At 43.8% G+C, this 123,632-nt stretch overlaps 3 protein-coding genes across 4 annotated transcripts; 2 read left to right on the forward strand and 1 right to left on the reverse strand.

Moving 5' to 3' along the window:
- Positions 1-7,887: 7,887 nt before the first annotated feature.
- Positions 7,888-9,293, forward strand: rrs1 (ribosome biogenesis regulator 1 homolog). The gene has a single exon (XM_078216274.1). The coding sequence runs from the start codon at positions 7,916-7,918 to the stop codon at positions 8,915-8,917; it is 1,002 nt and encodes a 333-aa protein (XP_078072400.1). The 5' UTR covers positions 7,888-7,915; the 3' UTR covers positions 8,918-9,293.
- Positions 9,294-22,736: 13,443 nt separating this feature from the next.
- Positions 22,737-85,591, forward strand: adhfe1 (alcohol dehydrogenase iron containing 1). Of its 2 annotated transcripts, XR_013498327.1 has the most exons (15): positions 22,737-22,805; positions 27,581-27,618; positions 32,207-32,250; positions 33,259-33,312; positions 43,734-43,888; positions 50,160-50,356; positions 53,036-53,113; positions 54,963-55,068; positions 60,512-60,664; positions 67,718-67,816; positions 70,220-70,298; positions 71,192-71,288; positions 72,381-72,538; positions 79,067-79,231; positions 85,523-85,591. XR_013498327.1 is itself a non-coding variant. In XM_078216275.1 (14 exons), exons 1-14 carry the CDS (start codon positions 22,753-22,755, stop codon positions 79,148-79,150), a joined length of 1,395 nt encoding a protein of 464 aa, XP_078072401.1. In that variant the 5' UTR covers positions 22,737-22,752; the 3' UTR covers positions 79,151-79,334. The 2 variants fall into 2 exon arrangements, 1 of the variants encoding a protein (XP_078072401.1); XM_078216275.1 differs by lacking the exon at positions 85,523-85,591 and having other exon boundaries at positions 79,067-79,334.
- Positions 85,592-101,179: 15,588 nt separating this feature from the next.
- On the reverse strand, positions 101,180-111,970 carry dad1 (defender against cell death 1). Its single transcript, XM_078216276.1, has 3 exons — positions 111,716-111,970; positions 109,591-109,733; positions 101,180-101,296 (listed from the first exon to the last, which is right to left on the reverse strand). Exons 1-2 carry the CDS (start codon positions 111,927-111,929, stop codon positions 109,603-109,605), a joined length of 345 nt encoding a protein of 114 aa, XP_078072402.1. The 5' UTR covers positions 111,930-111,970; the 3' UTR covers positions 101,180-101,296; positions 109,591-109,602.
- Between the last annotated feature and the right edge of the window lie 11,662 nt (positions 111,971-123,632).

The raw sequence follows: 123,632 nt of genomic DNA on the forward strand, positions 1-123,632 counted from the left end.
GACCAGGTGACAATTCTTAACTCTCTGAAAGCATAAAGCCATAAAGGGTGAAGGAGGGAGGGAAGGAGGGAGGAGGGAGGGGGTGATGGAGGGAAGGGTGATGGGTGGGGAGGGAAGGGGGGTGGTGGAAAGCAGGAGACCCACAGTCAATCCAGCTGCAGCTTCTATTTCATGATGAGAGTGAGGATTGAGTGGAGAAGGTTCAAAAGGCATCAATCTGCAATCATACTCAATGGTTTTGCCAGCACCGGGTGCCACTAACTCTGTGGTATTGGTGCCGATAAACCTAAGCACCATCTCCTCCAGGGCACTGAGGGAGTACGTGCACGTTGGTGATCTGCTGGTCCTGTGGATCTCTCTCTCATTGAGGGCTGCCTTCTGCAAGAGAGAGGGTATAAAGTGAATGATTTGCATGTCAGTGTATTGGTTGATGTGCTTGGTAGTGAATAGCTGCAGGTTTGTGAAGGTATGTAGAGGTTTCTATGGACTGACATGATTGGAAGTGTGTGTGGGTGAGGTATAGTTTAATGACGATTGGGGTGAATCCTGAGTGTCAGAGAATACTGCTGGGGGAGTGATGGGAGTGGGCCACATTGAGCAGCAAGAAAGGTGGGCGGTGTGCTGGATGTGAGATGTGATTTGAAGATCCATCCACTCACTTCGATCATCTGAGTGAGGTCATTAAACCTTTTCCTGTGTTGCTACCATGCCCTGGGAGCTACACTCTGAGCATTGTTAACCCTTACCATTCCCTGTGGAGGCTCAGTCTTGACAGCATCCTGCCTCCCCCTGCCAACCTCCCCCCACCCCAATCCTCCCCCAACCCCCACAGGTCTCTTTGCTGCCTCCCACATCTTTAATCAGTGTATCCAGGTTGGCGTCGCTAAAATGGGAAGCTTAAAATGGGAAGCTCTTTCCTTCATTTGGTGCACCATCCTCGTTCTCCCTCCGTGTAAGAATCTGGCAGCCTATGGTGCATTGCTACAACTTCCCTTTTAGAGGGACTGGGCATTTGAATGCTGAAGGCTGCCTAGAGTACAATTTCCTCATAATGTTATTCAGCCACCTCTGGTGCACTGAGGACAATGACAGCACAGAGTCCAGGGTAAACAGTAGAAACATCTTTAACATCATCAAGGCATTTCTGCTCCATTTTAGATGTTATTTACTCTTCAAGCAGTGCAGCACTACTGTATTGCCCTCTTGCACAGCACTGAGGTTCCTCTTGTTGGTAGGTATCAGGCTGGGAGCATGTCATACATCCTTAAAGTATCCTTAGGAGAATACATAAGAATCATGATAGCGTCAGGCAGGAGGTGGGAATTCTCCCAATTGCAGCACTACCAAGGAGAAGGAAATCTAGCCCTATACGTTTCTAATTCCAAAACATTTCCCTATTTTTAACATGTTCTCAGTATTCAGTTTAAAATATGATCCAGCATATTTCATGGTTCAAACAGTTTTATATGTGCACTTTGAAAGTCTTTAAACACGGTAGGGAGAATTTAACCCCCACACCCCATGTCAGGTAAGACAGTATCAAGTGTCAAATCAGAAAATTTGGGAAATCTAGCCCGATGTCGAACATGCCTGCTTCTGATATGGCAGCGGCAGGTTAGAGGACATCCAAGGATTCTTGAGATTGGTTACTGGGTAGAAAGCAGAGGGTGGGCATAAGCAGAGCTTTTAAAGTTGGCAGACAGTGAATAGTGAATGCTGCAAGAATCAGTGCTGGGGCCTCAGCTATTTACAATCTATATTAATGACTTAGATAGAGAGATAGAGATTAATGTGTCTAAGTTCACTGATGATACCAAGCTAGGTGAAAAGATAAGTTGTGGGGAGGAGACACAAAGTGGCTAAAAAGAGATATTCACAGCTCAAGTGATTGGGGGGCAAGATGGCAGGTGGAGTATAATGTAGGAAAGTGTAAAGTTATTCAGATTGGTCACAAGAATAGAAAGTTAGATTTTATTTTTAAAATGTTTGAAAGTTGTAAGTTTTGATGTTCAAAGAGATTTGGTTGTGCTTGTACAAGGAACGCAGAAAGTTACCATGTAGGTGCAGCAAGTAATTAGGAAGACAAATGGAATGTTGCCCTTTATCGCAATGGAATTGTAGTGTGCAAGAATAAAGAGGCCTCGTTACAGTTGTACAGGGTTTTGGTCAGACCACAGCTGGAATACTGATCTCCACATTTAACAAAGGATATACTTGCATTGGAGGCAGTACAGCGAATGTGCACTCGTTTGGTCCCTGGGATGAGGAGTTGGTCCTCTGATGAGATATCTGGAGTTTAGAAGAATAAGAGTTGATCTTATTTTAAAATTCTGAGGGGGCTTGATAGGGCAGGTTGTGTCCTTCAGTTGAGGAGTCTAAAACACAGGGGCACAGTCTCAGGATAAGAGGCCAATCATTTAGGACTGAAATTAGGAGAAATTATTTCACTCAAAGGGTTGTGAATCTTTCAAATTCTCTACCCCGGAGGGTTGTGGATGCTGCATCACTGAATATGCTTAAGGCTGGGAAAGACAGATATTTGGTCTCTTTGGGAATTAAGTGATATGGGAGCAGGCGGGAAAATGGAGTTGAAGCCCGATATCAGCCATGATCGTATTGAAGTAGACTCGATGAACCAATGGTCTACTCCTGCTCCTATTTCCTGTGTTCTTGAGGGGCAGTTCTGCAATCTTAATATGGAACCGAGGCTCCATTCTGAATATTTTGGCAGCCATTTGAATTTAACACTGGCTGACCCAATTTCCCAAGGCTCAGGAACCCGTCAGCTAAAGGGAGCTGGGAGCAGCCAGATCCAACAGCGAATGGTTTTGATTGCACTGCAGGCCTGCTTTTCCCACCTCCAGCCCATCAAGCAATTCTGCCACGGTGAATCAACCACCAACACCCCTAAAGCCAAAATGTCTCCCAGTCATCCCTCTTTCCTGATTACAGCACCAACATCCCACCCCACCAACCAATGAAGCTTCCCAGATTCCAAGGACCGTTCCCCAAAGGTTCCCAACTACAGCTGTCTACTTCTGTTTTACTGCCCAGCTTGCGCCCAGCCTGTTAATCTGGCCTTGCAAGGCAGGAAACGGAGTACAAAAATCATAATGTACTGATGCTATGAAATGATAGGACTTCCATATTTGCAATATTTCCGGCCTCCCCCATGCACTTCCCACATCAGCCACAAGCTGGTGCCCATGTTCCCTCCTTGTAGCTGATCCTGAATGCTTCCTTATTGCCACCAATTGTTGGCAATGTGCAACTGCATCATAGACATTGCTCACCATTTATGATAAATGTTGGCTGGAACACAGGAATCAATCCCCTTGTTGCTTTGTGGTAATGGGATTTGTTGACTCTCCTTCCTGTCCATCAATCGGGGGTGACGACAGGACTGTGCCTCCAGATAGAAAGGTGGTGACAAGCCTTTAATCATCGCAATGTGTGTTCCCAACACAGGTAAAGTTTACTTGCCCCAAACCTGCTCCTGCTTCAAGTCATCACATGTTTCAAAGCTGGAATATTGTTTTAAAACTGACTTTGCTTAATTACTGTTTATCAATGTTTCTGATTCAATTCCTGCTGCTACTTTATAGATTTTAAAAACATTCTCATCAGATACAACCTTGAAACAAATACTTTGTGCAGGCAATCTCCAGCTTGTTTCTTACGCCAATAACATAACCAATGGGGATTATTGCCTGGAATGCACTGATCATGTTGGTGATGGTGCAACTCCAAGGAAAAAGAAGTCCCTCATCTTAATAGTGGTGTTGATTTGATAAGTTTCTCAGAGAAACCAACATTGAAAATATCAAAATACTGATATTCTTATCGTTCCAAAAATGAGAGGACTTGGCAACAGCCCATTAATGGAAGGGGAGGGCTCCTTTTTTTATATCCCATTCATTTTCTCATACCTTATTACTTTCTTCAAAAGTTTTCATAATCCTTGCATATTTCCAGGTGCTTGATAGTACAGAAGCTGAGTGTTGCTGAAAAGAGGGGCATATTGCTGAAGCTATCCGTCAGGACAAACACAAGAATGCCAAACTTCCAATGATCAGAACAATTTATACTACAGGATAAAAGGACGCTGGTTAATTGCCAAGTCAACTCTGATTGGATAAGGTATTACCATGGAGAAAGCAAATGGGGAACTGTAGACTCCACTGATCCTGGATTTTTTTTTTAAATGTGCCAAGCTTGAACATATTCCTTTAGTCTGCAGAGTATGGGTCCCTGTGTACGATTGTATGTCGCTTCTAATAAATGTAAATTAGCCACATTGCAAGTTTAACTGATTATCTTAAATTGGTTGTCAGTGTAATTTTAATGCACTCAGGGTTGTTCAGTAAGTGCTGCCCAATTGTGGACTTTGGTTTTGCAAGCACGGGCTGGTTGAGTGCGGTTTGTATTCTGCTTATTATAAACAACAAAACGCACTGTTTGATTTGATCAACCAATCGGAACATACGGCTTGCGTTCCTGGCACCGCACCAGCACCGAAATTCATACCGAAATTCATCCCTCAGTCCAAAAAGACGTTCTGCACACCACCTGTATGCCCCCCTCCAAAGTATGCATAATTCTGACTTGAAACTATATGCTCATTTACTGTCGCTGGATCAAACATCCTTCCAAACAGCACTGCGGGTGTACCTACAACAGCTTTTTAAGAAGGCAGTTCACCATCACCTTTTCAAGGGCAATTAGAATTAGACAACAAATTCTGCCTTTCACAGCAATGTTCACACCCCATGAAAGGCCAAAAGTACTATATTCCCCTTACCAAAGTAAAATATATATGAAACTGAGCAAAACAATATATTATTTTTTAACAACAATCTGATTTTATTGTTGAAAGAAACCCTGGATGTAGACTTAGTTCTTCTTCTTAATCAGTACCTTTATCTCCTAACTTATGCATAAGAGGGTGGCATGGTGGTACAGTGGTTTGCACTGCTGCCTCACAGTGCCAGGGACCCTTGCATTCAATTCTGGCCTTGGGTGACTGTCTGCATGGGTTTCCTCCGGGTGCTCTGGTTTCCTCCCACAGTCCAAATGCAGGTTAGGTGGATTGTCCATGCTAAGTTGCACCTTAGCATCTCAGGATGTGTAGGTTCGAGGGATTAGTGGGGTAAATATGTGTGGTTTCAGGGATAGGGCCTGGATGGGATGCTCTGTTGGAGAATCGGTGCAGACTGAATGGCCTCCTTCTGCACTGTAGGGATTCTATGATTCTATAAAACTATTAAATATATTCCTGGAAAAGAATGGAGCTGTCTGATTTTAATATTGGTGCGTGAGTAAGCTATGCTATTTCCTATTTGTCTGCAATGTATGATTAAATGTACAGAAAGTACTAAAACCATTCTATCCTCAAGATGCCACAGATGGAGGTGATCAGTGCATGTTTCTCAATCACATCCTAGTGCTACAGTTTGGGCTTTAAAAACATTCTAATTAGGCACAATCTTAGAAAGAACATTTTGTGTGAACAATCTCCATGTGACATCTTACGCCAACAACATTCATGCTTACAAAGAAATACTTATTAAACTATATTATAAATGGAAAATAATTCACATTTATATGTTGCCTTATTATATTTTAAGGATGTCCAAAAGGGGTTTTCCAGCAATTACCTAGTTTTGAACTGCAGTCTCTGTTAATCAGGAAAATGTCACTGCCAATATATACATGGTGAAGTTCCACAAATATTAATGAGGTGATCTGTTTCTGGTGGTGTTGGTAGAGAGATGCATTAGCCAGGGCACTGGAAGAACTCATTGGGTGGAATCATCTGCTCTTAGGCAATGACCGTGAGTCGGAACCATTTCTGGGTCCCAACCCCATTCCGCCTGTCAGGAAGCCCATCTGGGAGATCTTCCCAGAGATGGCCAATTAAGAGGTTTCCTCCAGTTCCACTGTCCAATTAGGGTGTTGGCATTGTTGGAGGGGGCAATGCACCCAATCAGCCCATATATGAGCATTTAATTGTTCAGATTAGTTACGTGCCACTACTAGGTCATTAATTCTGCCAATAATGACCAATCTCCAGGAAGATTGCCCAGTGGTGGGAATGCATTGTGCCATTGACTTAAAGGTTTAAAGTTTATTTATTAGTGTCACAAGTAGACTTGCATTAACACTGCAATGAGGTTACTGTGAAAATCCCCTAGTCACCACACTCCGGCGCCAGTCCGGGTACACTGAGGGAGAATTTAGCAAGGCCAATGCATCTAATCAGCATGTCTTTTGGACTATGGGAGGAAACAGGAGCACCCGGAAGAAACCCACACAGATACGTGAGAACGTGTATACTCCGCACAGAGTGACCCAAGCTGGGAATTGAACTCAGGTCCCTGGCGCTGAGATAGTGGTGCTAACCACTGTGCCGCTAAATTCTATTTGACCCATATTTTCAGAAATTTCTCCCACTCCTGCCACAAATTCCCACATGAACGGGAAAATTTCACCCTTTACGTTTTTTCAAATAGTACCATGGAACAACTTAACCATGCTCAGACCAATATTATAATAATCAAAAGGACTTCATAATCCCCATCCAAAACACTTATTTCTGTACAAAGTCTGGTAACACTATTTTAAAATCTAGCAAAGGATGTTTCCTTTCAGTGCAGTCTGGCTAGCTATTTGTGAGCATGTCTCAGCATTTGTGTATCTGGCTAATGCAAGGACAGATAATTTATAAGAAGGGCACATTCAAGAAAAATCAGTGTCTATGCTCGTTACTGTGGTGAGTCAGACTAACTGGGTCCAGGATTTCAGGGAAACCTTTTTAAATTCTTTTCTGGAAAATGAGTGTCGCTGGCAAAGCCAGCATTTGTTGCTCACCCTAATTACCCTTGAGCAGGTGGTGCCTTCTTGAACATCTGCAGTCTATGTGGTGTAGGTACACCCAATGTGCTATTAGGAAGGGAGCTCCAGATGTTTGACCCAGTGACAGTGGAGGAACAGTGATATAGTTCCAAGTCAGGATTATGTGTGATTTGGAGGGGAACTTACAGATGGTGGTGTTGCTTTCCTGCTGCCCTCGCCCTTCAAGGTGGCAGAGGTTGGAAGGTACTGTGGAAGGAGGCTTGAAGTGTTGCTTGTTGTTGGTACAGATTGCTGTCACTGTGTTGGTGGTGGATGGAGAGTGAATATTTTAAGCGGTGGATGGGGTGCAAAACTGTCAGCTGCACACTGCAATCTCTTTCTCCTCTAGAGTTGCCAACACCATCTTCTTCCATTGGGAGAAAGATACAAAAGTCTGAGAACATGTACCAACCGACTCAAGAACCACTTTTTCCCTGCTACCATCGGACCTTTGAATGGATCTACCATATACCTTTCGCTACACTCTATCTGAAACTGCAACACTATATTCTGCACCCTCTCCTTTCCTTCTCCTCTATGTACTCTATGAACGATATGCTTTGTCTGTACAGTGTGCAAGAAACAATCATTTTCAGTGTATCCCAATACATGACATTAATAAATCAGATCAAATCACTCCAGCATTGACTCCAATCTCCGATAATTGAAAATCAATCTCCAGGAGAAATATCATTAAAAATTGATTTTATTTGAATGTGTCTCTTTATCTGATAAATAGAATATTGAAAATAGGGGGAAAGGCTATTTGGCTGACAGTCAAACATCTTCCAAGTGGGTAATGGGCTCTTTTTGCTGTCCAGTTGGCAGAGGAAAGATGTTTTGAGCTATTAATGGCGGGAGAATGGGGACAGATCACGTGATGATCCTGCGGGGATTTATTGAATGAGGTTTGGTCACCCTCTGCTAGCCATTTAACCCCTGACCTGAAGGTGTCTCTGATTGGTCAATGGGGAGGGGAAATGATGCAGTCGGAAGCGATTCTTTGACCTTTGCTGTGAAGATGGCGGCTCTGATTGAGGATGTTCTGGCTGAAGCTGAGCGCTCCGGGCCCGGGGCCCCGCGCTCCATCCACGTGGAGAAGCCGCTGGAGCTGCAGCTGGACCTGGGCAACCTGACGGCGCTGGACACCAACCCGCTGAAGGCCGCCTCTTTCCGGCAGGATCCCGAGCAGTTCCTGCGCTCCCTGGCCCGGGACAACACGCAGCTGCTGCTGAACGCCGTGTGGCAGCTGCCGAGTGAGCGGCTGGAGCAGACCATCGTGGCCAAGCTGCCCCAGCCCAGCACACGCATCCCCCGGGAGAAAGCGCTGCCCAAACCCCGGCCGCCCACCCGCTGGGAGGAGTTCGCCAAACTCAAGGGCATCCAGAAGAGAAAGAAGAGCAACTTGGTCTGGGACAAGGAGAAGAAAGAATGGCGGCGCCGCTGGGGCTACAAGAGAGCCAACGACCAGACCAAGGAGTGGGTGATTGAAGTGCCCGAGTCGGCAGATCCCAACGAGGATCAGTTCACCAAGCGGCGAACCGACAAGAAAGAGAGGGTGGCGAAGAACGAGCTGAACAGGCTCCGCAATATCGCCAGAGCTCAGAAGAATAAAGTGCCAGGCGTGGGGCTCGCCCCCACCGAACAACCCAGCAAAGCCGAGCTAAGCAAAGCCATCCGTGTGGCCAAGACCTCCACAGCTTCCGTTGGCAAATTTCAGGATAAGTTGCCCAAAGAAAAGGAGCAGAGGAATACTGGCAAGAAAAGGCAGTTCCAGCCCCTGGTTGGAGATTTTTCAGCAGAAAGGCAGAAACAGCTGGAACTCTTAAATATCATGTACAGCAAGAAGCCAAAGCTGGACCTCACCCGAGCTGTAAATAGACAACTTCGTGAAGATGAACAGGAGCAGGCGGCGAAGCGAAGGAAAATGCAGCCAAGGGGCAGGAAAGGAGGAAAAGGTCATAATCGAGGGAGAGGCCAGGATCGGAAATCGGCCATGAAGCAACGAGGAAACAGAAAATGAGCTATATAGAACTGCTATTTAAATATTGTACTCTTGACTTCAAATAATGTTTTAATTTTGAGAGGAAAGTATCTCGTCTTTTGAAATATGGCCTTTTCATGAACTTAAGCTATTTTGTATTTCCTGTGGTATGTTTCTGTGTAATTATGTAAGTGGAGGATTATACTTATGCAAAAGACTGAATTTGTCAATCTTTTGTATGGCTCAAGACTTGTTACTGTTAATCCTACTTGGTTGCTATCAAAAGAGCTGCATTGAAATTATTTACCTTGTGGGTAACAAATAACTCCACTAAAGGTTGTAAAGCAAGATCACTTTCCATGTGAGCTAGCTAGTGGGGAGGGGTGTTTATCCTCTGGATATTTGCATATATGTTTTTTTTTAAATGTTGGTCATTTTAAATACTTGCAGCTCTGAAGATGAAAGGACTGAATGTCCCAGCAGTGGAGCTTGAGCCCACAACCAGAGTACGGTTAGAATGCTCCCCACTGAGCCACAGCTGACAACTTAGCCCAACTATTTTGAGTTTGCTTCCCTGGAAATTCTGATACTGATCAGGATTGCTATTTTGGACAAGTCGAAAGGATGAACTTGATTTCTATATCTCACTGTATCTTCAGAACATCGCAACCAATTTATTATTTAATTGAAACTGCCTTCATCACCAACAATGCCTGTAATCAGATGGCTGCGAAATGCCTCAAGTTACTAAACTGACCATCATTCAACTCATCTCCCATTTTTTTACATCTTGTACTGTTGGATTTTCACCCATATTTCTCAGTTTATTTACCAATCCACAACCATACCTAATTTGGAGTTTGTGAGGATTTGTTTTACGTAAATTGTCTGAGTAGCCAACTGTTTAAATAAAAAAGCTGAGGTCCTAAAAATGTCATTTTTCAAGAGAAGTGAAAAAATGTTTAAAAATTGCTTCAGTTCAGTTTTCAATTCAATTACTCATGAATTCTGTGCCTTTGCAAGTCACCAAAGGATACTTAAAGTACAGAGTAAAATATTTTAACTTGAAGCATTAAAAGTTTTGATTTTATTTTGTTCATACGTTGCACTATATGGAAAATTAGAAGGCATGTTTGGATCAAAGAACAAAGAACAATACAGCACAGGAACAGGCCCTTCGGCCCTCCAAGCCCGCGCCGCTCCCTGGTCCAAACTAGACCATTCTTTTGTATCCCTCCATTCCCACTCCGTCCATATGGCTATCTAGATAAGTCTTAAACGTTCCCAGTGTCCCCGCCTCCACCACCTTGCCTGGCAGCGCATTCCAGGCCCCCACCACCCTCTGTGTAAAATATGTCCTTCTGATATCTGTTAAACCTCCCTCCCTTCACCTTGAACCTATGACCCCTCGTGAACGTCACCACCGACCTGGGGAAAAGCTTCCCACTGTTCACCCTATCTATGCCTTTCATAATTTTATACACCTCTATTAAGTCTCCCCTCATCCTCCGTCTTTCCAGGGAGAACAACCCCAGTTTACCCAATCTCTCCTCATAACTAAGCCCCTCCATACCACGCAACATCCTGGTAAACCTCCTCTGTACTCTCTCCAAAGCTTCCACGTCCTTCTGGCAGTGTGGCGACCAGAACTGGACGCCGTATTCCAAATGTGGCCGAACCAACATTCTATACATCTGCAACATCAGACCCCAACTTTTATACTCTATGCCCCATCCTATAAAGGCAAGCATGCCATATGCTGCCTTCTCCACCTGTGACGTCACCTTCAAGGATCTGTGGACTTGCACACCCAGGTCCCTCTGCGTAACTACACCCTTTATGGTTCTGCCATTTATCATATAGCTCCTCCCTACATTATTTCTACCAAAATGCATCACTTCGCATTTATCAGGATTGAACTCCATCTGCCATTTCTTTGCCCAAATTTCCAGCCTATCTATACCCTTCTGTAGCTTCTGACAATGCTCCTCACTATCTGCAAGTCCTGCCAATTTTGTGTCGTCCGCAAACTTACTGATCACCCCAGTTACACCTTCTTCCAGATCGTTTATATAAATCACAAACAGCAGAGGTCCCAATACAGAGCCCTGCGGAACACCACTAGTCACAGGCCTCCAGCTGGAAAAAGACCCTTCCACTACCACCTTCTGTCTTCTGTGACCAAGCCAGTTCTCCACCCATCTAGCCACCTCCCCCTTTATCCCATGAGATCCAACCTTTTTCACCAGCCTACCATGAGGGACTTTGTCAAACGCTTTACTAAAGTCCATATAGATGACATCACGGCCCTTCCCTCGTCAACCATTCTGGTCACTTCTTCAAAAAACTCCACCAGGTTAGTGAGGCATGACCTCCCTCTCACAAAACCATGCTGACTATCGTTAATGAGTTTATTCCTTTCTAAATGCGCACACATCCTATCTCTAAGAATCTTCTCCAAAAACTTCTCCACCACGGACGTCAAGCTCACCGGCCTATAATTTCCCGGGTTATCCTTCCTACCCTTCTTAAATAACGGGACCACATTAGCTATCCTCCAATCCTCTGGGACCTCACCTGTGTTCAGTGACGAGACAAAGATTTGCGTCAGAGGCCCAGTGATTTCATCTCTCGTCTCCCTGAGCAGCCTTGGATAGATTCCATCAGGCCCTGGGGATTTGTCAGTCTTTATATTCTCTAACAAACCTAACACTTCCTCCCTTGTAAAGGAGATTTTCTCCAATGGTTCAACACTCCCCTCCGAGACACTCCCAGTCAACACATCCCTCTCCTTTGTGATTACCGACGCAAAGTATTCATTTAGGATCTCCCCTACTTCTTTGGGCTCCAAGCATAATTCCCCACTTTTTTCCCTGACAACCCTTTTGTTCCTAACGTATGAATAAAATGCCTTGGGATTCTCCTTAATATGCCTTGGGATTCTCCTTAATCATTTGGGATCATTTGAAGTGAAGTACCAGCATGCTGTTTCAAAAGTAACAAGATGTCAGGAGGGAGGTAGAGTTGTCTACCTAAGAGAAATTAATTTTTTTCCGAGATGCTTTGCAAAGAAAATATAGAGCTTTGCAGTAGGGGCTGGAGGAGGTGGCTGAAGGCTAGGTTGAAAAGTTGGGTTGGAGACGTTAAAGGCAATGAAATAGACAGGAGATAAGGGTCATGTTCATTAAGACACAGGAGGAGGCCATTTGGTCCATCAAGTCCTCTGTGGAGCAATTCCATCCCCCTCTCTATTTCCAGTGGCATCAGTGAATAAAAATGAATTCCATAGTGGGACTGAGGCAACTGAAAACAATGCCCTTACGGTGTAGCAGATTGGGAGAAAGCCCAGAAGACAACTGAATGAAATGGCAATGGAGGGAATGTAAGGTTTTTGGAGGTTGCAAAGCTAAGGAGGGCTGAGTCGTGGATAATTTGAAGCTTGGGTGATGGTCCAGATTTTGGTGTTACTTGTTGACTTCAAAGAAAGCTACCGACAAAGCTCTGGTGAACTCTGTGGCATGGATTTTCCCTTTCCCGACCTTAATTTGAATCTGACGCCAGGTCAAAGGGACTGTGAGGTATCCAGCAACAGTGAAGTCATTGAGCAAGGCAAAGTAGCCACTCGGATTGAAGAATTCTCACAAAGTGTCAAACCAAGAAGTTAAAGGCAGTGATTATCCCTCGAGTTGTAATATTTTGCAGAGAGCAAAATGAAATTTGGATCATATGTACGAGATTTAGGAAGATAAGCAACTTTTTTTTAGAATTTAAAAAACTGAATGTTTTATTTCATAATGGAGAAATTAGACGTTCCACAAATATAAAGTTAGTTTTTCAGGGTTACAAAGGTTATTCAGCAATAATTTATAAATTTGATGCACAATTAAAAATGCAGCTACCCTCATTCCACAAGATGTAACTATTTCAAGGGTTTTTACAGTGAGAATAGCAGTGTAGAAGTAGAATTTTAGTTGAATGATTTTGAATTGATTGCAGTCTATGGGGACTTCTACAGCCCACCTAGTGGAGAAGCATAGCATTGCTGACGACAACTTTTGGATTGTTGCTTTTTAACTGCACACTACAGAAGTTTTCTGTTTCAAAGGAGTAGACAGTGACAGTTTTGCTGCCGTTACTATTTTGAATCACTTTGACCGGATGCATTTGAGCATAGGGAGTTAATATGGGGCAACAAGGATGAGGATAAAGGACAAGTGTGAATTAGTGCAAGACAGAGTACAGACGGCTGCACGAGATAAATAATAGTTTTTTCCAAGGTAGATATGGAAGAACAGTAAAGACAGCATTAGCATCTAGATAGAAAAATATGGTTAGGGGTTTCGGTGGTAGGGAGGCCTAGAGGGATGGGCAATGCTGCAAAGGTGGAAGTATGTGGTCTTAGTCACATAACATGAGATACAAAGCACGTTTGCTATCAATTCCCAACTGCTATAGGTGGTACATGGCTTGGGAAGAGTACACTTTTCCTGTGTTGTAATTCTTATTACAGAGAACATTCAATGTTTCTTTTGCATCAGATGCTAGAAGCTAACTGAGAGAAAGAGGAATCACCCTGTGCTCTCCTTGTGCTCTGTCTAATAGTAGCATTGTCATTATTATTTCCCTCATTTCGGTTTTTAATTTTGTGATCTAATATGTTTTACACCCCATTTCTACCTGTAATTAATTTTATAATTCATTGATATCCAACCTATAACTGTAATCAGATTCGTACTGGACCAGGTGAATTTAGGCAGCAGTTGATGTCACTTTTAACAGACCATGATTGTCTCCTTATCTTTTGCATTCGGGTTCTTCATGACATTGAAAACCCTGACTGGGAATCCCAATCAGAGCAGATGCATATTTGGATTTCAGGCCAAAACTGGCTGGCACAGACTGACCTGAACCAAATCAAGAGATCATACAAGGGTAGCAAGGTTCTTTTGGAGCACAACTCGCAAGACAGGTCCTGAACTCGGCTTAGCACCAATGTTTCTAACAATTCCCTGTGCACATGCTCAATAAAGGAGTGCTTTTGTGGAATGATAGAAAATACAGCATCGGAGGAGGCTATTCATCCCTGGTACTTGTACCAGCACTGGGGCTCTTTCCTGGATCCCCATTCCATCCAACTCATTTTATATTCTTTCCCTATTCAAAAACCTGCTTTTCTCACAGTCCCCTTGATGATTTTTTCCAGTGAACATCCTTGGCCTCAGTCCTTTTGTTCCTCGTTCATCCACCAGATGTCAGCTGTGGTTCAATTGGTAGCACTCTCGCCTCTGAAGCAGTTACTTGCAAACTCAAGTGCCACTTCAGGACTTGAGCGTAACAATCTAGTCTGACACTGCAGTCTAATGCTGAAGGACTGCTGCACTGTCAGATCTCACCTTTCAAATGAGCCGTTATGTCCAGTTTACATACAGGTAGACATAAAAGCTCCCAAGACACTATTTTGAACAATAGCAGCGGAGTTATCCTGGCCAACATTTAATCCACAACATCACAAAAATAGACTATTTGGTCGTTACCACATTGCTGCTTGTGGGAATTTGCTGTGCTTCTGACTTTCCAACAGTAGCTATGCTTGGAGAAAGTACTTGGTGCCTATGAAGCATTTTGGGATGTTTAGTGGTTATAAAAGGCACCCCATAATGCAAGTCTTTTTTTCAGAGGTAACAATCTCTCAGTATTTAATATTTTGCCTTCAGTTGCCTAAACTCTACATTTTGTAATTCCACCCCGAAACTATACTGCCTCCCTCTCTTCCTTTAAATCCTCCTGAAAGCCCACATGTGACCAAGCTTCTGGTCACCCTGCCCAATATCTGCTACTTTGACTTGCCATCTATTTGTTCTTGCACCTCAGCAAGAGGCCTTTTTATGTTCTTTTAATGTTAATGGTACTGCATTAATGCCTGTCGTTGCCTGTCCAACTAGGAGCAGTCTACCTGTTGAGGCATCATGCAGAGCCGAGAGAGAGCAATCTTTTATCATGTAGCCTTTCAGTGACTCAACACAACCTGGCTGGATGGTGGATCGGAACTGTGTCCTGGAATACTGTATTTGTGCCAGGATCAAATATCACATTACTGAGTCTGCCTCAGAGTGTTCCTTGGATCCAGCCACCCAATACCTGAGGTGTCATTTGGGAGCTAATTTAACCCAAGGAATCCCACTCCAAAGAAGTGAATCAATATAAAAACAAAAATGCTAAAAACACTCAGCAGGTCAGCAGCAACTGTGAATACAGAAACGTTATTTCAGGGAAATGATCTTTCATCAGAACTGGAAAAATAGATCAAGCAGGTTTTAAGCAACTATAGAAGGCAAGGAAGTGACCAGGAGGCGGGTGGTGGAAAGAGAGAATAAGAAAGAAGGACTTGCATTTATATAGTGCTTTTCATAAACTCAAGTCTCAAAACAAGGTTCTCAACCTGCAATGTTAACTTGGTTTCTCTCTTCACAGATTCTGCATGAAGGATAAGTCAATTGCTGTTTCCTCTGAAAGTAGTGCTTGGGCCCTGGATAAATGGGCATGAAGGATTTAAAAGGACAGGTGTTGCATCTCCTACATGGACAGAGGATAGGGGAGGGGATGTTGGGGGTGATTAAGGAGTGGGTCAGGCTTTCACAGAGGGAACGGCTCTTTCGAGTGCTGAAAGAGAAGGCGACAACTTTGGTAGTACCATCACACAGGAGGTTACAGGAACCGAGGAGGATGATCAACTGAATTTGGAAGGTGGGGACAAAGGGAATCCAACCATTCTGAGTAGAAGGGGCAGGATTGACAGCAGAACTGCAGAAAACAACAGAACGGGCTGGCACAGTGGTTAGCACTACTGTCTCACAGCGCCAGGGGCCTGGGTTCGATTCCCGGCTTGGGTCACTGTGTGGAGTTTGCACATTCTCCCCGTGTCTGCGTAAGTTTCTTCGGGGTGCTCCAGTTTCCTCCCACGGTCCAAAGATGTGCGGGCTAGGTGGATTGGCCATGCAAAATTACCCTTTAGTGTCAGGGGAACTAGCTAGGGTAAATGCATGGGGTTATGGGATAGGGTTTGGGTGGGATTGTGGTCGGTGCAGACTTGATGGGCCGAATGGCCTCCTAACTGTAGGATTCTATGATTCCAGCAACCATGGTAGAGAGGAATCCTTGGTTGAGGAAACAGGAAGATATGGGAATCACTGGTATGGCAGATAGGTAGTATTCAATTAGAACAGATACCGAGAAATTGAGGAAATGGAGTAGAGTCTGTACAGGGATAGAGGTGAAGTCAAGGTAGTTGTAACAGTGAGCTCACAGTGGATATTAATCAATAGCCTATTTCAAGAAATGCAGATAGAAAAGTAGGAGGAAGGGAGGTGAGGGATCCGAAATGGGCCATGTTAGACGAGTGAAAGGCAAAATTTGGAAGTAAATATGTTGAAATGTTTCAGTTCAGGGCATGAGCAGGAAACAATACCAAGATAGTCATCAATATACCAGAAAAAGAGGTAAGGAAAGGGATCTACGTAGCACTAGAACAAAAAAATGTTCCACACATCTGATGGAAAAGGCAGACATAGTTAAAACCCATATGGAAAGACATTTGTCAGTCACCAGCCAAATAAAAGCAAACATATCTTGCGACAACACAGTGGAGGCGACAAGGAACAATGCTAACTTGGGAATTAGGTGGAGAGGAGTCGGAGGTGCCGCATTTTATATATCTATTCAGCCTCCAGTAGTTAGTGAGTGTTCACAGGCATTCATTAGGTGAGCAGGTTGGTGATTGATTGGTGAGTTTTAAGATTTTATCCCTCTAAACAGTTTAAGCCAGTACTCGGAACATATAAATATTGCATTAAATTTATAGTTTAACTAGTTAAACAACTTAATACAACCACAGGTAACAGTTGAGTGATTTTTAAACATGAAAGTTAATTAGTTAAATAAACATAATGAAGATGGTAGGGTAGGTGATGTGTTGCAGCTGTAGTGAGGCTGGTGGACATTAATGTAATCCATGGCAGCCACATCTCCAGTGTCTGCAACTTGAGGAAATTCAACTCAGAGTTGATGAGCTGGAATCCAAGCATCAGATCAATGCATCAGGATGGAGGAGGGGGAAGTAACCTGGACACTTTGTTCACTTTGTGAGGAAATGGCAAATATGTTGCATCTGCCTTCACAGTAGGGAATGCACGTTACATACCAGAAATAAAGGGCAACCTAAGGGCTAATAAGAGCAAGGAAATTAATGTCATGAATATCGGCAAAGAAAAAGTATAAAAGAAACTCAAGGGACTAAAACTTGACAAAGCCCCAGGACCTGAGTTGCTATATTCTAGAGCTCTAAAAGACATAGCTGTAGAGATGTTGGATGCACAGACTACAATTTTTCAAAATTCCTTAGATTCTAGAACCCTCCCGGCAGATTGGAAGTTAGCAAATGTAACATTGCTGTACAAGAAAGGAGAAAAAGACAGGAAACAGCAGGAAACTGCAGGCCAGTTAGTCTAACATCAGTCATAGAAACTTAGAAACTACAAGCAGGAGGAGGCCATTCAGCCCTTCGAGCCTGCTCCACCATTCATTTTGATCATGGCTGATCATCAAATTCAATATCCTGATCCCCTCTTCCCCCATATCCCTTGATCACTTTAGCCCCAAGAGCTATATCTAATTTCTACTTGAAATCAGACAACATTTTGACCTCAACTACATTCTGTGGTCGTGAATTCCACACATTCATCACCCTCTGGGTGAAGAAATTTCTCCTCACCTCAGTTCTAAAAGGTTTACCCCTTATCCTCAAACTATGATCCTAGTTTTGGACTCCCCCACCACATTCTTTCTGAATCTACCTTGTCTAACCCTGTTAGAATTTTGTAAGTTTCTATGAGACTCTTCCAAACTCCAGTAACTATAATCCTAACTGACTTAGTCTCTCCTCATATGACATACCTGCCATCCCAGGAATCAGCCTGGTAAAACCTTTGCTGTACTCCCTCTATCGCAAGGACATCCTTCCTCAGATAAGGACACCAAAACTGCACACAATACTCCAGGTGTGGCCTCATCAACTCCCTGTACAATTGCAGCAAAACATTCCTATCCCTATACTCAAATCCTCTTGCTATGAAGGCCAACATACCATTTGCCTTCTTTACTGCCTGCTGTATCTGCGCACTTACTTTTAGCGACTGATGCACGAGGACTCCAAGGCCTCGTTGAGTATCCACCTCTCTTAACTTACACCCATTCAAATAATAATCTGTCTTCCTACTATTGCTACGAAAGTGGACATCCACACTATACTGCATCTGCCATACACATGCCCACACACTCAGCCTGTCCAAACCATGCTGAAACATCTCTGCATCCTCCTCACTGCTCACCCTCCCACCCAACTTTGTATCATCTGAAAATTTGGAGATAATACTTTCAGTTCCCTCTTCCAAATCATTAATATATAATGTGAACAGTTGGGGCCCTAGCACAGATCCCTGTGGAACCCTACTAGTTACTGACTGCCAATCTGAAAAAGACCCATTTATGCCAACTCTTTGCTTCCTATCGTGCATCAGTCGCTAAAAGTAAGTGCGCAGATACAGCAGGCAGTAAAGAAGGCAAATGGTATGTTGGCCTTCATAGCAAGAGGATTTGAGTATAGGGATAGGAATGTTTTGCTGCAGTTGTACAGGGAGTTGATGAGGCCACACCTGGAGTATTGTGTGCAGTTTTGGTGTCCTTATCTGAGGAAGGATGTCCTTGCGATAGAGGGAGTACAGCAAAGGTTTTACCAGGCTGATTTCTATCCATTTCAAGACATTACCTGCAATCCCATTGCTTTAACTTTACATGGTAGTCTGTTCTGTGAGACCTTGTCGAAAGCCTTCTAAAAGTCATAATAAACCAAATCCAGTGGTTCTCCTCAGTCAACTCTACTAGTTACATCCTCAAAGAATTCCAATAGATTTGTCAAGCATGATTTTCCTTTTTGTAAATCCATGCTGACTTTGTCTGATTTTACCACTGCCCTCCAAATGCCGAGTTATGAAATACTTGATAATGGACTCCAGCAACTTCCCTTGTACCAACGTTAGGCTCACTGGTCTATTGTTCCCTATTTTCTCTCTACCTCGTTTTTTGAATAGCGGGTTTACATTAGCTACCCTCCAATCTGTAGGAATGATTCCAGAGTCCAAATAATTTTGGAAAATAACCACCAATGGATCTAGTACTTCCAGGGCCACTTCGTTAAGTACTCTGGGATGAAGATTATCAGGACCTGGAGATTTATTCACCTTCAATCCCAACAATTTCCCCAAAACCATTTCTCTGCTAATGCTGATTTTCTTCAGCTCCTCACTAAAACATATTTCTCTCAGCACTTCTGGTACATTATTCATGTTTTCCTTTGCGAAGACTGAAGCAAAGTATGAATTTATTCCCCGTTATGTATCCTCCCGTTTCTGACTGTAAGGGGCCTACATTCATTTTTGTCAATCTTTTTCTCTTTACAGACCTATAGAAACTTTTACAGTCAGTTTTTATGTTCCCTTCTAGCTTACTTTCATGTTCTATTTTCCCCTTCTTAATCGATATCTTGGTCCTTCTTTGCCGAATTTTAAACAGCTCCTAATCCTCAGGCCTATTGCTTTTTCTTGCCAATTTATATGCTTCTTCCTTGAATCTGATACTATCTCTAATTTCTCTTCTAAGCCATGATTTGGCCACAGTTCCCTTACCACTCTTGTGCCAAACAGGAATAAACAACTTCTGGAGTTCACCCATTCGTTCTTTAAATGCCTGCCATTGCCCGTCCACTGTCTTTCCTTTCAGTAATGTTTCCCAGTCCATCATGGCCAATTCATGCCTCATATCATCATAGTTACCTTTATTGAGATTCAGGACCCTGATCTCAGAATCAACTACATCACTTTCCACCTTGACTCAGAATTCTACCATACTATGGTCACTCGTCCCCAAGGGTTCTCTCTCACTAGGTTGTCAACTAATCCTTTCCCATTGCACAGCACCCAGTCCAAGATGGCCTGCTCCCTTGTTGGTTATTTAGTGTATTGCTCCAGAAAACCATCCTTATGCACTCCAAAAATTCCTCCTCTATTGTACTGTGACTAATTTAACTCTCCCAATTTATATACAGATTAAAGTTGTCCATAATCACAGGTGTTTCTTTAACACATGCATCTCTGATTTCCTGTCTAATGCTTTTCCCAACATTACCACTACAGTTTGGTGGTCTGTATACCAGCCCCACCAATGTTTTTTGCCCCTTGTTGTTTCTTAACTCGACCCATACAGATTCAACATCATCTATGCTAATATCTTTCGTCAATATCGTATCAATATCATCTTTAATCAACAATGCAATTCCACCACCTTTTCCTTTCTGTCTGTCCTTCCTAAACACTGAATAGCCCTCAATGTTTAGTTCCCATCCTTGCTCACCTTGGAGCCACGCCTCCGTAACGCCAGCTATATCATGCCCCTTGGCATCTATGTGTGCAACTAATTCATCCATTTTGTTTCGAATGCTCCAAGCATTCAGGTACAAAACCTTAAGGTGGGCATTTTTAACACTTCTTTTCCCTTTCCTATTATTTTTAGTCTGTCCTTATCTGACTCTGGCCCTTGATTTCTCTGCCTATCACTTTTCTTATTCTCCTGACTGTCTTTTCCTCTTATTATTACTTCCCCCTGCTTTGAATCCCATCCCCCTGCCATATTAGTTTAAACCCTCTCCAACTGTTCCTGCAAGTCCACCACCCCCCCCAAACAAGGACATCAGTCCCGATCCTGCCCAGGTGTAACCCATCCAGTTTGTACAGGTCCCACCTTCCCCAGAACTGGTCCCAATGCCCTAGGAATCTGAAACCCTCCCCTTCACACCATCTTTTCAGTCACGTATTCATCCTATGTATCCTGCTGTTTCTACTCTGACTAACACATGGCACAGGTAGTAATCCTGAGATCACTACCTTTGAGGTTCTACTTTTCAGCTTGCTTCCTAAATCCCTATATTCTGCTTTTAGGACCTCGTCTTTTTTTTATCAGTCATCAGGAAAGTTCTGGAATCTATGAAGGAAATCTTAACAATGCACTTAGAAAAGTATAGTATTCTTAGAACAATTCAGCATGGTTTTGTTGTGGGAAATGTACCACTGAGTCAGGCTTGAAGGTTTCAAGAATACAGTTTTATTTTAACAAAGCTTCGTGGAGAAAAGGCACTAACAAGCAGCAAACCTTCTCTCAATGAGACAATAGGAGCGGTCCATCTTTATACCCTTTACACAATAGATGGACCGGACATCTAGCCATTATCACATCATTGTAATCAAGTAGGTGATCGATCGTTAACACATCATTATAGACAAATACAGACAGATACAGACATGAACATGTTAACATCGCACTGTCTTATGAATGGATACATTTCCTACGTCAGTGGTTATCAATGGTTTTAGTTTCGGCCTATTCATATAGTAATTTACAGTAATTGGTTTTCCTGCAGTTATGTATTCCCGATCCCACCTGTGACTAATCTCATTATCTACCCCTATTGTCCTTATCCTTTCAGCCCTGGCTGGCTTCCTGTAGGATTTGATTCCTGCATGTTTAACTTTGAATAGCTGTCTGTCTTTTATGTCTCTTTCCCAGGTGACTGTTTGTGTGCCAGGCAACCATCTTATGTGTACCCATCTGTATATTTTTCCCCCTTCAGTTTTATGAAAAGGAAATCATGTTTCACCAATTTGTTTGTCTTTTTGAGGATGTAACTAATAGGATAGATAAAAGGGAACCACTAGAAGTAGTATACCTGGATTTCCAAAACAAAGTGCCACACAAAAGATTGATACACAGGATAAGGGCTCATGGATGGAGTGATATATTCAATAAGACTGAAATCAAAAACCAAAACTTCTGCAGAGACTGAAACAGTTTGAAACAATACAAAAAGGACACAGAATTCAGATGAAGACAGATGAAGATAATTATCCCAGTGGTGCAGTACAGGCAGGCTGAAGAAACTAGATCAAGAAGCTATGGCTGATTTTCTATTTGAAGATAACATTGATGGATCTGTGCATTCCAGACTGTCCTGAGCAGAGTTGATGAGGTTCTGCAGACATGTACCAATTCTGGTGAAGTTGTGCCCGTGGAGCTCAGGTTGGTTGTGCCCTGCTGTCTGCTGAAGATCAGGATAAATCTTAGAAAAAGAGGACTGAAATTATTTGTGAGGAAGACAGTTTTGATGGATTTTGTGTCTGAGATTGATCTGTATGCTGAGTGGACTGCCCAGCCAATTTGTAAAATCTGTCTTAGTTGTATCTCGGTAAGAGTTTTAACAACACCAGGTTAAAGTCCAACAGGTTTATTTGGTAGCAAATACCATTAGCTTTCGTTAAAGTTGTATCTGCCATGTGTACTTATGGTTTACAAATGACTGCAATTTGACTGCCGGTTCATGCTTACTTTATGTTGATTCTAGGTTTTAGAGTATTAGTGATTACCCAAGATAGTATTTAGTATTTGTTTTATTTGATTCTTGTTCAGTAGAAGTTTTCAGCCTTTTGGGTTTATTTCGTTTTACAGATTTCAGCTGAGGTCATAATATATAGTTAAAAGGAAATTTGTGATAGGGTACAGGGAAAGAGAAGATAATTCTTTAGGAGAAAGAAAACTCCTAAGAGCTGGTACAGATGGGCTGAATGGCCTTCTTCTGTGCTGTCAGATTCTATGTTTTTGTTTGGTATTAATGACTGGATATCAATAAATGCTGATGAAATTTTGGAAATACTAGAGTAAGGTTGAACATATGTTCAGTTATTCCATATCCCATAGTTCTTCACTGTGTAAAAGTCATGGCCGGTCGGGAAAGGATTGTGCACTTGTTGAAGCAGCTGCGACAGGCGTCGTAAGTGACCGAGACCAAACCAATGACTGAATGGAAGGGATCGATCTTTCCGGCTGACTTATGGGCAGTTGTTGGCCGATCAGTGTGGCCGGGATCAGGGTGGTCAATGTCAGTGTGCTCTGGGTGTTGGTTGACAGCCAGCGGTCCAGCCCCGTTCCAAGCAGGGACAGCCAGACCTTGAGCCGCTGCTGTGGGCACTAGAGGACATTGCAGCCACTGTGGATAGATGTCAGTCCCCGAATCTTATTGTGTAATTTCGCTCCGATTGTTGGTGCCGCCCCCGCCCGCCGCACCTGCAGTGTCAATGCAGCAACCTCTAATGTAGAAGGAAACGACTGGCTCCACATTTAATTCGGGCCTTATGTGCAAGAAACTAGCCAATGCCGATGAACCCACAGCATGTGTACTGTATATGTGTATATTAAAATCCACAGTAGATTATTTTACCAGAAGGTCAAGCAACCATTTTAAATCTTTAATTGATCGATTTTCTTTCATTCAAATACCATTGGTGAAAAGTCATGACCAGCTCTTTGGAGGGATTTTTAAAAATTTGTTCAAGGGCTGTGGGCATCATTGACTAGGCTGACATTTCTTGCCCATCCCTAATTGGTGGTGAGCCACCTTCTTGAACTGCTGCAGTCCCTGAGGTGTAGGTACACCCACAGTGCTGTTAGGGAGGGAGTTCCAGGATTTTGACCCAGCGCCAACAAAGAGACGGCGATATATTTCCAAGTCAGGATGGTGACTCTTGGTAACTCTTTTTCGGTTAGCGCAATCTTGATGGGCTAAATGGCCTCCTTCAATGCTGAAATTTTCCATGTTTTGATGTGTTTGCTTTGTAAATAATGAAAAGTCACTCACAGCTTTGCAGTGTCGTGCAAAGCAATTTCAGTTAACAATGACCCTGAAGCTATAATGTGAAAATGGACGGTGGGGGGCGGGGGGGAGGGGGGGGGGAGTGAGGGGAAGAGAGAGCATTGGTGCTCAGGGTGTATCAGCCTCCTTTCACCTCCCACCACTTCTGAAATTTCTGCAATTTCTATTAGACCACTTCTTTTGAGATGAGGTGCATTTACATAGACTAGAGTGTAAAACATGGAAACAAATAATTTAACCCAATCAGATCATGCAAGAGGTTTTGTGGGACAATGTGTAGCATCCCTGCCTCTGAACCAAAAGCCTAGGTTTCAAGTCATACTCCAGGACTTGACGGCCACATCAGAAGCATTCATAACGTGGCCAAACAGGTTAATTATCAACTCGTAAATCCTTCCAATCACCTGTGGCAGGCAGTAAGAGCAGGAAAGTCTCCTGGTCAGCCATGCTTGATGTGTAGTGGCACCCCTCAAGCTATAGCCTCTAACGACATGTTCCTGCAAAACTATCTTTAGAAACAGATGTAAGCATGTGTTTTGTTTGCCTCAAGCACATCTAGGCCTGGGGAGAGAATCAAGAAGATTATTGTTGATCTTCCACACCAGCCTTTCCTAACCCTTTTTTGCTAATTCCATCTGCATAACCATCTATTCCTTGTTCTTTTATATGGTTATCTAGCTTTCCCCTTAAATGCATCTATAATATTCATCTCATCTACTTTCTTTAGGCGTGAGTTCCACATTATAACCACTCTTTAGATAACGACGTTTCACCTGAATTTCCCATTGAATATTTCAGTGACTCTGATTTTGGAGCCCCACTCCCAGGTTTGAGCATATTCTCTACATATACCCTATCAATCCCTTTCATAGACCCTCTATCAGGTCGCCATTCAACCTTGTCTTTTCCAGAGAAAAGATCTCCAGCCTGTTCAGTCTTTCCTGCAGATATAATCACTGATTTATAGTATTGTCCTTGTAAATCCATGTGCAGCTCCCTCAGTGCATCCGTATCCCTTTAGTAATACGGTGACTGGAATACTTTAAACATGATCCAACCAGCTTTGTATACAAGCTTAATGTAACTTTTCTGCTTTTCAGTTCTGTCCCTGTGGAAATGAGCCCCAGTATTTGGGTTGTTTTTTAATAGCCTCATTGGCTTGTGTTGTTATTTTTAGCTGTTGTGTATCTGTGTTCCTAGATCACTTTATTCTGCTAGCTCATTTAGATTCAAATTTTCCATTTGTGGCCTTCTTACCAAAATGCACCATGTCACATGTATCTGTATCAAACTTAATTTGCCCCATTCTGCAAGATTAATAATGTCTTTTATTTTGTCTTAGTCTTTCTGAGTTTTAACCATATCTCCCAATTTAGGTTTGGATTTTATTCGGGGGCCATATTATTTGCTCACCGCACTGGAAGCAAATTCAGTCAGAAAAGGGACGACTTTAAATAAGATAAAGGCAAATTACTGCAGATGCTGGAATCTGAAACAAAAACAGAAAATGCTGGAAAATCTCAGTATGTCTGACAGCATCTGTGGAGAGAGAATAGAGCCAACGTTTCAAGTCAGAATGACCCTTCGTCAGAGCTCTGCAGTGACACCGTGCTTAGGTAGACTTAACAAGCTACGGGTGGGACTTCTGCCCTTTGATCATATATTTTTTTTTGCGGTTAGATGGAAGGACACAAACAACAATTCTGATAGACTGGGTAACATTAGACTGCAGTGCCTTTAAAAATGCCTCACTTCGATCTTCCACCTCAATCATTTAATGCTTCTCCATCCTAATGCCAATTGCATTTACCACTTTGCCTAGAGTTTGGAGAAGTCCTCTAGCCCCATCCGCATTCCTTCAGGTAAAAACCAGCACTCAATTATCCAGTGGAATAGGATTAATTAAGAGCTGTCAGACAATCTGATTGGGAAGCAACTCTTGCAGGTCCAGAAGAGAGCAATGGGTGCTGCTGGGTGTGGAAGGAGGCCCACAAAAAGTGGAATGCAGTCTGGTTCTGACTGGAAACTGGAATCAAATGCGACTTCTTGGAAGAAAATGTCTAGCCGTGCTTCACCTCGGAGTTGTGTGGACGTTTACACCTGATTTACATGGTTGAGTGTTGATGCAATTGGAAAGTGTGGTGCACTAGTACTGAACTTGTCGTGTAAATGCACCCTAAGGGTCAGATTTCCATCTTCAGACGGACGCAGGAATGGCTTAGGGAAAGTAAAACTAGGTTTTTTGGCAGCGAATTTCAATTTGCAGTGCCTATTTCTGTGCGGTCTTTTTGCAGGTTGGGAAGGCCTTGAGTGTGAATCCCACACGCACACACCTCCTGAGGTTGAGGTTGCCATTGTGAGGACTATGAGAAATCTGAATTTCCTTCCCAACGTTATCTTCATGTCCTGGTGCAGGTTTTGGAAGCCCTAAAAACCCTACAAAGTTTGAGAATTCATGACCACTAAGGGAAGCTTTTAGAGGCGTCAGGAACATTTTAACAACTAAGGGTTGAATGTTTAACACTTTCAAACATCACTATTACATACTGTATTGTAATATGGAAGTATTTTTAATGCAGTGGTTGATCATGGGGCTCTGTCCTGCAGAGTCAAGTTGACCATTACATTGGCCACTATTGTGTAAACGTTGACATGCATTACAGTACTTTTTTCCAATGAAGAATGTGCCGTAATTAATTCAAAACTGCAGAAAGATATGCTGGGAAACTTTGTATTATGTTTTGAGGTGTGGTTTAAATGTCCAGAGAGTTCCAGCTTTGGAAAAATGACACTGGTGCTGAGTTTAAAAAAACTAAGCACCTGTTCCACTCCATTGACTACCAGCATTCTGCCTTGAAGTGAAATATCAACTGCAGCTTAAAAAAGCTGATCTGATTTTTCCGTTTCAATGGACATTTCCCAGGGTTTGTTATTGCAGCTGAGCCCATTATGAACATTTGGTTGGATTTCAAACGGTCCAGAATCACTTATTGTGGTTCATATTTTAATCAACAGTTTTAGAGGTTATTAAAGGATGATATTTCTTTAATGTGGTAAGTAGATGAGTGTTTGTTTCTACAATAGATTAACCACTTGTGGGGATTTTCATTTTTGAATGGCTTTTATGAATGAGAGTTTTTACAGCGTGAAGTGTATATTACAGCTCTATGAGATTGTTAGAAGTTTAATTTTTTAATGTCCATTTCAAAGATATCCTGAGGTCTGCCCTTCGTGGCTACTGAGTGAACGGCTATGGAGAATACATGGGAAGCATTGAAGGGGGCTTTGGGGGATATGAAGGGGCATAAATGTGAAGGGACATAGACTGGGTGTGGAGGCATGGAAGGGGCATTGGCATATGGGATACATGGAAGGGACATGAAGAGTGTGAGGGAGAATGGGCTGGCATGAAGGCATGGTAAGTATGAAGTGACATGGGGATTTGAGGTGGAGTGTGGATGGGTAGAGGGGAGAGGTGGGCTGGTGAGAGTGTGAGGGGTGAGTGTTAGCGGGCATAAAAACTATGTCCCCGTGAAATGAGGCAAGCTTCTAACCAGTCCACCTAGGCACCTGCATTCTTCCAATCTTGAATCGGGACTCAGAAAAGCTATTCTCTGCCTGTCATGTCTCCAGAAGGTGAAAATATGAGGGGTACGGGCAGAGATGATGGGCTTGGGTTTCCAAAGTCAGATAATGGGACAACTTGCATTTCTCAAGCCCCACATGAAAATCCAGCCCAAACACAGCAACTCAAATGTTGAAAAGTATTTGACACATTTTAAATGCCGTACGATGATTTAAGAATGATTATTAACTGCAGCAGTTTTTTGTAAATGGTTTTTTATGTCAGGTAGAAAAAAGTAGTATGATTTAAATATCTTTTGTTTTGTGTCTAGATGTCGGTGTCCTGCTCATTCTCACACTTACTCACAAGGTAATACTCTTATTATGAGAATGTTGTTAATTGTTGACCAAAGAATACAACCTGATAGTAAATAATCCTTTCTCAGATTAAATAATCCTAGTTAAAATGTACTTCAGCAATCAACTAGAAAACTATAGCATGGTTAAAACACAGGCAGATGCCTAAGGATCCACTGATGAGTACAAAAGCATAACATTGTACAAGTGACTGTGCACAGTGAATGACTGAATCCATATTAAGTGAAGTATACAGTTCTAAGAATTTTTGTGTATCTGATTAAACTGCAAGTGGAGTTTGATGTTTTAACTGCTGCAAAGTTTGGTAAAAGTCATTTGCAATTTTCTGTGGTGGTAGAAAGTGAAACTGACAGCCCATTATAATGCAAATATCATAACCTCCAAATATAAAATTGGATTTAGACATAAATTTTGCAACTTTGAAGAAAATAGAGTACCAACAATTTTTGTGCACTATAGTCTGCTTCCTGCTGTTGAAATTTTGGAGTGTAATTTTTTAGGTGAAAACTCCAATTATTGTTACTCACCTGCACCTATTTTTGTGAGTCAGATTCAAGTGCAGATCTATATTGTAATTTAAAATGTCCCCATGTATTTAGCAGGCATCTGATATCACAGGGATTTAAAATTGGTTAATCTCTCCAAAACTGTAAGAAACCTCACAACACCAGGTTAAAGTCCAACAGGTTTATTTGGAATCACAAGCTTTCGGAGCACTGCTCCTTCATCAGGTGAGTGGAGGTAGGTTCACAAGCACGGCATGTGCGTGTTTGTGAACTCTCCAAAACTGTTGATTGTTAGTGAATATAAGTGGCAAACATCAAATTTCTTACACCTTTATCTGCACATCTGACCTTCTTCCGCTGGGAAAAAGATACAGAAATCTGAGGTCATGTACCAACCGACTCAAGAACAGCTTCTCCCCTGCTGCCATCAGACCTTTGAATAGACCTACCTCGCATTAAATTGATCTTTCTCGACACCCTAGCTATGGCTGTAACGCTACATTCTGCACTCTCTCCTTTCCTTCTCTATAAATGGTATGCTTTGTCTGTATAGTGCAAGAAACAATACTTTTCACTGTATATGAGTACATGTGATAATAATAAATCAAATCAAATCAAAATCTGTTAGAGTTAGTTACTGTACTGTAGGAACATTCTATACAGTCTGACCAGTTAATGTAAGTTATTGTGCAATAGAAACATTCTATACAATCTGGCCAGTTAGTGTGAGTTACTGTAATGTAGGAACATTCTATACAGTCTGGCGAGTTAGTGTGAGTTACTGTAATGTAGGAACATTCTATACAGTCTGGCCAGTTAGTGTGAGCTACTTACTGTAGGAACGTTCTATACAGTCTGGAGAGTTAGTGTGAGTTACTGTACTGTAGGAACATTCTATACAATCTGGCGAGTTAGTGTGAGTTACTGTACTGTAGGAACATTCTATATAGTCTGGCCAGTTAGTGTGAGTTACTGTACTGTAGGAACATTCTATACAGTCTGGCCAGTTAGTGTGAGTTACTGTACTGTAGGAACATTCTATACAGTCTGGCCAGTTAGTGTGAGTTACTGTACTGTAGGAACATTCTATATAGTCTGGTCAGTTAGTGTGAGTTACTGTACTGCAGGAACATTCTATATAGTCTGGCCAGTTAGTGTGAGTTACTGTACTGTAGGAACATTCTATACAGTCTGGCCAGTTAGTGTGAGTTACTGTACTGTAGGAACATTCTATATAGTCTGGTCAGTTAGTGTGAGTTACAGTACTGCAGGAACATTCTATACAGTCTGGTCAGTTAGTGTGAGTTACTGTACTGTAGGAACATTCTATACAATCTGGTCAGTTAGTGTGAGTTACTGTACTGTAGGAACATTCTATACAATCTGGTCAGTTAGTGTGAGTTACTGTACTGCAGGAACATTCTATACAATCTGGCGAGTTAGTGTGAGTTACTGTACTGTAGGAACATTCTATACAATCTGGCGAGTTAGTGTGAGTTACTGTACTGTAGGAACATTCTATACAATCTGGCGAGTTAGTGTGAGTTACTGTACTGTAGGAACATTCTATACAATCTGGTCAGTTAGTGTGAGTTACTGTACTGTAGGAACATTCTATACAATCTGGTCAGTTAGTGTGAGTTACTGTACTGTAGGAACATTCTATACAATCTGGCCAGTTAGTGTGAGTTACTGTACTGCAGGAACATTCTATACAGTCTGGCCAGTTAGTGTGAGTTACTGTACTGTAGGAACATTCTATACAGTCTGGCCAGTTAGTGTGAGTTACTGTACTGTAGGAACATTCTATACAGTCTGGCCAGTTAGTGTGAGTTACTGTACTGTAGGAACATTCTATACAATCTGGCGAGTTAGTGTGAGTTACTGTACTGTAGGAACATTCTATACAGTCTGGCCAGTTAGTGTGAGTTACTGTACTGTAGGAACATTCTATACAGTCTGGCCAGTTAGTGTGAGTTACTGTACTGCAGGAACATTCTATACAGTCTGGCCAGTTAGTGTGAGTTACTGTACTGTAGGAACATTCTATACAATCTGGCGAGTTAGTGTGAGTTACTGTACTGTAGGAACATTCTATACAATCTGGTCAGTTAGTGTGAGTTACTGTACTGTAGGAACATTCTATACAATCTGGCGAGTTAGTGTGAGTTACTGTACTGTAGGAACATTCTATACAATCTGGTCAGTTAGTGTGAGTTACTGTACTGTAGGAACATTCTATACAATCTGGCCAGTTAGTGTGAGTTACTGTACTGTAGGAACATTCTATACAATCTGGCGAGTTAGTGTGAGTTACTGTACTGTAGGAACATTCTATACAGTCTGGTCAGTTAGTGTGAGTTACTGTACTGTAGGAACATTCTATACAATCTGGTCAGTTAGTATGAGTTACTGTACTGTAGGAACATTCTATACAATCTGGTCAGTTAGTGTGCGTTACTGTACTGTAGGAACGTTCTATACAATCTGGCGAGTTAGTGTGAGTTACTGTACTGTAGGAACATTCTATACAATCTGGCGAGTTAGTGTGAGTTACTGTACTGCAGGAACATTCTATATAGTCTGGTCAGTTAGTGTGAGTTACTGTACTGTAGGAACATTCTATACAGTCTGGTCAGTTAGTGTGAGTTACTGTACTGCAGGAATATTCTATACAGTCTGGCGAGTTAGTGTGAGTTACTGTAATGTAGGAACATTCTATACAGTCTGGTCAGTTAGTGTGAGTTACTGTACTGTAGGAACATTCTATACAATCTGGTCAGTTAGTGTGAGTTACTGTACTGTAGGAACATTCTATATAGTCTGGTCAGTTAGTGTGAGTTACTGTACTGTAGGAACATTCTATACAATCTGGCGAGTTAGTGTGAGTTACTGTACTGTAGGAACATTCTATACAATCTGGCGAGTTAGTGTGAGTTACTGTACTGCAGAAACATTCTATATAGTCTGGTCAGTTAGTGTGAGTTACTGTACTGTAGGAACATTCTATACAATCTGGCCAGTTAGTGTGAGTTACTGTACTGTAGGAACATTCTATACAATCTGGCGAGTTAGTGTGAGTTACTGTACTGTAGGAACATTCTATACAATCTGGTCAGTTAGTGTGAGTTACTGTACTGTAGGAACATTCTATACAATCTGGCCAGTTAGTGTGAGTTACTGTACTGTAGGAACATTCTATACAATCTGGCGAGTTAGTGTGAGTTACTGTACTGTAGGAACATTCTATACAGTCTGGTCAGTTAGTGTGAGTTACTGTACTGTAGGAACATTCTATACAATCTGGTCAGTTAGTGTGAGTTACTGTACTGTAGGAACATTCTATACAATCTGGTCAGTTAGTGTGAGTTACTGTACTGTAGGAACGTTCTATACAATCTGGCGAGTTAGTGTGAGTTACTGTACTGTAGGAACATTCTATACAATCTGGCGAGTTAGTGTGAGTTACTGTACTGCAGGAACATTCTATATAGTCTGGTCAGTTAGTGTGAGTTACTGTACTGTAGGAACATTCTATACAGTCTGGTCAGTTAGTGTGAGTTACTGTACTGCAGGAATATTCTATACAGTCTGGCGAGTTAGTGTGAGTTACTGTAATGTAGGAACATTCTATACAGTCTGGTCAGTTAGTGTGAGTTACTGTACTGTAGGAACATTCTATACAATCTGGTCAGTTAGTGTGAGTTACTGTACTGCAGGAACATTCTATATAGTCTGGTCAGTTAGTGTGAGTTACTGTACTGTAGGAACATTCTATACAATCTGGCGAGTTAGTGTGAGTTACTGTACTGTAGGAACATTCTATACAATCTGGCGAGTTAGTGTGAGTTACTGTACTGCAGAAACATTCTATATAGTCTGGTCAGTTAGTGTGGGTTACTGTACTGCAGGAACATTCTATATAGTCTGGTCAGTTAGTGTGAGCTACTGTACTGCAGGAATATTAAATTGACCAGTCAACTTAAATGGGTTGAAACCTAGAGGTTCTCATTTTTCTGCAGTAGTTATTGGAAGCTGTGAATGCATTTCAATATTGGTGTTTTTATATTCCAGCTCCAGGACATGTTACAACCAGAAAAACAGATTATGCTTTTGAGGTACAAATATTTCATTTAATGAGTTAATGGGGGAGTTTCTCTGACCTCGCTGCACCATTAGTAGATTGCGCAGCTCCTGGAGAATAGTCTGTGAGCAAAACAGTTTGCGAGTCTCCTGGCCCCTTCCTGATGGTGCGAACAGTTAGCATAAATAAAGTAATATTTAAATACGCATCGCCTGCTCAACTCCCAGCGCATGGAATTCATCAGCCTTCAGGCGCAGCGCGGGAATGGCAAGAACCACTACTTGTCTCCAACAGCAGAGACCTGGTACAATGGTCATGCCGGGAAGCTCGGAGGCCACTGAGGCTCCCGGATGGTCGGGGGCATGGCCGGGCAGTGCCCACCCGGCAGTGGCCATTAGGCACACCAGCGTTGCCTGTTGGACAAAGGCAAAGGGGTGGGATCTGAGTGAGGGCTATGATGGGGGGGCTATCTGGGGGAGGTCTGATAGGGAGTGCTATGCAGCGGGTCTGACAGGGAGGAGTTGGGCAGCGGTGGATCATGAAGGCAGCCATGATGGGGGGGCATGTCGGGGGTCAGGCAGGGGGACCATTTGGGAGGGTCCTTTTGCCCCAAGGCTGGTGACCCATGTTTGGGGATTGGGGAACATGCTGCCAATGGGGGAGTTCCTGATGTCCATGGAGGGGGAGAAGGGATTCTTCCATTGCACTGTGAGATTGGGACACCCTTCCGAAACAGTGCCCGAGTGCTCTGAAGCCAGACTCATTGGTGTGTTTAGGCCCCGCCTCCCAGTACCGGCACAAAACTCCCAACTCTCCAGAAAAGTGGACTGAATGTGGGAGGATTGCGATGCGGAGCATGCCTGAGAGACTGGTGCGGATTCTCATCGTTATGACACTTAGAGAAGTTTTTTGGGAGAATTCAGCCCCTGGTCTTTCACAACTTAATCATTTCATCAATCATAATGCAGAGAAAATTCTGAACATTATTCACAGTTTTTTTCCCCCAAGGCTGATAATCCTGTGGATGTTGGTTCTGTTTCAGATGGCCTGTTCAAACATTCGATATGGAGAAGGGGTGACTAATGAAGTTGGTATGGTAAGAGTTTGCCTCTGAAATTACATAATTAAAAGCCCTTTTTTGCATAGGATATGCAGCACAGACACAGGCCATTCAGCCCAACCTGTCCCTGCTGATGTTTATGCTCCACTTGAGTCTCCTTCTACCTTTCCTCATCTAAATCTCTGTGCTGCTTTAAATAATTGACTAGTTTCCGTTCATATGCATCTGTACTATTTGCTTCACTGACTCCCAGTGGTAGCAAGTTCTACATTCTTGCCACTATTTGGGTAAAAATGTTTCTTCTCAATTTCCCATTGGATTTCTTGGTGTCAATCTGACAATGCTGACCTCTAGATGTGCTTTACTTTAGAAAAGTCAACATCCTCATTCTTTCAAAAGCTTTCATAATTTAAATACCTCTATTTCTTCACCTCTCAGCCACCTTTTTCAGGAGAAAAGAGATCTAGCCTGTCAATCCTTGTCCTGTATCACATTGACCTGCACTGAACTTCATTTGACAATTGTTTGCCCATTCTGCAGGTCTATTCATGTCCTGGGGTAATTTATTACAGTGTCCTCAGTATTAACTATCCAGCCCCCTAATTTGGTGCAATCCACAAATTAAGAAATTGTGTTTGATTCCAAGGATACTATGTCCTTTTTGAGTTTGTTTAGTTTATTCAATATATCCCTTTTTTATTGGAAGAGCACCTATCTCATTGTCCTTCTCATCATTCACGTCTTGTCTACCTGCTCTAACTCCCTGGTAAATGCTGAAGCCAAATAATTCTTTAATATTTCTACTATATCCTGGCCATTACTTGTGGTATTATCCTGTCTCTCCCTTACTGATCCTATTCCTATCACAACCTTCCCTCTTTTGTTGATTCAGCTGTAAAATAATTTATTATTTTGTTTTAAGGTCCTTGATAATTTAACTTAATAGTTCTTCTTTCCCCTCCGAATTGTTTTTGTTTTACTTCTCCCCAAATCCTTTAGTATTCTGTCTTGTCCCGCACTCCTGTGCTCTCTATATACTTAATGTATGGCTCTTTCTAAGCTCCCAATGTTCCCCTATGTCTTTATCCATCCACAACATTCCACTAGTCATTTGTTTCTTTTCCCTTTCAATGGAATTTTTTTTTTGCCCTCCATTGAATAGTTTTAAATGTTTCCAATTTCAGCATCTTTGTTTGCTAATAATGTCGCCCGTTTTATCTTTCCAAGGTCTTTTCTCAGTCCCTCAAAATCAGCTTTTCTCCAATTCGTAAACTTGGTTTTTACCATACTTATGTCATTCTATCTCATCATTGTAATACATATTATATTATGGTCACTATTGCCTAGATGTTCCCCTACTTTTACTTCTCTTATCTGCTCTGGTTTATTCTCCATTACTGAATCCAATATTTCCCCTTGTTGAGATTTTGACATACTGCATTAGAACATAAGAACATAAGAACATAAGAAATAGGAGCAGGAGTAGGCCATCTAGCCCCTCGAGCCTGCCCCGCCATTCAATAAGATCATGGCTGATCTGACGTGGATCAGTACCACTTACCCGCCTGATCCCCATAACCCTTAATTCCCTTACCGCTCAGGAATCCATCCATCCGCGCTTTAAACATATTTAGCGAGGTAGCCTCCACCACCTCAGTGGGCAGAGAATTCCAGAGATTCACCACCCTCTGGGAGAAGAAGTTCCTCCTCAACTCTGTCTTAAACCGACCCCCCTTTATTTTGAGGCTGTGTCCTCTAGTTTTAACTTCCTTACTAAGTGGAAAGAATCTCTCCGCCTCCACCCTATCCAGCCCCCGCATTATCTTATAAGTCTCCATAAGATCCCCCCTCATCCTTCTAAACTCCAACGAGTACAAACCCAATCTCCTCAGCCTCTCCTCATAATCCAAACCCCTCATCTCCGGTATCAACCTGGTGAACCTTCTCTGCACTCCCTCCAATGCCAATATATCCTTCCTCATATAAGGGGACCAATACTGCACACAGTATTCCAGCTGCGGCCTCACCAATGCCCTGTACAGGTGCATCAAGACATCCCTGCTTTTATATTCTATCCCCCTCGCAATATAGGCCAACATCCCATTTGCCTTCTTGATCACCTGTTGTACCTGCAGACTGGGCTTTTGCGTCTCATGCACAAGGACCCCCAGGTCCCTTTGCACGGTAGCATGTTTTAATTTGTTTCCATTGAGATAGTAATCCCATTTGTTATTATTTCCTCCAAAGTGTATAACCTCGCATTTATCAACGTTATACTCCATTTGCCATATCCTCGCCCACTCACTCAGCCTGTCCAAATCTCTCTGCAGATCTTCTCCGTCCTCCACACGATTCACTTTTCCACTTATCTTTGTGTCGTCTGCAAACTTCGTTACCCTACACTCCGTCCCCTCCTCCAGATCATCTATATAAATGGTAAACAGTTGCGGCCCGAGTACCGATCCCTGCGGCACGCCACTAGTTACCTTCCTCCAAACGGAAAAACACCCATTTATTCCGACTCTTTGCTTCCTGTCGGATAGCCAGTCCCCAATCCACTTTAACACACTACCCCCAACTCCGTGTGCCCTAATCTTCTTCAGCAGCCTTTTATGGGGCACCTTATCAAACGCCTTTTGGAAATCCAAAAACACCGCATCCACCGGTTCTCCTCCATCAACCGCCCTAGTCACATCTTCATAAAAATCCAACATGTTCGTCAAGCACGACTTTCCCCTCATGAATCCATGCTGCGTCTGATTGATCGAACCATTTCTATCCAGATGCCCTGCTATCTCCTCCTTAATAATGGATTCCAGCATTTTCCCTACTACAGACGTTAAGCTGACCGGCCTATAGTTACCCGCCTTTTGTCTCCTTCCTTTTTTAAACAGCGGCGTAACATTAGCCGTTTTCCAATCAACCGGCACTACCCCAGAATGCAACGAGTTTTGATAAATAATCACTAACGCATCCACTATTACCTCTGACATTTCTTTCAATACCCTGGGATGCATTCCATCCGGACCCGGGGACTTGTCCACCTTCAGTCCCATTAGTCTACCCAGCACTGCCTCTCTGGTAACATTAATCGTATTAAGTATTTCTCCTGCTGCCAACCCTCTATCGTTAATATTTGGCAAACTATTTGTGTCCTCCACCGTGAAGACCGACACAAAAAACTTATTTAAAGACTCAGCCATATCCTCATTTCCCACTATTAACTCCCCCCTCTCGTCCTCCAAGGGTCCAACATTCACTCTAGCCACTCTATTCCTTTTTATATATTTATAAAAACTTTTACTATCATTTTTTATATTAATTGCGAGCCTAGCTTCATAGTCTATCCTTCCTTTCTTTATCGCTTTCTTAGTCTCTCTTTGTTGTTTCTTAAATTTTTCCCAATCACTTGTTTCTCCACTATTTTTGGCCACTCTGTACGCAGCTGTTTTTATTTTAATACTCTCCTTTATTTCCTTCGTTATCCACGGCTGGTTCTCCCTTTTCTTACAATCCTTGTTTTTTGCTGGAATATATTTTTGCTGAGAACTGAAAAGGATCTCCTTAAAAATCCTCCACTGTTCCTCAGCTATCCTACCTGCCAGCCTGCTCTCCCAGTCTACCTTAGCCAATTCATCCCTCATCCTATCATATTTCCCTCTGTTCAAACAGAGGACACTGGTTTGAGACCAAACTTTCTCCTCTTCCATCTGAATCAGAAATTCGACCATATTGTGGTCACTAGACCCAAGAGGGTCCTTCACAATAAGATCCTTAATTCTACCTACCTCGTTACACAATACCAGATCCAAAATAGCTCGTTCCCTCGTCGGTTCCGTAACATGCTGTTCAAGGAAACTATCCCGACAGCATTCTAAGAACTCTTCCTCCATTCCACCCTTACCGACTTGAGTCTGCCAGTCAATGTGCATGTTGAAGTCCCCCATGATTATTGCCGTTCCGTTTTTACACGCATCCCTTATCTGCTTGTTTATAGCCCTCCCTACCTCAACATTATTATTCGGGGGCCTATATACCACACCTACTAGTGTCTTTCTCCCTCTACTATTCCTCATCTCTACCCATAACGATTCCACGTTTTGTTCCTCAGAGCCTATGTCATCCCTCAGTACTACCCTGATATTATCTCTTATTAATAGCGCGACCCCACCACCTTTTCCTTCCTGTCTATTCTTCCTAAACGCCTGATACCCCTGGATATTCATCTCCCAGTCCTGGTCACCTTTCAGCCACGTTTCTGTAATGGCCACTAGATCGTACCCACTTGTGCTGATTTGCACCATCAACTCATTCACCTTGTTCCGAATGCTTCGTGCATTCAGGCAAAGTGTCCTTATTCCAGCTTTTATCTGAACCCGCTTTGATGAGTCGCGAACACCCTCTCCCTCTACTCCCTTATCTAAATTACCGCCTTCATTCACTTGCACCCTCTCCTCTACCATTAATTTTGTAATTCCCCTTACCCCTGCATCCTCCCCCCCATCAATTAGTTCCTTGATCCTAGTCAACTCTTCTAGCTCCCCTCCCCCCAACCTATCTAGTTTAAATTCTCCCCAGTAGCCTTAGCCAACCTACCGGCCAGGATATTGGTCCCCGTGTGATTCAAGTTCCACCCGTTTTTTGTATACAGATCACCCCTGCCCCTAAAGAGGTCCCAATGGTCCAGGAACCTGAATCCCTGCCCCCTGCACCAGTCCCTCAGCCACACATTCATCCTCCACCTCACTCCATTCCTGCCCTCACCTTCCCGTGGCACAGGCAGTAATCCTGAGATTACTACCTTTGCTTTCCTCTTTCTCAGCTGTCTCCCTAATTCCCTGTACTCCCTTTTCATGACCCCTTCTCCCTTCCTACCCACATCAGCGGTACCAATATGTACCGCTACCTCAGGCTCCTCTCCCTCCCACCTCAGGATTTCTGGGACGCGACTAGCGACATCCTGGATCCCGGCCCCAGGGAGGCAGACCACCATGCGAGAATCCCGCCTACCTCCGCAGAAACGCCTGTCTGTCCCCTTCACCATCGAGTCCCCGATTACTACCGCCTTCCTCCTCTTTTCCTTAGCCCTCTGAGTTACAGGGCTGGACTCCACTGCGGAGACACGGCCACTGCTGCTTCCCCCAGGCGGGCTGTCCCCCCCAGCAGTACTCAAGCAGGAGTACTTGTTGTGCAGGGGCAAATCCACCGGGGTGCTCTCAACCACCCTAGCCTTACCCTTCCTGGCCGTCACCCACTTGGCCTCTTCCCGTGGCCCTGGTGTGACCACCTGATGATAGCTCTTGTCTATCACCTCCTCATTCTCCCTCATCAGCCTAAGATCCTCGAGCTGTAGTTCCAGCTCCCTAACACGGTCTCTCAGGAACCGCAGCTCGACACACCCCTCACAGATGTGGATGTCCGGGAGGCAAGATGCCTCCAGGACCTCCCACATCCTACACTGGGAACAACACATTGGTTTCACACTCATACTGGACACTTTATGTCAAGTAAGACAGTGAAAAGTTAATAAGAATGTAAGGAAACAAAAACTCACCCCTGCTCGTCCAAGCCCTGTGAGCCAAAGCCCTGACAGCTCACTCAACTTCCCACTCACTCTGCTGCCCGCTACGATGCTGCCCGCTGTATACTTTGGTGCACTTTTAAACCCTCCAAAAACTTCCCCTGGCCACTCCTGGCCTGACTTCCGGTTTTGAAAAAAACCTCCGATTTTAAACCCAAAATTAACCTCAGCCTGCTCCTGGGAACAAAGGAGCCCTGTACACATTGTAGGAACTCCATTCCCTCATTGCCTCTTCAGTCCAATTAATATCAGGGTAATTGAAATCCCCATGATTATTATTCTATGTCTTTGTACTCAATTCCCTAATGTGTCTGCAAATTTCTTCCTCCATCTCTGTTCTACTATTAGGAGGTCAACACACTGGGTCCCATGGCACTGCAAAACCACCAATGAAATGAAAGAGAGATTGGACCACAGTTTGAGTGATATATAAGCTTGCCATAGCTCCAGCTGAATAAAAGGTCACTTATTGCAGCTGAGGTCTCAGTTCCTTCTGGTGAGATTTGAAGAGATTTTTTTATTCAACATTCCAGACCACTTGGCAGAAATGGCAAGCAGAATTTCGGATTGGCTCATGAAAGACCAGGAATATCCCCTTTATCCTCTTGGCTCATGACACCAGTGAGGAACCCCACCAGTAGAGTACAGGAGTGGAACAGTAAGGCCATATGACCTCCTGTGCCTCACAGAGCAAAGCATTAGAATATTGAAGATGCACTTCAAATGTCTTGATAGTCCAGGAGGTATCCTTCAATACTCACCAGCGAGGATGTATGGAATAATAGTGGTTTGCTGCATCCCTCGCAACATTATGGAGCTGAGAGTATTGCATATAGAGGAGGACCTACCATTGGATGAAGAGAACGCAGAGAAGGTGGAGAATAAAAATGGAGTACCCACCACCAAGACCTCCTGCTTATATCACTGTCAGGGCTGATCTAATAACACACAGGCATAAGAAATGAAATCTTGCTGTCTGTTTCCACCACCAGGCTGTTATAATTCAAGTCAGAAACTCCAAAGTGTTTTATGAAGTCCGCCTGGTTTTGCAATTTGAATGTGGCTAGGGTAAGTATGAGATGTTTCACTTCAGGTATGATTCAACTGACCCACTAGGGAGCTTTTATCAAACAAAGTTTATTTAAGAATACAATTAACACATTGAAAGAAAATTAACAATAACCTTTACCAATTACAAACAAGAAAAAAAACCCCATGAAATTGTATAAACCTTAACAGCTAAATACCATTCCAACCAAACAAATCTCATAAACAAAACCCTTGCACAATGTTTAGCACATAAAATATAAATGCTGACATGATGCTGGAACTTAGTCCTTTGGTTGGATGCTGCAGTTCTCTTGATACACACAAAGACAAGCTTGAAGTCAGAACAATCTCCCAAAACACCAGGGAGAGAGAGAGACTCTAGGTACTAGCTAGCAAACCAGCAACATCAGAATTTTCACTCTAGGAAGTCAAGAAGCCTTGCTTCCAGCTAACCAGCAGAATTTCCAATACAGAAGAGAGAGAGAAACACTGCTTTTCAGTCTGATGTCCAAACACCTTCTAAACTAAAACATTAGCTCAAAACTGAAAACGAAAAACGCCTGTCACCTGACCCATCAATCATTCTTCCCCCTAACAATGCAAGGTCATAAAAATCCCAGAAAGTACCTGAGGCCCAGAGTAAAAATAAACAAAACTCCATTTAAACTGTTGAAGCAGCAATAAAAGGACTTCTAACAGACAGCTCGGCAACAATGAATAAAACCAAAGCTGTTTAACTGCAGAGAACATGATTTTAAAAAAAACATTTCTTAAAGGTACACGAGTGTCACAAGGCCTATCCCCCACCCATTGCACCCTCTTCCTTTACACTAGACAATTTTTCAACCACACATCCACCCAATGGATCCCAACATTTATTGACATTGTGAAGCAAGTGAAAGGATGAGTTGCAGTCCAAATGCAATAATAGGCAAGACATGGAATTAAAGCTAATGTATAAATTCTGTAAGCCATTATTAAAAAATGAAACTTAACAACACATTTTGCCATCACCCACATATATACAAAAGCAGAATACTGCGGATTCTGGAAATCAGAAATTGAAAACAGAAAATGCTGCAAACACTCCAGCAGGTCCAGCAGCATTTGTGGTGAGAGAAACAAAGGCCAGAATTCTCTGGCCATTCACGCCCCAGCACCACCGCAAGTGAGGATGGAGAATTTGGCACTCAGCCAAATCTCCGTTCACTGCAGGGGGACTGGAGAATCCCGCTGCAACAGCCGGAGATTTCCAGTCAGAGTTAATGGCCGGAACGTTCCGGCCGTTCATGCCGGTGGAATCATCTGGTCCCGCCAATAGTGCTCCCCCACCGTGGGTGTCCTGGCAGTGAAGGTATATTCAATGGGAAACCCCATTGATAACAATAGGACCTGAAATCCTGTCATGGGCTAATGGCGAGCCGCCTCCTACCACCAAGAATCACATGGCAGGTTGCCCAATGTTTCAGCTCTGTGACTTCTCATCATAAGTTCTGATGAAAGATCACATGCTGAAATGTTAACCCACACGCATACCCTCGATGAATAACATTTTCTTGAAACTTGATCTTCCTACCACTTCTACATAATGCACCCATGTGATTTCAGCAGATGTAAAGACAGTAAGTTCAGATCCCCGCCTTGCTTGTTTAGATGCTTTTGCCTTACACCCTTTGATTTTGGAGCCCCTGAGAGAACCACTGCACCTGTACAGAGGCAGATGCAGCATCTAGCGATGAGGCAGCTGTTTGGATACTGGTTGGGGGAAGAGGGCAACGGGCGAGAAGTGGGGGTATTTTGAGTGGACTTCCCACTCCTATGTCCTGTTTTACCATCATCCCTCTCCTGGACCAGCACCACAATACTCCTACCAATCAGCTTGCAGGGCAACTTATTCCAGACCAGTGAAGTGTTGTAAGGCCACAGATATAATTTCTCATCCTGCTTATGACACGGACATCTGCAGCTATGGTTGATTGAGATTGATTTGAGAACTGCGCTTGAAGCTCCATGGAGGCAGCCACTCTCTCCATGGCAAAAATTCTTGCAATTCCATGTGTCACCAATCCATTAGAAATCGAGTTGATTCCTCCAACTCCCCACTCTGGTGGGGAGGGTTCATGGCATGTTGGTCAGTATCAGGGTCAGTATCAGGCTAAGCTTCTTTTGCACCTCTCGCATTCACCTTCTCAACAATAGTCCCTAGGGTTTAGCATCTGTGTCCTGCTGAGCAGAGCTCCTGCCATAGACACTCCACAGTTGTCCCTGTTGCCAGTGTCTGCTGCTACTCACTTGTAAAACATAAATCACTCGGTGAAAACCTCATGAACCTTCGAAGTGAAGCCATTGAAATGTGACTATCTGCACTGTACATTGTGCAATGTTGGACTGTTAGGAGGAATGGGATTCTCTGAGGATTCATCTACATGGATGTCCTGCACTGAATGTGAAGGCTCTGGAAGATGAAAGAATGGGATATGATTTAGTCGTGGCAGATTCATAATCTTGATGATCATCATACTCAGCAAGTGTATATCTAAGACATTTGTATTCAGTCACCAGTTATCTGCAAGCTTCCTGTGGCTGAAAGAGGTGCAGCTCTGCCACTTATCTCCAGGGTCTGCTCCTCTGCATCTGTAAGCTGGACTACTTGTGGCGGCCAACCTCCAGACCCCTCCCTTTCCCTCGCATTTTGCACTCTCTTCTACAAGGTGAAAGAACAGATTTGTGTGAAGGTCACCCAATGGATGCAATGCACTCGATGAGGGAGACTATGAGACAGATGCATCATATTGTGTAAGGGTTGAGGCGAATGGCAGAGCTGATTGGGTGAAGGTGAGGTCGTGAAGCATATACAAGGTGACAGCTGGGAGCTGCTGTAAGTTTAAGTGGTGGGGAGTGATGTGATGGAGATTCAAGACAGAGTGAAAGGATGTAGTTGAATCAGCAAATTGCTCACTTTTGCTGGCCTGGTTCGATCATTAAACTGCAGGATGCAGAGGATCCTGTACTGCATCCAAGACCTGGGAACAACTCAGCCACTGCTCACCTCCTCAGCAGTTTCTTCCTCCCATTTCTGAACAAAAATATGTCTCTCGAGCACTGTCCTGCACCCAGGAATAATCACAGTAAGAGTTTTAACAACACCAGGTTAAAGTCCAACAGGTTTATTTGGTAGCAAATGCCATTACCTTTCGGAGCGCTGCTCCTTCATCCCCAGGAATAATCACAGTGATGCATCATTAAATCTGATTGATGCTTTATATCCACCATCCATCCTGAACACATCCAACGTCCATTTGTGCATTATCCTTTAAATACACTGAGGATGCATCATGCGGGTGTACATCACAACTGCAGCTTCGAGATGCAAAACACAGAAGTCAAAGTTAATTATTACAGTTGAATTGACACTGCAGACCTGTTGGATTAACCTCCCCCAGGTTTTACCCATGCTATTCCCCACCTTCCCCACCTCTGAAGCCATCTTCATTTGAACATTGAGGACAACATGTTAAGTTCAGAAGTGAGTCCTCGTTCAAGCAGTAACATCAACGTTGATTTGTCAGCCTGTCATTCATTAAGCACGTTGGCACGATCATCCTGAGCAATGTATCACAAATAAAAGAAGCCAAATCCTGTGACTGCCAGGATGGTAGAAGGTGAACTTGGAGGTCTTTTTACAACAAGCAATTCCTATTTTTCTATCAATGGAATAAGTACACAGTTGGATCTTGGCAAATGTTTGAGCTGTTCATAACTAATTGGTTGTTTGCTGTTTGCATGTTTTTCAAATTAAAAAATATAGCTTTTGGTATTTCTATAGGATCTTCAGAATATTGGGGCCAGAAATGTTTGTGTGATGACTGATAAAAATCTAGCCAAGCTCCCGCCTGTTAAAGCTGTCCTGGATTCGTTGGTTAAGAATGGAGTCAACTTTAAAGTGTTTGACAAGGTCAGAGTGGAACCAACAGATGGAAGGTAAGCAGCACCTCATTGGGAGAGCAATTTTAAGGGGCAAGGCCTTAATGATGTTATTATTGGTGGCGTCCTTAATCTTGCTATTACATTATTAACAATCTGTCAGTAAAAAAAATACTTAAAATGAATACTTTTTTAAAAAGAGTGCTCCCATTTTACACTTTTAGAGCAGGTTATCTTGTCACATGTAGCCAGAGACTACATCATACAGACATCCCTCTATTAAATGGCTTGTGTGATGGTTTGGATTCTTCTCCAGGGAATGGAGAATAACTGCAATTTGGGCAGCAAGGCTGCTGCTTCACAATCTTGACGAGGATTTGTCTCATCGCACCACTTCCTTGGTCACATCTAGCTTCTCCTTCCTGCCTGCTGCTTTAAAGCGGGCCCATGTCCTCAGCAGGTTTCCTTTGTGTCCACCCGTGACACTGCAGCTTCTTTGGCTTATTGTGTGCAGGCGACAGTGAGCTCCAACGAAGGGCCTAATAACAACTTCCTTTCCTTTGAATCACCCCCAGTGACTTACTTATGCCAACAATAACAAAGCTGCCATTCCTGCCTCTCCATTTCTGTTACCAGTGAGACAGGCTCCACTTCAACTGAATGGGACCAGTGTCCTAGCAGAAAGGATACATAGGGAGATGGCAAAAGCTTTAGACTTGTAAGGTGGTGGCATGGATCGACGAGGAGTAAAACAAGCCAAAATATAATTGAAACAGGAAAGGGGAGCTTAAAGCAGACTAAGTTTAGGAAGCATTATGGAACAGGAAGTAAAAAGATGATTTAAAATAAAGTGAGAGGAATTGTTATCAAAAGTGAATCAAATCATAGAATCCCTACAGTGCAGAAGGAGGCCATTCGGCCCATCGAGTCCGCAACGACCACAATCCCATCTAGGCCCTATTCCCGTAACCTCACATATTTACCCTCCTAACACCAGGGTCAATTTAGCATGGCCAATCAACTTAACCCATACATTTGTGCGAGGAAACCGGAGCACCCGGAGAAAACCCATGCAGACGGGGAGAATGTGCAAACTCCACACACACAGTGAACCGAGGCCGGAATTGAACCCAGGTCCCTGGCACTGTGAGGCAGCAGTGCTAACCACTGTGCCACTGTGAAACTGCCTGAGCAGCAATGAACACAATGTCCATATTAAAACAGGAGAGCTGGAGGCAACGATACACTGCAAGGAACCAGGTACAGTTGAGATTACTGAAACATGGCTACAGAAAAATCAAAAGTCAGAATTAAACATTAGGGGTTATTACATATTTAGAAAATATAGAGAAAATAAAGGAAAGATGGAGCATCTGTAGTTAATATAGATGGAAGATAATAAAGGACCAAGCATGTGGAATAATATTCATGTGAGATTCTGACTACTCCAATATTAATTGACCAGAAGCTGTAGATGAAGGGGCTAAGGGAGTGGAGTTCCTAAAATTGTACAAGACTTCTTACTAAGCCGGTATACAAGAAGCCCAGTAATAGAAGATTCACCACTGGGTCCAGTCATGGAGAATGAACTGGAGCAAATAAGACAAGAGAAGTAAAAGTAAGGGCAGATTTGGGCCATAGTGACTATCATCTATTAAGTATTGAGATTGATATAAGCGTGGCAAAGACCAGAGGAGTAGATTGGAGAAAAGCCTGAGAATAAAACCTGAGAAAATAAAATGGATAACAATATTGGCAAGCAATAATGCAGAAAAGCAAAGGAAAATAGTTAACACTGTGTAAAACAAAAAGCCCAGGAAATATAAACATACTCCACTAAAAACAGGAACAATCTAAACAGAAATGAGGCACTGTGGATGAAAAATGACATAAGGAAAAAATGAACAAGGAAACAGACATAAACTATGTCCATAGACAGCAAGGAAAATAAGGTCAAGAGGGAATACAAAGAGATTAGGAGAAAAGTCAAACATTAGGTAGGTAAAGAGAAGCTATGAAAGTAAATTATGGAGCATAAAACAAAGTAGTTATAGATTCTACAGGTGTGTAAGCAAAAAAAAAAATGGAAGTTGGGATGGGGATAGAGGGTGGACAGTGAAAGGAAAGATTTCTCCCAATCCACAGAGACCAAGCGAGACTCAGGTTCTTTGTGATCACTGTTTATTCAGGCAGCTGCAAGACCCATACAAGATGGAGTACAAGCTCCCTGAAGAATTACAAAACACTAGTTTTATACTGATTTACAGATAGTGATTATTTTAATTTTCACCAATTAGCAAATTACACAGTGGTGCTCTGTTTTCTCAGCCCAATTGTGTCCACAAGACTAGATTACTTCATTACATTCCAAGTGAGTACATGTGATTATATTATCCAATCACCGTTAATACTTGTTAGAGTCCCAGACCAGAACCCGAAGTTACATTCTGAAGCCAGAATAGACCTCAACATTTTTTCTATTTTGGCATAAATGTGAGGATAGGATGTTTCGTTCCAGGAGTGATTCCACTGACCAAGTATGGATATTTTATCGTAAAACAAACTTTATTTAATAACTCAGTTTAAATATAACTCCAATAAATGAAGCAGCTTAACCATTAACACTTGAACACTATTTAAAAATGTAAGGAAGCAACTTTACTTTTTACCTTATGACTGTTCCAGTTCCAAATAAGTCCCATTCATGCATAAATCAAATCCACTTTTAAATAAATATAGTTAGCAAACCCAGGCATACTTGTTTTAGAGAGAAATAAAGGTCAAAAAGACTGCAAAATCCTTCTAACTTCAACCAGGCTTCAGCTACAACTCCCTACTTTCTGCAAAGCATTTTTCTCTCTGCTACAGACCAATCTAGCAAGGTTGAAATAAGTAATTATCCTGCCCTCCTAAAATCTGAGTTGCATTCCCTCCAGACATACCAACTGCTTGTATCACAGAGCTGAATTTTTAAACATTCCCCTTAAACATAAAAGTATGCATATCTATATCAATTGCACTATTATCATCATATACTACATTGTCCAATCACTACTAAGGCATATGTACATTGTAGCACGTGACTATCTGTGGTTAATCCTGCCCACTCCTTTGTTCTGCTTGCTGTTCAAGTTTCTTTTCACCCCTTCAGTTGGGGTAAAATCACAGACAGTAATAGTGAAATGACTGAAATGTTAAGAAATGACTTCAATTCAATACTGACTCAGGAGCAGAGCAGGTGGACATGACACTGGGGGATGAATTTAGAAATGATGGGCTGAATTTTCCTAGTCCTTTGGAGATAGCCTGGGAGGATGGAGGGCTGGTAATGTGGCAGCGGAAAGCATTGGGAGGGGAGCTCGCCATCCTCCTGTTGCATTTTGTCTGAAGCGGGAACCTCAATGGCACAGCCTCCCACCAGGTGGCAAATTGAGCCAATTATTGGCACAATAAAGGCCACATCCCATCACCCAGAGATATCTTACCCATATTGGGTGGACCTGTCACCATGTAAGAAGATTGCCAGGTAAACACTGGTGGCCCCACAGCGGTTCCTTGGGGTGTGGGGGGTGGTGGGGGACCTTCATTAATGGCTGATTTATGGTCCATTGAGAGACCCTCCAGGAGCAATGCCCCCCACTGTGGCTTCAGCACCGCTGCTTGAAAATGCTCCTCCCCTAACATCGCCAGGCCTACCTGCCTGAAGGTGGCTCTTTAAAACGAACTTCCCCTGCCTTCAATGGTGCCTTAACCTATAGGTGCCCTCTCCTTCAAGTTGAAGCCTGTAACATTGGTGCTGCCACAAGCAGCTCTGGAAGGTGGGCTCCCATCCTATATTGGACAGGGGTCCCAGAGGCCTATTAATAATACCCAGAGTCCGGACTGGAGCAGGGTGTCGCTGAGAGAAAAGAGTTCCTTTAGTGTGCTGAAAGGGGAGGAGAGGGGAAAAGATATCTAATAGAGTCATCACACTGGAGGTGATGGATATGGCAGAGTATGATCCATTGAATAGGGAGGCTGGTGGGGTGGAAAATTATAACAAGATTTACCCCATCATGCTTTTGGAAGGGAGGGGAAGGGGTGAGAGCAGAAGTGCAGAAAAAAGAACAAACACAGTTGAGGTGAACCACAGTGGGGGAATCCTTGGTTCATGGAGAAGGAAGACATATTGGAAGGGCTGGTATGGATGGTTAATCATCAGAATAAATGTGATGGAGATGGCAAATGGAATGAAGTCCTTACAGGAAGAGGTGTGTAAGGAAGTGTAGTGAAGGTAAGTGTGGGACCCTATGAGCTAATATTGAATATCTGTCGATAGCCTATCCCCAGAAATGGAGACAGAGAAGTCAAGGAAGGGGAGAATCAGAAATGGATCAGGTGACGGTGAGAGGGGATGTAAATTTGATAAACATTTTCCAGTTCAGGATGAGAATAGTAAATGGCACCGATACAGTTATCAATGTATCAGAAAAGGAGATGAGGGACAGGGCCTGAGTAGACTGAAGGAAGCAATGTTTCACAAACTGGCAGGTATGAGAGCCATGTGGGTAGCAATAGCAACGCCTTTTATTGGAAGAAAGCGGGTGGGGTTGAAGGAGAAACATGTTCAACTAGGCAGAGGAGGCTGGTGGTGAATGGCACAAGTTGGGCCTCCATCCGATGAAGAAGCAGAGAGCTCTGAGTCCATGGAAGTGAGGAATGGAGGTGTGGAGAGACTGAACATCCAAGGTGAAAAGCTGGCACCAGAAACTGTTAGCAATGTAGAGCACCAGAAGAATCACAGAGACAGGTGGGAAGGGATTGAGTAGGGAGAAGGAGTAGGATGGGATTGTCCCAAAAAAATTCAAAGTGTCAAATTCGAGTAAAAACTTGAGTAAATCCCACTGGTTTATTCAGCGGGATTTTCAAAATGAATCTCCACACCCCGTATAAATCAGAGTGCCCTAGCGTGAACCACCTATTCCCACTGGAGAGGCTGGCAGCATAGTGCTGAGTGGGCCACTGTGTATGCACTGATCTGTCAGCACTGAGATTGGCACATACGCAGTAGCCCCTCACTTCTGGCCTCCTGATCACTGGCCAGCCCCACGACCCTGCATCACTGGTCGTGTGACCCCCCCCCCCCCACCCAACACCCCGATCACTGGCCTCCCTCGTTCTGTCACTGTTGAATGCAAAGTGGCAGCGGGACCCCCACCGGTCTCCCCTGAAGCCCCACCCCCTGGCCCCGCCCCTTGGCACTGCTCGATGCCCGGTGGGCAGTGCCAAGGTGGTCCCAGGGCATTGCCACTTTACCCCTTGGGCAGTGCCAGGGGGCCAGGCTGGTACTGCCAAAGTGGCAATGCTCAGGGGGCACTCCCCCTTGCCCCCAACCTCCTGGGGGGGTACTCGGTGGACTCCCTTCACTCCAGTGGGCTCGAGCCGTGGGCTCCCCGCTGGACTGAAAAACTCCTGACAGGGGGGAGAGGCTAGCAGACTTCAGTCCTAGGCTCGCGAATTAGATTAAAAGCAACATTTAAATAATTTATGCAGTTCTGCACCAATTTCTGGTGCAGAGCTGATGACGCCGGAAATCCAGCGGTCGGAGATTCACAGGGACCGTGGCACCCAGCAGGAAGCTCGCTACATGGCCTCCGCTTGAGTCTTCCGGTCAGCGCAGTGGGCTGGGAGACTCGCCCCCGTGGAGTCAAAATAGGAAGAAATCTGTTCAGGGGGCAGGAACAGTCTGAAATAATGGGTCTACCGGGGAGATCCTGCGGACTTTAGGACGAATGTAGAAGTGGGCTGTTCGAGGTTAGGGTCTATGAGGTGGAGATGCCGGCATTGGACTGGGGTAAGCACAGTAAGAAGTCTCACAACACCAGGTTAAAGTCCAACAGGTTTATTTAGTAGCACGAGCTTTCGGAGCGCTGCCACTTCATCAGGTGAGGATGAAGGGGCAGCGCACGTCATGAAGGGGCAGCGCTCCGAAAGCTCGTGCTACCAAATAAACCTTTTGGACTTTAACCTGGTGTTGTGAGACTTCTGATAAGGTCTATGAGGTTGGAGGCTGTGGAGGGAAGGTCTCCAAAGGAAATTAGTTCAATGAATAAAAATGAGGCTGATTGATGTCTCCTGTTGAGTTCAGCTAATTCAGCAGAGATTAGGAATTAAATCTGGATGCTTTCGGATCTCTAAAGCTCATTACAACCTCCACCAGCACTTACCCATAACTCCCCATTTTTAAACAATTAAAGATGTCTCATTGGTTTAATCTTTCAAAATGTGTAATTCTGACGTGCTGTTTTATTTTGAGTTGGTCATTCTGTACTTTTTGGCATGTCATTAGTTTCGATGAAGCAATTACATTTGCTCGGCAAGGACAGTTTGATGCCTATGTAGCTGTTGGAGGTGGATCTGTGATGGACACGTGCAAAGTGGCGAACCTGTACGCCTGCAGTCCTGATGCTGAGTTCTTGGACTATGTCAATGCACCAATAGGGAAAGGAAAACCTATCACTGTTAGTCTCTGTCCTTTGATAGCAGGTGGGTCCAGGCAAATGTTTTAAAAATGGAGCTGGCATGAATTGTACCATTAGCAGTTTTCTGTATGGCATAAGAATTGTGATCACAAACTGCAAAGGGCTTTTGTGTTTGGAAATAGATCAGTGTAAGTGAGAAATGTTGATGGGCAGATAATTCCCAGGAATACTGTACCACATACAAATATTTTAAAATAGGGATATTAATTTAAACATTTGGGAATATTTAAACCATCATAGAAACACCCGATTCATCTGCAAATACAGATATATGATCCTGTTGTAAACGTATCAGCCTATACTGCTGATATATTAGAGTATGCAGTCTATTTTTATTATGTATTTGAAAGGCTCTTAATCACCAATTTATACCCCCCTCCAAACCTTTGTCAAGCTGCAAATCTAAAACCATTCAGATTGTGGAGTGATGGCTGTAGGAAGGAGATTTTGAACTATTTTCAGAAAGATAATGCACTTAACCATCCTTTACTATACCACACTCCACAACACTAAAGGCCTACTGGTGCGATACATGGGAGTTCACCTTTAACAATTTAAAATAATTATCTTGACTATTAGAAATCTGTTACCCGAGTTTAAGAAATGGTTTGTTTTCCCACAACTGGAGGCAGAAGTTGGAATTATTAAATGCGGAACAAAAACAGAAAATGCTGGAAAATCTCAGCGGGTCTGACAGCATCTGTGGGGGGAGAATAGAGCCAATGTTTTGAGTCTAGATGACCCTTCGTCAGAGTATTTTGTTTTTATTAAATCCGGGAGCGGGTCAATTTGGTTCTTGTTTCAAATTTTTAATTTGGCCTGGAGTCAAACTTGTGAAGGTTAGATTTATCCCCTTAATGTCAGTAGTTAAAGAAAAAAAAGGAAGATTTGCTTATACATAACACTCTTCATGATTTTAGGATGTCTCAAAGTGCTTTACAACCAGTTTAATACTTTTGAAGTATAGCTACTATTGTAATGTTGGAAAAGCTGCACTAATTTGTTCTAAGCAAACTTCCACAAAAGTGATAATGACCAGACAATCAGTTTTTTGTGGTGTTAGTTGAGGGATAAATATTGACCAGAAAAACTGGAAAGAAGCCCCCCCCCTCCTAACCAGACTCTTCATCAAAATTGTACCATGGGATGTTTTACATCCTCTTGAGGGGGCAGACAGCACCTTGGTTTAATGTCTCATTAAAAAGATTGCGCTTCCAACAATGCAGCACTCTCTCAGTATAGCGTTGCTATGTCAGCCTAGATTATGTGCTCAAATATCCACCAAAAGCATGGAAATTCTTCACAGCATCTGTGGTGAGAGAAACAGAGTTAATGTTTCAAGTTTGTATGACCCTTCTTCAGAGTTAAAGAGGGGGGGAAAGTGATGGATATTATATTGTTATAGAGGGGGTGGAGCAGGTGAAACAAGTAGAAGTTCAGGGATAGTTGTGAGCAAGAAGAGATTGGTCAAAAATGTTTTGGGCAAAAGGCAAAAAGAAGTGTTAATGATAGTGTTAAAGACTAAAGAAGGTGCTGGTTGTTGCGTTAAGGTAAGATAGTAGCATGTGTTAATAGCATAACAAAGGTCAAAGCTCTGTGAAAGCAAAACTTAAGAACAAGTGATAGATGGCCCAAAGGGAGAGAGGTGGGGGTGGTTTTATTTTGACAAAAAATATTTAGGATTTTTGAAAAAGGTCATAATAGAGGATAGAGTTCACAGTCTGAAGTTGTCGAATTAAGTTTTGAGTCCAGTGGGCTGTAAAGTGCCTAATCCAAAGATGAGGCGCTATTCCTCCAGTTTGTGCTCAGTTTCACTGAAATATTGCAACAGGCCTAGGACATGTGATTGTGGTCGGTGCAGACTCGATGGGCCGAATGGCCTCTTTCTGTACTGTAGGATTTCTATGTGCACATGAGAACAGGCAGTGAATCTCACATCCTCTCCAACACATAATCTGAATGCTCCCTACCCACTGTGACCAGACACCCCTCACCACCACCACCTCCCCTCCAACACCTTCTTTCCCTTTCTCCCTCAACTGTACTCAGGCCTGCCACTACCATCTGCTCCCCCATTGACCAGTGTCTGCCCATCCACCGACCGCTATCTTTTCCCACACTCCCCCACCCCAAAATCAGGCCCTGCTTCGCCATCTTGCCCCGAATGCAGCCTCCCCCACCAGGATGTCTCCTTGTTTCCCATTAGACTCACAACTGCAACCTCTCCCTGCCTGCTCCTTCGCCGTGTACTCTGAATGCAGGCTTTCCCACCTGGCATTAAAATTTAAATACATTTATTTATATTTAAATTATTTAATTTTAAAAAGTAAAATATATTCTGTATTTATAAACTACCAGGTTTCCCATCTATAACTCGTCTGACCCTTCCCCACACCTGTTTCTGCTTACACATAACACATCTTGGTGATAATATTGGGGCTTAAATATTACAGAATTGAACTTATTGTGGCAGACAAAATAATATTTTATATAAGATGTTATTTAATCATTAAAGGAAAAAAGAAAGATTTGCATTTCTACAATGCCTTTAATGGCCTCAGGACCTCTCACTGCTCTTTCAACCAGTGGAGTGTTGTAATATCGGAATTTAATCTTGAAATTGAGTTATATGGAAAACCAAAAATACAATTCTTAACTAATCACATTTTGTTATTTTTCCCAGTCCCCACTACAGCTGGCACTGGAAGTGAGACCACAGGTGTGGCAATATTTGACTATGAAGTTATGAAAGTTAAAACAGGTACACGTGAGTAACCATGGAAATGTAAATTATAATGAGGCCAATGCTAATATGGTAATAGTTCTTTAAATAATTACAACACAACTTGGATCCATGGTACCTGTATTTTGGGCACTAGAAAAGCCATCAGAAGTCCTAAGTGCTGCATGCCCACACTATTGATGCAAGTCACATCCCCCCCCACCCCCATTCTACTTATATTCGTCTCCTTGCCACTCACTTAACCTGTCTATTTCCCATTCTTTGCAGCCTCATTATGTCCTCCTCACAGCTTACGTTTCTTCTTAGCTTTGTATCGTCAGTAAACATGACACGGGCAAACAGAGTAAGCTCTTGAACAGGAAAAGCTGGAGGACGTTCAGCCTATGATGTGCATGAAAGATGTGCTAAAGAATGAAATGAATACATCTGCGATGATGGGAGAGGAGGGAAGAATTGACATTGTCATTTATATATTCAGTTTTGCTGGCTGCAAATTCACTCCATAGTTACCAGTTTCAGACTAGTATCATTTCATTACATCTTTGGACATCAGTATGCGTGTGTCCCGATCAGAAATTCAAGGATGTTTGTTAAATTGTAAAGCATAGCCTTCACTACATATTTATGTGAATTCACATATTAAGATCTGTTCAGCTTCCTGAAATCTTTAAATAAATTGGATCAATTTTATTTTAATAAAAGATTTAACAAAGCATTGTAATTTTTTTTAAAATGTAATCTGATTTGGGCACTTGCACATATGCTAACCGCTAAAATTTTTTGCTTTGGTGCCTCGTGATTGTGCTCAGTTCCCTCAGCTAATGAAATGGTATAGAGTGTAAACAGGTGGGGTCCAAGCACCGATCCTTGTGGCACTCCACTAGTTACACACTGCCATCCCAAAAGTAACCCATTTATTCCTACTCTTGATTTTCTGTTCATGAATGAAAACTTAATCCATGCCAATACATTTCCCCAAATCACATGAGCCCAAATCTTGTGCAATAACCTCTGCTGTGACATCCTCTCCGATATATACTGATATTCAAATATGCTACGTCCACTGGTTTTCCTGTCACCTACCCTGCTAGCCAAAAAGGCCAGAAACTAGTCCAGGACCCAGCTATGCGGGAAATCAACCTCCTTTCGGAGTTTTTTTCTGTCACCTCTTGGGGGCTTCAATAAAATCCCATCCTGGACCCTTCCATCAGACTTTGTCATTTCACAGTGGCAGGCCCCCCAAAAGCAGCCCTCATTGTAAAGGTGCATACCAAAGGTAGGGTGATAAAATCCCTGTGCCCAGAAAGTACAGTAAGAAGTCTCACAACACCAGGTTAAAGTCTAACAGGTTTATTTGGTAGCAAATACCATAAGCTTTCAGAGCGCTGCTGTAAACATTGTCTGTACCTTTAAGACCTGGCTGACTTTAGGGATTCGCATTCTAATCAGTATTCTGTAACTTGATTTTGTGTCTGTGCCCTGTTTGAGAGCACATTTCCACTCCATCTGACGAAGGAGCAGCGCTCTGAAAGCTTATGGTATTTGCTACCAAATAAACCTGTTGGACTTTAACCTGGTGTTGTGAGACTTCTTACTGTGTTCACCCCAGTCCAATGCCGGCATCTCCCCAGAAAGTACAGCAGAGATCACAAAGATGTCCTTAGTGGATGCTGGTCTGATATAAATTCTGGGCCCAATGGGCTTTCAGGGTTATTATGTTTAGAGTTTGATCATGGTGCTGCAACTATTACTGTATTTCTTCCTGGTTCATATTACTTTATTTCAATATTAATAATTTTAGCTTTTTCACCAAGGAACCATTTTTTTAGTTTAGTTTTGTTACTGTCTGCTCAATGTTCCTTTTTAGGTATTGCCAGCAGGGTTCTGAAACCAGTCCTTGGAATAGTGGACCCTTTGCACACACTGCACATGCCTGAACGTGTGGCAGCCTACAGTGGATTTGATGTACTTTGGTAAGTCGTCCTGTCAAGTTAAAAATTGATGTCTCATGGCCGAGAATTTTTTACAAGCTGCCCCCTCTCTGTCAGCACAGCTCTGTGAGAAATGTGCTGGAGATCCTGTTTCCATCTTACCCATGCAGATTTACAACAGTAGCAGCTTTGACGAGATAGTCAGCCACTGTTACAAAGGTTTAAATAATAGAAAGAATAACATTCCTTGTAGAAATTTAACGATATCTGTAATTATTTAACATGCTTTGATATTTTTCTTCAATTGATCAACTCTGAGTTTTTTCCTCATTGTTTGACAGATTAATTTGAAAATGCACATCTTTGTTATCGATTTTGGAATTTTTCACATTGTGAATTGTGGCGTAAATTTCTTTTAGTTGAAAAACCTCCTTTCCCGTGAACATTCAGAAAGCTGACACTTGATTGAAGTTATATTTAACCACTTCTTCAAACTTCACTGTCCATGGAAACCAGATATAAAACCCTGTTAACTTTATACAGCCTTAATCAAAGTCGAGGAACTGAGCTGAAAAAGCTGTGGACCATTGGAATTACTATAAAGTGCTCCCAGTAGTATTTTATCTTGTACTTGTTTTTGGTCAGTGACATGAGGGTAATTTATTATTTTGAAGTTTTCTTTTCACTTGCTCTTTAAAGAATTATACCGGCATTTTCAGTCACATTCTCATATGATTTTCTTCTGCGTCGTTGAAATGTTCTAGTTTTTGATCTTTCGAACTAACTTTAGGAATGTCTGCAACGTGTGATCATTCATTACGATTGGTTCTGTGTTATTTCGGTTTGCGGAACACTACAATTGACACGAGAAAGAAAATCAGGCAGATTCCAGCAGCTCAGAGGGGGATCTTCTCCAACCCCACCATTGAAGAGGCTTCACAGCTGTCACCTGCACCCGGCACCAGTGCAGATACTCACACCTCGGTGGGTCCAATAAGTAGACAGGCTTCTGGGTCATGGTGAGCTCTGCACAGCTGAAGATCCACAGCAGGCAGAGGCAGAGATGCCCAGGAAACTTGCACTCGGAGCGATGCCGGAGCCCAGGACTCCGCACAATGGCTCAGCTCATGACCTCCATGTCTGAGCGCATGAGCTCCATGGTTCCGGGCTTCGGCTGCATGGTACAGGCACTGGTGGGAATCCACAAGTGTCAATGCCAGAGGACGGTGGGGCTTCTGGATCTCACTCTAGCTGCCCCTTTATCCCAGGGAGGAGCACAAGGGCCCCCGGGAATCCAAAGGGAAGAGGATCATCAGGACCACAGCATGGGGCCCTCCAGCCAGGGGACCTGGATGTCTGCAGCCCATCTGACACCCCCTCCCTGTGAGTAACACATCTCCAGTCACTGACAATGTGGAGGTAAGCCATCCAACTTCCGTGCTGCCCAAAAGCAGGCCTGGACCCTCAAGGTCCTGGCCCCCCAGGGGGCATCCGCCAAAGTCATCTCAAGCAAAGGACGTAGAAGTCAACAGGCTGCCGTCTTTACTGCCTTGCCAGTATGGGAGGGACATAGCACATGCATTAAGCTCTCTGTTAAGCAGGAGTCAGACATATCGCTGAGGATGAGAGGAGCATTGCTCTGAACTCAATGCAAGTCATCATCGTTCTCCCACATAGTCTGGCCAATGGCTTCAACACCCTGCCCATGACGCCTGGCATCAGCATGGGAGCTTACTGCCGGCACCACATAACTGGTTAGATGTTAGTCCCTGTGGTGGGAGAGTGAGTTGATCCCCGTCTGCTTGTCCCCGAAGTGAGACACCATGAGGCCATCCTTAGTGTGTCAGCCCATTCAGACCCTGTCCATTACCTGGGCTTCTTCCACCTTCCTTCCATGTGTGGTCACCCTCACCATCCTCCTCAACACCCTCCTCATCCGAGGAGGTGTGGCACTCCTCCATCTCCTCCAGGTCCAGGTGGTCTCCCTCTGCAGCACCAAGTTGTGGAGAGCACAGAGAGTACAATGATGCGGGAGAGCCTCAGGGCGATATATTGTAGCGCAACCCCTGATCTGTCCAGGCATTGGAATCACATCTTCAGGCCATTTGCCTGCTCGACTAGCACGTGCGTTGAAGTGTGAGCCTCATTGTATCAAGTATTCGCTGGTGTTTGTGGCCTCCAGACTGGCGTCATCAGCCAACTCTAGAATGGGTACCCCCTGACCCCAAGGAGCCTTCCCTCCAGCTATTACTCTCCCTCAAAGATGATTGGGATCTGAGAGTGCCCCAAGAGGTAGCTGCCATGGATGTTTCCTGGGAAATGGGCACACACATGCATGAAGCGCCGACAAGCTGCACATTGAGGGAGAAGTATCCCTTGTGATTCATGGATGGCACCGTGTGGTGCCCTGGAGTGCGCAGGGCCACATGGGTGACCTGGGTACAGTCAATCAAATCTTTCACTGGGGCAAGCCTGCAAATCTTGCGAAGCCTGTGGTCCCGGCATCTTGGCTTACCTGTTCCCCGTCCAAGTTGATATACATGTGAGCCCTCACATAAAGGGCATCTATAACCTCCCGGATACATTTGTTTTTAAAGTTAATTTATTATTGTCACAAGTAGGCTTACATTAACACTGCAATGAAGTTACTGTGAAAATCCGGCACCTGTTTGGGTACACTGAGGGAGAATTTAGCATGGCCAATGCACCTAACTAGCATGTCTTTCAGACTGTGGGAGGAAACCGGAGGGCCCGGAGGAATCCCACACAGACATGGGGAGAATTTGCAGACTCCACACAGACAGTGACCCAAGCTGGGAATCAAACCCGGGTCCCTGGCGCTTTGAGGCAACAGTGATAACCACTGTGCCACTGTGCCGCCCTATGTGTGTGGCTGACTGGGAGATACCACACAGGTCGCCCATGCTGAGCTGGAATGAGCCACTCACATAGAAATTCAGTGCGGCTCTGAGTCTAAGGGCTACAGGCAGTGGGTGTCGTCCATGTGGTGCCAGCTCTTGCAGGGTCTAGCAGAGGTGGTCCATCATCACCAGGAATAGAGGCAGCGTTATACGGCACTGAATCCCTGACATTTGCATATACGATGACCGATGTCGGAAAAACCTCAGCTGCTACTGATGCATCTGTGGTGCAGCTCCTGGAACAGCGACAGGCCCAGCCCCTCCCTCCTCCACAGGGCAGATCTTGGCCAAGTGCTGCCACATGTTGGTTTCTCTGCTGCTGCTCTGTGCCAGCAAGTTGATAGCCAACTCGACAGGCTCCATGATCCTCCAGACCATGCGCTGTAAAGAAGAGAAGACCACAGTGAGCTATAAGGGTTGGCGAGAGAGTCCTGATCCTTATCCCTCAATTTGTCTGGGAGTACCACCCAATGGCAGCACACTCAGTAGGTGCCTCAATGCCATCCCTCGCACCCTCCACTCTGATACTATAGCTTCATCTCCACATCGGTCCCCTACAACTCCAGAAAGATGCAGTGTGTGGACCCAGCAGGGTCTCAATGGCACCAACTGCCTGCGTCCCCCAGCCCTCAAGTACCCACCCCCCCCCCCCCCGCCCACAAAGAAACCTGGCATCATGTTAGAGGGCAGTTGAGTGGCTCCATGTGACCAGTATCCTGACGGAGGGCCTCGCAGATGCACCCTGTCATGACCTCGATTGGGGTACATGATGATAGACATCACCATCACGCCTTGCCTTGGGGAGCACCTGTGTTATTTTACAGCCTTTCTGGGAATGACGGCTCAATGCTCGGGACATATGCTTACGAAGGGTTAAAAGTTGGCCTCCACTAAGTGGCAGTGTTTCTTGGCTGCACTCCATTTATTGGCATAACCACTAGTGAGGGGAGGCTGGGGTGGCTGTTCAGCCAAGTGTCTGCCTCTTGTGGCAGACGAGGCACAGCTGAATCATGGAGCCAGTAATTAGCATGTCCGACTCATTCCCAGAGGGCACCCTATTTCTCCTAGGTCACAAAAGTTGCAGAACTGAGCATTCTTCCACGGCCCATTGAGATCTACCGTTACACACAAGCACTCCTGATAATTGGTTTTGGGTTGCCGGGCAGATTCTCCCCTTTGTCCTCACACTGCTGCCTGAGTGTTGGTTCCAATCTCACTGCAGTTATCCTCCCGGAGTGTGAGGCTCTTCAGGCCGCATGAGGGGATACGCAGCCCATTCCTGAATCCCCCACTCTGTCCTTACAGCCTGACCTCACATGGGATCTCACCTGGATAACACACAGTCGTCCCCAGTACTGAGCCTCTTGTTTATAAGTCCTTCCTTCAGGCTGGCTGCCTGAGCGCTCACCTCCGAATTCCCGCTTGGAGGTCAAGGCAACAGGTTCACGCTTACGTCAACCTGTTGTAAATGGCGCTGGCGTGATGTCACACCGGAGCCCACTGAATATCCGGTGAGGGGGAAGTCCCGGTGAGACTACTCGCTAATGACATGCTAATGTATGAAAATGAACTTTCTGCCATCCCATGGCGTGTTCCACATCACTCCACCGGTGAGGGGCCGGGAAGATCGGAACTCAGAGCTCACTGCCATGAATCGTGCTCTCTGAATTTTGAGCACCTGCCTGTGTGACTCTGGTGACCAAGTGAATTACATCTCATGCTCAATGACGAGAGTGCACATCATGTTTGACAGCAGGTGCTGCAATTAGCCATCTCTGCTAACAACTGTCCACTGACAGGAGGTGTGGACTGGAGTGCTACTTAAAGCCATGCTCAATCTTCACTGTTTACTTGCTGCTGGAGATCAACTGACTGCACTGCATCGGAAAGGGACTTTTGATGGACATTGGGAGAATTTCTGGATTCTTTAAGCCTTCACCAATAATATCAATATTCATGCTGGTAATTTTCAGAGAGTGGGTGCTCTGTACTCTACCTTATAGGAGAAGAAAAGGAGCGGGAACTACTGGAAGTAGTTGCCTTGGGAAAGAGTGTGGGAGGCCAGAATTTGGAGTTGCGCTTAGGAGGGAGGGTTCAAGTGGGAGCACAGGCTGAGAGAGCACGAGGTTGTTGCCTAGCAACAGAGAGTAGAGGTGAGCCAAACTCTCCCCCACTTCTGTAGCTTGCAGTGGATGGCCGTGAGGTTAACAAGGCCATCAAAGGAGCATCTGTGGAACAAGGCTGCTAGCGATAGGCTCAATGTGGGACTCAGAAGGGGCAAAGCGTGAGAAATATTGCCCAAAAATAAATACTCACCATCCACGATTTCCACCAGCCAATCACATTGCTAAGAGGTGCATGAACCTCAAACCGATCAAAGTGCTTGAATAGTAACAGATGCTGAGTTTAAAAGAACAACCAAATGGTTCAAGGAAACTCTGAGCTCACTGTTTTTACTTGTGTGGAAACTTTTTAAATTTAAAAAGTAAAATTTAAATTTCTTGACTGTACTCCAAGAGGTAAAAATGTTTAAAGTTTTTGATGTTCTCTCTTCTTGTCTGCAGCCACGCACTGGAATCCTATACAGCTCTTCCTTATAACTTACGATCACCATGCCCCCCAAATCCAATCAACCGTCCAGCTTATCAGGGGAGCAACCCAATCAGTGATGTATGGTCCAAGCACGCCTTAAGAATTGTGGCCAAGTATATGAAGCGGTAATGTAAAGCCGAGCTATTACAGCTGTAGCCCTTCATAATTTTACGTTGTTTTATGAACGGGGAGGAGCCCTATTCACGAAAAAATTATTTAAGATTTTAATTTTTAAGATAGAAAATATTTTTTAGAAAACTGAGAGTTTGTGATGTTGCCTTGTCATGGTGTCGCTTTACTATTGGTTCCTGTTTGCTGCCAATCACAAAGGTAGCAGCAGAGGCAGCATTGTAGGATTGAATTTAGGAACAGTTCCTTTGTTTTCAGGGCACAATTTTAGCCTGGATGTGTGGATTGAAACAAATTCAGAAAATGCTGGAAAATCTCAGCAGGTCTGACAGCATCTATGGGGAGAGAATAGAACCAACGTTTCGAGTCTGGATGACCCTTCGTCAGAACTGTCTGGACTGACCCCACATGTTAGGTATATTTTAATGCCCCTCACCCCCGCCCCCCCCCCCCCCCGACCAACTCCTACCCATCCCCAGAAGCGAGTTACGAGGAGGGAGAAGCCATTTGACCAGACAGTAGTGTATGAGGTGGGGACTGCCCACCTTCCAGCCACTCCCTGATTAATCTGGGGTGGAAATGCTTGCGGATGACCTTTCTGCCCGGATACCAAGTGAGGCCCTTAAGCAATTAATGCCCATTTAACGGCCTCATCACACCATTTCTAGTACTTGACAAGAGGTGGACGGGGGACTTGCCTTGCGGTGAGACCGACAAGCAAACGGTTTGCTTATAGCCTAGTTGTGATGGTACCTTGTTGTTGAAGGACCCAGTCTCTGGAAGAAGGGGGCTGCCGAGAGCTACCCCTATCCTCTCCCCCAATCCCTCTTGCCCATCCTCGCTGGCAACCTCCTCCCCACTACCTCTATCCCGCCATCACTTACCTTTCTTCAGGGATCCCACAATGAACCTTGGTAAAAGCCCGTGTCTATTACAGGAAACAGCCACTGCTTCTGGTGACAATGTTGGTATAAGAGTAATGCATGCCTCTGATTGGCTGGCAGGTCTTGGGGTGGGATTTTCATCCTACTGGGGAAAGTCCTGCAATTGATGTTACCGGTGAGCTGGGAGGCCCAGCAGCAGGAGTCCCGCTGTCAATTGGAGATTTCACCCCTCGAGGCAGCCAGAGATCAGGTTCCTGCCACTATTATTAAATTCCACCCATTAAGTGAATCAGTCCTTCACACATACCTGTGACCTCATGTCTGCTGTCACAACCTACTTTGATAGTTTAAACCTTTGCAGGCACTAATCAGCTACCAGAATGAGGCCCAGTCACCACTGTCTCCTCACGTGGGAGTGTGGGTACCAGTGGATGGGCACACAGCATCTCTTGACCACTCTTTAATCCCAACAGTTTGATGGGATTTTCCAGAAAACCTGTTTGTGTCCGAGCTCACTGGGGCCCTTCTATGTTGATAGTCATACTCATTTAGAGTCACAGCATCATTTACAGCACAGAAAGAGAAGAATTGGCCCATGGAGTCCCTAACAGCTCTCTGCGGAGCTATCCAGTCAGTCCCACTCCCTCACTCTATCCCTGTGGCTCTGCAGGTTTATTTCTCCCAAGTGTCCATTAAGTACCCTTCTGTTATAGTCCTTGGATCTTCATGTATGAGTAGTCACTGTTGATTGAAGACCGTGTTTGCTATCAGTGAGATCCTCAACTGTAGGAAAATCATTCAATAGAATCAAAACTTACTGACCTCTCCAGTTTTTCTATTACCGATGGGAAAAGAAATGCAATATTTTTGCTTTATGCAGCAATGCACTTCAAATGATACTGACACCACCAATGACCTCCTAAAAGAGCGTGAGGCAATCAGATTCAAGGCAGTTGTTACCTTCACTATTGCTGGCAGGATCATCCTTGCCCAGCCATTCTGCTGCCAGTCTTTTTGCAACATGTGAAGTATTCAGGCATGGTTTCCCTGATCATAATGAAGCCATCTGGAGAAACCGATACCTGGTCATCTGTTTCTGGTGATACAGTTGCCAGGTGGCTTCATTATGTATGCTTTGCTGAGTTCCAAGAATCACCAATGCAATCAGCCTAGCAGAGGTCTGTTTACACAGGTTGAAGGGGAGTGCTAGCTAGGTTCAAGGCAGTTGTTACCTTTGGTTAGCAGGATATCTGCAGTTAGAAACCCACATCCTACAATGTTGCCTCTCTTTCATTTCATCTTGCAGTTTTGCTCATCCTCATTTTCTTCCTCTCTCTTGCTCCAAGTAGCGTGTGTCGAATGGAATCTTGAATGAGACAACCATTGTGTAAGGAGAAGGAATGGTGGAAAGGAATAAATTGTCCCCTCACATTGAAGGATAAACTTACGATGAATAATTCTAACATTACATGGCAGCTTCAAAAACAGTAGCAGCAGTAAAAATAAACCGCAGTCTTCGACCCATCCAAAAGAATTTTGTTTGAAACATCCCATTCAACCTTAATTCCTTGTTTTATGTCAAACTGGGGAAAAGATTTTGGATGGTATCGTCTGGCAGAATTGGATGTTGCAATGTTCTGGCAGTGTTAATGGGAGAGCAGTCTTGCAAGGAAGAGGTCCAGAAAATTGAACCCACATTGACTTTGGATTCTAGAACATAGAACAGTACAGCACAGAACAGGCCCTTCGGCCCACGATGTTGTGCCGAGCTTTATCTGAAACCAAGATCAAGCTATCCCACTCCCTATCATCCTGGTGTGCTCCATGTGCCTATCCAATAACCGCTTAAATGTTCCTAAAGTGTCTGACTCCACTATCACTGCAGGCAGTCCATTCCACACCCCAACCACTCTCTGCGTAAAGAACCTACCTCTGATATCCTTCCTATATCTCCCACCATGAACCCTATAGTTATGCCCCCTTGTAATAGCTCCATCCACCCGAGGAAATAGTCTTTGAACGTTCACTCTATCTATCCCCTTCATCATTTTATAAACCTCTATTAAGTCTCCCCTCAGCCTCCTCCGCTCCAGACAGAACAGCCCTAGCTCCCTCAACCTTTCCTCATAAGACCTACCCTCCAAACCAGGCAGCATCCTGGTAAATCTCCTTTGCACTCTTTCCAGCGCTTCCACATCCTTCTTGTAGTGAGGTGACCAGAACTGCACACAATATTCCAAATGTGGTCTCACCAAGGTCCTGTACAGTTGCAGCATAACCCCATGGCTCTTAAACTCCAACCCCCTGTTAATAAAAGCTAACACACTATAGGCCTTCTTCACAGCTCTATCCACTTGAGTGGCAACCTTTAGAGATCTGTGGATATGGACCCCAAGATCTCTCTGTTCCTCCACAGTCTTCAGAACCCTACCTTTGACCCTGTAATCCACATTTAAATTAGTCCTACCAAAATGAATCACCTCACATTTATCAGGGTTAAACTCCATTTGCCATTTTTCAGCCCAGCTTTGCATCCTATCTATGTCTCTTTGCAGCCTACAACAGCCCTCCACCTCATCCACTACTCCACCAATCTTGGTGTCATCAGCAAATTTACTGATCCACCCTTCAGCCCCCTCCTCTAAGTCATTAATAAAAATCACAAAGAGCAGAGGACCAAGCACTGATCCCTGTGGCACTCCGCTAGCAACCTGCCTCCAGTCCGAAAATTTTCCATCCACCACCACCCTATGTCTTCGATCAGATAGCCAGTTACCTATCCAATCGGCCAACGTTCCCTCTATCCCACACCTCCTTAATTTCATCATAAGCTGACCATGGGAGACCTTATCAAACGCCTTACTAAAATCCATGTATATGACATCAACTGCCCTACCTTCATCAACACACTTAGTTACCTCCTCAAAAAATTCTATCAAATTTGTGAGGCATGACTTGCCCTTCACGAATCCGTGCTGACTATCCCGGATTAATCCGCATCTTTCTAAATGGTTGTAAATCCCATCCCTAAGGACCTTATCCATCAATTTACCAACCACCAAAGTAAGACTAACCGGTCTATAATTACCAGGGTCATTTCTATTCCCTTTCTTAAACAGAGGAACAACATTCGCCACTCTCCAGTCCTCTGGCACCATCCCCGTGGACAGTGAGGACCCAAAGATCAAAGCCAAAGGCTGTACAATCTCATCCCTTGCCTCCCAAAGAATCCTAGGATATATTTCATCAGGCCCAGGGGACTTATCGACCTTCAGTTTATTCAAAACTGCCAGTACATCCTCCCTCCGAACAACTATTTCCTCCAGCCTATTAGCCTGTAACACCTTCTCTTCCTCAAAAACATGGCCCCTCTCCTTGGTGAACACTGAAGAAAAGTAATCATTCATCACCTCGCCTATCTCTCCTGACTCCATACACAAGTTCCCACTACTGTCCTTGACCGGCCCTAACCTCACCCTGGTCATTCTTTTATTCCTCACATAAGAGTAAAAAGCCTTGGGGTTTTCCTTGATCCGACCCGCCAAGGACTTCTCATGTCCCCTCCTAGCTCTCCTAAGCCCCTTTTTCAGCTCATTCCTTGCTAACTTGTAACCCTCAATCAAGCCATCTGAACCTTGTTTCCTCATCCCTACATAAGCTTCCCTCTTCCTTTTCACAAGACATTCCACCTCTTTCGTGAACCATGGTTCCCTCACTCGGCCATTTCCTCCCTGCCTGACAGGGACATACCTATCAAGGACACCCAGTATTTGTTCCTTGAAAAAGTTCCACTTTTCATTAGTGCCTTTCCCTGACAGTTTCTGTTCCCATCTTATGCCCCCTAATTCTTGCCTAATCGCATCATAATTACCTCTCCCCCAATTGTAAACCTTGCCCTGCCGTAGAACCCTATCCCTCTCCATTGCAATAACAAAAGACACCGAATTGTGGTCACTATCTCCAAAGTGCTCTCCCACAACCAAATCTAACACTTGGCCCGGTTCATTTCCCAGTACCAAATCCAATGTGGCCTCACCTCTTGTCGGCCTATCCACACATTGTGTCAGGAAACCCTCCTGCACACACTGCACAAAAACTGCCCCATCCCAACTATTTGACCTACAAAGGTTCCAATCAATATTTGGAAAGTTAAAGTCCCCCATGACAACTACCCTGTGACCCCCACACATATCCATAATTCTGTTGAATAATCAGACCCCAATCCCAGTGATAATCCTTCTCATCGGCCTCTTCTGCTGAAACCATCTACAGTTTTTCTGGGCAGTCTAGACTCCCCCTCCCTCTGCCCCCACCCTTGCGCCCCCATTATTTTCTCCGTTGTCAACTATTTCTTGTCTATGTTTTGCATTCAGAAGTCAATTGTCCACTTTGTAAAAGGAATGGATGAAAATGGTGGCTGGAGCTGCATAATTTGCTGATGTGGCCTTGTGGCGTGCACCGGTGACACAGAATTGAATCTTTAATACACTATTACGAGTTTTCTAATTGTTTTTAATAAACATAAATTTCACAAACAAAGCTACCTCATAAAATGCTAAATCAAAATTGAATTTTATGTGTTACAAAGTTGTTTTAATCCAGAAAAATGTTTAAAAAGATAAGCTGTTTTACTGAGTTCTCAATAGCGAGTGAATGGCTAATAAAAAAGATTCTGCTAATCTTGCTAATGCAACAGGTGTTGCCCATCTGTGACTAGTTCATATTCAAAAATAGCAGTTTTAAATAAAACTCAACACCTGTCTAAAGTAAAGCTTGGAGAATTTAACCTCCAGTTTATTTTAAAATCTTTTGGAGAAAATAGAAACTCTCAATCCTCCCAGGACAAAGGGACCCTTCTTATCCTTCACCTCATGCTGCTGCGTGAAGGATACATTCTACTACTGAGCTTACTCAATGCACAGATGTGGTTGAAAGCTCTATCCAATGGTTGAGATAAAATTATTAAGACAAATCCAAGCCTTGGAAACAGGCTGAGTCCTTAAAGTAAAAATGATGTATTAAAAGATAGAAAAGACAATCTAATGGATATATTTGATCACATTATTGAGGAAACTTTGGAGACAAAGATGGAAATTTTTCAAAAAAATCACTTTGAGTGATTTAGTTGATTCATCAAAGAATGAGGAAAAATGTTGGCCTGTTTATAGAAAACGTTTCCAGTATGAATGATTACACATGCATTTTCCATTATTTTAACATATAAGATTACTATTGTAAAGGCAGGAAGTGAGGATTATGGACAGGAAGTGCACATCATATACAAGTGCCTAGAATTTCCATTGAGTGTCTCCCAATCACCCATTTCAAAATCTATATGGTTATAAACTGTTATAACTGAGTTTTAAATTTCCCTCTGAATCCAAACATCTGAAGGACTACACTTGGGGTAGAATTTTAAGAATGGTGAACGATTGGTGCTCACCATCCTGAGAGTGGGCCTAACGCGCAGCCACCGACTCTCTAAATCCCACTGCTATTTATCACTCACTTGAGTGTTGATTGGCAGCAAACAGGACTTCCATCTGCCCTTGGAGGGAAGCCCCACCCATTTGAACCAATCTGATTGGCCAGCAGCTCTTCAACACAATCAGGCACAGCACAGCAGTGGCCAGAAGTGGTACTGCAGCACTCTGCCTGAGACAAGTCCCGGGCCTTTGGAAAGGTAAGACCCGGAAGTACCGGAGGCAGGAAGGTGGGGGCATTCGCAGTGTCAGGCAATAAGCCAGAGTGAAAGGGAGCCTTCAGAGTGAGCCCCGTCTCCCACCCCTTTCCTTCTGAACTTAGGGAAAAGTGTAAATGTCACTTTCCCACCCTACCCACACCTGCCTGCCTAATAATTGAGGCTGGGTGGGATAAGGCCCTTAAGTGTCATTAAGTTGGCAAATGGGCATGTTTTCAACCCCCATGTTCCTGCCTGCCCCAAACATGACATTGTATCTGTGTTTGGGTGGGCAGGTTCCTGGGGGAAATCCCATCCATTCAATTTTACACTCCCTACCCACCTAAGAACCTGCCAGTGGGGGAGTTTAAAATTCTGCCCTTGGTCTTAACTTCCCATGTGCAATGCCATAGGTGATTGCTCAGGTATTTGACTTTCAATGTTATACTGCATGTAACATTTTAATTTCTCCTTCAATCGACTAGTGCTATCAGATATCCTGATGACTTTGAGGCTCGATGCAACATGCACCTTGCAAGTGTTTTTGCAGGATTTGGCTTTGGAAATGCTGGCGTTCATCTCTGGTAAGCAGTGTGATACACTTATGTTATGAAGCCCCAACCTTGAGTAGATAACGTGCATATATTTGCTCAAGATGGAAAGAGGCTCAATATTTTAGAGTTTTATAGACTGATTTGTCTGTTATTTTTCCTGCTGTGAATTAGATAATAACAAACCTTCAAAGTCCTCAGGCTGTGCCAAAAGAGAATTCCCCATCCAATGGCACTGCAGTGTATGTGCACCACACAATTCTGTCTAAAATAAATATTTGCTAGGATCCATCAAGTCGCACCCTAAAGGATATTTTTTAAATCCTAAAATGAGTATATACTGCTATATGTTCTTTAAGGCTTAAGCACATATGTTTTATTATCCTTTGCTCCTATTTCTGGTCTACAGCACAACACACGTGCTGGCCCCACTCTGGTACCTTGTCCAGGTAGCCATTTTCAGGTGGTTACCAGGACAATAGGAAATGACAGACTGTTCAACCTTGAGAAAATCAAGATTAAGTCTGATCTGATCTTTATTCATTCACAGGCTAATCACGATGCTTTAGTTGAGATCAGTTAAATTAGGAAGTTACCTTACTGCTACAATATGCAGGGCCTTTCCCCCATAGATTATTTCAGACTCAAGCATACAACTTTTAAACATAATTTCTGATGCAAACTAAAACTATTTAATATGTATGTTATAACTAATAACCTACCTTTTCCTTTAGTTTGAATATTTTCCTTTAAATTGGTATGTAACCCTATGGGAAAGCATTTCATGCACCAACAAACTTCAGTGTAAAGAAATATATCCTAACCACTTTCCTCACAATCTCTTCTTAAATTGGGAACTCCCTTGTCAAACTCCCTTTTCAATCAGAGGAGATAGTGCTTCCATATTCACTTGATCAAAAATTCTTCATAATCTACAAAACCTCTATTAAATCTGATTTTAGCCTTCACTGCTTTAGTCTAAATAATCCTTGCATCCCAAGCCTCTCTTCACCACTCTAGGTTGCCATTCCTGGCTTAATCGTGATGAGTTTCAGCTATACATCATCCATGATTTTAATATCCTTTCTATAATTCAAACTCTGATCCCTAAAATCCCTAAAGTGTAAATGTATGCTCAAAATCCTATTGTTTGGGACCATCTAACTGTTTGGTGTGATTTCTGATTCGAATCGCATGATGTAGCTGTTCTGTAAAACTAACCCCTTTAAAGCAAGCTTCAAGCATATTTATATCTGTTCCATAAAAAGTGTCACATCATTTCAGCCCTACATAGATTTGAACCCCTATGTGCCTCAGTTCATCCACCTTACCATTAGGTGTATACTCTCACTCTGCCTCCCAGCATGTGGTACATCACACTTACCTGCAGTAAACTGCATTTTCACCTGCCTGTCCATTTTGCTAATGTGTCTCTGGCGTCCGGAAATATTTTGCAGTTCTCCTCACTATTTGTGAAATTAACAAAATTTGAGATTGTGTTCCCTATGAGCAAGTCTAATTAAATGCACAAAGATCAAATGTTGAGGGAAAACTACTTCTAATCCTTCTCCGGTCTGAGCATAACCCATCTACCTTCATGTATTGCTTTTCGTCAATCAACTTTCTATCCACAGCACAATACCTCCTTTTAAACCAATCGCTATTACACTTCAATCATATCTGGGCACTGTCAGGCCTCCCATCTGATTAATCCCCCAAAGCTGGCCAGTACTGACAGCACTACCAGAAGCGGTGGCCACTGCCAGTACTACAATGGCCTTCTACAAGGATCGCCAATGGATCCAAAGATAGAAGTAAGTATGGGGAGGAAGGAGGTTGTGCGGAAGGGGAGTGCCAGTGAGGCGCATGGGAGGTAGGTGAAGGGTGTCAGAAGCAAGGGCAGAGTGATGGCTTCCTGTAGGCCCCCCACTTCCTGGCTCTGGGCCCCTTGATCAGACACAGAGTGCCCGTGAATGGGAGAACTCCTGAGAGGCCCTGGCAGACCTGATAGGGTTTTCTGGGTGGCCTCCCTGCATAGCAAGCCCTCACCCACCACAGCAGCAGGAAGACCACCCTCAGGCCTTTCCCGAAGATTTCCACCCCACACCCTCCATCCAATCAAACCAGCCCTGCCTCCACCCCTGTCCTGAGCTGATGCCTTTTAAAAATCCCTATGAACTACATTTCTTTCCTGAACTTCTTTTTCTATCCATCACTTCTTAAAAAATATATTAGATACGTCACAACGTGCCTTTAAGTAATCCATACTCACTCTCAAATAACCCATGCATTTCTGAAAGCTCACTAACTTGAATCTGTAATTATGTATTCTGGTAGTTTTGACATGAGGCTTGTCAAATTATGCTGAATTTTCACAACTCTTGAGTTACACAAGAGCAAATACAGTAACTCAAACTGTATGTTTTATGTACTTAGCCATGGAATGTCCTATCCAATAGCAGGAATGGTGAAAAGCTTTAGAGCAAAGGATTACAATGTCGATCACCCTTTGGTGGTATGTATTTATTTTGAAATGTGCATGCAATATTAGAGTGCATATATCTTGCAGGTAATATGGTAGAGGTGTATCACAAAACCATAACTTATTTTTGGATTTAAGTGATGCGAAAGACCACAATAGAGATTGAACCCTGAATCTGGGCCAGCAAGAAATGTGTTCTTGTGTATTTACATTGGGATGCTTCAACTCCATTGTTCGAAACTATTTCCTGTCTACCATTGATAGCTTTGTGCTGATTGGAAAATAGGGAGTGATGGGAAAGGAAAATGTGCACTTCAATGGCAAAATGACTGCAAGAGGCTTAAATAGAAATTAAGCAGTAGAGTGTGAGATTAAGTGAACCTTGTGTGATAATATTTAATATGACTGGGTCAAATATGATGTTGAGTGAATAGCTCAGTTGTCCCCCCTTGGACCTAACAAAGTGATGGGGACTCCAGGGTAATGGCAGGGTCAATAGATGATGAGTGATTGGGTCATAATAAAGGCAGAGACTAGGGATTGGAGGTATGGTGGTGGAGGACACAGTTGAAGTAAGTGGTGAGGATGAAGGAACCCAGGTTGGATGGTAAGGCAGACAACAAGGTGGGCAATATAATTGAGTCCTCAAGGTGGTAATATCAAGGTTGCAGGGTATCCATGGATATGGATGAGAGAATTCATGTGAAGGGTGAGAGAGAGTGAACACAAGAGGATGGCGAAGTCAGAGTGAGGACTAGATATGGACTGAAATCAGCAGGGATGAATCACAGTTAAAGGAGGAGATTTTGGTGAACATATCAATGTGTGAATTTGGAAGGAGGTTTATTTTAATCATTTTCTTTCTTTCAAAGAGGTTTGTTGCAAGTTGCCACCTTACATAATCGGTGCTGTTCTCTTTTTTTCAGCCTCATGGCCTTTCTGTGGTTTTGACCTCACCTGCAGTCTTCACTTTCACAGGCTCTGTGTGTCCTGAACGGCACTTGGAAGCAGCAGAGATACTAGGTAGGAGGTTGAATTCTCACAGACACCTTAAACAGTATTAGAACTGAGAGTTTGTGAATTTCTAAATTTGTAGAACATGCCTTTTATTTACTTCATAAATTCCTTTACTGGTAATGCCCTTCCAAAAACATATTTATAGAAATCAAACATAAAGTTGCCAACAGAACGATTATTAAACAAGACATCATTTGATTTTTTTGGAATTATGCTTGTTCATTGAGTGACCTCAATGATGAATTGAATAAAGTGCAATGTATTTAGCTGGCTGAGATTTTACTGATCAGATTAGCAGAGTTAGATATAAATCCCATCCGTACAACAACTTTCATTCATTATCTTTCTGATATATATCTACCAATAAATTTATATTTAATAACATGAAAAGTCTTTATTTTAGAACTAAAAACACACCAGTGGACATTGCTAAAATTAAGATTAAAATATAATTAGTTATAATTCTTTTGAAAACCTATACGACTTACAATTAATAAATTTGATCCAATATAATGAGGAATGCATTAAATGGTGTCATGCATTAAAATTTAACAATAGTTCTTGTCAGATGACAACTTTTAATAGTTTGATTTCCACAATAAGTTCTTTGTAAGGACATAATCAAAATGGAGCTTAGAAAGAAAACAAGAGCTTTGTGAAAGTAGCTATTTCATTCATTTTACTTGTATGAATCATAGAATTCCTACAGAGCAGAAGGAGGCCATTTGGCCCATCGAGCCTGCACTGACAACAGTCCCACCCAAGTCCTATCCCCGTAACCCCACATATTTACTCTCCTAGTCCCCCTGACACTAAGGAGCAATTTAGCATGGCCAATCAACCTAACACGCACATCTTTGGTCTGTGGAAGGAAACCGGAGCACCCAGAGGAAACCCATGCAGACACAAGGAGAATGTGCAAACTCTACACACAGGCCGGAATTGAACCCAGTTCCCTGGCGCTGTGAAGCAGCAATGCCAAACACTGTGCCCACCATGCAGCCCGTGAATTCTCTATATACTGGAAACAGACATAGAGGAGAGTAAATGAAACTGTAATTGTGACTGTCTTCCTATCTGTTGCTCTGTGTTTACCAGGGACTGACGTACAGACTGTGAAACGTGAAGATGCAGGATTAGTTCTGGCTGATACTCTTCGGAACTTACTGTTTGAGCTGAATGTTGAAGACGGCCTGAGTGCAGTTGGTTACAGCAAAGAAGATATTCCAGCTCTAGTCAAAGGAACTCTGCCTCAGGTGTGTACTGGACTGATTCCTGGAGCTGTCCCATGAGGGAAGGCTGGACAGGTTGGGCCTGTATCCATTGGAATTTAGGAGAATTAGAGGCAACCTTATTAAAACATATCAGATCCTGAGGACACTTGAGAGAGTGGATGATGAAAGGATGTTTCCCCTTGTGGGAGAGAGACTAGAACTAGGGGAACTGTTTTAAAATAAGGGGTCTCTCATTTAAAATTGAGTTGAGGTGAAATTTTCCATCTCAGAGGTTTGAGGGTCTGTGGAACCCTCTTCCCCAGAAGCAGTGGAGGCAGGTTCATTCAATATTTTTAAGTTGAGTTGGGTAGATTCTTGACTGACAATGGAACCAAAGTGCATAGGAGGGAGGAAGGAAAATGGAATTGAGGCCACAATCAGATCAGTCATGATCTTATTGAATGATGGAGCAGAATGGCCTACTCCTAATTTGCATTTGGTTTGTATGTATAAGTTTAAAGCACTGCTCCAGTAAGAAAAGTTTAATTTTGAGGTTTACAAAATTATTATCCATTGGAGTTACAAAAAAAATGAGCTAAACTAAAACTAAGAAAAGAGAGAAATGAATTGAAAAGTGGAATTTTCCATGGTAAACTAATCACAGAATCACACAGTGCAGAAGAGGTCCTTCAGTCCATCGAGTCTGCACCAACAACTGAGAAACATCTGACCTACCTACGTAATCAATTTACCAGCACTTGGCCCATAGCATTGAATGTTATGATGTGCCAGCTGCTCATCCAGGTGCTTTTTAAAGGATGTGAGGCAACTCACCTCTACCACCTTCCCAGGCAGCGCATTCCAGACCGACACCACTCTCTGGATAAAAAAGCTTTTCCTCACATCTCCCCTAAACCTCCTGCCCCTCATCTTGAACTTGTGTCCCCTCGTGACTGATCCTTCAACTAAGAGGTACAGCTGCTCCACTCTGTCCATGGCCCTCATATTCTTATACTCCTTGATCAGGTCGCCCCGCCGTGTTCTCTGCTCCAAAGAAAACAACTCAAGCCTATCCAACCTCTCTTCCTAACATAAATGTTCCATCCCAGGCAACATCCTGGTGAATCTCCTCTGCATCCCCTCCACTGCAATCACATCCTTCCTATAATGTAGCGACTAGAACTGCACACACTACTCCAGCTGTGGCCTCACCAAAGTTCTATACAACTCCAACATAACTTTGCTGCTTTTGTAATCTATGCCTTGATTGATAAAGGTAAGTGTCCCATATGCCTTTTTCACCACCCTACACATGGCTGGCCAACAAAGTAGGAGAATGGTAATGCTAGAAGAGTCTGTAGTCAGGAAAATAGGCTTTTTGCATTCGTAATGAGGACTCCCAAATGGCATATTGCCCCCCTCCCTCCCCCGCTATTCTAGTTGGTCAATCCCAGATGACGTTATAACTGGACGGAAAGATCCCAGAATGGAACCCTAGCTCAAAAAACCATAACTTTTACTTTTTTTTATAAAGCATAAAGGAACAGAGTCACAAGACCATTAATTAGTTCCAGCAACAAGAAAAAAATCATTATTAAACATGAAAAATTGGATTATTATAAAATACACCTTTACTCCCCCCCCCCCCCCCCCTTAGCTTCACAATGATATACAGATTTTAAGGTCAACACGGATTACAAAGCATATCTTAATCTACAATGGTCTCAGTAACACAAAGTCCCTTTAAGCACACAGATTAGCTGTGGTCCAATACACACTGCACTCTGAACCCAATCTGGTGTCTGTGGATTTCTCCTCAGAATTCCCCAGATGATAAAAGTTTCCAAACTCCACTCCCAAGACTCCCTTTAAAATCCTCTTTCACAATAAAGCTTTCCATGAGCGGTTTGTATTCCAAAATCAGGTCCTGGTTTTCCAAACGACTCTTTTAAACAAAGCTTTCGCTCTTTTTAACAGCGGATCCAGTATCTGGGTTTTAAATTACACACTTTAGGATTTCCTTGTCTTAACTGCTGTACAATCTATTCAAGATTGCTTTTACTCTCGATTCTCAGACTCTATTAAAATGGCATCAAACTTTTGATTTACCTCTGAAGTCTGCTTTCTCACTTTAAATCTGGTTACTGCAATAGTGTCTTTAACTCAGAACACTTTGTTTATTCTTCCTTGAATCCTTGTGAACAGTACCTTGGTCTCTGTTCTCTTAATTTCAGTCATTTTTAAACATTTGTTCTGTCCCTGGTTATCTGGACAGTAACTGCTTCTTCGGGAAGCCTTCCTCTTTGCAGTTCACATCCTGTCCAGTCTTCCTTCTGGCAGAATTGAGAGATGAGGGGCCCGTTTTTACCAAGTTAGGCCCACTTTCAGGTGTGAAAACTTGGTAAAGTCGGGCATGAGGCGAGTAGCGCAATTCGCACCCTCCGCTGCGCCGGTTCCCCCTTTACCAAAGCCCGAAAATGGCCACGATCGGGACCGCGCCCAAAATTGACTTTAAATTGATTTAAGGGGCTGCACGCCAAACTTTACCAGCACTTCCCCCTTTACCACCGCTTTCGACCATCCAGAATCGGCGCGAAACAGACATGCTCCATAAAAGTCCGATTCGGGCGCTCCAGTTAGCGTCCAACGGCTCTCTGCATGAGATCGGTCAGCGGGGGGGGGGGGGGGGGGGGGGGGTGCGGGGAAGATAGGTCCGCTGCCACTCTGCCTGAGATCAGTGGGGGGGGGGGGGGGGGTGCGGAAGGGAGGTCCGCTGACACTCTGCCTGTGATCAGTGGGGGGAAGAGGAGTCCACTGCCACTCTGCCTGAGATTGGTGGGGGGGAGGGGGGGTAGAGGCGTTCGCTGCCATTCTGCCTGAGATCGGTGGGGGGGAAGGGGGGTGTCTGCTGCCACTCTGCCTGAGATCAGTGAGGGGGAGGGGCCCGCGATCGGTCTGGGTGGCGAAGGGATGTGGGATAAGGGGGTCAGTAATGTTGGGGGGTGGCGCAATGTCTGTGGTGGCCAGGGGGAGGCATTATCCAGCCCAGGAGGGATGTGGCAGGGAGCCACATTCTATCACCTTTTTTGTACATGCGCAGTTGGAGGCGCCGATCGGAGCTGCAGGGTTTCAGGTGCGATAAGCCCCGCCCACAGGCTTGTGCAGCGTGATTCAGAATCGCTGACATTTTTTCAAGCAGAGTGCGTACGGGGGCCCCGGAGAACGGGTCTAAAAGTCGGATCTTAAACACTCCCAGTTTCAAGTCCACCCAGCACTTGGAATCAAAATAATAAAATAGGGGCTGATCACTCCCTGGTGTCTTTCTTCAACTGTCCACAAATTCAGCTAAATTAGAACTTAAAAGTATTTCTACCTTACATTTAACTCTGATAAATGTGAGGTGATTCATTTTGGTAGGACTAATTTAAATGTGGATTACAAGGTCAAAGGTAGGGTTCTGAAGACTGGAGGAACAGAGAGATCTTGGGGTCCATATCCACAGATCTCTCAAGGTTGCCACTCACGTGGATAGATCTGTGAAGAAGGCCTATAGTGTGTTAGCTTTTATTAACAGGGGGTTGGAGTTTAAGAGCCGTGGGGTTATGCTGCAACTGTACAGGACCTTGGTGAGACCACATTTGGAATATTGTGTGCAGTTCTGGTCACCTCACTATAAGAAGGATGTGGAAGCGCTGGAAAGAGTGCAAAGGAGATTTACCAGGATGCTGCCTGGTTTGGAGGGTAGGTCTTATGAGGAAAGGTTGAGGGAGCTAGGGCTGTTCTCTCTGGAGCGGAGAAGGCTGAGGGGAGATTTAATAGAGGTTTATAAAATGATAAAGGGGATAGATAGAGTCAATGTTCAAAGACTATTTCCTCGGGTGGATGGAGCTATTACAAGGGGGCATAACTATAGGGTTCGTGGTGGGAGATACAGGAAGGATATCAGAGGTAGGTTCTTTACGCAGAGAGTGGTTGGGGTGTGGAATGGACTGCCTGCAGTGATAGTGGAGTCAGACACTTTAGGAACATTTAAGCGGTTATTGGATAGGCACATGGAGCACACCAGGATGATAGGGAGTGGGATAGCTTGATCTTGGTTTCAGATAAAGCTCGGCACAACATCGTGGGCCGAAGGGCCTGTTCTGTGCTGTACTGTTCTATGTTCTATGTTCTTACAAGCCTCCCCAGTTGCTAAGCAACCATGGCTAGTTTATTTACTCTTCATGCCATAGCCCTCTATAAGCGTATTAGAAACACGAAATGAACCAACCCCCACACGTATAAACACCTTTGTCCAGCATGAATCTTACTATAGATTTTATCCTTCCAGGCATGGAAACATTCAATTTAACACACTTAAATCTATACCTTATTTCCGATGGGCGGCACGGTCGCACAGTGGTTAGCACTGCTGCTTCACAGCTCCAGGGACCTGGGTTCGATTCCCGGCTTGAGTCACTGTGTGGAGTTTGCACATTCTCCTCATATCTGTGTGGGTTCCCTCCGGGTGCTCCGATTTCCTCCCACAGTCCAAAGATGTGCGGGTTAGGTTGATTGGCCATGCTAAAATTGCCCCTTAGTGTCCTAAGATGCGTAGGTTAGAGGGATTAGCAGGTAAATGTGTAGGGATATGGGGGTAGGGCCTGGGTGGGATTGTGGTCGGTGCAGACTCGATGGGCCAGATGGCCGCTTTCTGCACTGTAGGGTTTCTATGATGTTTATCAATTCTAAATTTAAATCCCTTAAAACTACCTTTGTTTTCCTAACACAGTGCCAGGGTGAAGGATATCGAGGAAATAAGTTGGAAGTACCCAAAATTGGTGGTTTCTTTTAGAACAGTGATGTAGACAGAAGTAAGAATGAGGCCTTTCAGTCACAACACATGGGCTAACAAAATGGACAGACAATTACATCACGTACTCCAGAAAAATATCATGTCAAGTCTGTCACCTTCTGAGTCAAGCAGCAATGGACAAGTTGTACTTTCTAGATACCTGACTTGTTTGTCTGCATTCAGACTTTTTGTGAATCAGACCTTATGTACTGTTAAACCAGCAACACTGCCTGCATTTCAATGCATTTTATTTGCTAGAGTGATTCCTTTGGAGTCCACTGGGTTTGTGGTCTCTGATCTAACAGGCAGCTATTCCAAACCCAAAAGCATGGAACTCAACAGGGTTGGACAGGAATGCCATAGAGCACATGATAATCCTGAGACCAGCATGAATGCCTGGTAATCCTCGCTGATTACAACATAGATGATAACCTGGATTTCCACCAGGATGACTTGGAAGCCCTCTAAAAATCAGGTAGATCCCAATTCTGCGATTCCTGACCCCATTCCCAGGCTTTGCGATTTTCAGGAGTGTCTTTTAAGAATGCAGGCTGGTTCAGATCAAAAGCTCACACCCCACACTCACAATGGGGCGGACTCCATTGTGGAGATAGGAATGTTCTGTTCCTCCACAATTTTCATGGTGTCTTGACAGCTTTACAAAAAGTCAGGATTCATGACCTTTCAGAGGTGTCATGACCCAGAGTCTGCATGAGGGAACCCTCTGAAAGATAAGTTCAAAGGTCCTTCTCATGTCACCCCCTTACCTCACCCCCGACCCTTCATGCCCCTTATACCAGGCTAACCCCCGCCACCCCCATGGCCCATCATGCCCCCATGTCAGGCTGAGACACCCCCCACCCCCATGGTTCCATATGTTTTCATGTCAGGCCATGCTGCCCACCCACCTCCCCATGGCACCCTCATGGCAGGCTATACCCCCCCCCACCACCAAACAAAGTTATGGCACTTCCATACCCCTTGACTATACTCTGTAGTTTATAGTGCTCTGACTGCTGACGTCTTCCACCTTCTTCTGTCGGGAAAAAGATACGAAAGTCTGAGGTCACGTACCAACCGACTCAAGAACAGCTTCTTCCCTGCTGCCATCAGACTTTTGAATGGACCTACCTTAGAATTAAGTTGATCTTTCTCTACACGCTAGCTTTGACTGTGACACTACTCTCTCCTTTCCTTCCCTATGGATAGTTTAGTCTGTATAGTCCGCAAGAAGCAATACTTTTCACTGTATACTAATACATGTGACAGTAACAAATACATCAAATCAAATGGTCTGTCTAGTATCTATACACCCAGCATGACTTAAGATGTGCCAATACAATAAACAGATATTGCATAAGTCCCCGGGAGTCAAGGAGAAAAGTGAAGGGAAGTCAATATAACTAACCCTAACAATGAAAACTGAGATACCCATACTCTAGCTTGTTAACCAATGGGAAAGCCAACTTTCAGATCCTTGCTGGCTAATCAGTCTCCTGGACACTTGCTTGAATTACTTTAGGCTAAACACACCATCTTGAGATTTATCTTTCAGAGGACAGGACAATATCATTATGTTCTTGGCATCACAAAACCTAAAGGAGAGTTTGTTCCTCATGGATTTATTTTCCCTCAGCAACATGAGCATATTCCCAGGGGTATGTAGAGCACATGTACTGAAGGAGAATTGCCTTTAATGATTCAGAAACAATAAATAGTTTTTTTTTCTGTTTTAGGAGAGAGTAACAAAACTGGCACCAAGGCCTCAGACAGAGGAAGACCTGGCAGCTTTGTTTGAGGACTCTATGAAACTATATTAACGTTGTCACATAGGATAAAGAACTCAAAACTTTATTAAGTATGAGGGAACCTCGCTGAATTCAAAGAAACATAGGCAACAGGTACTTGGTAACCAACTTCTGAAAGTAAGTTTTAAATATATCACTGTAGATGCTTTCAAGTTGAAAATGGCAACCAGTAATTACATTAAAACTGTGCAGCATTATTTTCTGATGGTCACTAATTGTCATACTGATTCACATCCATGTATTGTTTACTGAGTAAGAAGTTTAACAACACCAGGTTAAAGTCCAACAGGTTTATTTGGTAGCAAAAGCCACACAAGCTTTCGGAGCTGCAAGCCCCTTCTTCAGGTGAGTGGGAATTCTGTTCACAAACAGAGCATATAAAGACACAAACTCAATTTACATGAATAATGGTTGGAATGCGAATACTTACAACTAATCAAGTCTTTAAGAAACAAAACAACGTGAGTGGAGAGAGCATCAAGACAGGCTAAAAAGATGTGTATTGTCTCCAGACAAGACAGCCAGTGAAACTCTGTGGGGGCTACAAATAGTGTGACATGAACCCAATATCCCGGTTGAGGCCGTCCTCGTGTGTGCGGAACTTGGCTATCAGTTTCTGCTCAGCGACTCTGCGCCGTCGTGTGTCGCAAAGGCCGCCTTGGAGAACGCTTACCCGAATATCAGAGGCCGAATGCCCGTGACCGCTGAAGTGCTCCCCAACAGGAAGAGAACAGTCTTGCCTGGTGATTGTCGAGCGGTGTTCATTCATCCGTTGTCGCAGCGTCTGCATAGTTTCCCCAATGTACCATGCCTCGGGACATCCTTTCTTGCAGCGTATCAGGTAGACAACGTTGGCCGAGTTGCAAGAGTATGAGACGTGTACCGGCCAACGTTGTCTACCTGATACGCTGCAAGAAAGGATGTCCCGAGGCATGGTACATTGGGGAAACTATGCAGACGCTGCGACAACGGATGAATGAACACCGCTCGACAATCACCAGGCAAGACTGTTCTCTTCCTGTTGGAGAGCACTTCAGCGGTCACGGGCATTCGGCCTCTGATATTCGGGTAAGCGTTCTCCAAGGCGGCCTTTGCGACACACGACGGCGCAGAGTCGCTGAGCAGAAACTGATAGCCAAGTTCCGCACACACGAGGACGGCCTCAACCGGGATATTGGGTTCATGTCACACTATTTGTAACCCCCACAGAGTTTCACTGGCTGTCTTGTCTGGAGACAATACACATCTTTTTAGCCTGTCTTGATGCTCTCTCCACTCACGTTGTTTTGTTTCTTAAAGACTTGATTAGTTGTAAGTATTCGCATTCCAACCATTATTCATGTAAATTGAGTTTGTGTCTTTATATGCTCTGTTTGTGAACAGAATTCCCACTCACCTGAAGAAGGGGCTTGCAGCTCCGAAAGCTTGTGTGGCTTTTGCTACCAAATAAACTTCTTACTGTGTTTACCCCAGTCCAACGCCGGCATCTCCACATCTTGTTTACTGAGTACCAGAGCTAGGCCAATAGAAAGAAAAATCAACCATGATATATAACTGTGACTGCCAGAATTCCTGACGTTGAAAAATTCCAATCATACTGTGTCCAAGTTGAGCATCAGTTTTATTAGGATGTCAATACCTTTGTGGCGGTGCAGAGATGATTTACTAGACTGATAACAAGAACGAGGGACTTCAGCTTTGCAGAGAAGGTTAAGGGGAGATTTAATAGAGATGTTCAAAATTGTGAAAGATTTTCCAGGGTAATTAATGAGAAACCTTTTTCACTATGATGAAGGTTGGTAACCAGGGATCACAGATTAAAGATAATTGGCAAAAATATCAGAGAGGAGATTAGATTTATTTTTTCAGAGTTATTATGATCTGGGCTGCATTGCCTGAAAGAGTTATGGAAACAGATTCAATAATAACTTTCAAAGGGGAATTGGATAAATATTTGAAAGGTACATAAAATGAGTGAAAAGCAGTTATTTCCTGCTCTTTTCCTGATGACAAGGTAACCTGGGCAAGTTAAGTTAACCAGAAGAACAACTAAACAACTTAGCCTCACTTCCCCACAGAGAGCAACTGAACAATGGATTTCAAGCTGCCAGGTTGTCCTGTAGATCTTTGACTAATCCTGAGCCATACAACAGGCAATTGGTTTGTAACAATGTGCTACAGGAGATTGTATGTTATTATTTGAAAAACCTGGCATAGAAAACACTGGCCAAGGGCAACTAGGGATGGGCAATAAATGCTGGCCAGCCAGCGATGCCCATGTCCCACGAATGAATAATAAAAACAAACCTTAAATGCACCTTAACTCACAAAAGTCTTGCATTTAAACCAACCAGAAATCATTCACTACCAAAATATTTTACTATCTCTCATCACATCTTTCACACCTGTCTTGAACTCACAATGATTAACCCCATAAAAGAATAAATAATCTTTAGAAAAAATATATTCTGTCTTTTTTGCATAATATTTCAGCAAATAAAACTGAGATTGCATCAAACTTACAACACAGAGGCAGGCCATTCAGCACAACCAGTTTATCCTGGTGTTTATACTTAACATTAGTTTTCCTCCCACTCTATGTACTCCACTTCACCCTAACAACATGTCCTTCTACTCCTTTCTCTCTCAGATACCAGTCTAGCTTTCTCTCAATTGCAACTTTGCTTTTTGTCTCAACTACTCCTCATGATTGTGAGTTTCACTGCTTATTGAATAAAGAAGTTTATTCTGAATTTCTTATTGGATTTATTCAAGACTATTTTATATTTATGGTCCCTCATTTTAGACCTTCCCAGAAGTGGAAACATCTTCTCTACACATACCCTATAAAACCTCTTCATAATTTTAAACACCTCTAATAGGCCACCTATATATTTTCTAAAGTAAGTGATCCAGCCCAGGCCCATCCTAATGTTTGTACTCTTATCAAAATTCTGAACCTTTTTTGAACTTTCTCCAAGGCTTCTATCCCTTTTGTAACATGGAGACTAGAATTGGGTACAGTACTCTTAAGTGTGGTCTAACTAAGGTTTTATAAAATAATTAAGGCTGTGGAAGAAGGTAGAGGTGGGGCAGAAGATCAAGCATGATCTTATTGAATGGCAGAGGAGGCTTGAAGGGCCAAATAGCCAACACTAGCTCCTTTTTCTTAAGTTCTCATTTTATTCTTAACATATCTTCTCTGCTTTCGAATCCTATATCACTAGAAATGAATCCAATGCTGTTTTTATCCTCCACATAAGTCTCCTCCTAGTCCATCGACGTGCCATTTAGCTTATCTTTCTATTCTTTTTTCCCTCATATTCTCATCTAGTTTCATTTTCAAAACATCTATTCCTTTTACTCTGGTAATGAGTTCCATATTCTAACCACTCTCTTGGTAAATACATTTCTCCTTATTTCCCCATTGAATTACAGCAATTATCTTTTAATTATGCTCCCAGGTTTTCCACAATTGGAAACATGCTGTCAACACCTAGCCTGTCTAACCCATTCATGATTACAAATTTAACTTTAAATATCACCTCAAAATTTTATTTTCTGAGGAGAAAATTCCTACATGTTCAATCTTTCTGAATAGCAATAATCCCTCAGTGGTAAATCCCTGTAAATCTGTTTTGTTCTTTCCTGCTGTGTATCCGTGTCCTTTATATTGTATGGAGACCAGAGATGTGCACAGTATTCTGACTATGTCTTATATAAACTTAACACTATTTTTGAATTCTGTACCTCTCGAAATAAATCCCAGTGCATTGTTAACATTTTAAATTGTTTTTCTGAGCCATGATGATGCTTTTAATGATTTGTTATCACACCTACTAAAGTGTATCACCTCACATTTATCTATGTTAAAATTCATTTGTTGCTTAATTGCCCAGCCTGCAAGTATCCTAATGTCTTCCTGAATGAAGTTGCATTTCTCCTCAGTGTTAATTGAATGCCTCCAGTTTGGTATTGAGTTACTAAAGAACAAAGAACAGTACAGCATAGGGACAGGCCCTTCGGCCCACCAAGTCTGTGCCGACACGATGCCTCTCTAATCTAATATTTTCTTGCCTCTACGTGGTCCATATCCCTCTATTCCCGGCCTATTCATTTATCTATCCTGGTGCCTCTTGAACACGGTTATAGAATTTGCTTCCACCACCTCCTCCGGCAGCGCATTCCAGGCATTCACCACCCTTTGTGTGAAAAACTTGCCCCTTACATCTCTTTTAAACTTTTCCCCTCACCCTCAATCTATGCCCCCAACTAATTGTCCCTTTGGCCCTGGGAAAAAGACTCTGTTTATCCACTATATCCAAGCCTGTCATAATCTTGTAAAGCTCCATCAGGTCCCTCCTCATCCTCCAACACTCCAATGAAAACAATTCAAGTTTGTTCAATGTTTCTTCACAGTCCATATCCTTCAGATCAGGCAACATTCTGGTCAATCTCTTTTGCACCCTTTCCAATGCGTCAACATCCTTCTGGTAGTGTGACGACCAGAATTGTACACAACACTCCAAATGCGGCCTAACCAAAGCCTTATATACAGCTGCAACATGATTTTCCAATTCCTGTACTCAACGCCCCGACCAATGAAGGCCAGCATGCCATATGCCTTCTTGGCCACCTTGTCCACCTGAATTGTCACCTTCAAGGAACTGTGGATCTGCACGCCTAGATCTCTCTGTATGCTAATATTTCTAAGGGATCTACCATTTACTGTATACTTTCCTTCTGCAGTAGACCTTCCAAACCACTTCACCTTACATTTGTCCGGGTTAAATTCCATCTGCCATCTTTCGGCCCAGGTCTGCAGTCACTTTAAATCCTACTGTATCCTTTGGCAATCCTCCTCACTATCCGCTACTCCCCCAATTTTTGTATCATCTGCAAATTTACTGATCAGACCACCTACATTTTCCTCCAAATCATTTATATGTATTACAAACAACAGAGGTCCCAGCACTGATCCTTGTGGAACACTGCTTGTCACAGTTAGAAAAGTACCCTTCCACTGCTACTCTCTGCTTTCTGTGCCCAAACCAGTTTTGTATCCATCTTACCAACTCATCTCGGGTCCCATTTGACTTCACCTTCTGTGTCAGGCTGCCAGCCTAATCGAAGGCTTTACTAAAGTCCATGTATACAACATGCACTGCCCTGCCCTGGTCATTTTTTCTTGTCACTTCCTCAAAGAACTCAATCAAATTTGTGAGACACTCCCAAGTCTAAATCATTAATGTGAATTATGAACAATCATGGTGGATCGCTGATCTTTGTGAAATAACACTTTCTATCTTATTCCAATTTGAAGAAATCTATCCATTATTCCTACTCTCTGCTTTCTATTTTTAAGCTAATTTTCTGTTGGATATATTCAGCTATTGGTCCCTTGACTTGACATACTGTTGCCTTTGTCATCAGCCTACCATGGTCCTACCTTATCAAAGGTTCTTTCACCTCTCTACTGTATCCTTTCCTATTTCTGTAATTTATCAATACCTTCTCTTGTTCTTTGTCCTAATGCAGTTCCTCTTCCCAACATCTGCATTGTTTTGATTTTCCAGCCGTGAGCGCCTCAAGACTGAAAATTTCTGCTACAGCTCAACGGATCTTTAAATGGTCCATCGAATTTTCTGTCTTGCCCGCTACAATTCCTGCGGCGGGTGAGACGGGAAATTTTCAGCCCAAATCCCTGTGTAATCTTCTACTCTAACTCACTCTTTACCACAATTTTAAAAACCGTAGAAGTCATTGCTTCCCTCACTCATTCTTTCCCCCATAATCTTTTCATTTTTATAGATAAAACTTGACATTACACACAACTTCATTTCTGTTTGATCTTTTATTCAAACTTGCCCCTGTACAATGGGCATTGACCCTGTTACTTCTGTTTCTCAATGACAAAATTTAAATCTCAAATTTAGTGCAATCTATTTAATTTCCAGATGCCAATGTTAATTTACCAGACAGAAAAAGTTGGATGGTGCAAGGTATTAAGACACTGGCCTTTCGCCTCTGCGATTCAAACTGATTAGATTTAAAATTTGCGCAAAACTGGCACTAAATTAGAAATCTCATGGAGGTCACAGAATAGCTGATGTGGGAAATGGAAAAATACCTCACTAGTGAACTTTAAGGTGCTGGGCTGGTTTTGAGGCTGAGTAGTGGCATCTTTACTGTGCATCTAACTGGACGATACTTGAACTTGGACCATCCTGTATGAACATTGTGCACAAAATAGAAATCCTGCACCTCAGTGAGTGCAAAAGTTACACAAAAAGTTATTTAATAATTCTTAAGAGCAAGAATGGGCGGTAACCCTGAGCACTCTGTCTTTCGACCCGATGGATAATAGATAATATTCTCCTCCAGGTATTAATGTGATAAAAAAAAATGCACAGCAATCAAAGGAAAATACCCACATGTATGTGACAAGAAAGATAGATGTTTTTGTATGTCGCTAGTGGAGCGCTCTGGAAAACTGAAAACCATTGTACAGGGTAAGATCTCTGACATTATGGACTAATGAATGATTGAAACTCTATTATATCTTACAGTGCCTTGTTTTGGTGTTTCTGTAGCAAAGAAAACAATTGAAGTCTTTTAACAGTAACGGACAAGCTGTAAAAGAAACTCACAAATGAAAATGTTGGTCCAGGATTTTAGCTATTGCAATGTGTGGTTTTGAGACATGTTTGACTGCAGATTCATTATCACTGCATTAGGGAGGACTTCAATGCATTTCAGTAATAAACAGAAGCTTTTGTTCCGAAAGTGATCTCATGCCTGGAATAAATCACTGTATCTTGGTCTTGTCATCTGTAAGGAAATGTCATAACATCATTGCACTGCCGAACAATATTGCATTCTTTCACTATCATAGGGGTTCTATTGTATAAAATATCAAATGCCACAATGTTTGCTGATTTTCATTCCAATGTGACTTTAAAATGGAAAATACCAGAAATTTAGTTTGGTATGATTTCACTGGTCAAGATTTTATGTATTGCTCAATGCATGGTCAACAAATAACACTAAAACTTAATTGTAATCGGCGATTTTTGAAAAGTGCAGTGTTCAAGGAACAATCGCTGGAGGATAGTGGTGAAGATGTAATGATATTACTGTATCGCAGAAAACACCCTGGTGACTTCAATTTTGGTTTCCACCTCTGTTACTTCACTATCTAAAGCATTATTATTGGAATTGTTGTGTCTGTATGAATGTGATGTTGTAGAGCTCGGTCAATCAATCACTTTACAGAGCAGGAGAGCAGATCGAGAGATTGTTGGCCAGATCCCAGAATCATCTTTAATGTGTCTTTTCTGATTTTCTAACTGATTGATTCAGTCATGACATTGACCAATTACATTCTATCATCCAACAGCTCTGTGGCATGTAAATCCATAAGAGTTCCTCATTTCCCCACTGTATCTTCCTAAATAATACTTTTTATCACCTAAACACACATTACAAATTCAATAATAAAGAAAAATACAAATACATTTTATCATCACACTTTTCAGTTGCTCCAACACCTGTATGACTGACACATGCTCTCACCAATTCTCACACATTACAATGGTTACACTTCAAAGAGTAATTTATTAAGTATTAAGTGTTCCAGCGGTCATGAAAGTAAATGCAAGTCTTTCTTTCTTAAACATAGAATCCCCACAGTGCAGAAGGAGGCCATTCGGTCCATCGAACCTGCACTGACAATCCTAACCAGGCCCTAACCCTGTAACCCCATGTGTTTGCCCTGCTAATCCCCCTGACACTAGGGGACAATTTAGCATGGCCAATCAACCCAACCCTGGACATCTCTGGAGTGAGAGAGGAAACCAGAGCACCCGGAGGAAACCCACACAGACAACGGGGAGAAAGTGCAAACTCCACACAGTCACCGGAGGCCGGAATTGAACCCAGATCCCTGCAGCTGTGAGGCAGCAGTGCTAACCACCATGCCACCGGTTGGGATCCACTTACTTAATACCCTGAAAGTTAGTGGGTGAGAAAGGTTTGACCAAAGCTTATACTGTGAGCCTACTGGCTCTCACCTTTAATAGGGAACAGCCCACCAGACTGAGAATAAATAATACACCATTCACTGCAGGCATTTCCTCCAATGTACCAAGTCCTTATTTTGATGAGAGGAAACATTTATTTTTAAATATTCATAGTCCTTAATGGGTCCCTATAAGAAAGAGTACACTGAACTTGAGTACACTGAACTTGAGTACATGAGCCATAAATACTTAACCAACTGAGTAACCTAAATCTTAATTACATTTTAAGAGAATTCAATAAGTAACTCCAAGCTCATCATACCCTGAGTTCCTTTCATGCATAAGGATAAGGAAAATTCTATGTTTTTTGAGTAAAAACTGGTATAAGTATCAAGCCGACCACCAAACCAATGCTTAAGATCTTAAACAAATCTCCAAAGTGACTGAGTCGTGTTAGATATCCAATTCCTACATCTAGTCTGGCAGGCACATTGAACTGTAACGTGTTTTGAAACTACATTTGTCAGGATGATATTTCAAGTGAAACACATTTCTGCCCAGCCACAGAAACTCTTTTTTTTCAATTTTATTCCACACAAGGGGGCTATTCATCTACAGCAACGTGCTTCAAGTCTGCACTTGACTATTCATGCAGAATGACTATTCAACATAACAAATGTCTTACATAAGTTGAATAAACTGTACGCACATTACAACACACACATGCTCAATGTAATGTTATAGTTATCATGATTGAGAGTGTAGTGAAAGATTTGCCAAACTGATGAGCCAGCCACAGCACAGTTCTAACACAGGCTTTAATTCAGCTAAAGTGTCAAAATATCATTTCTACACTGATTTCATTTTGCAGTTATTTTATTTTGTAGTTTTTAATGAGGGGGTGGGGGGTGTGGGGTGGAGGGGTCATTGTGAAGGGCAGAGGTCTGTCTTCCCTCAGACTCCTACCTTGCTGCCGGTGGGGCAGGTTGGGCACAGGATGCCTATGAAACATAGAAACTAGGAGCAGTCGTAGGCTATTCAGCCCTTCAAGCCTCCTCCGCCGTTCAATATGATCATGGTTCATCCTCTGTCTCAATGCCATTTTCCCACTTTCTCCCCATACCATTGATGCCATTAAAATCTAAAAAAGAATCCATCATTTTCTTGAATATATTCAGTGACTTGGCCTCCACAGTCTTCTGTGGTAGCGAATTTCACAGGTTCACTACCCTTTGAGTGAAGAAATGTTTCCTCATCTCAGTCTAAATGTTCTATCCTGAGACTGTGACCCTGGTTCTAGATTCTAGGAGCGCTGCCCCGTCGTCGAAGGGGCAGCGCTCCGAAAGCTTATGGTATTTGCTACCAAATAAACCTGTTGGACTTTAACCTGGTGTTGTGAGGCTTCTTACTGTGCTTACCCCAGTCCAACGCCGGCATCCCCACATCTAGATTCCTAAACAGGGAAAACATCTCCCTGCGTCTAGTCTGTCCAGCCCTGATAGAATTTAATATGCTTCAATCAGATCTCCTCTCATCCTTCTAAACTCCAGTGAATACAGGCCCAATAGAACCAATCTCTCCTCGTAGGACAGTTCTACCAACCACAGTATCAACCTAGTGAACCTCCGCTACGCTCCCTCTAAGGCAAGCATCTCCTTTCTTTAGAAAAGAGACCAAAACTGCATACAATACTCCAGGCCTCATCAAGGCTCTGTATAACTGCAGCAAGACATCCCTACTTCTGAACTCAATCCTCTTACAATGAAGGCCAACATGCTATCTGCCTTTCTAATTGCTTGTTGCACCTACCTCCCTATTTACAGTGACTGGTGCACAAGGACACCCAGATCCCTTTGTATATCCACAATGCCCAATATATCACTATTTAAATAATTTAAAATTAAGGAAGGACATCCTCCCCCCCTCCCCCATGGTTTACCTGATGGTTTCCCACATGGTGCTGATGGTTGCATATCTTTAAGTGGCCACTTTAAAGCCTCAATTGGCCTCGGGGACAGCCTTAATGGGGGAGTCAGGAAGACAAAGGGGTCTCCACCCTGCACTTTACTGTCTCCCTACATGGCTCTGGACCACCTCTGGGGGAGATGAAATTCTGTCCCACAGTAGAGAGGAGTTATATGGTGTAGCATGGGAATTTATTTATTTTTATACGAGTGATGATCTTGACATGAAATGAATCCACAAACTAAACTGCAAAATATCAAAAAAAAACAAAAATGCATTTTTTAAGCACTTGATTACCTTTGTCAGTATATCTCAAAGCATATTGTGATGAAGCTCAAATACTTATCTTCCTTAGTTCATAGGTGGGGAACTACAGTTCCCGATGAACCTTGGGTCTCCTGCTCATGCACCGGCCGGGAACTGGCCACATATGTGCAGTTTGGTTATTTTTACATTCTTCAGACCGTAGACCTATCCTTCAGAAGGGAAAAGAAAAAACAGTGTGAAGAAGCAGGTCAGAGGACCTGTGGTGGGTATGTCCCAAGGAACAGGACGCAGGAGGGGGACAGAGAGACAGTCCCAAACAAGGGACAGGGAGAAGTCCCAAAAGGAAGTCCCAGGTAAGGGATTAAGGCCAGGGGACAGACATAACTCTCATTAAGTTCAGGTAACAGAAAGGAGAATTGACATAAGCTCTGCATTAAAAAAGTGGTTGTAACGAGCAGACGCTAAACAAAGTGGCCTGGAGAGAAACCCTTGGCACGGCCGAAGATCTGAGATTGCGCTTGGGAGGTGAAGCTTGAGTGTACTTCAAGATCCAGAGAAAAAGAATCCCAGAACGTGAAATTGAAATACTGTGAGTTGAGTTAAAAATATCTGAAAGGAGCAACTTTTGAAGAGAATTCCAAGGCAAGATCTGGAGATTTGAAACTCTGTTGAGAAAAACAAAATTTCAGTGAGGTTGGTTGGCTCACACTGTGGCAATCATCTTGATGGGTTGTTGGGGAATCCATGGAATCTGTTTTGGTCACATCCAACATCTGTTGTGTACTGTGGTGTGTCTGACTACAGTTTTCCTGTTAATTCACATGTACCTCATACTTACCCTGAATGTTAAGATAGATATAGTAAATTGTTTTAACTTTCTGAACTTGGATTCTAAAGTTTAGTTTTATTTGTTCCAAACCTGTGCAATCTTGTGGTTTTATTCATTTAGTATCATGAATCTCAAACTTAAATTTAAACAAAACGTTAATGGTCTCTAACCAGATCTTCCTTCACAACCCAAGGTCTGACCAAGGACCATAAGAATATTCAATTAATTCGTTTTGAAGTCCATCACCATTGTTGTCTCTGCAAACAAAGCAGCATTTTTGCACATTACCACAGGATCATTATAATTGACATTCAGCCAATAATATGTCTCTGTCCTAACATTGGAATGGATTCATTGTGATTTTTTTCATTATGCCTCACTTCCTTTCTTTGTTGTTGTTGTAAAAGCTTGAGTTTAATGATTACAGAATTTTAGTAGATGTAACAAGTTATATTTGCACACAACAGATGACAGAAAATTTGATTACATGCTCACATACTTCTCACATTTTGAGTGGTGTGTTGACAGGATTCACAGATAACTAAGATGGTGATTTTTTGGGGGATGTGATGCCCTTAACTGGTATACTCTATCTCTGCTTAACAGAAGTTCGGATAGCAATCAATAGCTTTGGAAAGGCATGTGACTTAATGGATAGGATTAAAACCTTCCACCTTCATGGAAATACTATGCAGAATGTTATGTGATTGTCAATGGGATATAATTTTGCTGTTGAGCCTTGACAAACCATATCTCAGTTGTGAGTACAGCACTTCTGGCCAGTTTGTTGGCAAAAAAACCAAGCTTTTAAAATGTAACTGTCTCATATGAATGTAAGTATAATTCATACAAAATGAACGTTGACATTTGTTATTCCTCCATGGAGTATGAGCATCACAGCGGTTATTGCTGTTGTTGATTGTCATTGAGAGGGTGGTGATGAGCTGCCTTATCATAGAATGGTTACAGCACAGAAGGAGGTCTTTTGGGTCAGCTCTCTGCAAGAGCAATTCAGCTAGTCCCACCCCCCCATTCTTTCCATGCAGCCAATCAAATTCTCTCTCTTCAGTTGCTTATCCCACTTAAAAACCACAATTGTATCTGCTTCCACCTCATGTCACCATTAGTTCTTTGTCATTCACCTTAAGTTGGTTCTCAATCCTTCCACCAATTGTAAGAATTTCTCCCTGACTACTTTGCCTGGACCCCTCGTGATTTTGAACACCTCGATCAAGTGTCCTCACAAATTTCTCTAAGGAGAGTAACATTAGCTTCTTTAATCTATCCGTGTGATTGAAATCTCTCATCCCTAGAACCATGCTTGTAAATCTTCCTGTATCCTCTCTAAGGCCTTCATATCGTTCCTGAAACATGGTGCCTAGAATTAGAGACAATTCTCCAGTTGAGGCCAAACCAGTGTTTTAGAAATGTTCATCATCGTTTTGTTACTTTTGTACTGTCAGCCTCTATTTGTAAAGCCCATGATCCTACATTTCATTAAGCACTTTCTCAATCTGCCCCAACATCTTCAGTAATTTCTGCACATATACTGCCAGGTCCTCTTTAATTTGTTTATTTGTTTAATTGGTGTATTCAAAAGAGTATACTCCCAGATCTCTCTGTTCCTGTATCCCTTTTGAATTGTATCCTTTATTTTATGCCTCTCCTCATTTTTCTTACCAAAATCTCGAACTTCATATTTGTGTACATCAAATTTCATCTGCCACAAGTCTGCCCATTTCACCTGCCTACATCCTCTTGAAATCTATCACGATCTGAAAGACATGCGGGTTAGGTGCATTGGCAATGCTAAAATCTCCCTCAGTGTACCCAACAGGCACCGGAGTGTGGCAACTGGAGGATTTTCACAGTAACTTTGTTGCGGTGTTAATGTAAGCCTACTTGTGACATTAATAAATAAACTTTAAACTTATCCTCCACACAGCTCACATTTCCAACCTTTGTGCATTTGCAAATTTTGAAATCACACTCTGTATACCTATGTCTGTATCATATCTATCAAGAAAAGCAGTGATCCTGCTTTCAATCCCTAGGGAACTCCACTGTCTCCTCTAATCCAAAAATTAACTATTCACCAGGACACTGTTTCTTGTCATTCAACAAACTTTTTATCCATGCTTCCACTGTCCCTTTAATTTTGCTGGCAAGCCTATTGTTAGATGACTCTCAGATATCCACACACACCACATCAACTGTAATATCCTCAGCAACCCTTGCTGTTATCTCATCAAAAAACTCAAGCCAATTAGTTAAATATGAAGTCATTAATAGGCCTGTACTGACTTTCTTTGATTAAGCTGCGTTTGTCCAAGTGACTGTTAATTATGTCCCAAATTGTATTTTCTACAAACTTCCCACCGTCTATCCTTACACCCTTTTTGGACAAGGGTGCAACAATTACAATTCTTCCATCCTCTGGTTCCACTCCTGTATCTAAAGTGGATTGGAATATTATGGCCAGTGCTTGTGCAATTTCCACTGTAAATTTCCTTAGCATCCTCCATCCTATCCAGATCTAGTGACTTATTGGATTGAATATTCCCATGGGCATTAGGAATCCCAACATCAGAATCATTTTCAGGTCCCGTTCCCGCATGTTTTAGATGCGCACTTCATGGCCTCATTTTACGGGAGGCAGCTGAATAGCAGGCCTTTGTTGCATTCACTGTTTACTGGGCAGGTTCCGGAGTACAGGCTTCAGTGGCCCCCTACAGTGCAGGCTCACAGCTCCCATTGTGAGACCAGTGGAAATGCTGCTGAAGGCCAGACTGAAGAGCAGCAAAGATGCACTCTTAACATCCATGAAGTGACTGGAAAGTTGCATGCATCTGGTCGTTGGAAATATCCATCTCCATTATATAGGAACTCAGTAACAAAGCTGTGATATGAATACACTGCAGTCACTGAGCTCATCAGCCTTATGAGGTTCCAAGGCTCCAACCATTGGCTGTGAAGCCACCTCCTCTCTCGTGCAGAGTGAATACAGTGAGGGGCTCATGTGCTAGTTCCAACACCTAGTTTAATGAAAAAGAGAGATAACCCTGTTAAGTGCCTTCACTGGCTAGCAGCTGCTTCCATGTGGATAACCACTCCGAGGAGCCTCCGCAAAAAGTGCTCAGAATCAGGCAGATGTTATGGCGCTAAGCTGATGCATTGCATTCTAACTTTCTACACCCACCCCCCCACCCCCCAATCTCTAAGGCTGTATCCGCAAGGACTGGGAAAAGCCCATCAATTTTAAGTACAGCCAGCCTTTCTAGTTGCTTCTATGAATTTTTAGCCCTTCCAGTATTCCAATAACCTCCTCTTTGACAGCATCTTCTTCCTTAGTAAAGACTAATGCGAAGTTCTCAATTGGTACTTCAGCCATGGCCTCTGTGTAGTTCCCCTTTTTGGTCCCCAATCAGCCCTCCCTTCCTCTTATCATCCTTTTTGTTATTTATGGAAAGTGTTGTCTATAAGCAAAAGCAAAGTATCTCAAAAATTGGGACAGGTTAAGTTCAAGATGATTTGCGTTGCTGCAATACAATGGCACTGCGAATGGTATTTTCCACTAATAGAATGCTGCCATCACTCCCAACAAGACGACTGCCTATCACACAATTGAGCAACTTGGTGTATGAATTTCAATGCCAGGTACATAACCCATACCTCCCAATGATTGATCAATCAAATCAAACAATATATCCCTCCAGCCAATCATAACATGCAGAGTACAGACCAATAGCAAAACCCAAAACTTCTGCTGTTAAACATGATTCCACATTTGGGCAGCACTTGTTGAACAACCCTGAGTGCACTAATAGCTGCACTAACAACTAATTAAGCTAATCAGTCAAGTTCATAACTTGGCCCATTTAGACTTGCTGAAGTGACATTCATATGCAGTGACGTATTCCTCTGCAAACAAAAGGAATATGTTCAAGCCTTACACTTTTTTCTCCATGACAATGGCTTAGCCAGAGATGACTTGCCAATATCAGCAAGAATTCATATAGCAAAATTGATCGAAATATTACCACTCTTGCTACATCAGAATTTTTATTATTGATTTTTATATTTTTAAATTTTGGTTAAGCTCCAACATGCAAAAATAGATTTGTTTCACGCCTCTCTCTAATCGACCACTAAGAAAATTGCCCCCACCCCCCCAAACTTTATGAAATTTTCAGACATTTGACATTGTGATGTAGTATTGCAAGAAAAATGGCCCATAAATTGCCTGAAATATGTCCCCCAAGATGGAGTTTTGGCTTAAAGATGTCCACACAATATGTAATCAATAGATAAACTGAATGTTATTGACGGACTGGGGAAATTGAAACTAATAAAAGCCATCAAGATACCTATTTAAATCCAAAGTTTTTATAGTGATTGAAGGTTAACATTAAGAACTGAACTCAGGAATAGCTTGTTCATGAAACAAATATATATCATTCAATATCGTATGTGCAGAGCTCTTTGTTACAAGAAAGTTAAAGTTAATGATGTAAACATAGAATTTACATAAGAACATAAGAAATAGGAGCAGGAGTAGGCCATCTAGCCCCTCGAGCCTGCCCCGCCATTCAATACCATGGCTGATCTGAAGTGGATCAGTTCCACTTACCCGCCTGATCCCCATAACCCCTAATTCCCTTACCGATCAGGAATCCATCTATCCGTGATTTAAACATATTCAACGAGGTAGCCTCCACCACTTCAGTGGGCAGAGAATTCCAGAGATTCACCACCCTCTGAGAGAAGAAGTTCCTCCTCAACTCTGTCCTAAACTGACCCCCCTTTATTTTGAGGCTGTGCCCTCTAGTTCTAGCTTCCTTTCTAAGTGGAAAGAATCTCTCCACCTCTACCCTATCCAGCCCCTTAATTATCTTATAGGTCTCCATAAGATCACCCCTCAGCCTTCTAAATTCCAACGAGTACAAACCCAATCTGCTCAGTCTCTCCTCATAATCAACACCCCTCATCTCTGGTATCAACCTGGTATGGCCAGGTATCTGTGTCTCATTAATTTAATCTCAGTTGTTTGGGTTTAATATCAGTTGTTTGGGTTTAATCTCAGTTGTTTGGGTTTAATCTCAGTTGTTTGGGTTTAATCTCAGTTGTTTGGGTTTAATCTCAGTTGTTTAGGTTTAATCTCAGTTGTTTAGGTTTAATCTCAGTTGTTTGGGTTTAATATCAGTTGTTTAGGTTTAATCTCAGTTGTTTTGGGTTTAATCTCAGTTGTTTTGGTTTAATCTCAGTTGTTTGGGTTTAATCTCAGTTGTTTGGGTTTAATCTCAGTTGTTTGGGTTTAATCTCAGTTGTTTGGGTTTAATCTCAGTTGTTTGGGTTTAATGTCAGTTGTTTGGGTTTAATGTCAGTTGTTTGGATTTAATCTCAGTTGTTTGGGTTTAATCTCAGTTGTTTGGGTTTAATCTCAGTTGTTTGGGTTTAATCTCAGTTGTTCGGGTTTAATCCCAGTTGTTGTGGATTTAATCTCAGTTGTTGTGGATTTAATCTCAGTTGTTGTGGATTTAATCTCAGTTGTTTGGGTTTAATATCAGTTGTTTGGATTTAATATCAGTTGTTTGGGTTTAATCTCAGTTGTTTGGGTTTAATATCAGTTGTTTGGATTTAATCTCAGTTGTTTGGGTTTAATATCAGTTGTTTGGGTTTAATATCAGTTGTTCTGGGTTTAATCTCAGTTGTTTGGGTTTAATCTCAGTTGTTTGGGTTTAATCTCAGTTGTTCTGGGTTTAATCTCAGTTGTTCTGGGTTTAATCTCAGTTGTTCTGGGTTTAATCTCAGTTGTTCGGGTTTAATCCCAGTTGTTTGGGTTTAATCTCAGTTGTTTGGGTTTAATATCAGTTGTTAATATCAGGGATTTGTTCCCAGGAGCAGGCTGAGGGTAAGAGAGTGGGTTTTCTGACTTTAATTAATTATTTATTTTTTCAGTTAATTTTGGGTTTAAAATCGGAGGTTTTTTTCAAAACCGGAAGTCGGGCCAGGAGAGGCCTGGGGAAGTTTTTGGAGGGTTTAAAAGCGCACCAAAGTATACAGCGGGCAGCATCGTAGCGGGCAGCAGAGTGAGTGGGAAGTTGAGTGAGCTGTCAGGGCTTTGGCTCACAGGGCTTGGACGAGCAGGGGTGAGTTTTTGTTTCCTTACACTCTTATTAACTTTTCACTGTCTTACTTGACATAAAGTGTCCAGTATGAGTGTGAAACCAGTGTGTTGTTCCCAGTGTAGGATGTGGGAGGTCCTGGAGGCATCTGGCCTCCCGGACATCCACATCTGTGAGGGGTGTGTCGAGCTGCGGTTCCTGAGGGACCGTGTTAGGGAGCTGGAACTGCAGCTCGAGGATCTTAGGCTGATGAGGGAGAATGAGGAGGTGATAGACAAGAGCTATCATCAGGTGGTCACACCAGGGCAACGGGAGGAGGCCAAGTGGGTGATGGCCAGGAAGGGTAAGGCTAGGGTGGTTGAGAGCACCCCAGTGGATTTGCCCCTGCACAACAAGTACTCCTGCTTGAGTACTGCTGGGGGGGACAGCCCGCCTGGGGGAAGCAGCAGTGGCCGTGTCTCCGCAGTGGAGTCCAGCCCTGTAACTCAGAGGGCTAAGGAAAAGAGGAGGAAGGCGGTATTAATCGGGGACTCGATGGTGAAGGGGACTGACAGGCGTTTCTGCGGAGGTAGGCGGGATTCTCGCATGGTGGTCTGCCTCCCTGGGGCCGGGATCCAGGATGTCGCTAGTCGCGTCCCGGAAATCCTGAGGTGGGAGGGAGAGGAGCCTGAGGTAGCGGTACATATTGGTACCGCTGATGTGGGTAGGAAGGGAGAAGGGGTCATGAAAAGGGAGTACAGGGAATTAGGGAGACAGCTGAGAAAGAGGAAAGCAAAGGTAGTAATCTCAGGATTACTGCCTGTGCCACGGGAAGGTGAGGGCAGGAATGGAGTGAGGTGGAAGATGAATGTGTGGCTGAGGGACTGGTGCAGGGGGCAGGGATTCAGGTTCCTGGACCATTGGGACCTCTTTAGGGGCAGGGGTGATCTGTATACAAAAAACGGGTGGAACTTGAATCACACGGGGACCAATATCCTGGCCGGTAGGTTGGCTAAGGTTACTGGGGAGAATTTAAACTAGATAGGTTGGGGGGAGGGGAGCTAGAAGAGTTGACTAGGATCAAGGAACTAATTGATGGGGTGGAGGATGCAGGGGTAAGGGGAATTACAAAATTAATGGTAGAGGAGAGGGTGCAAGTGAATGAAGGCGGTAATTTAGATAAGGGAGTAGAGGGAGAGGGTGTTCGCGACTCATCAAAGCGGGTCCAGATAAAAGCTGGAATAAGGACACTTTGCCTGAATGCACGAAGCATTCGGAACAAGGTAAATGAGTTGATGGTGCAAATCAGCACAAGTGGGTACGATCTAGTGGCCATTACAGAAACGTGGCTGAAAGGTGACCAGGACTGGGAGATGAATATCCAGGGGTATCAGGCGTTTAGGAAGAATAGACAGGAAGGAAAAGGTGGTGGGGTCGCGCTATTAATAAGAGATAATATCAGGGTAGTACTGAGGGATGACATAGGCTCTGAGGAACAAAACGTGGAATCATTATGGGTAGAGATGAGGAATAGTAGAGGGAGAAAGACACTAGTAGGTGTGGTATATAGGCCCCCAAATAATAATGTTGAGGTAGGGAGGGCTATAAACAAGCAGATAAGGGATGCGTGTAAAAACGGAACGGCAATAATCATGGGGGACTTCAACATGCACATTGACTGGCAGACTCAAGTCGGTAAGGGTGGAATGGAGGAAGAGTTCTTAGAATGCTGTCGGGATAGTTTCCTTGAACAGCATGTTACGGAACCGACGAGGGAACGAGCTATTTTGGATCTGGTATTGTGTAACGAGGTAGGTAGAATTAAGGATCTTATTGTGAAGGACCCTCTTGGGTCTTGTGACCACAATATGGTCGAATTTCTGATTCAGATGGAAGAGGAGAAAGTTTGGTCCCAAACCAGTGTCCTCTGTTTGAACAGAGGGAAATATGATAGGATGAGGGATGAATTGGCTAAGGTAGACTGGGAGAGCAGGCTGGCAGGTAGGATAGCTGAGGAACAGTGGAGGATTTTTAAGGAGATCCTTTTCAGTTCTCAGCAAAAATATATTCCAGCAAAAAACAAGGATTGTAAGAAAAGGGAGAACCAGCCGTGGATAACGAAGGAAATAAAGGAGAGTATTAAAATAAAAACAGCTGCGTACAGAGTGGCCAAAAATAGTGGAGAAACAAGTGATTGGGAAAAATTTAAGAAACAACAAAGAGAGACTAAGAAAGCGATAAAGAAAGGAAGGATAGACTATGAAGCTCGGCTAGCAATTAATATAAAAAATGATAGTAAAAGTTTTTATAAATATATAAAAAGGAATAGAGTGGCTAGAGTGAATGTTGGACCCTTGGAGGACGAGAGGGGGGAGTTAATAGTGGGAAATGAGGATATGGCTGAGTCTTTAAATAAGTTTTTTGTGTCGGTCTTCACGGTGGAGGACACAAATAATTTGCCAAATATTAACGATAGAGGGTTGGCAGCAGGAGAAATACTTAATACCATTAATGTTACCAGAGAGGCAGTGCTGGGTAGACTAATGGGACTGAAGGTGGATAAGTCCCCGGGTCCGGATGGAATGCATCCCAGGGTATTGAAAGAAATGTCAGAGGTAATAGTGGATGCGTTAGTGATTATTTATCAAAACTCGTTGCATTCTGGGGTAGTGCCGGTTGATTGGAAAACAGCTAATGTTACGCCGCTGTTTAAAAAAGGAAGGAGACAAAAGGCGGGTAACTATAGGCCGGTCAGCTTAACGTCTGTAGTAGGGAAAATGCTGGAATCCATTATTAAAGAGGAGATAGCAGGGCATCTGGATAGAAATGGTTCGATCAATCAGACGCAGCATGGATTCATGAGGGGAAAGTCGTGCTTGACGAACATGTTGGATTTTTATGAAGATGTGACTAGGGCGGTTGATGGAGGAGAACCGGTGGATGCGGTGTTTTTGGATTTCCAAAAGGCGTTTGATAAGGTGCCCCATAAAAGGCTACTGAAGAAGATTAGGGCACACGGAGTTGGGGGTAGTGTGTTAAAGTGGATTGGGGACTGGCTATCCGACAGGAAGCAAAGAGTCGGAATAAATGGGTGTTTTTCCGGTTGGAGGAAGGTGACTAGTGGCGTGCCGCAGGGATCGGTACTCGGGCCGCAACTATTTACCATTTATATAGATGATCTGGAGGAGGGGACGGAGTGTAGGGTAACGAAATTTGCAGACGACACAAAGATAAGTGGAAAAGTGAATCGTGTGGAGGACGGAGAAGATCTGCAGAGAGATTTGGACAGGCTGAGTGAGTGGGCGAGGATATGGCAAATGGAGTATAACGTTGAGAAATGCGAGGTTATACACTTTGGAGGAAATAATAACAAATGGGATTACTATCTCAATGGAAACAAATTAAAACATGCTACCGTGCAAAGGGACCTGGGGGTCCTTGTGCATGAGACGCAAAAGCCCAGTCTGCAGGTACAACAGGTGATCAAGAAGGCAAATGGGATGTTGGCCTATATTGCGAAGGGGATAGAATATAAAAGCAGGGATGTCTTGATGCACCTGTACAGGGCATTGGTGAGGCCGCAGCTGGAATACTGTGTGCAGTATTGGTCCCCTTATATGAGGAAGGATATATTGGCATTGGAGTGAGTGCAGAGAAGGTTCACCAGGTTGATACCGGAGATGAGGGGTTTGGATTATGAGGAGAGGCTGAGGAGATTGGGTTTGTACTCGTTGGAGTTTAGAAGGATGAGGGGGGATCTTATGGAGACTTATAAGATAATGCGGGGGCTGGATAGGGTGGAGGCGGAGAGATTCTTTCCACTTAGTAAGGAAGTTAAAACTAGAGGACACCGCCTCAAAATAAAGGGGGGTCGGTTTAAGACAGAGTTGAGGAGGAACTTCTTCTCCCAGAGGGTGGTGAATCTCTGGAATTCTCTGCCCACTGAGGTGGTGGAGGCTACCTCGCTGAATATGTTTAAAACGCGGATGGATGGATTCCTGATCGGTAAGGGAATTAAGGGTTATGGGGATCAGGCGGGTAAGTGGTACTGATCCACGTCAGATCAGCCATGATCTTATTGAATGGCGGGGCAGGCTCGAGGGGCTAGATGGCCTACTCCTGCTCCTATTTCTTATGTTCTTATTAAGTTTAATATCTTACAAGACTTACATGACAGTAAGGAGTACTGGTGCACAGTGGTCAATTGCAAGAAATGGGTTTTCTGAATTAAAGGTGTATCAAAGTATTTGGCACGCAACCCTGCAAACTGTTTTATCTTTATTAGATGAAGATTCTCTTTGCCTCTGTTGTATGTAGGTGTTATCTACTTGATAAAAGAACATACCTTTACAAATACCACGTATATCCAGAAGAAGTACATTGCCTGCAAAATGCTTCAGGATTATCAGGGGTCATGAAAGATACTGTATAAAGGCAAGTCTTTCTATTTTTATAACCACAACTTGCCAACCTTCACCTATGCTGAAATAGGATTTTACAGGAAGTGCAGATGTTTTAAACCAATTTCCATCCATGTCAGACCCACTAAAAATGCTTTTGTGAACAGTTTTAGACAAAACGGCCATATGTATTTATTCTGAATGTCATGCTATTTACTGATCTGTTGCTGTTTTAAGTCAATAAAGATGGAGCACTTTGTTACCTCACTAAATCTGCAGAATGCCTAAAGTTCTAGCATGCTCCCCTCTCTCATTTGTAAAATGCTGGCTCATTAGTCTAGGAAAGGCAAGTTCAATCCCTCATTACTGCTCAATTAGTCGATTTCAATTAAGGCAGCAGTCTAGATACCGTGAACCTTTCCTTTGTATCTTAATTGACGTTGGAAACAATCAGCCATTTTGTAAAAGATGTTTTAATTTTTATACATATATACGGAATGAAACAAAATTCAAACAGATCCATCGCAGCAGCAATGCGAGTTCCAGTTCCCCTCATTATTTCTGCTGCGTGACTGCAAGAAAAGAGAAAAGGTTTAAAGATAGACTGATGTCATCAATAATAACCAATGTCCTATCACAATGTTTTAACATACTTTAAATATTCTCTCAACAAGATTGTTAGACAGCTCTGGAAACAGTTCCCTGTCCCCTTCAATGAAGAAGAATTTCCCCTCCCACCAAAACACATCACCATAGAAGTTACAGTGCAGAAGGGCCCATCAAGCCGGCACTGACAACAATCCCACATCCTACCCCTGTAACTCTATATATTTACCCTCCTGACACTAAGGGTCAATCCACCTAACCTGCATATCTTTGGAACTTAATACCTAATCCCATTCCACTAAAGACACTAATATAGGAGTCTCAATCTTTGATATTCAACAACAGATTGTCAACCAATAGTCATGTTTTACATCTCTTCAATGGCAAGATTGAAAATTAATTCTTAAAACCTGGTATTTCATGGGTTACCAAAAAACCCAATTGGAACATTGATGTCCTTCAAAGAAAGGGGGCAACCAGGCCACCCATGACTCCAGTTCCACATTTCATCTTTCAAATGGGAAGGTAAACAAATACCTGGTCATCCTCAGATGGACATAAAGGATCCTATGGCACAATATGAAGATTAGCAGGCAATTCTCCTAATGCGCTGATTAATGTTTATCTCTTAACGGAATCAAATTGACTGGTCCTTATCACCTTATTTGTGGAACAATGCGGTGTGAAAATTGGCTGCCATATTTAAAATATTGCAATAGTGACCACAATTCAAAAAATTCTTCATTGGATATAAAATGCTTTGGGACATCCTGAAGTCATAAGAGGCACTATATAAATGCAAACTGTTTTCATCTTCACATGGTTGACTCTTATGTCCTACTAATGGATAGCACTGTTTTGCTAGCATAACCCATATCCCCAAAAAAACTCAAACGCACAAACCGAGAGCCCCACCATAAAGATTTTCTCATTTGCGTAGCAAGTTACCACCCTCCATAAAATATTCCAAATATATGTTAGTCCCCTCAACCAAGTTAGCAATGAGTACTTCAACTTAGAAAGGGGACTGACTGCTCTAGCACAACCTGATTAGCAAATGCAGAGAAGAGGATAGACTATCTAATCACCCATAGATGCTGCACACCACACATTATGACCAAGGTGGTCATTATTTGCCCACACAGAAACTAGATCTCTTTTATTAACTAAAACAATTTTGCCTCATTTGTCAACAAGATGGGTCTATGCTCAGCACTCAGCCACTGGAGGATGAGTGAACATGGCCGAGGGTAACATTCACTTCTACTTTGGGAGAAAATATGAATCAACTTCCTGAGTGGTGTCTCCCACTTAAGGATATTGGTGTGTGGCAATAATTCAACCAATATGATGACTGTATTCCAATGCACTCCTGACCAGCTTGCCATATTCTACCCTCCATAAACTTGGAGTTCATCCCAAACTCTGCTACCCTATTCACACCAAGTTCCATTTGCCCCATCAGCCCTGTGCTCACGAAACTACAATTAAGCAACATCTTGATTTTAAAATTCTCATTTTCAAATTCCTCCATGCCTCATCTTTCCCATCTGTTTAATCTCTTCCAATATCACAACCCTCTGACATAGCTGTACTGATCTTATTCTGACCTCTTGAGTATCCGTGATATTTTAAATCTACTGTGGCCTCCTCCAGAGGTCTCCAGCAACACAGATGTCAGTCTTCAGCCAATTTGATTCATTCCACAGGATATCAAGAAACAGCTGAAGGCACTGGATACTGCAACAGTTATGCACCCTGACAACATCGTGGCAATTGTACTGAAGACATGCTCCAGAACTAGCCGTATCCTTTGCCAAGCTGTTCCAGTACAGCCAAAACACAAATCTACCTGACAATCTGGAAAATTACCCAGTTATGTCCTGTCTACAAAAAACAGGACAAATCCAGTCCAGCCAATTACCATGCCACCAACCTCCTCTCTTTCATTAGCAAAATGTTGTTAAGCGTTGTTGACATTGCAATCAAGTGGCACTACAAAGCAATAACCTGTTCACTGATGCTCAGGTTGGGTTCTGCCAGGGCCACTCAGTCCAGACTTCATTACAGTCTTAGCCCAAACATGCACAAAAGAATTGAACTCTAGGTGAAGTGAGTGACATGAAGGCAGCATTTGACCAAGTGTGGTATAAAGGATCCAGAGCAAAATTGAAGTCAATGGAAATCAGGGGAAAACTCATGACTTGGTTGGAGTCATATCTAATATAAAAGGCAGTTGGTTGTGGTTGTTAGAATCCATCATCTCAGTCCCAGAACATCACTGCAAGAGCTTCTAAGTGTGGTGTCCTATGCCCAACCATCTTCAGCTGCTTCATCAACGATCTTGCCTCATGATCAAACCATTGCCTTATGACATTCAACTATCAATATCCTAGGGATTACCACTGACCAGAAATTGAACTGGACCTGCCATACAAATATTGTGTTTACAAGAACAGGTCAAAGGCTGAAAATTGCGAGGCAAGTAACTCACCTTCTGTCTCCCCAAAGCCTGCCCACCATATACTAGCCACAAGTCAGGAGTGTGATGGGATACTCCACTTGCCTCGATGAATGCAGCTCCAACTTCATTCAAGAAGCTCAACACCATCCAAGACAAAGAAACCTGTTTGATTAACACCAATTTAACCATTCACTCCCTCCAAAACCAATGCACTGCAGCAGCAGCGTATACCATCTACAAGATGCACTGCCAATAATGGGGAGAAGATGGCATAGTGGTAATGTCACCGGACGAGTAATCCAGAGGTCGAGTCTAATGCTCTTTAGGGACATGGGATCAAATCTCACTATGACAACTGGTGAAATTTAAATGCAATTAATTAATCTGGAATTGAAAGCAAATCTCAGTAATAATGACTATGAAACTATCATTGATTATCCCAAAAACCTATCTGGCCCTTTAGGGAAGGAAACCTGTCATCCTTCCCTGGCCTACTCCAAATCAGAAGTTTAACAACACCAGGTTAAAGTCCAACAGGTTTATTTGGTAGCAAAAGCCACAAAAGTGTGGCTTTTGCTACCAAATAAACCTGTTGGACTTTAACCTGGTGTTGTTAAACTTCTTACTGTGTTTACCCCAGTCCAACGCCGGCATCTCCACACCATGACTACCATCGACACCGCAAACTGCCGGCTCCAAGTGGAGAGGATCGCCAAGAAGATCGCGCATATCGACACAGACATCAAGTTTCTACAAAGATGCAAGAAAGCAGACAAGATACCGAAAGGACTACAGATCACGAACCCACTCAGGTCAACCTATAACACAGACTACGCTGAGAGACTTTGCCATCGCACCTCTCACCCTCAACCACCTCATACACCAACTCTACAGCAAACGCCGCAGCCTGGAAACCAAGATAGAGTCCATATTCTCAACTTGCACTCAGGATGCAGACCAGCTGCGAAACTCTGCCAAGCAGACGAGACAAAGGAACTACACCATCTACATGCACACCAAGAACAGGAAACTTGAGAAACTCGGCATCACCACCAGCAGCAACCAAGCCTCCCCCGGTACCACAGTAGACCACAATAGAAAACAGTACCACTGCAGGGAAGTCCATTGTCAACTTGTCCGACTACACACTTCAACCAGATGAAATCGAAGTTCTCAGCCGAGGGCTTAATTTTTGCCCCACCACCAAAATAGACCCCATCAGTCTCGCAGCAGAAGTGTGGCTTTTGCTACCAAATAAACCTGTTGGACTTTAACCTGGTGTTGTTAAACTTCTTACTGTGTTTACCCCAGTCCAACGCCGGCATCTCCACACCATGACTACTCCAGATCCACAGCAATGTGGTCAATTCTCAATTGTTCTCTGAAATGGACTAAGCTACTCAGTTTGCTGGTAATTAGGGATGGGTAACAATGCCTGGCCTTACCAGCAATGCCCACATCCCAGAAATTTATTTTTTTTTAACATCACCGAAGCTCCTTAAACAGCACCTTCCAAACCCATGACCTCTACTACCTGTAATGACAGTAGACACAGCAAGAAGTCTAACAACACCAGGTTAAAGTCCAACCGGTTTATTTGGTAGCAAAATCCACTAGCTTTCGGAACAGGCTGTTCTTGGTCAGGTGGGTGGGAGTTCTGATCACAAACAGGGCACAAAAACACAAACTCAATTTACATGAATAATGATTGGAATGTGAGTCTTTACAGCTAATCAAGTCTTAAAGGTACAGTCAATGCGAGTGGAGAGAGGGTTAAGCACAGGTTAAAGAGATGTCTATTGTCTCCAGACAGGACAGCTAGTGAGATTTTGCACATCCAGGCAAGTTGTGGGGGTTACAGATAGTGTGACATGAACCCAATATCCCAGTTGAGGCCGTCCTCATGTGCGCGGAACCTGGCTATCAGTCTCTGCTTAGCGACTCTGCGCTGTCGTGTATCGTGAAGGCCGCCTTGGAGAACGCTTACCCGGAGATCAGAGGCTGAATGCCCGTGACTGCTGAAGTGCTCCCCAACAGGAAGAGAACAGTCTTGCCTGGTGATTGTCGAGCGGTGTTCATTCATCCGTTATCGTAGCATCTGCATGGTTTCCCCAATGTACCATGCCTTGGGACATCCTTTCCTGCAGCGTAACAGGTAGACAACGTTGTCCGAGTTGCAAGAGTATGTACCGTGTACCTGGTGGATGGTGTTCTCGCGTGAGATGTTGGCATCCGTGTCGATGATCCGGCATGTCTTGCAGAGGTTGCTGTGGCAGGGTTGTGTGGTGCCGTGGTCACTGTTCTCCTGAAGGCTGGGTAGTTTGCTGCGGACAATGGTCTGTTTGAGGTTGTGCAGTTGTTTGAAGGCAAGAAGTGGGGGTGTGGGGATGGCCTTGCCCATCAATTGGCATAATGCTCCCTCCACTCACATTGGGCAGCAAACAGTTGGACTTCTTACTGTGTTTACCCCAGTCCAACGCAGGCATCTCCACATCAAGGACAGTAGATGCATGGGAATATTAATACCTGCAAGTTCCCCTTCAAGCCACACACCACCCTCATAACACGTCACTTTGTAATGTTTGTAACTAGTGTAAGCATTAAGCTGCCTTTACACTGCCCCAACATCAACAGTATCAAAAATTAAACTGCCATTTGAATTGTTTTCTAATTCATACTTATAGAAAACTATGAATAGTCTTGTACCACAATCAGGAAAGAACTCATAGGGCAGGATTTTCCGACCATGTTCACCCGAAAGCCAGATAATCCTGCCCAAGATCAACAGACCTTCGCATGGTCTGCCCCCTCCCCGCCCGCTACAATTCCTGCGATGGGCGGGACGGCAAAATGTCCCCCATAGAATTTTACAGCATAGGAGGCCATTTGCTCCAACATGTTTCAGAGTTCATTCATTGAAAGAGTGATTCAGTTCGTCCCACTACCTTCCTTAACACCCCCCACAATAGATTAATTAAAAAGAATATCTTTCCCTCTTCTGCATGGACAGTACCTGAGGTGAAAGGATAGTTAATTCCCCCTCTCATTACTGAGTTAGGGCAATCTAATCTCAACATGATTTTATCTCCAATACATAAGAACATAAGAACATAAGAAATAGGAGCAGGAGTAGGCCATCTAGCCCCTCGAGCCTGCCCCGCCATTCAATAAGATCATGGCTGATCTGACGTGGATCAGTACCACTTACCCGCCTGATCCCCATAACCCTTAATTCCCTTACCGATCAGCAATCCATCCATCCGTGCTTTAAACATATTCAGCGAGGTAGCCTCCACCACCTCAGTGGGCAGAGAATTCCAGAGATTCACCACCCTCTGGGAGAAGAAGTTCCTCCTCAACTCTGTCTTAAACCGACCCCCCTTTATTTTGAGGCTGTGTCCTCTAGTTTTAACTTCCTTACTAAGTGGAAAGAATCTCTCCGCCTCCACCCTATCCAGCCCCCGCATTATCTTATAAGTCTCCATAAGATCCCCCCTCATCCTTCTAAACTCCAATGAGTACAAACCCAATCTCCTCAGCCTCTCCTCATAATCCAAACCCCTCATCTCCGGTATCAACCTGGTGAACCTTCTCTGCACTCCCTCCAATGCCAATATATCCTTCCTCATATCAGGGGACCAATACTGCACACAGTATTCCAGCTGCGGCCTCACCAATGCCCTGTACAGGTGCATCAAGACATCCCTGCTTTTATATTCTATCCCCCTCGCAATATAGGCCAACATCCCATTTGCCTTCTTGATCACCTGTTGTACCTGCAGACTGGGCTTTTGCGTCTCATGCACAAGGACCCCCAGGTCCCTTTGCACGGTAGCATGTTTTAATTTGTTTCCATTGAGATAGTAATCCCATTTGTTATTATTTCCTCCAAAGTGTATAACCTCGCATTTCTCAACATTATACTCCATTTGCCATATCCTCGCCCACTCACTCAGCCTGTCCAAATCTCTCTGCAGATCTTCTCCGTCCTCCACACGATTCACTTTTCCACTTATCTTTGTGTCGTCTGCAAACTTCATTACCCTACACTCCGTCCCCTCCTCCAGATCATCTATATAAATGGTAAACAGTTGCGGCCCGAGTACCGATCCCTGCGGCACGCCACTAGTTACCTTCCTCCAACCGGAAAAACACCCATTTATTCCGACTCTTTGCTTCCTGTCGGATAGCCAGTCCCCAATCCACTTTAACACACTACCCCCAACTCCGTGTGCCCTAATCTTCTTCAGCAGCCTTTTATGGGGCACCTTATCAAACGCCTTTTGGAAATCCAAAAACACCGCATCCACCGGTTCTCCTCCATCAACCGCCCTAGTCACATCTTCATAAAAATCCAACATGTTCGTCAAGCACGACTTTCCCCTCATGAATCCATGCTGCGTCTGATTGATCGAACCATTTCTATCCAGATGCCCTGCTATCTCCTCTTTAATAATGGATTCCAGCATTTTCCCTACTACAGACGTTAAGCTGACCGGCCTATAGTTACCCGCCTTTTGTCTCCTTCCTTTTTTAAACAGCGGCGTAACATTAGCCGTTTTCCAATCAACCGGCACTACCCCAGGATGCAACGAGTTTTGATAAATAATCACCAACGCATCCACTATTACCTCTGACATTTCTTTCAATACCCTGGGATGCATTCCATCCGGACCCGGGGACTTGTCCACCTTCAGTCCCATTAGTCTACCCAGCACTGCCTCTCTGGTAACATTAATTGTATTAAGTATTTCTCCTGCTGCCAACTCTCTATCGTTAATATTTGGCAAACTATTTGTGTCCTCCACCGTGAAGACCGACACAAAAAACTTATTTAAAGACTCAGCCATATCCTCATTTCCCACTATTAATTCCCCCCTCTCGTCCTCCAAGGGTCCAACATTCACTCTAGCCACTCTATTCCTTTTTATATATTTATAAAAACTTTTACTATCATTTTTTATATTAATTGCTAGCCTAGCTTCATAGTCTATCCTTCCTTTCTTTATCGCTTTCTTAGTCTCTCTTTGTTGTTTCTTAAATTTTTCCCAATCACTTGTTTCTCCACTATTTTTGGCCACTCTGTACGCAGCTGTTTTTATTTTAATACTCTCCTTTATTTCCTTCATTATCCACGGCTGGTTCTCCCTTTTCTTACGATCCTTGTTTTTTGCTGGAATATATTTTTGCTGAGAACTGAAAAGGATCTCCTTAAAAATCCTCCACTGTTCCTCAGCTATCCTACCTGCCAGCCTGCTCTCCCAGTCTACCTTAGCCAATTCATCCCTCATCCTATCATATTTCCCTCTGTTCAAACAGAGGACACTGGTTTGGGACCAAACTTTCTCCTCTTCCATCTGAATCAGGAATTCGACCATATTGTGGTCACTAGACCCAAGAGGGTCCTTCACAATAAGATCCTTAATTCTACCTACCTCGTTACACAATACCAGATCCAAAATAGCTCGTTCCCTCGTCGGTTCCGTAACATGCTGTTCAAGGAAACTATCCCGACAGCATTCTAAGAACTCTTCCTCCATTCCACCCTTACCGACTTGAGTCTGCCAGTCAATGTGCACGTTGAAGTCCCCCATGATTATTGCCGTTCCGTTTTTACACGCATCCCTTATCTGCTTGTTTCCAGCCCTCCCTACCTCAACATTATTATTTGGGGGCCTATATACCACACCTACTAGTGTCTTTCTCCCTCTACTATTCCATACATAATTCCATAGATAATTCCATCTGATGACCATTAAAAAATAATCTCAAAAGACAGTGACAAAAGATACTCACCAATGTGTACACTCAACCTATGAAGTTGATCACCACCAGATGAAGAATGGTGCTAGCAAAGAGAAAGTCTGCAAATGCTCGCTCAGGTGAGATGCCAATGAAATCTCCTTTGTTCTGAGGGTTGATCTGTATCCGCAAGCAAACTGTGGTCACAGAGGGAAATCAGAAGTAAATAATTAATGACAAATACTGCAGTGTTGTATCATGTACAAATAGACATGCACTAGTATCAGTTCAGGTTATGATCAAGAAACCATCCAGTCTGGTTTAAATTGCACAATCTCACCAAATCACAGAATCACAAAATCCCTACATTCAGGAGGAGGCCATTTGGCCCATCGAGTCTGTACCGACCACAATCCCAACCAGGCCCAATTCCTGTAACGCCACACATTCACCCTGCTAATCCCTCTGACACCAGGGTCAATTTACCATGGCCAATCAACCTAACCTACACATCTTTGGACTGTGGGAGTAAACAGGGGCACCTGGAGGAAACGCATGCAGACATGGGGAGAACATACAGACTCCACACAGAGACCCAAGTTCCCTGGCACTGTGAGGCAGCAGTGCTAACCACAGTGCCACTATGCCACCCTTAAATGCCAAATATTAAGAACACAACCTATTTCATCTGAGGCAAGCACACAAAACCAGTAAATGCATTATCAAGTAATGGCCCAAGTGACATAAAGGCCAACTGACAACAAATCAAGTCATTCTACGTAACCTTAGTAAGAAGTCTCACAACACCAGGTTAAAGTCCAACAGGGTTATTTGGAATCATGAGCTTTCAGAGCACTCACCTGATGATTCCAAATAAACCTGTTGGACTTTACCCTGGTGTTGTGTACTTCTTACTGTGCCCACCCCAGTCCAACATCAGCATCTCCACATCATGTAACCGTCAGCTGCAGACCATCAGGTTACTTAAGCCTCAGATTACATATCAAAGTCAGAATAGTTAACTTTCCATCAAGAACAAACCATCACCCCCTCTTCCTGCGCACCCCACCCCCCCTCCGGCCCGTCGCCCCCACTAAACATAAAGCAAACGACAAGTTTTCAAATCTCTGACACCCAACAACAACGGATGAATGAACACCGCTCGACAATCACCAGGCAAGACTGTTCTCTTCCTGTTGGGGAGCACTTCAGCGGTCACGGGCATTCGGCCTCTGATATTCGGGTAAGCGTTCTCCAAGGCGGCCTTCGCGACACACGACAGCGCAGAGTCGCTGAGCAGAAACTGATAGCCAAGTTCCGCACACACGAGGACGGCCTCAACCGGGATATTGGGTTCATGTCACACTATTTGTAACTCCCACAGTTGCGTGGACCTGCAGAGTTTCACTGGCTGTCTTGTCTGGAGACAATACACATCTTTTTAGCCTGTCTTGATGCTCTCTCCACTCCCATTGTTTTGTTTCTTAAAGACTTGATTAGTTGTAAGTATTCGCATTCCAACCATTATTCATGTAAATTGAGTCTGTGTCTTTATAAGCTCTGTTTGTGAACAGAATTCCCACTCACCTGAAGAAGGGGCTTAGAGCTTCGAAAGCTTGTGTGGCTTTTGCTACCAAATAAACCTGTTGGACTTTAACCTGGTGTTGTTAAACTTCTTACTGTGTTTACCCAACAACAACACAGTTCCCAGTGGCAATAACTACCCCACCCTGGCCTTGCTTAGGTCCAGTAAGAAGTCTCACAACACCAGGTATACTTGATAGCACAAGCCACAAGCTTTCGGAGCGCTGCCCCTTCATCAGGTGAGTGGGAGTCATGTTCACAAACAGGGCATATAAAGACACAAACTCATATGCCCTGTTTGTGAACATGACTCCCACTCACCTGATGAAGGGGCAGCGCTCCAAAAGCTTGTGGTTTGTGCTACCAAATAAACCTGTTGGTCTTTAACCTGGTGTTGTGAGACTTCTTACTGTGCTTACCCCAGTCCAACGCCGGCATCTCCACATCTTGTTTAGGTCCACATTGGCTTTGGGAGTCTGCAATGGGAGAGCTCCTTACACAGGCTGAGAGAACTCGCCTTCCCTCCCGGTGCAGCCCTAACCTCGGACCCGCAGTAAATCAGGCCCTGGCCTCGGGGCTCGGGCCTCGGCCTCACCTGCCAGCACGAAGGCCCCCACACATGCGATGAAGCCGGAAAGGAAGGAGTTGAAGGGGAAGGTGCCGACCAGCGCGCAGTAAAGGAACTGAGCCACCCCGCTCAGCGCCATGTACAGCAGGTACGAGTCCAGCAGCTTCAGCCGCAGCGGGGTCCCCGCCGCATATTCCTGAGAAAAGCGGCTGAGCACCGACAACACAGAGCCGCGCATCATCACAGAGAGGCCGAGTCCGGGGGAACACAATCACCCGGACACTTACCCCCACATCAGCAAATCCGCCCGCTCCCCGCGCCAAACCTTCCGGCCAGAGCCGCAGCTCCTGCAGCCCGGACAAGCAGGGCCGGGGAGGTAACGTTCCGCCCCACACACACACACTTCATTCATGTTTCTGTCTATTTTCAATCCTGAACCCCATCCTAAATCAACAAAAACATAAGAAGAAAATGTTCAATCATTTTGCACCTTTTATTTTTAGTTATTTTAAACGATCACTTCAAAAATCAATAAAATCATTTCTTCTGGTTTTGTTGATAAACTTCAGAGTAACACCATCAAGAACAACAATAACTTGCATTTAAACAACATTTTTAACCCTAGTAAAGTATTCAAGGCATTTCACAGCAGTATCACCAGACCACACAAAGAGATACTAAGACACAACCAAAAGCTTGGTCAAATAATTTTTAGGGAAATCCAGAATTTAAGGCCTTGACAACTGAAGGCACAGCTGGCAGTGGTGGAGCAATTAAAATTACACAGGTGGCCAGATTACAGGACTGTAGGTATGTTGGAGGACCTACTCAACTGAAGATGGCTACAGAGAGGCAAGGTCATAGAGGGATTTGAAAAGAAGGATGAAAATTTAAAAATTGAAGCTGGTGAGTCTAAATTAGTATGCACATGGGGATGACAGAATGGAACCTGGGCAAATTACAAAACACCAAAAGTTTTTGGTGACCTCAAATATATAGATGATGCAAGGAGAGAGACCAGCCAACAAAGACTTTCATTTCCCTTTGCATGACCATAGGGTGCCTGCCTCAAAATGCTTTGCAGCTAATGAAGTACTTTTGAAGTGCAGACACCGTTGTAATATTGGACAATGTTGGAAATCTAGAGGTAACAATAATAGGAAATGTTGGGAAATCTCAGCAGGTCTGACAGCACCTGTGGAGAGAGAACAAAGCTAATGTTTCAAGTTTGGATGTTCCTTTGTACGAGCATTATAGAGGTAACAATGGCATGGATGTGGGTTTCAGCAGCAGATGAGCTGAGGCAAGACAGGTAGGGGTGGAATGTTAGCCATTGCTGTTAAGAATTGTGTATTGAAGGAGAATTTGTTAGATGTCAGATATTTAAGGCCACTACTGGAAACTAGTGTCTGTTACATGTCTATGTTCCATACCCACTGCTATCAGTCACATTTGCTGAATGTTGCAAAGCATCTTTGATCGCCCAACAGCATATAAAACGTTGTTAATTCAAAAGCAATGAACAGCTGAAAAGCACCCAGAATTTAAGGCCAATGATCCATTGGAATTGCTTTAACATGACAATAGTTGTAATTCCTCCCCCATTACATTGTTTTTTGTGTTTGTGTATTTTTTCTCCTGAAAAAGAAACTGTATTGCCTCAGGTGTGCATATGAAGAGTACCAATGTTTACCAATCTTAGTGAAGCTCTGTATTTTCCCATCCTATTGTCCATCTGGTGCAAAACACTGCAACTGGCAGAATCCTAATTGAACTATCTATGGCCTAAGTGCATAGTTAGTAATTGCAGACCATTGGTGACTGATTCATTCTTGAGGCATATTCACATACAATTTGTGTATGAATACGTCTGTACACAAAAGCTGCTTGAAAGGATATGCTTTGTTTGAGGTTTGGGCACCACTTTAAAGGTTAAAAATTAATTACATGTAACAAATATGTGGGGGTTTTGAGAACTAATTAAAGAAAAATATATCAAAGATCATGGAGCAGATTGACTGGTCCTCAAGCCATCCAGTAATGGCACATAAGCCATCAGAAAGCAGACTGGCACCATTTAACTGTGGAAAGAGTGAAGATCAGAGAGGAAAACATAGGTTATTTAATCACCCATTTCAGCTCCACCCATGATATACAGTTATAGAAACAATCTATAACAATGATCTTGCTCATAAAATTATAAAAAGTACAACAACAATAATTATCTTTATATTGAGCCTTTAATGTACAAAAGCATTTAAGGAGTTTTACAATATCTTTATCAAAGAAAATTTGACACTTAGCCACATGAGACACTAGAGCAGCAGACCAAAAGCTTGGTCAAAAAGGTGAGTTTTCACGAGCATCTTCAAGAAAGAGAGAGAAGCAGAGAGGTTTCAGAAATTAATTCCAATGCTTGAGGCCTAGGCATTTGAAGGCATGACTGCTAATGGTAGAACAATAGAAACTGGAGATGTGCAAGGGGCAAGAATTGGAGAAGTGCAGTATTCTACCAGTAAGGACCACTCTATTTTGAGTGCATAAGTTATGGCAAATAAGGTGGATAGGCTTTGGCAAGGGACAAGGTGTGGCCACTCACTAATCAGTTGTAGTGGGGTCATGAACAGAAAATGTCTTCTTTACAAGTAAGTGGACATATAGGGAAGACAGGGAATGATTGTTGATCTGCCAACAGAGCCCAAGAATGGGAGACGGATAATGCTTTCTCAGATAGGCAGCTACAAGTTATAACTTTATGTTATGGATTAAGTAAATATATACATATTGTAAAGAGGTAGAAGGTCTTAAATAATGAGGTAAAGGATACAAGGAAAAAGGAATGAGGATGGCAATGGAAAGCCTTGTTGGAGTTGCAGAGTTCCATAGTTTGACCAAGAATGTTGCAAATGGGGAAAGCAAACCGTACCTCAGTGTTCATTTAATGGACATGCAATATCTGCAACAGAAGCTCAGCAATTGCTGCAGGAAATCTCACAGTAGAATCCCTACAGTGCAGGAGGAAGCCATGTGGCCCATCAAACCCACCCAGGCCGAACCCCCTAACCCCACATATTTACCCTGATATACCCTGACACTAAGGGACAATTTAGCATGGCCAATCCACCTAACCTGCACAACTTTGGAGTGTGGGAGGAAACCGGGGCACCCAGAGGAAACCCACTCAAACACGGGGAGAACGTGCAAACTCCACAATCACAATGCAGCAGTGTAGCTGTTAGCTTATAGTGCGAGTGGTAATAGAGTCTAAGTAGCAAAATGTTTGTGTTGGTGATGTAACTGTCGTAGTTTCATAATTAAAAGTCAGTAATTCAAAATGTGAAGGGTTTGAAGAAATCTGATTTATAATCCATTCGCAATATGTTTTTCTCATTTTGCTCATACTGTCTGATTTTTGACATTTAACAAATGTGCTCGGCAGTCAGATCAAACACCATTTCCTGCAGCAATTTAAATTGGTAATGTGTGAATTCCCCGCTGGATAGTTTGGATGTGAATATCAGTCTGGGATCCTCTGACTACTTAAGAATGAAGTTCTCAAATGCCAAGCAAAATTATTCAAATGAAAGTATTTCCTAGAATAATGCAGGAATTCTTTGTTATTCTAATGGGAGTTATTTCTGTTCAAGCAGGAAAATCTGGAAAAGTGTGAAAGAGACTTTTAGGGGTGGGTTTTACCACTCCTCTAGGGCAAGCTGGGAGCAGGGGATTTGTGGCACGTAAAATGGCAAGGGAAGGCTGGGCATTGGAGTGCCCATTGCCACCAGTTGATATGGTATTTTATTAATATTACAGAGGGTGGAGGTCAAATCTCCAGCCTATATGCCAGCTCTGGTGCCCTCCCTGCAAGCTTGATTGACACCTTCCTAATCGGGCACTTGCCCACAAGTGGTCTCCTGACCATCATGGCAGCAACCATGGCAAACCACTCCCAATTCTGAGGTGGTGGAGGCTACCTCGCTGAATATGTTTAAAGCGCGGATGGATGGATTCCTGATCGGTAAGGGAATTAAGGGTTATGGGGATTAGGCGGGTAAGTGGTACTGCTCCACGTCAGATCAGCCATGATCTTATTGAATGGCGGGGCAGGCTCGAGGGGCTAGATGGCCTACTCCTGCTCCTATTTCTTATGTTCTTATGTTCTTAATTCCCCACCAACATCAATCAACTGTGGCAAACTACCCTCCGTACCCCCACTCTCACCAACATCCCCAACATCTAGGGAGGGAGGCAGGCTCCTCCCCCCCCGCCCCCCCCCCTTGGGAGGCAGGCTCTCCCCCCCCCCACGGGAGGTAGGCCCGCCCCCCTTCCTCACGGGAGGCAGGTCCATCCCCCAGCCCCTACACGGGAGGCAGGCCCGTCCCCCCGGCACGGGAGGCAGCCCCCCCCACGGGAGGCAGGCCCGTTCCCCCACGCTCCCCCCAATGGTAGGCGGACCCAGCCCCCCCCCCCCCCCATGGGAGGCCGACCACCCCTCCACCCCCCACGGGAGGCAGACCCCCTCCCCCCCCCCCCCCCCATGGGAGGTAGACCCCCCCCACGGGAGGCAGACCCCCCCCCCCACGGGAGGCAGGCCCCCCCACCACCCCCACGGGAGGCAGGCCCCCCCACCCCCCGCACGGGAGCCAGGCCGCACCCCCCCCCCCCCCCCCACGGGAGGAAGGCCTGTGTTGTCCCCCCCCCCCCCCCCACGGGAGGCAGGCCCGTCCCCCCCCACGGGAGGCAGGCACGTTCCCCCCCCCCCCCCCCCACGGGAGGCAGACCCCCTCCCCCCCCCCCCCATGGGAGGCAGGCCCGTCCCCCCCCACGGGAGGCAGGCCCGTCCCCCCCGACACGGGAGGCAGGCCCATCCCGTCCCCCCCACGGGAGGCAGGCCCGTCTCCCCCCCCCCCAGGGGAGGCAGGCCCGTCCCCCCCCCCCCACGGGAGGCAGGCCCGTCCCCCCCCGTCCCCCCCCCACGGGAGGCAGGCCCGTGCCCCCTGACACGGGAGGCAGGCCCATCCCCCCCGACACGGGAGGCAGGCCCGTCCCCCCCCCCACGGGAGGCAGGCCCGTCCCCCACGACACGGGAGGCAGGCCCGTCCCTCCGTCCCCCACCATGGGAGGCAAGCCCGTCTCCCCCCGCCCCCCCCCCCCAAGGGAGGCAGGGCAGGCCCATCCGCCCCCCCCCCCCCACGGGAGGCAAGCCCGCCCCCCCCCCCCCCCCCCACGGGAGGCAAGCCCGTTCCCCGCCTCCCGCCCCCGCAGGAGGCGGACCCCCTCCCCCCCGCCCCTACGGGAGGTGGACCCCCTCCCCCCGCCCCTGCGGGAGGTGGACCCCCTCCCCCCGCCCCCACGGGAGGCGGACCCCCTCCTCCCGCCCCCACGGGAGGCAGACCCCCTCCCCCAGCCCCCACGGGAGGCAGACCCGCCCCCACGGGAGGCGGAGCCCCTCCCCCCGCCCCCACGGGAGGCGGACCCCCTCCCCTCCGTCCCTTCCTGATCACTGACCTCCCTCAGCTCCAACTGATCCCCATGCAGAGTGATAGCGGGTGTCCCCACTGATCATTCCTAAGCCCTACCTACAACAGGCCCCGCCCCCTTGGCACTGCCCAATGGGGAGTGCCAAGGTGCTCCCTGTCCATGGGCACTTAGCCCCTTGGGCAGTGCCGGAGGCACAGGCTTGCATTGACAGGGTGCCCATGCCCAGGGGCCACCATCCCTCAGTGGAGCCCCGATTGCCCCCCCTTTACTTCAGCGGGGTCTTCCGCTAGTTCCCCAAAAGTGGCGAGCAACTCTAAACCCCGCCAGAGTGAAATACTCCTGGCGGGGTGGGAGATGTTATTCAGTCCCGGGCCCGATAATGACATTTAAATTACATTACAACCAGATTAAAATCACTTACCTGGTTTTCCCGCCAGTTTCCAGCATGGTCTCGACTGCGCCTGCTCTCCGGCAGTGGGAGACGCGCATGCGCAGGAACGCATGCGCGAATCCCGCAAAATGGCCGACACGCGATTCTCCCAACCTGACAAGCCAAAAAGTTGGCACGTCGCGATGGGAGAATCAGGTGCTTTTGAATGCGGTTTTACTTTCTGTTTTGGAATTATAACTGTGAAGGGAGACAGTTATAAGCCATCAGCTTGCAAAGACAATGCATAATTCATCGACAGAAAGTGAGCTGCAGTTAAAACCATCTCTCATTTGAAACATTCAGGAACTTTAAGAGAAATATTTTACATTTTGGGGTGGCACGGTGGCTAGAACTGCTGCCTCACAGTGCCAGAAATCTGAGTTCAATTCTGGCCTTGGGTCGCTGTCTGGGTGGAGTTTGCACATTCTCCCCATGGCTGCGTGGGTTTCCTATGGGTGCTCTGGTTTCCTCCCACAGTCCAAAAGATGTGCATGTTAGGTGGATTGGCCGTGCTAAATTGCTCCTTAGTGTGTCCCAAGATGTGTAGATTAGTGGGGTAAATAAGTGGGGGTTACAGGGATAGGGTCGGGGTGGGATGCTCTGTTGGAGAGTCGGTGCAGACGTGGTGGGCCAAATGGCCTCCTTCTGCACTGTAGGGGTTCTATGGTTCTATCTGCACCTGGGCAGAACGTGTTCCTGAAGATGTTGCAGCAGGAATAAACACAGCCATCTGTTCTGAGATAGAAACTTACCTCATCGAGAGCCAGGGGTCAGGGACTGACCCGACAGGCCTCAGGAGTTTCATGTATTGAATATATCTCATGTGCAATCCAGCATTTCATTGTTTTCCGGGCCAAGGACTGTGTGTCTGTGAAAAAAATAAAATATTGCAAAAATGGGATCATATGACCAAACGGGGAGTCCCAAAGAGAGAGAAGACAGGGAGAGGTCTCAGTTGAGAAGAAAGAGGAAAAGGGATGCAGTTGGCAGACTTTAAGTGGAGAAGCCCTGGCAATCGAAGAGGGCTCAGGAAAAACCTGGGTAATAAAACAGGGCTCAGGGACAGCTCTGAAGATCTAAGAAGGCAGCAGAAGGCTGGTGACTCCATACTGCAGATTGTTGGGATGTGAGTACTCCTTTGGAGCAGTAGTATTTGCTCAGTGCCACCAAAGAGTTGAAATTGTACTTTTGAGTTGGTGCTGAAATTCAGACTCCGGAATCCAGGGGATCTTGGGAGGCGATATCAAACTCTACAAGTTGGGCTGACATTGATACAGTCCGAATTGGACCAACTTTTGGAGAGAATTCCAAGGCAAGACCTTTGAAGCTAAATACGAGAATGCCTCATGAAAGAAACAGAGTTTTAGTAAGATTGGTTGGCTTAGTATTTACTGATGTCTGGGTGGGTTATTGAGTAGGGGGACTCTGCCTTGGTCGCATTTGCCATTCATTGTGAAGTGTGGTGTGTGCAACTACAGTTTAACTGTTAATTCCCATAATACCTCATATTAACCCTGAATGTTAGAGTGTAAGGTAGATATTGTAAATTGTTTCATCTTTCTGACTTTGAATAGTAAAGTTTATTTTTGTTTATTCAAAACCATGGACTCTTGTAGCTTTATTCACTTCATAATTGTTCTGAATTTCAAAGTTTGTCTTCTTTAAACAAAACATTATTGGTCCCTAACTAGAACTTACCAAACATTTGGAGGTTGGTGCAGGATCAGAACACAACTCAAAAATTATTATTGGATGAAGCTGAGGTGGGAAAGACTTTAAGGTCATCTTCAAATTTTCAGCCCCACCACTGTCTTTTACTCGACTCGACATGTATGCCCAAACCGTCAGGAGGTGCGTCAATGCCAGATTCATCAGCCGCACTCACAAGGCAGCCCCGAACGTCACCCAAGCACAACGCAACGCCATCCGCGCTCTCAAGACCAACCGCAACATTGTCATCAAACCAGCAGACAAACCAGCAGACTGTCATACTGAACAGAACGGATTACTGCAAAGAAATGTACTGACAACTGAACAATGAGGAACACTACAGACAGTTACCCGCAGATCCGACCAAAGAACACACCTTTGTGTTCTTTGGTCGGATCTGCGGGTAACTGTCTGTAGACTGATCAAGACCTTTGATCCGGACCTTCAGAGCACCCAACTGTCAACAGACTGATCAAGACCTTTGATCCGGACCTTCAGAGCACCCTCCGTGCTCTCATCCCACGTACTCCCCGCGTTGGAGATCTCTACTGCCTCCCGAAGATACACAAGGCCAACACACCCGGCCGTCCCATCGTATCAGGCAATGGGACCCTGTGCGAGAATCTCTCCGACTACGTCGAGGGCATCCTGAAACCCATTGTACAAAGAACCCCCAGCTTTTGTCGCGACACTACGGACTTCCTACAGAAACTCAGCACACATGGAGCAGTTAATCCAGGATCACTCCTCGTCACAATGGATGTCTCGACACTCGACACCAGCATCCCCCACGACGATGGCATTGCTGCAACTGCCTCAGTACTCAACGCCGACAATTGCCAATCTCCAGGTGCAATTTTACAACTCATCCGCTTCATCCTGGACCACAACGTCTTCACCTTCAACAACCAGTTCTTCATCCAGACACACGGAACAGCCATGGGGACCAAATTCGCACCTCAATATGCCAACATCTTCATGCACAGCTTCAAATAAGACCTCTTCACCGCACAGGACCTTCAACCGATGCTATACACTAGATACATCGATGACATTTTCCTCCTTTGGATTCATGGCAAACAATCACTGAAACAACTATATGATGACATCAACAATTTCCATCCCACCATCAGACTCACCATGGACTACTCTCTGGAATCGGTTGCATTCTTGGACACACGCATCTCCATCAAGGACGGTCACCTCAGCACCTCACTGTACTGCAAGCCCACAGATAACCTCACGATGCTCCACTTCTCCAGCTTCCACCCTAAACATGTTAAAGAAGCCATCCCCTACGGACAAGCCCTCCGAATACACAGGGTCTGCTCAGATGAGGAGGATCGCAATAGACACCTCCAGAAACTGAAAAATGCCCTCATAAGAACAGGATATGGCGCTCGACTCATCGATCGACAGTGAAAAACTGCAGCCACAGCGAAAAACCGCACCGACCGCCTCAGAAGACAAACACGGGACACAGCGGACAGAGTACCCTTCGTCGTCCAGTACTTCCCCGGAGCGGAGAAGCTACGACATCTTCTCCGGAGCCTTCAACATGTCATCGATGAAGACGAACATCTTGCCAAGGCCATCCCAACACCCCCACTTCATGCCTTCAAACAACCGCACAACCTCAAACAGACCATTGTCTGCAGCAAACTACCCAGCCCTCAGGAGAACAGTGACCATGACACCACACAACCCTGCCACAGCAACCTCTGCAAGACGTGTCGGATCGTCGACACGGATGCCATCATTCACGTGAGAACACGGTACATACTCTTGCAACTCGGCCAACGTTGTCTACCTGATATGCTGCAGGAAAGGATGTCTCGAGGCATGGTACATTGGGGAGACCATGCAGACACTACAACAATGGATGAATGAGCACTGCTCGACAATCACCAGGCAGGAGTGTTCTCTTCCTGTTGGGGAACACTTCAGCAGTCACAGGCATATTCAGCCTCTGACCTTTTGGGTAAGCGTTCTCCAAGGCGGCCTTCGCGACACACGGCAACACAGAATCACTGAGCAGAAACTGATAGCCAAGTTCCGCACACATGAGGACGGCCTCAACTGGGATCTTGGGTTCATGTCACACTATCTGTAACCCCCACGACTTGCCTGGGCTTGCAAAATCTCACTAACTGTCCTGGCTGGAGACAATACACATCTCTTTAACCTGTGCTTAACCCTCTCTCCACTCACATTGTCTGTACCTTTAAGACTTGATTACCTGCAAAGACTTGCATTCCAACCATTATCTTGTAAATTGAGTTTGTGTCTATATATGCCCTGTTTGTGATCACAACTCCCACTCACCTGATGAAGGGGCCGTGCTCCAAAAGCTTATGGCTTGTGCTACCAAATAAACCTGTTGGACTTTAACCTGGTGTTGTGAGACTTCTTACTGTACTCTAGATAGCCAAGCAGTGAAGAAAATAACTGGAGTCCATCTTTACACACTTACAAGTGTTTATTTACAGAAACACACATTACATCTACCTCCAAAACCAACAAACACAGTTTCTATTAAATAAAAGCAAAATACTGCGGCTGCTGGAAATCTGAAATAAAAACAGAAAATGCTGCATAAACTCAGGAGGTCTGGCAGCATCTGTGGAGAGAGAAACACAGTTAATGTTTTGGGTCCAAATTTTGTTTTTATTGAACACAGTTTCTATCTGTTGCTGCACATAGGAACACAAGCGAATCCCCAGTTAATACCCACCCTGAATACAATTAACACCCACTTTATATACAATTAACAATTTTGCAATCTGGTAAACCCCATCTGTACCTGGAAACAGAGGCAGATGGGGTTTAATGGATACAAAAGTCAGTACCCCTTTGTCTTTAAGAGCTTGGTCTCCTCACCAAATGTCTCCTCATGCCCCCAGCTTTCAAATGATAATAGTATCTTTTAATATTGCCTCCCAGGACATGGCTTGAAGGACAGTTGCCTGTGGAGATACAATTTTGATTGATTAACTTTGAACTGTGAATGAGCTGAAGCTTTTTTTTATAATAAAGCTTTCCCAGAGGACGTAATAATTTCCTTCATGTGGTTCAACTTATGGAAGGACATTTTCCAGATCTTTACCAATTAATAAAGCCACAGAGACTGATAGTGTGAAAATGATTCATATTTTATTTATAATGATAGTAATTAGAAAAATAACTTTCTCTAATGTAAAGGGTATGTTGTTGGCTGTGCAGTGGAATTCTGTTTAATTCTGTAATGGGAGAATGTCGTATTTATTCTTTGTGCGCTATCCTGTTTTTTCAGTGCTTTTTAAACAACTGTTTTATTTTCTGCTGTCTGTCCATTTTTAAAAATCCTGTAAAACTTTGTTTTGTTGACATTCTGCTAAAAGCAAATCTCACTTTTTCTCTTATTACATACTTTGTCACACTCCTGCAAAAAGCCCTTTCAAATATTTTCTTGAATTATATGTATTCCCTGGACATTGCTTTCATTATTATAGAAGGTATTTGCTTGTGAATTGGAGACATACATTATTTTCTGCACGAGTATATGTAGTTCCAAGTGTTTCTATGGGCTAGATTTTACGGGATGCCCCACCTTGAACACACCAACAAGAGCATAAAATCCAGCCATTTGTGTCCATTCAGAGCACTACAATTATACACGGTAACACTAGCACCTTGAATTATGTAACAGTGCCAGAAATGATAACTGATCATAATAGATAATATGTCATTGTTTCATTTTACATGTTCTGTTTTTCTTAAAATTAACTTATAGCATTAGTGGTTCAATGGATTCAAATTCATAAAACTGAAAATTAACTATAGCCAGTGCAATCAACAGTACTAGTAAGATGGTTAAATATTAATTTTAATTAATTAACAAATACAATGTTAAAGTCAGATTGAAAAATACAAAATGGGGATAATAGAGCTAAAATTACCCAAATCAGCTAGTATGATTTTTCTCCTCAGAAGCAAAATTATCCAAAATAAAACCTTTAATGGTAAAACTGATTATATCCTTAGCATTTGCATATAAATAACTCATTTATCTTCCAGCCTAACTGACATTATGTTAAAAAAAAATCACAACTGCCATTTAATCAATGTTTAATCTTCCATGGAAAGAAGTTTCCTTTCATTTACTTGACATTTGTACAATAGAAGGATTTAAAAAAAACCTAAATTTCAGTTAATAATGCTCCATCTGTTGAGTATATTCAAGCTGCTGAAACCCCCCCACTCCCCGACAGACAAAATCACAAACTGACCAAAGCTAATGTTGATGCTTTTAGGTAACAGCTCTGTGTACAGAGTATGTAGCCA

Source organism: Mustelus asterias, chromosome 7 (assembly GCF_964213995.1).
Source record: "Mustelus asterias chromosome 7, sMusAst1.hap1.1, whole genome shotgun sequence".
Taxonomy (NCBI): Eukaryota; Metazoa; Chordata; class Chondrichthyes; order Carcharhiniformes; family Triakidae; genus Mustelus; species Mustelus asterias.

What these genes read in the sequence shown, in the direction of transcription:
- rrs1 (XM_078216274.1), top strand. Translation starts at nt 7,916, where the DNA reads ATGGCGGCTCTGATTGAGGATGTTCTGGCTGAAGCTGAGCGCTCCGGG.
- adhfe1 (XM_078216275.1), top strand. Translation starts at nt 22,753, where the DNA reads ATGGCCGGTCGGGAAAGGATTGTGCACTTGTTGAAGCAGCTGCGACAG. An exon ending in GTGGCCAAGTATATGAAGCG is followed by an intron (nt 60,665 to 67,717) that starts GTAATGTAAAGC and finishes TCAATCGACTAG; the next exon opens with TGCTATCAGATATCCTGATG. An exon ending in AATGCTGGCGTTCATCTCTG is followed by an intron (nt 67,817 to 70,219) that starts GTAAGCAGTGTG and finishes TTATGTACTTAG; the next exon opens with CCATGGAATGTCCTATCCAA.
- dad1 (XM_078216276.1), bottom strand. Translation starts at nt 111,929, where the DNA reads ATGATGCGCGGCTCTGTGTTGTCGGTGCTCAGCCGCTTTTCTCAGGAA. An exon ending in GGGGGCCTTCGTGCTGGCAG is followed by an intron (nt 109,734 to 111,715) that starts GTGAGGCCGAGG and finishes CTGTGACCACAG; the next exon opens with TTTGCTTGCGGATACAGATC.